Here is a 144,179-nt window from a genome sequence, read left to right on the forward strand (position 1 = left end):
TCTATCACTTTTAACACCTCTATTTGCTGTCAGTGAATGGAACCATTACACACAATCTGTTACAATTCTTTGTGAGGCTGATAACCTTTCCTGACCCAGTACAGCCTCAGGACACATGAGAGATATATGCTGCTCATTAGCTTAAACAATGAATAATAATAATATTCAGTATTTTCAATACTCAAATATTCCCTTTAAGACATAAAATCAGATTTGTAGAAGACTGTAAGGAGTGGGAAGATGATCAAAGAATAATTAACTCTACATTCTTACTGACATGGCTCCTGAGACGGTAGATCTCAGGCAACTACCTGCATACAGTTCTTTTTTTTTATTTAACTGTTTATTTATACCTGCATACAGTTCTACTGTAGGTAAATATTTCTTATTAATAGTTGGATACTATAAGGCAATAATCCCTGACAGCAGTTGTCTTTGACCTGATCTTTGTGTAAAACAGTAAGATTACAACCTCTGGAGAACACCTTATATATTTACATTTACCCAATGGTATGAATTGGTCCTTTTAAATCCTTCCCTCACAGGGACATGCACACATAGGGGTAAAAGGGGGCTGGATCCCCTGCCCCTTTTCCTCACCTGCCCTTATAGTGCCCTCAAAAAAGGAGCTACTGACTCAGGGTGATAGGTGCAGTAAAAAGGATCCATTGCTGGGGAGTTGTATGGGGTTTAAAGGGGTTCTCCGGTGCTTACACATCTTTTCCCCTATCCAAAGGATAGGGGATAAGATGCCTGATCGCGAGAGTCCCTCCGCTGGGGACCCCCGGGATCATGCATGCAGCACCCAGTTTGTAATCAGTCCCCGGAGTGTGTTCGCTCCGGGACTGATTATAGGCGACCACCGGGCCGGCGGCGTGGGACGTCACGCCTCCGCCCCTGTGTGACACCACGCTCCGCCCCTCAATGCAAGCCTACGTGAGGGGGCGTGATAGCGGTCACGCCCCCTCCCGTAGGCTTGCATTGAGGAGCGGAGCATGACGTCACACAGGGGCGGAGGCGTGACGTCCCACGCCGCCGGCCCGGTGGTCGCCTATAATCAGACCCGGAGCGGACACGCTTCGGGGACTGATTACAAACGGGGTGCCACGTGCATGATCCCAGGGGTTCCCAGCGGCGGGACTCCCGCAATCAGGCATCTTATCCCCTATCCTTTGGATAGGGGAAAAGATGTGTAAGCACCGGAGAACCCCTTTAATGGAGGATGCTGTGCCCTCCCTGCAGGAAGGGGGCGCCACTCACCCTGTCATTATCAGCTACTTCTCTGCTCCTCTCCACACGGAGGAGATAGGAGCAGAGGAGACAGAGAGAAGCCCCGCCCACAGTCTGCCCAGTGTGTGTGTGTGTGTGTATATGTGTGTATGTGCCTGTGCAGAGAGGGATGGCTGGGGCCTTAGTGTAAGTGACTGTGAGTGTGTATATATGAGTGATTGTATGTCAGTGTGTCTGTATGATGTGTATATATATGTGTGTGTGTGTGTGTATCTCTATGTATGTGCCTATATATGTGAGCAAGTGAATCTATGTATATGTGTGTGTGAGCAAGTGAATCTATGTGTGTGTGTATATATATATATATATATATATATATATATATATATATATAGTATGTATATATATATATATATATATATATATACACACATATACACACACACAGATTCACTTGCTCACATATATATACACACACACACACATATATATATATATATATATATATATATATGTGTGTGTGTGTGTATGTGAGCAAGTGAATCTGCGTGTCCTGTGTGTGTGTGTATATATATATATATATATATATATATATATATATATATATACTGTATAAATATATATACACACACTCACACACACACACATAGATTCACTTGCTCACACACACACACACACACACACACATATATATATAATGTGAGCAAGTGAATGTATGTATATGTGTGCGTATATATCTGTGAGTGAATGTATGTGTGAACCTGTATGTATGATGTGCCTGTTGGCTATATCTTTTAGTATATATTCCATGTTGTATGTATGTGTCAAAGTGTCTCTTTGTATGTGTGTATATTTCTTATGTACTGTATGGGTCTTTATGTTATGTGCTTGTATGTATTGTATGAAGCACATTATTACGGAATTAATAGAGGAATGTAAGCACAGTATATAGGGAATTTATGGAAGCACAGTATATATTTTATTTATATTGGAACATTATATTTCTATGTATTCTGGCACTGTGTATAGATCCTTAATGGTGGCACAGTATTGTTAAATAATAGTGGCACAGTATATAGTTCACTAATGGCACAGTATATAGGGAACTAATAGATGAATGGTGGCACAGTATATAGTTCACTAATGGTGGCACAGTATACAGGGAACTAATAGATGAATGGTGGCACAGTATATAGTTCATTAAGGTGGTACGGTATATAATTAAAGGGAAACTGACAGGCTGTTTACTCGCACTAAACCCAATACACCAGGTTACAGTGCAGGAGAACAGGAGAAAGATAATGTTATACTTACTAAATGTGGACCAGACGTTTTCTAGGTATTGCCCCACATTTCTAGTATGCGAAGTCAGTCTTGTGAGCAATGGAGCCGGACCTTCCCTGCCTCCATCCTGTATGCTGTGCTATGCCTGGCCGTCTTTGTATATTTATAATTCTTTTTTCTCCAACTCTTGTATATTGTAGCATGTAAGCATATCTTTGTGTGGTGTCCACCTCTTCAGTGTAAGAACCAGAGCTGTGTAGAGATTCCTGCATAAGGTGGGTGCTGGGTGATTGGGGATGGGTGCTGGGTGATTGGTGCTGGGTGATTGGTGCTGGGTGATTGGGGATGGGTGATGGGTGCTGGGTGATTGGGGATGGGTGCAGGGTGATTGGGGATGGGTGCTGCGTGATTGGTGATGGGTGATTGGGGATGGGTGCTGGGTGATTGGGGATGGGTGCTGGGTGATTGGTGATGGGTGATTGGGGATGGGTGCTGGGTGATTGGTGATGGGTGATTGGGGATGGGTGCTGGGTAATGGGTGATTGGGGATGGGTGCTGGGTGATTGGTGATGGGTGATTGGGGATGGGTGATATGTGATTGGGGATGGGTGCTGGGTGATTGGGGATGGGTGATTGGTGATGGGTGAGGCCAGACACAGTGCACGTTCTGTCATATATAGGTCAGACCGGGGCATATGGAGGGAGATTTATTAAAATCTTTGCAGAGGAAAAGCCTTCTGCAAAATGAAAGCAGCGATCTGATTGGTTTCTATGGGCAACTGCACCGCTCTTTCTCTGCACAGGTTTTGATGAATCTCCTCTATAATACAGTATATTATAGGGCAGCTGTCACATGTTTTCTGTAAATAAGACTGACAGCACAGCCAAAGTGTATATACACATGGCAGACCTTCATAGAAACTGTTCTTGACTTTATTTTACAAAAACACCAACTTTTATGGGGCTAGGAATGTCAAGGAGGCCTGGCCGGAGGTCCACTGCTGTGTCCCTGGGCGGCAGCCCATTAAGTCTGGCAGATGTTTTTTAAATGATGAGAAGTGCCCTCTTTTTTTACTTGAGCCCCTGCCCTCCAAAATATCTGTGCATTTCCCTGTTCCCTCATCTCCTGCACCTGTAAAACCTTAAAGGGAACAGATGATGTTTGTGTGTAGTTCACCACTCTGCCTCTGGGGGCAGATAGACACAATAGAGGAGAAACACAACAGTTTGCCCGATTTTTCTAATCCTGGACAACTCCTGTATTCATTCTCTAAATCACCTACACTCTTATAACAATTCCTGGCAGTTAGAGGTAGGCAGTAGAGGTATGCTTAGACTTGTAGTCCCACTGCACCAAAAGATCAGTGGTTCTGTAATAAGAGTAAGAGACTTGCAGTTTTTGCTTGAGCTTATAGTTTAACCATGAAGGTGGGCTGTGGGATGTATTTTAGTGCAGATTACCCTACAAGGGAAGATGTGAGTAATGCATGTCTCCTTCGTATATTTAATTGTCTCATATTTCAAATATAATATTGAGTTAATAAATAACAGATGGAATTTCAGATACATTTGGTCTGGAAAATATGCAGGTTCGAGGGTTCACACATGTATGGTGATTTTCCCACTGATATGACTAGTCCAAGGTCTGGTTAATGGAAATTGCATTACACAGGATTCTCTCTTTTGTGATTTTTCAACAGCTATTCAAACTTATAATACTTATCCCCTCCCGTCACCCCCCTCCCCCCCACATCATCTCAAACACACCTTTAACCCATAATTCTAGCAAGTCAGTAAACACATTATTCAAAGTAGTTCATAGCCTTAAGATATACTGGGTATATTCACACTGTAAAAACTGCTATGGCAATGGGTTAGCTTGACTTTTCGGTTGACTGTAGAGCCTGGTGCTGTATATATCTTATAGAGCTTAGTTCTGGTGCTGTATTTTTGCTATGAGCTTGGTTCTGATACTGTTTTAGGTTTATGTTGGCTTATCTAAAGAAAGCAAACATTATCTTCTCCATCTTTCTATCTACCTATTATATATATATATATATATATATATATATATATATATATATATATTTATCTGTCTTTCTATCTATCCCTCCTTCACAAGGAGAAAGGCCTCCACTGCACACTGCAATTAAACGAACTTCCTTATTTGTTTATCTCTCTCACCTGTCTGTCTATCTGTCTATCCATCTGTTGCAGCACTGCAGATGGTCCAATAAAAAATTTGTATTTCTTTACTCATTGTCAACACAAGTACTTTGACAACTGACCCTGGATCAAGGTTTATTTTACTGGCATCAACTACGTGTACAAGATGAACATAGCTACTGTATTTTCCTTTGGCTGCATATCTGTCTATCTTTGTGTACACCTGTTTATGAACTATTGACAAATATGTTTGTATTTTTTTACATGTGAATGAATGTTTTTATTTGTGTGTGTGTGTTTAATTTTTTTTTTAAATATATGAGTATACAATGCACAGATATAGTTTGCATACATGTATTTGTTTCTGAGCGGTTGTGAATATATTTTTCTAGTTGTCTAGATTCTATGTTCTTCACTGGCCTCTGAGCGCCCACTTTGCTGCAGTCCTGTGTCCCCGGTGTTTCCCGTTGGAGGAGCTTCAAGTTGTGAGCTGTGCGGTGAGTGCAGGAGTTTTGTATTTTCCTGTGTTCTGATCATATACTGAGTCTATCTCCTTACCATGTTAGTGGAAAAGAAAGAGTTTGCACGAGTTTGATGGTGCCAGATCCCAGGAAACCAATGAGCGAAGTGTTTTGGTAAAAATTAAATTAGCTTTATTGGTACAAAGTTTAGGGGTGCACCCCTAAACTTTGTACCAATAAAGCCAATTTGTTTCCTGGGATCTGGCCATTGGTTTCCTGGGATCTGGCACCATCAAACTCGTCTAAACTCTTTCTTTTCCACTATCACTTCACTGCACCATACCTGGAGGTCATGATGAAGGACATTGAGGCTGCCTCCCTATGCTTCTGGATCACCTACATCAGTGAGTCTACAGGCGAACAGAGGTGTTGTGCCCTCAGCACAACACATTGCGGTAAGGTGCAACTTGTAGCGCACACCTTATCTAAATAATACTCTACTAGGAGTGCACCTCGTCTTTTTCCTATTTTCCCTATCTCCTTACCATGTCCTGGCACCACCGCTGACTTAGTATTATAGAGCCGGATGACTGCTTAGCTGTTACCTGATACTCCTCACCTGTGGTATTGGCCTTAAGATAGAGCCATGCCGTCTCGTTTCTTGTTCACAGAAACGTATCTGTAATTATATTGTATGTACAGAAGTTTAAAGATGTTTCAAGCACCAAACTAATGTTCAGAATGCAAATACAACTAAATTTAGCACACTATTTGTGTAGTGTATCTTAAAGGGGTTTTTAAATCAACTGGTGCCAGAAAGTTAAACAGATTTGTAAATTACTTCTATTAAAAAATCTTAATCCTTCAAGTACTTATTAGCTGCTGAATACTACAGAGGGAATTCTTTTTTTTTTGGAACACAGAGCTCTCTGCTGAATCACGAGCACAGTGCTCTCTGCTGACATCTCTGTCCATTTTAAGAACTGTCCAGAGTAAGAGAAAATCCCCATAGCAAACATATGCTTTCTGGCACCAGTTGATTTAAAAAAAAAAAAAAAAAAAAAAAGTTTTCCACCAGAGTACCCCTTTAATATAGAGAAAACAGACATGGTTGCACATCCACAATTTGTATTTTGATCTACTTGCTTCTCAGCATAAATTCAAAGACTAACAGGTTGTTAGTATACATTTTCATCAAAAAGTACAAGCCCTCTCACCATGTCAAGGCCACCTATTTAGAGTGGGTCCCAAATGTCCCTAGCATAAAATGGGGTAGTACTGGGCAATGGCCACCACTGCCGCAACACCAGTGCCCACAGGGAGAGCGACCCACTGGCAGAGCAGCCCAAATGCTACTCATACCAGTCCTAGGGCCGCACCTCCCCATAGACACGGTGTCACAGCAGCAACGGACGCCGCACAGCACCACACCAGTGTGAACAAGGTGTAAAAGCTCACTTACCATGTGCTCCCAGTCAGGCTGGGAGGGTGCCAGAAAGGAGGAGGCCCTGTGCAGATTCCTGCTAATTTATATAGGGCTGAGCTGAGGGGGGAGGGGTATAGTGCAGACCAAGTAAAAACAACAAAAAAGAAGGGGGATAGAAAACACAAAGTTAATTCATATAGAGAAAACAGACATGGTCGCACATCCACAATTTGTATTTTGATCTAATTGCTTCTCAGCATAAATTCAAAAACTAACAGGTTGTTAGTCTACATTTTGATCAAAAAGTACAAGCCCACTCGCCACGTCAAGGCCACCCTATATAAATTAGCAGGACGCTGCACAGGGCCCCTTGCTTTCTGGCAGCCTCACAGTCAGACTGGGAGCACATGGTAAGTGAGCTTTTACACCTTCTTCACACTGGTGTGGTGCTGTGCGGCGTCCGTTGCTCCTGTGGCACTATCATGGAGTCTATGGGGAGGCACGGTGGCCCTGGCACTGGTCTGAGTGGCATTGGGGTTGCTCTACCACTGGGTCATTACCCCTGTGGGCACTGGTGTTGCGGAGATGGTGGTCGCCGGCCAGTGCTGCACCATTTTATGCTAGGGTTGTTAGGGACCCACTCTGGGTGGGTGGCCTTGACGTGCAAGTGGGCTTGTGCTTTTTGATCAAAATGTATACTAGTGGCCTGTTAGTTTTTGAGTTTGTGCTGACAAGCAAGTAGATCAAAATACAAATTGTGGATGTGCGACCATGTCTGTTTTCTCTACTTGAATTCAGATTTGTTACTTCTAATTAAAAATCTTAATTCTTCCAGTACTTATCAGCTGCTATATGCGCCACAGGAAGTGCTTTTCTTTTTGAAATTCCTTTCTGTCTGACCACAGTGCTCTCTGCTGACACCTCTGTCCATTTTAGGAACTATCCGGAGCAGGATAGGTTTGCTATGGGGATTTGCTCCTACTCTGGACAGTTCCTAAAATGGACAGAGGTGTCAGCAGAGAGCATTGTGGTCAGACGGAAAGGAAATTCAAAAAGAAAAGTACTTCCTGAGGTGCATATAGCAGCTGATAAGTACTGGAAGGATTGAGATTTCTAAATAGAAGTAATTTACAAATCTGTTTAACTTTCTGGCACCAGTTGATTAAAAAAAAAAAATGTTTTCCAGGGGAGTACCCCTTTAACGAGTAACAATGAAGAAAAGAAAAACAGTCATGGATCAGCAGCAGGCACAGGAATGTGGTCCGGAAGCACAGATGCAGGGAACCGCTATTCCCCGTAGACATAGGGCATGAAGAAAGTAAGTCCAGCTCCAAGAAGAAATAGGTCAATTAAAACTTAACATTTAATCCTGCATATTAAAATGGATCTTTCCGTAAAACACAAAAAGTAACATGTCACCCTAAAACATAGGAGTGAAACACAACGCGTTTTGAGCCTAAGCTCTTAATCATGGCAGTGATACCACCTAACAAGGGAGTTTATATACCTAAATACAAATGAAAAATGAAAAACGCACCTTGTTGCAAGTCCGCTTCCAGTCGTCTCAAAACGGAAACTGACGTATCACCATTAGAGCATCAGCTCCGAAACACAGATGATGATAGATCTCAGCATCATCTGATCCCAACCACCGCCCATCCCTGAAACAGAGCGAGAGGGCAGTGCGTGCAATTCCGTGTGGCGCCCTATTGCCGCATTGTGTGAATTGTGGTCTGCGGTATTCCACATATATTGGGGGAGATTTATCAAAACCCCTTTCATAGGAAAAGTTGCTGAGTTGCCCATAGCAACCAATCAGATGGCTTCTTTCATTTTTGAAAAGGCCTCTGAAAAATGAAAGAAGCGATCTGATTGGTTGCTATGGGCACACTCAGCAACTTCTCCTCTGGACAGGTTTTAATAAATCTCTCCCATTTATCCTATGCGGCACATGAAGTATTTGCATTTCAAAGGCAATAACACAACACTTGTACAATGAGCCAAATCCCATGCCTTCATGTTGTATGTATATTCAATTGCTGTTATACAACTGGAAAAAACTATGTTAAAACATCGCAACCATAACCCAATGTATGACATGGTGTGAACACAGAATGCGTAAAAAATCAGATATAACTCATGCCGTATGGCAACTTATGCAATCAAAAATGCTCTTATTTACTGTAAGATAAACAGACTATCCAAATGCTGGTATTCAAGTGCCATATATAATAACATAATATACAAAGCAGCAAGGAAGGGACAGAGGTACGTGGGTAATTATAAACACGTCACATCCCAGGTGACATTCACAAGCTGACGTGTGCTAGCTTATATCCACATATATCTGATGCGAAAAGCATTATGAAAAAGAAAAAGAGATAAAAAAAAACACCTGTAGAACATTCACAACAGCAGTATAAGTGCCAAACAAAAACGATAGCAGTAGATGGAAAAACAAGATAACATAAAAGTTGTATAAATATCGTGAATATGCTGTATGTCCCACTAGCACGTGGAATCATTCATAGTTATTATATTATTATATTAATTGATATAGGAGTATTCATGACGTGACATACTCTCCATCCGAAACATTTTACACTAGAATACATGATATAAGATCCTTATATAAAAGAACATCAGGTCATTTCTAAAACTCAAACCCTTAGGTTATCCTGTTTCCATTCTTAGAATCCAAAAGGCTTCTCTAGTGAAGAGGGCATGTGCCCAGTCCCCTCCTCTTCTACATGGCTGCACACTACTGGTAATAAGAAATATGGTCGATCTCGGTGCAACATGTGCAAATACATGTTGCCCTCACGTAAAAAAATTACTTCTGCAGCTACAGGTTCAGAGTACCCAATCAAAGGTTTCATAAACTGTGACAGTGAACATGTGGTATATTGCGGGACCTGGTGGGAATGCAATCTACAGTACATAGGGTGCACAAGTCTCAAGTTAAAAAGACTCATTCCAGGAACATCTGCGATGCCCAAATGACTTCTCTAATGGATCCTTATCTGGTCTTACAAGACATCTGATTGGCAAGCAATATGGCAACAGTAATACTATACACATACAAGGTATAGAGAAGGTTCTTCCTCCCAAGTGAGGAGGGGACTGGGCACATGCCCTCTTCACTAGAGAAGCCTTTAGGATTTTAAGAATGGAAACAAGAGCACCTAAGGGTTTGAATTTTAGAAATTACCTAATTGTACTTTTATTAAAGGGGTATTTCAGGCAAAAACTTTTTTATATATATATCAACTGGCTCCGGAAAGTTAAACAGATTTGTAAATTACTTCTATTAAAAAATCTTAATCCTTCCAATAGTTATTAGCTTCTGAAGTTTTCTGTCTAACTGCTCAATGATGATGTCACGTCCCGGGAGCTGTGAATGATGGAAGAATATCCCCATAGGAGCTGCACAGCTCCCGGGACGTGAGTCATCAGAAAGCAGTTAGACAGAAAACAGCAACTCAACTTCAGAAGCTAATAACTATTGGAAGGATTAAGATTTTTTAATAGAAGTAAATTACAAATCTGTTTAACTTTCCGGAGCCAGTTTATATATATAAAAAAGTTTAGACCTGGAATACCCCTTTAAGTACAATTTCATGTGAGGGATCTTATATCATGTATTCTAGTGTAAAATGTTTCAGATGGAGAGTATGTCACAAGTCATGAATATGTCTACTGTATATCAATTAAAGGGTACCTCTCATCAAATAAACTTTTGATATATTTTAGATTAATGAATGTTGAATAACTTTCCAATAGCATGTTAATGAAAAATATGCTTCTTTCTATTGTATTTTTCCCGATCAGTCCTGGCAGCAAGCATTTCTGATTCATGCTGGAGTCCTAAACACTCAGAGCTGCCAGCCTGCTTTGTTCACAGCCAAACAGGCTGTGAACAAAGCAGGCTGGCAGCTCTGAGTGTTCTCCTTTGTGAACAAAGCAGACTGGCAGCTCTTAGTATTTAGGACTCCAGCATGAGTCTGAAATGCTTGCTGCCAGGACTGGTAGGGAGACCCCTAGTGGTCATTTCTTCAAAGTGGAAAATTAAATAGATAGAAGCATATTTTCTAATAACATGCAATTGTAAAGTTATTCTGCATACATTAATCTATAATATATCAAAAGTTTTTTTGATGAGAGGTACACTTTAACCCCTTAAGGACGCAGCCCTTTTTCACCTTAAGGACTGAGCCCTTTTTCGCAATTATGACCACCGTCACTTTACGAATTAATAACGCGAAAATGCTTTTACCGAATATTCTGATTCTGAGAGTTTTTTCGTGACATATTCTACTTTATTTTGGTGGTAAATTTTCGGCGTTAATTGCATCCTTTTTTGGTGAAAAATCCCAAAATTTCATGAAAATTTTGAAAATTTTGCATTTTTCGAACTTTGAAGCTCTCAAATTGTAAGGAAAATGGATATTCCAAATAAATGTTATTTTTCTTCACAAACACAATATGTCCACTTTATGTTGGCATCATAAAATGGACATATTTTTGCTTTTTGGAAAAATTAGAGGGCTTCAAAGTAGAGCAGCAATTTTCAAAAATGTCATGAAAATTGCTAAATCTGAAGGGACAGATGTTACAGAACTACAACTCCCAGCATGCCTGGGCAGTTGAGGCATGCTGAGAGTTGTAGTTTGGCAACATCTGGAGGGCTACTGTTTGGGCACCACTAACAGTGGTCTCCAAACTGTGACCCTCCAGATGTTGCAAAACTACAACTCCCAGCATGCCTGGGAGTTGCAGTCTGGCCCCCCTAGTGGTTGCCACAGTAAAGATCGATTTACTTTCACTTTCAATTCCCCCCCCCCCCCCCTCTGTCGATTCCCTACCTGATCAGGATCCAGCAGGCTCCAGCGAAGATCCCAGGTCCCCAGGCATCTTCTCCTGCAGGTACGGCCTCCATCTTCTTCCCAGAGCCCTTCGACATCCAGGGGCGGGCAGAACGGGGGGTTGCCATGGCAACCCCCTGTCCTGCGCTGCTATTGGTCAGAACTCCGTTCTGACTAATGCCAGGGGATAGGAGGAGATCGCAGCTTTGCGACCTCACTCCTATCCCTTAGGCTGATCGGGGCTGTTGCTGACAGCTCCGATCAGCCCTATTTTCTGGGTGATCGGGTCACCAGAGACCCGATCAGCCCGGAATTGGAGAAAATCGCATGTCTGAATTGACATGCGATTTTCTCCGATCGCCGACATGGGGGGGGTCTCAGGACCCCCCTGGGTGATGTGCCAGGATGCCTGCTGAATGATTTCAGCAGGCATCCGGCTCCGGTCCCCAACCGGCTAGCGGTGGGGACCGGATTTCCCCCGGTGTATGGATACGCCCTCGGTCCTTAAGGACTCGGAATGCAGGGCGTATCCATACGCCCTGTGTCCTGAAGAGGTTAAGCAATAATAACAATGACCGATTCCAGTGCTAGTGGGACATACAAGCATATTCACGATATGTATACAACTTTTATGTTTTCTTTTTTTTTCTCTCTCTCTTTTACCTTTTCACAATGCTTATCGCATCAGACATATGTGGATATAAACTAGCACACATCGACTTGTGAATGTAACCTTGGATGCGACGTGTTTATAAGTATCCACGTACTTCTGTCCCTTCCTTGCTGCTTTGTATATTATGTTATTATATATGGCACTTGAATTCCAGCATTTGGATAGCCTGTTTATCTCATGGTAAATAAGAGCATTTTTGATTGCATAAGTTGCCATACAGCATGAGTTACATCTGATTTTTTACATAGTTTTTTCCGGTTGCATAACAGCAATCGAATATACAAACAACATGAAGGCATGGGATTTTGCTCATTGTCAAGTGTTGTGTTATTGGCTTTGAAATGCAAATACTTCATGTGCCGCATAGGATCAATATGTGTAGAATACCACAGACCACAATTCACACAATGCGGCAATAGGGCGCCACACAGAATTGCACGCACTGCCCTCTCGCTCTGTTTTCAGGGATGGGCGGTGGTTGGGATCAGATGATGCTGAGATCACCTGTGTTTGGGAGCTGATGCTCTGATGGTGTTACGTCAGTTCTGGTTTTGAGACGCCGGGAACCGAACTTGCAACAAGGTGTGTTTTCCATTTTTCATTTGTATTTTGGTATATAAACTCCCTTGTTAGGTGGTATCACTGCCATGATTAGGAGCTTAGGCTCGAAACGCGTCGGCGTTTCACTCCTATGTTTGAGGGTTACATGTGTCTTTTTCTGTTTTATGGAAAGATCCATTTTAATATGCAGGATTAAATGTTAAGTTTTAACGGACCTATTTCTTCTGGGAGCTGGACCCTTACTTACTTTCTTCATGCCCGTATCTTAACGAGTACCTGTCATCAAATAAAACTTTTTATATAGTGTTCCTTGTGTAATTAGCAGGCACTTTCCCATTCACCTGCTTTTAAAATTATCAACATAAATATGTTTAAAATGTAATAGAAAAAATGGCCACAAGGTGGCTCTGTTCTGTTCCCTGCCACAATTACTACAGTGAGTTTGGGGCAAGCGGTGATCAATCCAGCTTTCCCCCTGACTGATAAGCTGCTTCTCCTTTAGGGTACGTTCACATGTACAAGATCCTGCGCAGATTTGATGCTCAGGATTTGTAACTGCAGATTAGAAGCTGTGTTCAGCCATTTAGTTTACATTGAAATCTGCAGCTGAAAATCCTGTGTATCAAATCTGCATATGTGTGAACGTACCCTTAAGAATTTCAGGCTCCATTAGGTCTGCTCCCCTTGCTGCTGTTTCTGTTGGGAGGGGGTGAGAGTTAGGGGCTCAGTCCAATCAGGGGCGTTATTATTTCCTGGGCTGCTAGTGTTCCCCCTCCCCCTCTCTTATATATAACCCCCTCTGAAGTGATTTTGCACTCCCCGACTGGGACCCGGAGGTTTTGTCCCTCCCTCCCTGTTTTGTTTTAATGTATTTTGTTTGTTCTTCCTTCTCATTGTAGCTGGTGTTCCTGTTGAAGTCACAGCGGTGGTTTGAGAAGGTGTTTGGTGGTCAGACTGGTGCTGTACCTGTGCACCTGTAAAACGGCAAGGTAGCACCGCCCAGTTTGACCAAGTTTTAAGTGCCTTGTTATTTAGTGTTTATATTTATAAAAAATAATAAATGCTGTGGCCAACCCCACCCGTTTAAGAAAAGTTAACATGTTGTCAGGCCTTTTTTATTTCTAAGGGGAGAGGTCCAAGGTATTGCAGTTAAAATGAGCATTTGAGTCTCATCAGTCTCACAGAAGACCAAACTCAGCAGTTAGCTTGATTGACAGCTGCCCAAAAGCCTCACTGAAAGCTAAACAGAGCATCATTGAAAGCTGCAAAGAGCCTCACTGAAAGCTGCACAGAGCCTGATGTCTTGTGTCCATCACAGAACTGCAACGATGTGAGGGCGGAAGTTATCCACCAGTAGGGTTCAGTGATGTCATGCCTACTGGGAAACGCCCACTTTCTCCTGCTGGGAGATTGCACTATGTGAACAAGAATAAAGGTATGATTAAGAGCTTTTTATTTTTTAAGGGTGGGAGGAGTGTTAGGAGTAGTTAAAGGGGTTCTCCAGTGGAAAACATTTTTTCTTAAATCAGCTGGTGCCAGAAAGTTAAACAGATTTGTATATTACTTCTATTAAAAACTATTTTTCCTTCCAGTACTTATTAGCAGCTGTATGCTACAGAGGAAATTCTTTTCTTTTTTAATTTCTTTTTTGTCTTGTCCACAGTGCTCTCTGCTAGCTATAGGCTTCAGCCACTCTAAAGATTGTTTTAACAAGGTAGCATGTGAGTAGGCTGATATGTTAGGTAGACCCACTCCTCCATTTTCAGGGCTTTTTGTCATTAGTGCTGCCGCTACTCTAGGCCTAGATGTCTGCCAAACAAAGTCTGACATTTGTCTCCTAAATTTTGTCACCAAACTCCTGGGCAACGCTAGAGGGATCGTATGCATGAAATAAAGGAGTTTTGGAAGCATAAACATTATATATATATATATACTGATCCTTCCGAACCAGCTCCAATAGAATTTGCCTAGTGAAACAAGTTATTTTTGAATTGAGTGTATAGGATATTATAGTTCTCAGGAATTAAATTGTTCATGTCTACTGTTAATTTAATACCTAAATACGGAAGGGCGCTGCTGGAGGGGGGTGATGTGTGGTATAGAGGATTGGACACCACTGTTGATTAATGCCCACAAAATTAACAAATTTACTATTAGATGCAATAAAATGATATCAGACAATGTAAAAATTGGGAACATCAGACCTGATGCTACTACAGGCTCTACAACCTCTAAGGTTAATTTGACCTTGCAATCAGTCACACTCTTTACCCCCCTACACAATCTTGATGTGTGGATAGAGAAGGGTATAACCTTTTTACACCAGTTGTATGATGGAGATACACTCGTCTCCTTTGAAGAACTTCAGGGTGTATACCACTTACAAGATAATGAAAGAAAAGCATATGACACTATTATTAGACACACCAAAATATATCCACCACCCAGTGTGATGTTTCCACAAACCTTGACAGATCTAATGAATTTCTCCTTCAATTCTATCAACAAAATGACTACAAGACCATTGTATAAGTTCTATAATAACGACTCATACTTATGCCCTCAACACTCTAAATGGGAAAAAGAATTGAACATCATTATTTCCAACTATGAATGGGCTCAAGCTTTCCAATCTCTAAAGAAGGCTACCTCACGTATCGGTCATAGGGAACAGTTTTTCGACGTCCAAGTGGTACTACACTCCAGCTAAGCTTCGTTCTATGATCTCTACATGCTCCCAGTTGTGTTGGAGAGATTGCGGACAAACCGCAACTATTAGCCAGATTTTTGGGAAATGTCCTACATTACATAAGTTAAAAAAAAGACATGAACAAACTGATCCAACTGATATCACACAAATCTGTGTCTCTGACTAATACGTTGGCCCTTTTAAATCTAGGCCTACATACAGTGAATGTTGGGCATAGAACTCCCATTTGCCATATCATAATTGCATGCAGGTTACAAATTGCTGCTAAATGGAAGACTGCATCCATACCGTCTACAGCTGATATTATTGATGAGGTCAAATTGAATTGTTTCTTTGAATCGACGTATGCCTGGAAGATGAATAATGGAGCTGCCTGCGAGTCGAGATGGAGAAATTGGACGGCACATTACCAGATGTCCTAAGATGTTATGATATTTGTGTACAGTTCCCTGAATATTATCTGTATATGGGATAATGTCTATTATGGGACACACATCATTTATATAATTTTCCACAGCTTTTTGAGGTGAGAGAAGGGAGGAATACAGGATCCTGAAACGAGTGATAGCATTCATTGCTAATGTGATCAGGTATGACTATACAATACCGTATGATTTTACCATTAATTATCATAACTTAACTCTTTGTTATATCCCTGTAAACATATTGACTATGCCAGCTTATACAATATCTGGTTGATATAATACAATTATACAGTTTTATGTTATAACCTCACCGAGTGATACTCTCTTGAAGGCATATGCAATATTAATATGTACTTCTGTATTACCTTTTCTTTTTATTTTGGTTGTTGTGTTAAGTTGGCCGAACTTTCTGTTTGTAATAATTCTGAAATATTTCAATAAAAATCATTTGAACCACAGTGCTCTCTGCTGACACCTTGTAATGCCGAGCGCTCCGGGTCCCTCTCCTCCCCCGGAGCGCTCGCAGCGTTTATCTCGTGTTTGCAGGGCCCGGTCAGACTCGCTGACCGGGAGCGCTGCTCAGATTTCCCCGGCGGGGATGCGATCCGCGCGGCGGGACGTGCCTGCCCGCGGGTCGCATCCCGTTCTGCTCACCTGCCCCGTCCTCTTTCGGCTCCGTCCCGGCGCGCACGACCCCTGCTCTCTAGGGCGCGCGTGCCGGCTCTATGAAATTTAAATGCCTGGCCCAATCAGTGTATTACCACCAAACACTACATAAACCCACTTCCCCTTCCTGTCCTCGCCAGATCTTGTTGTCCTAGTGCTCTAAGAAAGCGTTTTGTGTGTATCCCAAGCCTGTGTATCCAGACCCTTTGCCCCTGACTACTAACCATTGCCGCCTGCCTTGACCTCTTGCTACGACCGACCTTGCCTTCGCCTTGTCCTTGTGTACCACGCCTATCTCAGCTGTCAGTGAGGTCGAGTCGCTATCGGGGGATACGACCTGGGAGTTACCGCCGCAGCAAGTCCATCCCGCCGCGGCGGGCTCTGGTCAAAACCAGTAACTTCTTAGAATCGGTCCCCTGGTAAGGCCCACGTCATTGCCTCACTGACACAGAGGATCCACTACCCGTATCCTACCCGCTTACCAGTCCGGTTCCTGACACACCTGATGCCCATATCAGGAACTGTCCAGAGAAGGAGAAAATCCCCATAGCAAACCTATGCTGCTCTGGACAGTTCCTGACATGGACAGATGTGTCAGCAGAGAGCACTGTGGACAAGACAAAAAAGAAATTAAAAAGAAAAGAATTTCCTCTGTAGCATAAAGCTGCTAATAAATACTGGATTAAGATTTTTAAATAGAAGAAATGTACAAATCTGTTTAACTTTCTGGCACAAGTTAATTTAAGAAAAAACGTTTTCCACTAGAGTACCCCTTTAAGGAACATAGCCTGAGTTAGTTTAGAACAGTTTATATGGTGACAGGTACTTTTTAAATTATAACTCCAATGTTAGACTTACAAATATGCATAGGTGTGCGCACGGTGTGTGCCAGGTGTGCCTGGGCACACCCTAATCAAGCCTCAAACTTGAGGCCCTATCACCTTCATGCTGCAGCCCTGTGGGCTGCTCAGTGGCAGATTCAGTGGGGGTATCGGCCACTGAGCAGCCTGCAGGGGCCCCCATCACATTCAGGACATCCCTGTGTCCCAAAAGATCTTTTCGGGACACAGGGATGTCCCGGTTACCTTTCTGCGGCCCCGCGTTAACTTTAAAAATGCAGGGGCTGCCGGGAGGTACCGCACACAGCGATGTCACTGATGTCACAATGTCACGCAGCATCAGAGCATCGAGGAGGAGGACGACGTGTGGGCATGGTAAGTTACCTGCACGTCATCTTCAGTGCTCCGACCACCGGAAGAGCGGTGGATGGAGCACTGAAGTGGGGCAGTACACAGGCATACAGCCTCCAGTCATACACTGTATATGGCTGAAGGCTGTATGTCTGTGGGGGAGCTATACTGCACCTAATGTGGGGAACTATACTGCACCTAATGTGGGGAAATATACGGCACCTAATGTGGGGGAAACTATACTGCACCTAATGTGAGGGAACTATACTGCACCTAATGTGGGGGAACTATACTGCACCTAATGTGGGGGAAATATAATGCCAACCTAATGTGGGGGAACTATACTCCCAACCTAATGTGGGGGAACTATACTGCCAGCCTAAAGTGGGGGAACTATACTGCCAGCCTAATGTGCGGGAACTATACTGCCAACCTAATGTGGGGGAACTACCACCTAATGAGGGGGAGCTACAGCTCAATGTGGGGGAACTATACTAACAACCTAAGGTGGGGGAACTCCAACCAAATGTGGGGGAACTATACTGCCAACCTAATGTGGGGGAACTACAACCTAATGTGGGGGAACTATACTGCACCTAATGTGGGGGAACTATATTGCCAATCTAATGTGGGGGAACTATACTGCCAACCTAATGTGGGGGAACTATACTGCCAGCCAAATTGGGGGAACTACAACCTAATGTGGGGGAACTATACTGCCAACCTAATGTGGGGGAACTACAACCTAATGTGGGGGAACTATACTGCCAACCTAATCTGGGGGAACTACAACCTAATGTGGGGGAACTATGCTGCCAACCTAATGTGGGGGAACTATGCTGCCAACCTAATGTGGGGGAATCATACAAAAATATTAAATTGTACTATTCTGATCCCTATAACTCTTTTATTTTTCTGTATATGGGGATGTATGAGGGTCATTTTTTGCGCTGTGATTTGTAGTTTTTATCGGTACCATTTTTGTTTTGATGGGACTTTTCAATTGCTTTTTAGATATTTGAAGTGACCAAAAATGTGTAAATCTGTTTAGTGCACTATTAAGACTTTTGGGAACCCACTTTTGATTTTGCCCAGGGCCACGCTAAGCCTAAGAGTGCGTTCGCACTGGGCGTATACGCAGCGTATTTGACGCTGCGCAAAATTTATGGCAGCAGCGGGAAATACGCTGCGTATCCCTTGCTCATTATACACATAGGGCTTTCCGGCGGCAGCACTATGTGTGTAGTGAGTTTTGGAGGCGGAGCCGCGCGTCACAGACACGCCGGCATATGGCTCCGCCTCCAAAACTCACTACACACATAGTGCTGCCGCCGGAAAGCCCTGTGTGTATAGTGAGCAAGGGATACGCAGCGTATTTCCCGCTGCTGCCATAAATTTTGCGCAGCGTCAAATACGCTGCGTATATGCCCTGTGGGAACGCACCCTAAAACCTAAAACCGGCCCTGGTAAGACGGACATGCTCCTCCTCCAGACCTCCCCTGTAGCATGTGCTGCGCGTTCCATGACGTGGAGTCACGGCAACGCAAGGGTGAGGGTGGCACGGCCAGGTGGTTACTGTGCAATACCAGCGGCATTGCTGTCGATATCCCACTCTCCCAGAACGTCTTACAGCAGCCAATATCTGCTAGAGGTGATTTTTTCATTTTTAAATCATCAATTTGTAATAAATTGTGTAATTAATTGGTTATATAATTAGTATTATGATGATAGGGTACGCTAGCACTACCATCTTTCTATGGATTCTCTAGTTAGTTAGTCACCCTAATGTTTTAGTTTAACAGCTTTAATGATAACAGCTATTATTTATTCATTTTATATATATATATATATATTTTTCAGATTTTTCCTCAGCCATGTACACTAAGGGGTATCATTATTTGTGCATGGTAGAAGCAGTTTACCCCTTTTCCCGAATTCTAAATTATGCGCAGAAGCGCTAAATTTATCAATCAAGCGCAATGAGCTTCATAAATTGGGGGTAAATATAGTAATCTCCTCAATCCACTCTTTGGAAAATAGAATCGATGATTTAGAGCATCTTGCTACGTTAAGTCCAAGATGGCTTATATTTGCGCAAAAAAAACAGCTCTTGCGGCAAAATTTTTGGTGCAAAGGAAAAGTACGCAGTTAATAAATCCATGTGTACTATAGATGTCACTCCAAGGTACCCTGATTCAGCCACATCTGGAGGACATGCTCTACCAAAACATGCGCAAAAAAATGCGCAAAAAAAGGGCTTGCGCAAAATTTTGCGCAAAAAAATACACACAAAACAGGGGTAAACTCTTTGATACATGTCCCCCTAAGAGTTTATTTCTTCTTCCTTCATGCTGCATTTTTATTTTATTTACTCATTCGTTCAGCCTCAGTCAGACCCATCTGTGTCACATATTAAAGGGGCAAATGGCTACCTACTGATAGTTAAGATTGAAATACATATTGTTCTGATTTATCGTTTTAAACTTGCATGATACTACATATTGTTCACACAGAGCACCTGACCTGGGCTGGTTTACTGAGTGCAATTCACATAGAGGGACATTTATCAATGTTTGCTTATGTATTCCTTTTTTTAATACTTTTGTTCTTTAATTATTTTTTTTGCTCACCGTATATGCTCGAGTATAAGCCGACCCGAATATAAGCCGGGGCCCCTAATTTCACCCCAAAAACCCAGGAAAAGTTATTGACTCGACTATAAGCCTAGGGTGGGAAATACATCATCCCCCCTGTCATCATCCCCCCTTCATCATCACCGCCTGTCATCATCCCCTTATCATCCCACACACCCCCTTCATCATCCCCTTACCATCCCACCCCCCCTTCATTATCCCCTTGTCATTATCCCACCCTCCCTTCATCATCCCCTTATCATTCCACACACCCCCTTCATCATTCCCTTGTCATTATCCCACCCACCCGTTCATCATCCCCTTTTCATTATCCCACCCTCCCTTCATCATCCCCTTATCCTCCTAGCCCCCCCTTCATCATCCCCTTGTCATTATCCCACCCCCCCTTCATCATCCCCTTGTCATTATCCCACCCCCCCTTCATCATCCCCTTGTCATTATCCCATCCCCCCCTTCATCATCCCCTTGTCATCATCCCACACCCCTCCTTCATCATCCCCTTGTCATCATCACACACCCCCTTCATCATCACCACATGTCATCAGCCCCCCCCCCCCCACTCCTTCATCATCACCGCTTGTCAATGTCTGATACAGTGGTCTTCAACCTGCGGACCTCCAGATGTTTCAAAACTACAACTCCCAGCAAGCCCAGGCAGCCATCGGCTGCCCGGGCTTGCTGGGAGTTGTAGTTTTGAAACATCTGGAGGTCCGCAGGTTGAAGACCACTCTGGCCTTCGACATCATCCAGTCCATCTTCACCGGGGGGGCCTCTTCTCCGCGCTTCAGGCCTGGAATTGAGCCGTTGCCTTGACGACGACGCACAGGGACGTTACTCATGAACGTCCCTGTGCGTCGTCGTCAAGGCAACGTGACTATTCCAGGGCTGGGCCCGAAGCGCGGAGAAGAGGCCCGCCCGGTGAAGATGGACAGCCCGGAACGACTATCCCTCCGCACCAGATTGTCCCTGCAGCACAGATGGCCCGGACTAGCGCACCCTAACGTCCCGCCGAGCGGAGGTGAGTACAGAACTAAAGGGGGGGAGGGCGAGAGCTGGATGATGTCGAAGGCCGCAGTGGTCTTCAACCTGCGGACCTCCAGATGTTTCAAAACTACAACTCCCAGCAAGTCCAGACAGCCGATGGCTGCCCGGGCTTGCTGGGAGTTGTAGTTTTGAAACATCTGGAGGTCTGCAGGTTGAAGACCACTGAGGGCGGAGAGTTCACTCGAGTATAAGCCGAGGGGGGTGTTTTCAGCATGAAAAATCGTGCTGAAAAACTCGGCTTATACTCGAGTAGTTATCAACTGGTTTCAGCCTGATAATTTTCTTTCACGTAAGCAATTTTTTCTTTTTTACTTTGGTTGTAGCTTTTTCTGCTCCATGTTTGAGCTGGAGTAAATTTTGTAAATTTTTAACTTTGTTGCGACTTTTTTTTGTGCTGTTGCGACTGTCGCAGTTAATAAATACCAGACTACCCGTAGTCCATTTTAAAATTATTACTACGTAGTTACGTTTTGGAAAACTTGCTTTTCTCGCTTTCCAGTCAAAATGTCTCACGAAAAATCGCATAGTCGCAGGTGCGACATTTCTGCGACATTTTTAGTAAAAAATCACTTGATAAATGCCTGTCATAGAGATCATGAGCAAATTGTGCAGGTCTGTTTATGTATGTGTGCATGCAAGCAAGTGTGTATTAGTGTGTGTATGTACATGTGTATATGTGTGTCTGTGTGTGTGTATATATATATTTATAAACACACATGCACGCGTGCGCGCGTGGCGTGAGTTTGTGCTTTAGGGTCCACACCATAATGTAATAGGCTGCGCACGCCTATGCAAATATGCATCTTGAGCAGCAGGTAAATCTCATGCTAAAAGTTGCCAGGAGCTTTAACCCCTTAAGGACTTAGGTTTTTTCCGTTTTTGCATTTTAATTTTTTTCTCATCACCTTCTAAAAATCATAACGCTTTAAATTTTGTACCTAAAATTCCATATTATGTCTTATTTTTTTGTGCCACCAAAAATCATAACTACATGCAGGAAAATTTATACGTTTAAAATTGTCATCTTCCGACCCCTATAACTTTTTTATTTTTCCACTTACGGGCCGGTATGAGGGCTCATTTTTTGCGCCGTGATCTGTTGTTTTTTATCGGTACCATTTTTATATTGATCGGACTTTTGGATAGCTTTTTATTCTATTTTTCATGATATAATAAGTGACCAAAAATACGCTATTTTGTACTTTGGAATTTTTTTATTAAATGATCTTTATTAACATTTTTTTTGCAGTGTAATAACCCCCCCATAGTGGCTATTACACTGCACATACCGATCTCATACACAGATCGTTGCCGTGCATTGACACGGCAAATATCAGTGTTATCAGCGGACGATTGCTCAAGCCTGGATTTCAGGCTTGGAGCAATCAATCGCCGATCGGACGCAACGGAGGCAGGTAAGGGGACCTCCGCTCGCGTTCTAGCTGATCAGGACATCACAATTTCACATCCTGCTGTCAAACCATCATCAGAGTTATGCTTTAAATGGGCACTCTTATTAAAAATAATTGTTGCTATTGCACTCCTTATGGTAAATAAAAAATCTTTCTAATGTACTTTGTTTAAAAAAAAATAAGTTTTCTATGTCTCCCTACTTATCCAGAGCCCATTTCCCCCTATCTCTTGCACATACATTGGACTCCTGCTGCCCTGGCAGAAGTCCAAAATCAGGAAATGCAGTCTGAAGTGCTGGGGGGGGGGAGGCAGCCTTAGCCAACCATAGCTCATCTCACACACTGAACTACTCTGGGCTTTGTGTAGCAGAGTGAGGGAGGAAGTTCTCCCCTGTATGGTTTCAGATGATGTCATGCCTGCTGGGTAATGCCCCTTCCCAGTCTGTGATTCTGATTGAGCAGAAAATTCAGAGCAATATCAAGATGAGGGGCAGTGATCTGGGACGATTATAAAATTTAAAAAGGCCATAAGAGGTACTCTTTAAGTCTTTGAGCAATGCACTACACAAACACATTTACTAAGTAGTGTATACTGTGTGTGCAGTATGCCTGTAGTCTATGCTATGTAGTGTGTGTGCTTTATGTATAGCATATGTACAGTAGTGCTATATGTAGTATGCATGTAGTCTGTGCTGTGTAATGTATGTGTGGTGTCCCAGTGCGGAACACACCTGTCTACATGCCCTGTCAGATGGATGTCACTTTAAAATGTCTGCTTCGGGCTCACTGCTCACGGTTATATATATTGTGTTTTATAATTTATTGCACTGGGATATCTATTGTTAAATGTCCTTGAATGCCTTATTGTCCCTTCAAGAGTTAATCTTATCTGTGCAAGAGGATGCTTGAGGGATCACATGATTGCTTCAGCCAATCACGGCTTCTGCTCTCTCAGGTCTGTCTAGATGGGGAGGAGCTAGTTAGTGTAAGTCTGGAGAGGAGAGTGAGGGAAGGTCAACTCCAGACCTCTGCTGTGGATCTGTACCACACCACATGAGGACAGACCAACGAGACCCAGTTGCTGCAGCAATCTGTTCCTGAGCGACATCACCCTTGAAAGGATCCCGCCAAACCAGGTTGCCCATCCAGTCTGTCCAGTCAAATCCAGGCCAAAATCCGCTGTAGGAAAAAGAGCCAGTGAGCCGACAAGCCCCATTAGCAAAAGAAAAGGGTAATGAGAGTGAAAGCCTTTGACAGCTCTGGTCCATACACGGCCACCCTGGCGATAAGTCCTAACATAGAATTCCACAAGTGAAATGCAGATTCATTGATTGTTAGCTTCAAAGTCTAATTCAAGTTTACTAAATTCAAGTTCCAGTCATACAGTCAGTCTGTCCAATTCAAGCTCAGACCAATCTACAATATAAGGGTGGGTTCACACTACGTTTGTAGTGTACGGGAGCTGGATCCAGTTGGGAGGGGCGAAAACCGTCTGCTCCCGTATCCCAGCCAGATCCGGCCCGAGCCCATTCATTACAATGAGCAGACCGGAGCCAAACGCTGACTCCGGTTGTCTAATTTTTGCCCCGTATACGCTTTTCTGACCGGACCTAAAACCGTGGTGTACTACGGTTTTTGGTCCGATCAGAAAACCATATACAGGGCAAAAATGAGACAACCGGAGTCAGTGTTTGACTCTGGTCGGCTCATTGAAATGAATGGGGTTCGGGCCGTATCCGGCTGGGATACGGGAGTGGCCGGTTCTCGCCCCTCCCAACCAGATCTAGCACCCGTACACTACAAACATAGTGTGAACCCACCCTAAGTCAGGCAACAAGTTAGCCGAGGAGGACTATAAGTCCCATAGTGCCAAGAACAACTGTGATTCTCAGAAGCATCCTTCAGTGAACATTGCACTAAGTGGGTTGTTTCTGTTTACACTGCAAGTTCCTGAAGTAAAGTGGTTTCCATATCCTGGCATTTGAGGTATTTATTGCCTGGCACAGGCAACTGCTTATCCTTAGTAGTGTGGTGGTTAACACTTCTGGTGTCATGAACTCTATCTTGGTCACAACACCCCATCAGTACATCATACACGCTCCCTTAGTGACCACACATGTGCAGTGTGTGAAGTGTATGTTGTGAATATTGGTTGGATGCGTGTGTAAGCCTGACAATGCCTGTTGGATATTGTTGATTATCTGTAGGATTTGGTTTACAAGTGGTGCAAATCACATGAAATAGATAATAGCCAACATTTCTTATGACTCCTTACTCCCCTTTACTGCCAAGTACTGCCACAGTAGGCAATATTTCTAACACATTATGAACAAGACAATTGAGAACTAAGATTCATAAGTCACTGTGCATTAAATGTTGATTGACAGTCAAGCTTCCCAGTATCAACATTACCAAACTTTACATCATGATTGACAGCAGGACTTCACAAGATGATTGACAGTCAGGCTAAACCAGATCAGTATTATTAAATAGGTTTATAGCGCACTTGGTTCCAGGGCAAGCTTCACATTGTTAACCTTTCCACGCTTTACAACATGATTGACAGACAAGCTTCATATTTTTAACATAACTAAGCTTTACAACATGATTCACTTTATGATTTAGAGTCGAGCCTCACAAGATAATTGACAGCAAAGCTTAACAGGATGATTGACAGTCATGCTTTAAAAGAAGATTGACAGCCAAGCTTCACAGGAAGATTAAGAGCTAAGATTTACAAGATGAATGACAGCCAAGATGAACAAGATGATTGACAGCCAAGCTTTACAAGATGATCGATAGCCAGGTTGTTATTTATTTATTTATTTATTTATTAATATAGCGCCTACAGATTCCGCAGCGCTTACAATTATGGGGTACAAACAAAGACAAGTATCAGACATAAAATTGCACAATAAATATTCAAACAAGAGGTGTGGGTATATATTGAGGTTATGTTGAGGCCAATTAGAGATGTGTTTTTAGGCCACGTTTGAAACTATGGATGTTGTTTTTGAGTCTGAGGGACTGAGGGACACGAGTGAAGTCTTGGAGACGGGAGTGAGAAGTTCGGATTATAGAAGATGTTAGTGTGAGGTCATTCGCAGATCAGAGAGAACGTGTAGGATGGTAGACAGAGATGAGAGAGGAGATGTAGGGAGGTGCAGCATTGCGGAGAGCTTTGTGTGTGAGACTGAGGATTTTGTACTGTATTCTGGACTGAATTGGTAACCAGTGTAGTGACTGGCACAGGGAGGAGGTGTCGGTGTAGCGGCTGGAGAGGAAGATGAGTCTGGCAGCGGCATTAAGGATGGACTGGAGAGGAGAGAGTTTGGAGAAAGGAAGGCCTATTAGTAAAGAGTTACAGTAGTCGAGGTGGGAGTGAATCAAAGCAATAATGAGAGTTTTAGCAGTTTCAGTAGTGAGAAACGGGCGGATTCTTGAAATGTTTTTGAGATGCAGGTGACAAGAACGTGAAAGAGACTGAATATGGGGAGTGAAAGACAGATCAGAGTCAAGTATAACTCCAAGACAGCAAGCCTGCTGCCCGGGAGTTATGGTAGTACCACATACCGAGATGGGAATGTCAGGGTTAGGTACAGTATCAGTTGATGGAGAAAAGACAAGAAGTTCTGTTTTAGAAAGATTTAGTTTCAGATATAAAGAGGACATGATGTCTGAGACAGCAGAGAGACAGTCACTGGTATTCTGTAGGAGTGCAGGGGTGATGTTGGCGGAGGAGGTATAGAGTTGGGTGTCATCAGCGTAGAGTTGGTACTGGAAACCAAATCTACTGATTGTTTTTCCAATGGGGGATGTGTAGAGTGAAAAGAGTAGAGGACCCAGGACCGATCCCTGGGGGAACCCCGACTGCAAGGGGAAGAGGAGAAAAAGTAGAGCCAGAAAACGAGACGCTAAAGGAGCGGCCAGAGAGATAGGAGGAAAACCCGGCGAGAGCACAGTCCTTGAGACCGATGGAGCGGAGACTACTGAGGAGAAGTTGGTGATCCACAGTGTCAAAAGCCGCAGACAGGTCCAAGAGAATCAGTAAAGAGAAGTTGCCATTTGATTTGGCCGTCAGAAGATCGTTAGTGACTTTGGTTAGGGCCGTTTCTGTGAAGTGAAGGGAGCGGAAACCAGACTGTAAGGGGTCAAGGAGAGATAGCGGATAAGGCGGGAGTAGACCAAGCATTCCAGGGGTTTGGAGATAAAGGGGAGATTTGAGACGGGTCTATAGTTGGCTGCACAGGACGGGTCCAGAGATGGTTTTTTCAATAGTGGGGTTATGATAGAGGGTTTGAAGGAGGAGGGAAAGACCCCAGAAGAGAGGGAGAGGTTAAAGATTTTAGTTAGGTGACAGCTGATAGCAGGAGAGAGAGACTGGATGAGGTGTGAAGGCATGGGGTCACTAGAGCAGGTAGTGGGGCGGGTGGAGGAGAGGAGCCTGGAAACCTCATCCTCCGTTACAGGCTCAAAAACTGAGAGTGATGAAGAGGAAACGTGGCTGGGAATTGGATCAGAACTTTTAGGGGACTGGGAGAGGATTTCATCAAGAATGTCATCGATTTTAGTTTTGAAGTATTTGGCCAGGTCTTCTTCAGCACAGAGATCAGTGATTGGGGTCTGTACTTTAGGCCGAAGGAGAGAGTTGAACGTGTCAAAAAGGCGTTTTGGGTTGTTAGACAGCAAGGAGATGAGGGAGGTAAAATATGTTTGTTTGGCGAGATGAAGAACAGAGTAATAGGATTTAAGCATGAATTTATAGTGCAGATAGTCTGAAGAAGTCTTAGTTTTCCTCCACAGACGTTCAGCACACCTAGAGCATCGCCTGAGAAAGCGTGTTGTTAGCGTGTGCCAGGGTTGCTGCCGTCTGTGTCGAAAGGTTCGTGTTTTGGAGGGTGCCATTTGATCCAGGGTAGACTTTAGGGTGTCATGGTAATGTTTGGCTGCTAGATTAGGGCAGGAGAGGGAAGAGATTGGTGATAGTGAAGATTGTAGAATGTCTATAAATTGACTGGTGTTTATGGCACGCAGGTTTCTGTAAGTGTACAAGGTTGGAGTGTCTGGAAAAGGATAGGAGTTACTGACAGAGAAAGAGAGAAGGTTGTGGTCAGAGAGCTCAAAAGGAGAATTAGTGAATTTAGAGACAGAGCAATGTCTAGAGAAGATCAAATCCAGTGTATTCCCATCCTTGTGTGTGGGAGAGTCAGTAAGCTGTGAAAGGGCAAAGTAGGAGGTTAGAGGCAGAAGTGGAGATTGGGGTATCGATAGGGATATTAAAATCACCCATGATGAGTGTAGGTGTTTCTGAGGAAAGAAAGTGAGGGAGCCAGGTGGCAAAATGATCCAGGAACATTTGGGGAGAACCAGGAGGACGATAAATGACCGCCACTCTGAGAGACAATGGGCGGAAGAGCCTGAGGGTGTGGACCTCAAAAGAGGGAAATGTGAGTGAGGGTAATGGGGGGATGACTTGAAAAGTGCATTGTGGGGCTAGAAGCACCCCAACTCCTCCATCATGCCTGGTGTCAGATCTAGGGGTATGCAAAAAGTGAAGGTCACCATAAGATAAAGCAGCGAGAGAAGCAGTGTCAGAAGGTTGTATCCATGTTTCTGTGAGAGCCAGCAGATTAAGAGAATTAGTGAGAAATAAGTAATGGATCTGGGTGAGCTTATTGCACACAGATCGAGAGTTTAGAAGAGTGCAGTTAAAATTTGTAGTGGTTCCGCAAGAGACAGGTAGTGTAGAGCAAATATTCCTGAAAGGTGGGCCAGGGTTAGGAGCAATGTCCCCAGCAGCTAAAAGCAGAAGAAAGAAGAGGGAGAGCAGATGGCTGGGTGAAGTGATGAAGCGACTTCTGTGCTGTACCATGGAATGAGGTGGTTTATGATGGTGAGCAGTGCATGCGTTCAATACATAGGTGAGGGAAGGAGGCATGGACAGACGTATATAGAGTCCACCAGAGAAATCAGTGGGGGATATAAGATAAAATGTATCGCAATGATGTAAGTAATAAGTGAGTGCATGTTTGTTTTTTTGTTTTGTTTTCTGAAAAGAGTGACTTTTGCAGTTATAATGTTGAGTTAGTTCCCTTTTGTTCCCTTCTGGTTCAATTCTGGTATAATTCTTGATGTCACACTTAAGAAGCACTTTAGATAGCAGCTTTAGATGGCATATTTGAATGTCTCCAGACCTATGGTCTAACAGACCTGTTAGGTTACACGCTCCGGCCATACACGCTGGTCGTGAGTGCATGGTCCCGTTATCTGTTGCTGCCGGCGGGGCTGGGATTCCCATCGAGGGACACGCCCGCATGCGAGCCCCAGTCCGTCACTCACCTGGTGCTTCTCCTGCCCCTGCCTCTCAGAGCTTTGATATTTAAAGGGCCAGTGCACTCATTACTGTTATTCACCTGTGGCTCATTTATAAATTCCTCCACCCTTCTCCCTTCCCTGCTGGATCTTTGTTGCCTTGTGCCTTAGAGAAAGCATTCCTGAGAGTTGCCTTACCGTGTATCTGATCCTTTGCTCTGTGACTTGACCTTGCTCCTCTGCCGCCTGCCTACTGACCTCCTGCTATGTCCTGACTACGCTACTTTGCCGCCTGCCTTGACCTTCTGCTATCCTGACTACAAGCTGCCTTATCCCTCCTGTGCCTTGCATCTCCTCAGCCGACCTGTGTGGTCGAGCCGTGCCAGGGGTAGTGACCTGGGTGCCGCCTGCCACAACAAGTCCATCCCGCTTTCTGGTGAAAACCAGCGGCACCTTAGACTCTGCTCCCTGGTACGGTCCGAGTCATCTGCAAAACAGATCCAGCGGATCCACATCCACCGGAGTTCCTGTGTTATGAAACGTGAGTGTTTCACAGGCTTTACAAGATGATTGATAGCCAGGCTTTACAAGATGATTGACAGCCAGGCTTTACAAGATGATTGACAGCCAGGCTTTACAAGATGATTGGTTTGTATACATCACAAGATATACCATGTAGATTATAAGATTGCTCGGTTAGACAATGAATGTGTTCTGTGTCACCACTGTTTAGGAGATCCATATTTACAGCTTATGTTATTGGTAAATGATTAAAAAAATTGTACCTTAAATGTTCACCTGACTGTCTGACCTCCAGTCAGCACTCAGCATCTGTAAGGAATTATTGAGAAAAAAATCCACAGAAGTTACAAGACTTTAAGAACTGCTCCAGGTTCAAAGATGAAATACTTGGAAACTTAACTTCTCCTCAACATCCACCCAACCACATTCCTCGTACTTCCCCCTGCGCCAAGAACACAGTCTCCAGTCTATGTGTTTTCACATTATCCTCATGGATACTGCCCCATATAAGAACATGAAATTAGCTGTGCCCAGATGGTGCCCCTGTGGGTTCTTTACTAGTGTTGTCTATGGCTTCACTTTGGAGAAATAGTTTCTTCTGCGTCTGTGCAGAGAAAACATTTATTTTGGACATTCATCTAATTTCCCGAATTCCAAGGCTTGGAGGAATGTTACTATAATTAGGGCATATAGTTGCCAACCAGGAACCAGCGTCACTGAGGCTGAGGCGTGGCATCTTTGTAACAGTCTCAGTTTATAGACTTCTCATGAGATATGCAATGTGCTGATAGATGAGTGGAAGGCAGGACCAATAAACACTGACTCACATCCTGGGGAAGGAACGGCCATGTATTGTGCATCTAGTGGTGAAAGTGAGGACCATACTGAGTGCAGGGCACAGGGCCAGACTGACAGCTTATGTGGCATGGTGCCAAATTACAAATAATATCCAATCCCTGTGGAGCTGTTATGACTACGCTTAGATGAGTCTTGTCATAGAAATGTCTATTCACTTTCATTCAAGCCGACCCATTCATGATAGAGGATTAGAGGATTTCACAAAATATTACTATAAATTCTTACTGCTTTCTTGGGATTTGAAGCATTATATATATATATATATATATATATATATATATATATATATATATCGAATATATCAATAATATGAAAGAAAAGGTTGGCTTCTTTGGGAAACTAAATGCATTCACTTCCGGTACAGTCCATTCAGTATAGCTCCTATTGATGTTATCTTTATATAGCACACTTATTTAGATGGAAATCTCCCTTAATTTATAGAGCCAAAGTGGCCACACTGCCTTGTGTCTCCTCTACTCTTTCACTTTAAAGGAAATCTGTCATCAGTGTCACCTGCACTAGCCTTTTTAGTAGTGCAGGTGACACTGATGACAATTATACTCATCTGGTCCCATTCCGTGCTGTGGTTCTCTACCTATCTACTTCGGTATCTTTAGCTCCGGGCCCAACTTGGAGCATAGGCGGAGCTTAGTGATGTCACAGCTGCTGTTCTCTGCTGTGATGCGGTGATGTCACTAAGCTCCACCCATGCTAAGTCGGGCCCGGAACTGAAGATACCAAAAAGTATAGATGAAGAACCACAGCACGCAATGGGACCAGGTAAGTATCGCTGTCATCAGTGTCACCTGCACTACCTGTCTCTATTTGTGCAGGTGACACTGATGCCAGATTTCCTTTAAGCAGAGGTACATGATGAGGGGAATCTAAATCCTTTGTTGTATGTGTATGTATATATATATATATATATATATATATGTGGTGACCGCGGGGTGTTGCAATGGATTTAGCAGGGTCTGGTAGTATTAACCCTGGGGGCAAGATGTTGTTAACCCCTTAGTGTTCGTGACGCCAGGATGTGGTTGTTTCAATATAGGGACCGTCGACAGCCAGCCCAAAAACGGCATGCAATGAAGGAATGTCCACAGCAAGGGTTCTAAAGTAACTGGAACTTTTACTTGCAATATGCAGGAAACAGTCTTTACAATAATGCAGTTTCCTCAGAGGCAACTTGGACACAGGAAACCTCGCAGGCTTGCTTGGACCTGTAGTTATGGTGAAAATGCAGCAGGCCACTGTGCTACAAATATATATATCTTAAGCTGAGTAGTAGTCACTTGATTTGCAGAGATATTTGTAACTCACGGTTTAGAAGTGGCTGCTGGTCTTCAGGCTTAGGCCTAGATGAGATGAATTTGCAGTATACAGGACTTTGTGCTTTCTTTAATGCCAGGAACAAAGAGAGAGAATTAAGAGACTACAGCCCCTTATATACTAGGGGGCTGGACTAAAGCCCATTGGTTGTTAGTTGCCTGGGATACCTGTGCTCATGGAACTCTGGGTATATCACATGACAGTAGTTCACATGACCAACACTTTATACACTTTTGTACAACTTTATACATATGAACATTAGTTACACATAACGAATATACATTGCATTTATATCAGGCAACAAGGGGGGAGCCCTGCAGGAGAGCCCTATGGACCTAAGGGACTCTTGCTGAGGGGACTTAAAGGGGTACTCCAGTGCTTAGACATCTTATTCCCTATCCAAAGGATAGGGGATAAGATGCCTGATCGCAGGGGTCCCGCCATTGGGGACCCCCGTGATCTTTCACGCCACCCCCCGTTAAAATCAGACCCCGAAGCGTGTTCGCTCTGGGTCTGATTACTGTCGATCATGGGGCCGGAGCATTGTGTTGTCATGGCTCCGCGTGTGACGTCACGCTCCGCCCCCTCAATGCAAGCCTATGGGAGGGGGCGTGACAGCTGTCACGCCCCCTCCCATAGACTTGCATTGAGGGGCGTGTGTGACGTCACATGGGGGCGAAGTCGTGATGTCACAGTCTCACGTCACCGTGGTCGGGAGCCGAAGCCTCCAGCGTTTCCTGAAGCCGCAACAGTTGGGTCCTGCAGCCGAGATCCCGGGGGTCCCCAGCGGCGGAACCCCCGGGATCTGACATCTTATCCCCTATCCTTTGTATAGGGGATAAGATGTCTAGGGGTGGAGTACCCCTTTAAGGATGGTGCAGGAGAGGTCCTGTACCGGGACACCACATAATTATTTTTGAGACTTCAAGATCTGTCTAGGCTGACAGTTTTACAAAAAATCATATAATCCATATGCTGCTTTTGTGGTTCTGAGGTCCTTCCAGGCATAGGGTCCAACTGTAAATGTAACCTCTGCAACCCCTAATCGTATGCCACTGCTCTTATCTTTATGCAATTTTACACAGTGAATAAGCGCACATTTACCATAGAAGCAGTCTACGCAGCTGCAGTGGGGCCTGTTACAGGTTTGTCCCATCCACGTTGTAATGAATGATGAGAACCTGTAATGTTAGAAGGCAAGAAAGTTAAAAATGCAATGGGACATTAGGACTTACTCTACCGTAGACATGATCTCCTAGGGGCTGAAGGCAATGAGGTGGCTGCACTTACAATCTGGGTGGTATTTTCAGTTTTTCTTCAACATTTTACTCAGTACAAAACATTTTGCAGAACATTGCAGCCCCCATAGGAGCCAATAACCCTCAGTACAATTTCCACAGCTGTGCAGAGCATTACATAAGCATGAAGCCACAGACGTATACAGGTTATTGCACAGTCATCCAGGTGGGACTGATTAATGGCTGCCCGTCTCTCAACCTTCAATACTGCAGGCTCTGTCTTACCTTACATATAAATCATTCTAAGCCCCCTCTTGTACCTTTGGGGGAAGGGGCAGGTAAAGACGTGGAGTCCTGGAATTGCTGCACTCGGAATCTTTGATGAATTTTCCCTGTTCACAGTAGATTAATGGGACCTGCTATGAAGCAATTAGTGATGGGAGTCCCAGGTCACCCCTGGCACGATGACTTGACTGCTCACTAATGGGGGGAATGTTTTGGGGAATGAGCGAAGAAGAATGCTCACAACAGCGGACCCCCTGCCCGAGAACGTTGTGTGTGCCCCATGTCACCTCTGCCAGTCAGTCTCTTCTGAATTTACAGACCCTAGTATTTTCTGATCACTGTTTATGACTTATTATAAAACCACAACAGGCAATCCTCTATATAAAAATGCACGTAAACATAGAAAACCAGAGAACAGAACAACATTGTATTACATTAGGATTTTTGATTATGTTAATCCCTTTCTGACTTTTCCTTTAAACAAAGTTTAATCAGTCGCAGCCCCGGTTCATGTGTCCTCCTTATTTTTAGCGGACAGGATTGTGTTGATTTTTAGAAGTGGCGGAACGGTGCAGCGAGACAATCCAGGGAGATGAAACACTAGTGTATATAAACATGTGGGAGATGTTGATTCTTGCTGGAGTTGATCATACACACAGTACACACGCACGTACTCATGTTTATACGCCGTCAGATGGGGAAATGCTATTGTCCTAAACAAGATTAAATGGCAAGAGCTCCACAAGCCAAACATGAAGACAACTCTACATCTGCTCGGACCAGCACAACATCACCTGTGATGAACCTAAACCGGGGTAATAGACAAAAGCTTGAAAAACAATTCCTATGCCCAAGATCCCTATTTTTACATGCTGAATGATTCTATAGTCTTGCAAATCTGTGAGCAGTACACAGGCTGCTGTCTAATGCCCGGGGCCTAATTAATACACGAGGGGAAGCATTTGTGGTTACCCCCTCCCAGGAGAGGAGATAAGGAAAAATATACTAGCATATTGTTGCCTACATACAACTATTCAGGGACATACAGTCCCACCAAGTGATAAGATAAGTTGCACACAGTACTAACATAATACCACACTTGATAGTACCATAAAGCAACCACATTATAGTACCCTGCAGCCTAGGGCAGCCTCTTGATGGAGGCACAGCTCCCTCCCCCACAAAAGCACCAATCCCCCGCCACCACAAAATACCCCTCTGGTACCCCAACCCCCCCAATAACAATATAGCAGTAGTGGTAATGGTAGTGGTCATGGAGAGTCAGTATTATTTGTACCTTGTATAGCGGTGTTATTAGGGATACTGGTCTGTGTATAGTGGTTTTTATTTCCTTACAGTATGTATTGTTTAGTCACTGCAGAAGTAATATGTTGTCCCAGAGTAGAGGTATTATGGTGGTGGCCCAGAAAGGAGTTGCACCCCTGTACCATTGCTGCCCTGTCAGGCAGACTCCATTCCGTGACCCCTGGGCCTCCCCTTCACCTATGTGCCCTGAATAGTTAAACCATGTATATGTTATCCAATGCAATGTACATAATTTGTTCTATACCTTTAAGTAATGTTGCTATGTGTTGTAACCAGGGAAGGTACCAGTGAGCATGTGACCTACAGATTGACCTGTGGGACCCCTCCAGAGTCTCCCCCATATAAGCCAGCCTCTCTTTTCTCTTTTCCTGCTTAGCTGAGTTACAGTGAGGTCAAGTCAGGAGAGAGTGTCTGGTGTCCTAAGGAGGCCTAAAGTCTACCACGCAGCCACAGATCTACAAGTCCACTACCCCCCAGGTCCAAGTCAAAGCCTGGTAAGCTACAAATGGGGTAAAAACTGTCATAGTCAGTCTCAGTCAAGTCAGTCCAAGTCAAGTCTGTCAAGTCTGATGCTGTGTACAGAGAACGAAAGAATGTCGGCAACTCACCGTTTCTTCTCTTCTTCTCACAAGTTAGTCCTTTGGAGGGGGCACAGTCCCGAGGTCCCCGTTATATGTCCCAGCCTAAGAAGCAGTCTGATGGAAAATTCCCAGGCTGAAGAATGTGTGTGTGATATCTTTGCTATTCAGTCGAGAGACTAACTTTGTTTTGTGAAGCATTATTGTTGTTTCCAGGTTCCTGCAACATTCAAGAAAAGTGCCTGGTGGACTCACCAAGAACACCTGTAACCATTTGCGTAAGTGTATGTGCCCGGCTTTTAGCCGAGAACTCTAAACGTACCAGAACTGTGGAGCGGTACTCCAAAGAGAAAAATAGATATATTTTCAGAGTATTATATACTGTTTGTTTCTTATTGCACAAGTGAATGCAAATATTGTCATTGTTGTATTGTTTAAGGCACATTGTAATAAAGTGTATAATATCTTTTCTACTCATGGCAATTTGTATAGGAGGTATCCTGACTATGTCAGGTAAAGCATATCCACTACCTCACTGCCATGACAGTTACAAGCAAGGTACAGAGAATAATAGTACCTTTGTACAAAAGTTATTAGTCCATAGTATACTAACAGTCAGAATAGAATAAATAATTATAATGTAAGTTCATGTACAGATAAGTCAGTAATGTACATAGCATGTTGTGTATCTAAACTAGTCAAATATCTTGTCTAGTTAGGACTGTAGCTAACCAGTTAATATTTCCAGTCCTCATCAGTTTTAAAATGTCATATTTAAGGTCTAACTATTTTCCTGTCCATCGTGTACAGGGTGCTCTACTGGCCAGAGAGTTCTCCTGGAAGCCTAGGTAAACATGTACAGTGACAGAGCTACTATGTGTGGTCATATTGTCATATTTAGAAAAAAAAAAAAAAAAAAAGGGTATTTGCTACTTGCATAATGTTCTGGGGAGAAATAGCTATAGCCAAAGGGCCCCAGCGGCAAAAGGCATTCGGGTTTTGAGCCTCCGGCAGCCCGATTCGGATCAAGTATGTGCTAACGTACACAGTTGTAAGTCCTAAAAATCCCTCATGTTTGCATCCTTATCCCAGTTATTCATACCTTTACCAAAAAGGAGCATGTATGGAATCTTCCCCAGTTGTTTATTCACCAGCCCTGAGAAGGATATTGTTTTAAAATGCTACAGGAACTGTTTGTTGCTATCACCAGGCCTCAGTGGCCATATCATGTCATCTGCCCTCCAGGACTGGGTGCCAAGGACGGATGTTGTTAAGAGGGGGAGTTTGTGGTGGGCCAGTACAGGAGTTGCACCCCTGCACCATTGCTGCCCTGTCAGGCAGACTCATTCCGTGACCCCTGGGTCTCCCCTTCATCTATGTGGCCTGAATAGTTAAACCATGTATATGTTATCCAATGCAATGTACATAATTTGTTGACTTTGAATTGTGTAAGGGGCCCAACATTTTTGATGGTAGCCATGCCAGCTACTACTGTCAATGATGGTGCTCCTGGTGTACAGGAGCCCATTTCTGCTGCTGAAAACTCCTGTGAGGTGGCATGGGGGAGTGAGGCATCGGCACTGAAGACATCTTCCTGTTAGTGCCCCTGTGAGTGTGTGTATGTATGTGTATATATATATATATATATATATATATATATATATATACCTTGCATTGGAGAGGGGTTCTAGATAGATATACAGTACACAGTGTCGTGTCCCTGTACAGAACATGGTTCTGTACAGTCCTAAAGTCCCTTCAGGTAGAGTCCCTCAAGTCCACAGGGCTCTCCTGCAGGGTCCCCCAAGGTCATTATTATGGTATTCTATCGTATATTAATTATATATGTTTATTTTAGGTATTGTACAGTGAATATAAACTATATGCAAAGGTTATTAGGATGTTTAAACTGTATAGGACCTTCTTAAGGTCATGTGATATGGTCATGTGATATGTGATCGCCTGATATCCAGAGTTCCATGGGCACAGGTAACCACAGGCAACCAGCTACCAATGGGCTTTAGTCCAGCCCCCTGATATATAAAGGACTGTAGTCTCCACACTAGGTATCTTTAGTTTCTGCTTTATTCCTGGACAATAAGCAAGCACCAGTCCAACCAAGCCTGAGAGGTTCCCTGTGTCCCGGTCACCTCTGTGGAAGTTGGATATTTGTAAAGACTGTTTCTGCCTTCTTCAGTAAAGTTCCAGTTGCACCAAAACCTGCTGTGGACTCTCATTTAATATATGCCGTTTATGGTTGGTTGTCAGCAGTGCCCTACACCATACAACCATATCCTGGCGTCACAAACACTAGGGGTTAACAACATCTTGCCCCAGGGTTTAATACCATCTGATCCCACCACTCAGTCTGCTAAAACCGTAGTCCCGCCATACACCGGTGGTCTACCACAACAGTATGGGGGTATTGTTCTATTCTGGTATGGCGGTGTTATTTAGTCAAGGTATGACAGTATTGTTCTGGTATGTTGGTGTTATTTAGTCACTGTATGGCATGGTTATTCAGTCATGGTATGGTGGGATTGTTCTGGTATGGCGGCAAATGGGGGAACACAACCTAAGGCCATATTTACACATCAGACAAATGAGGTTTTGCCTAGGGTGGCAAAAATCTTTGCACCAGCCCTGCCTACAGAACCATACAACAGTATTCAGTAATATACAATGCCCATATAGCACTGCCATACAGTTAAAACATAACAGTTATAATACCCAAATAATACATTGTATCAATTATTACAGATGAGCAGTACCTAAATAATACTGTATCTGGTTATATGGTCATGTGAGTTGATGGGAAGTCAACCGGAGATAATAAGACAATCCCCTATTTACCCATGTTCTACCACCATTACAGCATCCACAGAATGTACCCATCTTTCCTACAACAAAGCTTACTATCAAATTTCAGGAAAAGATTTAAGTAGTAATAGCAGCCGCATAATACTTTCCCCAGCTTTCCCAGGAGCAGCTACAGATAAGTAATTGCTGAATAAAATTAGTTTAAAACAGTCACCTAGCTTTGAGAGTGTCTCTTGGTGATTCTTGGGCATGGCAATGGGCGTCAAAAAAAACAATGCTACCCGAACCATGTCACATGGCCTTCTCAATGCTTGCTTGTTTTCTTTCTTGGACTTAGCTCTCAGACTTGGCAAAGCTGTGTCTGGCCCGTGTGGTTGTAACAGGAGACGAGGGGTGGAAGTGATGGAGGGGCAGCCTGGAGGAAAAATTTTGGGAGCAGTCTGGACAAAGGCTCTAGTGTGTGGATTAACCCTTTATGGGGTGAGGGTTCTAAAACCCAGCCACCTTGTAAATGACTTCTTATGCACCTGGCACTAGGAGAGCGGGCAACAATAAATTACAACATTTAGAGGAGATTCTGGGGAAGTGTGAAAGACAACACAATGCATCATGTGTTTACAGATGTAGCAGACGTAACTAGATGTGTTAACTCACCAAGTCTGACTGTTACCTCTGCTGCATTTATATCTGCATAGACTTGTGAAGACGTAGAGATGTAGCAGGGTTAACAGTCAGAAGAATCATTGTGCGTTAAGTAGATGCTTTAACCCACTGTCTGACTGTAAACTCTGCTACATCTGTGGAGTCGGAGTTCAACACAGGGTAGATGCAGAGCAGATGTTATGGCCCAAGGGGCAGATGGTATTAACCCCTTCTTGTGGTGATGCCAGGGCGTGGTTTAGCCTTAACCACCCGAAGGTAATACAACTGATCCTGGGTTAGGCAGGGGCAATGAAGTCACCAATGCCAGATTAAGGATAACGGCAGCTTTACTTAGGCAAGACAGGTGATATAGTCTTTGCAGTACAGACAAATATCGCAGGGAGGTGACCAGTGACACAGAAGGACCTCGCAGGCTTGCTGGGACTTGCAGACTGACTTTACTGCAGGCCACGGTGACTAGAGATTGACTTGACAGAGATCGTGACTGACAATGAGATGACTTTACTTACTGATGACCGACTTGTGGCTGCAGGACTTTAGGCTTGAGGCCTCCAATGCTCTGGACACAGACACTTAGACCCCAGCATACAGCAGAAGAGCTGGAAGAGCAATGTGCTAAGAGAAAGATTGCAGCCCCTCTCCTTTTTACATAGAGGGGCTGTGCAAGGAGCCCTTAAGTCACTTGGTGGGGTCACCTGGTCACTGGAGCCCTCTGGGTAACAATCATGTGGTAGAAACATTAAAGTAACAATACATTAAATGAGGCAAACCTATATACATAATGGGGGTATGCTGCAGGGGAGCCTGTGGACATGCAGGGGCTCTGCCTGACAGGACAGGAGGACAGTACGGGGCCGCATCATCCCGTATTGGTACATCACACATCTGTAACTTTAAGTCTGGTAAGCCCCACAGACATGTTCCTCCATATTATATGCCGGAGCCCAAAATGATATCTTCAGCTGCAGTGTAAATCTGTGAACTGATCCTTGGAATTTCGATAGAAGCTTCCTGTGTGACTGTCAGCTGCACTAGATGCAGGTCCTTAGCAACTCTTCCGCAGCAATAACAAATCAATGCAGCCTGCCAGCATATAATAACATTCACATACTCAACACCCAGCTTTCCTATTGTCCAGAATATTCAGTCTAGCTAGTGACATGTCCTCTGCTTCCACATAAATGCAAATAAGACCCGGTCTTATTTTCGGAGAAACACGGTAGTAAAATAAAATAAAACCTATATAAATTAGGTATCCTTGTAACCGTATGAACCCACAGAATAAAGATCTGGTGTCATTTTTGGCTCGGCTGCGGGAGTCTGTAGGCAGAGGTGAAAAACGGCTATACATGAAGGATGTTATAACGGGTCTTAACGGATGAATATGCCCTTTATTTTGATGGACATTATTCAGCCTTTAGCACCCGTCATTTCATCCGTTATTACACATCCGTTTTTACACAGGAAACGGATGTTTAAAGGGGTTATCCAGGAAAAAACTTTTTTTTATATATCAACTGGCTCCAGAAAGTTAAACAGATTTGTAAATTACTTCTATTAAAAAAATCTTAATCCTTTCAGTACTTATGAGCTTTTGAAGTAAAGGTTGTTGTTTTCTGTCTAACTGCTCTCTGATGACACATGTCTCGGGAACCGCCCAGTTTAGAAGAGGTTTGCTATGGGGATTTGCTTCTAAACTGGGCGGTTCCCGAAACACGTGTCATCAGAGAGCACTTAGCCAGAAAAGAACAACCTTAACTTCAGAAGCTCATAAGTAATGAAAGGATTAATATTTTTTTATAGAAGTAATTTACAAATCTAATTGAAAAATAAATATGTGTATCGGCACCCAGACAAGAGAAATATAGCAGGTGGGTTGAGGTACTTACTGAGAAAAAGGGACACTGTGGAGGATAAAAAAAAGATAAGGTTGATTTTATTCTGATGTAGTGAAACTTTTTTTTTATTTTGGGTGGAGGTCTCCTTTAGAAAAAAAGATAATGATGATAATAGGAAACAAAATAAAATGTATAGATGGAGTCCTTAGATGAGTTCACACACAGTTAATGATGTATGCACAGTTAATATTGGTAGGACTCACATTGAAAACGTCCTGTAATAGTTACACTTTGCCGATGTTGTAACTTACTTATGATACAAACTAGCAGGCTCGTAGTTACTGTTGATTAGCGCTAGGGAGGGATACTTCGGGACAGTGCTCACTGTGTACACTGTAATAAAAATCGGTTATAAATTAATATGTAGATAGTGCTTGTATCGTCCGCTATTCCACACTCCGTGTGTTTGAATGGTATTAAGGCACCACCACGTAATTAAACATATGGAACCTCAGAAACTGCCTGCAAGTACTGTGCCACCATCAATTTAACACAGACTGTTGAGCGGGTATAGACTAAACATTGCTCATGCTCCCCAATATGTATTATACTCTCAGGTTCACTACTCAGGTAAGTCCTATTAGTTCAATAATCGCAATACAAAAATCCACATGTATGATGTAGCGATACTGGCTCTTTTCTTTTTTTTTTTCTTTTCTCCCTACGGGGTACCTGGTTCATGTAGCTCTTGTTCACGGTCCTGGAAATGCCCAGTTATTCCGCAGTGGTAGAGTTCCGGGGAATGGAAGAAGATGTCCTGATGACGAGATCCTAGAGAAACACAGTGTCCGGGGGGTCCCAGCGGGTATATGCACAGGGAGATCTGCTCTGGCCAGTAGCGTCTCACCGGTGCTACCACGCTGTTAGCTAGTCAGGAACACACCGCAATCTGTAACCTGCTATGTGACGTCACACTTACAGCAGGGCACAAGGGCCAAACAGCAATCTAACGCGTTTCTGACCTTCGTCAGAGATGAGTGATGGTGACAGGTTGCGGTTATTTATACCTGATTCCCCCTGGTAGTCCGGTGTATCTCCCCTCAATAGTCCAGCGGACTTCTCCAGTGGATCCCCGATTTTGGTTGCAATTCTAAAATGCATATAGTCTATGATCAGGTGGCATGCACAGGATAGTCTCTTTGCACATAAAACAGTCACGCACATTATTTAAAGTGCCCTAACGTGATTCCCTGATTTAAAATTTCATATATGCAGTGGCCCTGAGCTGTTATCACAAAAAATGCATAGGAAACGCATCTATCCAAAACGTCCAGTCTGAATTGTGTCCAAAATGTCATATGTTAAAAAGTGAGCAATGCTAAGCAAAAAACTGGCAGTTCCTTTTCCCCTATAGCCTTATTCTTTACTAACCTTTCTTTTCCTCCTATAGCCAGCTATATTGAGACACATTTCTTGTTTTTTTTTTTTATTAATTAATTAATTTATTTTTTCGAGCTTTTTAGAGAAAGGCAAACAACTCCAGGTCCATATTTAAACCAAATGGAGACATGGTGTTAAGGTTAAAAATCCAGCGGTTTTCCGCTCTCGACATTGCCGCTATATGGTCTCCCCCTCTCCAATGTTTTTTAACCTTTTCTATACCCCAAAAAAAGAGGCATCATGCTTTTCCGTATAATGTTTTGAAAGGGGGTGACCCAAAAATCTACGTTCAATGTTGTAGATGTGTTCCCCAATTCTTGTTGATAGGAGGCGTTTCGTTCTCCCTACGTATGTCTTGCCACAAGGGCACTGTATCCCGTACACCACATCCTTGGATTTACAGTTGATATGGGACTTTATAGAGAACTTAAAAGACCCATCCCAGCTTTCCACTTTATACACTGGGGATCTTTTCTTTGCTGTTTTTTTACACCCCTTACAGGAACGGCATGGAAAAAAAGCCGTCTTCCTGAAAGAAAGATGATGGCTGATCTTTATTTTCCCTTTTCTTTATAGTGGGCACCACCTGATTCCCTATATTAGATGTTTTTTTGAAGGTTAAATATGGTTTTTCCTGTAGGAATTGTATTATGATACGGTCCCCCCTCAAAATTTCCCAGTGTTTTGACACAATTTTTTTAAAATAATTGCTGTGTTTATTAAAGGTAGTGATTATTGGAATTTTTATATTTTCCACATTCTCATTGGGGTTCATCTTCTGGTTTTTTTACAAGGAGGGTGTCTCGGTCAGTATTTTCCACTTTTTCTGCTGTCTTTACTAGTACATCTTTTTGATTTCCCTTCTGTAGGAAATCTCTCTGGAGATCTTCTGCTTCCATTTTGTATTCTCAACCTTTGTACAATTCCTCCGAAGCCTGATGAACTGGCTTCTAGGAAAATTTTGCAGCCAAACTGGAAGATGGCAGCTATTTAAGTCAATGTAGCTGTTGCTATCAGTCGCTTTCCGTTATGTTTTAGTTAGTATCTTGTTTCCCTCAATAAAAATTGTCAGATCTAAAAAATATACTTCTGAGAAACTGATAGTGGGAGTAAAACTTAGATAAAACTCGTTTTTATTTAAATTAATTAAAAATTCATTTAAAAGTGATTCAGATCTGTTGCATATAAAAATTATATCGTCGATATAACGCCGCCAGAGGACCAGATTTGACGCTAAGCCCACCCCTGGGAGGATAGTGAGTTCCTCCCAGAGGCCCATGTATAAGTTCGAATATCCTGGTGCAAATCTGGTCCCCATGGTGGTACCCCATGTCTGGAGATAAAAAGTGTCTTGGTATAAAAAGTAGCTGTGTTGCAGAATAAAAGAAATGCAATCCCCTATAAAAAAAAATCTACTTGTTCTTGGGGCAGTGCATTATCTTTTTTCATAAAATGTTCGGCCGCCTCTCGTCCTTTCTGATGCTCTATGATGGTATAGAGAGAGGTAACGTTGAGTGTGCCTAAGATATACCCTGGTTTCCAAACTACCTCCTTAAGGATTTAAAGAGTGTGGGTAGTATCCTTAAGGTATGCTGGGAGTTGGACCGCATATTTTTGGAGGTGGGTATCCATGTATTTAGACAGGTTCGCTGTAAGGCAGTTGATGCCTGATATGATTGGTCTCCCAGGTGGCTCTGTTTCGGATTTGTGGATTTTGGGTATGTGATAAAAGGCTGCTATCCGAGGATGTTTCTGTAGCACAAAATCCGCTTCTTTTCTATTTAAAATCCCACTTGCTTTTCCTCTTTGTACCAGACTAGTTAGCTGGTCATTGTATATTGTAGTAGGGTCCCCTGGCAGTTTCTGATAAGTTTTGGCATCACTTAAAAGGCGGAGTGATTCCTGATGGTAATCTTCACTATTTTGGTTTATTATACTTCCGCCTTTGTACGCGGGTCTTATTATGATTCCATTGTTTTCCTGAAGAGTCTTAATAGAGGCTTTTGAGGTATTATTTACTGGAGCCTTGTGTGTGGATTACAGCTTATTTGAAGTAGTGGTTTGTAGAAAAATATATAAAGATAAGGGTTGTACCACTCCTGCCACGTGACACTACATCCCTCATTGTACACGTCAGTCCACATACACAACCCTGTTTCATGCGTCACGGACATGATATTTGCACAACCTCTCTCAATTGCCTGTTACCCCCACCTACCATACACTTGTGGAATCCTCATACATAGGATAATGGATGTCTGAATTTTTTACTTCATAACAAACATACAAAGCACAAGTATAACGCCAAACAATGGCCAGGAACTACTAATACTGCCTAAGAGTTAGACAATCTTAGACTAGACAGTCTAAAAATCAACCCGATTTATCACAGCGGCTTGGCTATTTGAGATATTTGGAATATCTGTAAGCACACAAGCCACATCCCTTTCTCATAAAATCAAGTCCTGCCTAATTTTCAAACAAGGTACAAAAATGTCCAAAAAAGTACCTAATTCTCATAATAAATGTATGTGAGTCATGTAAGCAATGTGTGGTGTCTGGGTGGTGCTGGTGATAGTGTAGGGTCTATTGGTGTTAACCCTTAAATGTCGTGACGCCAGGGTGAGGTTTCCTCAATGTAATGGTCCTACCGCCAACCGTCCCACAAACGGCAGGGAGAAATAATGGAATATCCACAGCAGATTTTATGAAGTGAACTTGAAGTAACTTTACTGTGTATTTTATGCAACGGCATGTAACAGAACAGTCTTTGAGAGAGAGAAACGTGGTACAGGTTCCTCACAGGTTTGCTGGGATTCCAGGATCAATGAGCTTTGATTGCTAGCCACTGTGCTACTATTTTTAGGAGATTTGGGTTTCTAGTAGTCACACAGAATTCAGTAGTTTGAGCTTTGAGTAACTCATGTTTAGTGGCTGCGGATTCCTAGGCTTTGGGCCTAGCTTGAATTGATGCTGATGAGATGATGAGATGTGCTTGCTTTCATGTACAGGTAAATAGTAAGGGGGAGAAAATATTGAGGTGCTAATAAAACATAGCTTTTAATGTATAGATTAAAACACATTGTTTAATCAGTGTGTTTTAATCTATACATTAAAAGCTATGTTTTATTAGCACCTCAATATTTTCTCCCCCTTACTATTTGCTTTATGCTCTTTGGGAGTTGTCTAAATTAGGGAGTGGATACCAGTATTAGTCCACAAAATTATTTTCATGTACAGGTCTCAAGAGAGCGAATTAAGTGGTGGCAGCCCCTTATACATTAAGGGGGAGGGACAAAGCTCATTGGTCAGCACAACCTGTCAGACCTGACCCAGTGAACTCTGGGTATCACATGACCCAAAGGTCCCTAAACCACGATACAACCAATTTAAGGCATGTGACCTCCAATGTCCTATACGGAGGTATTCCTATATAAAATCTAAAATATATATTTATTTGTACATTAACCCCTTAAGGACACATGACGTTCTCATACGTCTCCATTTCCGAGTCCTTAAGGACACATGACGTATGAGAACGTCATGTGTTTTACCGGCCCCCCCGCAACCATCTGGAGCGGAGCCGGTCCCCGATGCCTGCTGAAATCGTTCAGCAGGCATCGGGGCATATCGCCCAGGGGGGTCATTATGACCCCCCATGTCGGCGATGGCCGCAGATCGCTGGACAATTCAGTCCAGCGATCTGCGGCGGATTCCGGGTCAATCGGGTCTCCAGTGACCCAGTGACCCGGAATTATTGGCTGATCGGAGCCGTCAGAGACGGCCCCAATCAGCCGGAGCCAGCAGGGGTGAGGTGGCACTGGTGCCACCTCACGATCGCCCTGATTCGTCGGCCGGATTACCGGCCGACCAATCAGGGCGCCTGCTGCGGGTGTCACTCCCGCAACCCGCTCCGCCCCTCTTCCGGAGGACGTGAGCGGGTGCGGGACGTGCACCCCGGGTGCTGGGGACCCCGATCCCCGGCGCCCCTGTTGGGATCGGGGCCCCAGGAGCAGCGGCGGCGGCGGAGACGACGAGGGACTGACCTGTGCGGCTGGATCGTTGGAGGTGAGTGACAGCCTCCTGCTGTTGCTTAGCAACAGCTCCCAGCATGCAAAAAGGGCATGCTGGGAGCTGTAGTTATGCAACAGCAGGAGGCAGACCACCACAACTCCCAGCATGCCCTTATGGGCATGCTGGGACTTGTAGTTTTGCAACAGCTGGAGGCACATTCTTTCTATGGAAAAGTGTACCTTCAGCTGTTGTGTAACTACAACTCCCAGCTTGCACAATCAGCTAAAGTGCATGCTGGGAGTTGTAGTGGTGCATCTGGTGGTTGCATAACTACAACTCCCAGCATGCCCGTTGGCTGTCGGTGACTGCTGAGAGTTGTAGTTTTGCAACAGCTGAAGGCACACTGAGTTAAGTAGTAAACCAGTGTGTCTCCAGCTGTTGCATAACTACAATCCCCAGCATCCCCAGCCAAAGTAGTATGCCTCCAGCTGTTGCATAACTACAACACCCAGCATGCCCTTCCGCTGTCCGTACATGCTGGGGGTTGTAGCTTTTGCAACAGCTGAAGGCACACTGGTTGCAAAACACTGAGTTTGTTACCAAACTCGGTGTTTCACAACCAGTGTGCCTCCAGCTGTTGCAAAACTACAACTCCCAGCATGCACTGATAGACCGTACATGCTGGGAGTTGTAGTTTTGCAACAGCTGGATGTTCCCCCCCCAATGTGAACGTACAGGGTACACTCACATGGGCGGAGGATTACAGTTAGTATCCGGCTGCAAGTTTGAGGTACGGCAAAATTTCTGCCGCAGCTCAAACTGCCAGCGAGAAACTACTGTGAACCCCCCGCCCGTGTGACTGTACCCTAAAAACACTACACTACACTAACACACAATAAAATAAAAAGTAAAAAACACTACATATACACATACCCCTACACAGCCCCCCTCCCCTCCCCAATAAAAATGAAAAACGTCTGGTACGCCACTGTTTCCAAAACGGAGCCTCCAGCGGTTGCAAAACTACAACTCCCAGCATGCACTGATAGACCGTACATGCTGGGAGTTGTAGTTTTGCAACAGCTGGATGTTCCCCCCCCCCCCAATGTGAACGTACAGGGTACACTCACATGGGCGGAGGATTACAGTAAGTATCCGGCTGCAAGTTTGAGCTGCGTCAAATTTTCTGCCGTAGCTCAAACTGCCAGCGAGAAACTACTGTGAACCCCCCGCCCGTGCGACTGTACCCTAAAAACACTACACTAACACAAAATAAAATAAAAAGTAAAAAACACTACATATACACATACCCCTATACAACCCCCCTCCCCAATAAAAATGAAAAACGTCTGGTACGCCACTGTTTCCAAAACGGAGCCTCCAGCTGTTGCAAAACAACTACTCCCAGTATTGCCAGATAGCCGTTGACTGTCCAGGCATGCTGGGAGTTTTACAACAGCTGGAGGCACCCTGTTTGGGAATCACTGGCGTAGAATACCCCTATGTCCACCCCTATGCAAGTCCCTAATTTAGGCCTCAAATGCGCATGGCGCTCTCACTTTGGAGCCCTGTCGTATTTCAAGGCAACAGTTTAGGGCCACATATGGGGTATCGCCGTACTCAGGAGAAATTGGGCTTCAAATTTTGGGGGGTATTTTCTGCTATTACCCTTTTAAAAAATGTAAAATTTTTGGGAAAACAAGCATTTTAGGTAAAAAAAATATATATTTTTTTACATATGCAAAAGTCGTGAAACACCTGTAGGGTATTAAGGTTCAAATTACCCCTTGTTACGTTCCCCGAGGGGTCTAGTTTCCAAAATAGTATGCCATGTGGTTTTTTTTTGCTCTTCTGGCACCATAGGGGCTTCCTAAATGCGACATGCCCCAGAGCAAAATTTGCTTTCAAAAAGCCAAATGTGACTCCTTCTCTTCTGAGACCTGTAGTGCACCAGCAGAGCACTTTTCACCCCCATGCAAGGTGTTTTCTGTATCGGGAGAAATTGGGCTTCAAATTTTGGGGGGTATTTTCTGCTATTACCCTTTTTAAAAATGTAAAATTTTTGGGAAACCAAGCATTTTAGGTAAAAAATATATATATTTTTTTTACATATGCAAAAGTCGTGAATCACCTGTAGGGTATTAAGGTTCACTTTACCCCTTGTTACGTTCCCTGAGGGGTCTAGTTTCCAAAATGGTATGCCATGTGTTTTTTTTTTGCTGTCCTGGCACCATAGGGGCTTCCTAAATGCGGCATGCCGCCCAAAAACCATTTGTCGCTCCTTCCCTTCTGAGCCCTCTACTGCGCCCGCCGAACAATTAACATAGACATATGAGGTATGTGCTTACTCGAGAGAAATTGAGTTTCAAATACAAGTAAAAATTTTTTCCTTTTTATCCCTTGCAAAAATTCAAAAATTGGGTCTACAAGAACATGCGAGTGTAAAAAATGAAGATTTTGAATTTTCTCCTTCACTTTGCTGCTATTCCTGTGAAACACCTAAAGGGTTAATACACTTACTGAATGTTTTTTTGAATACTTTAGGGGGTGTAGTTTTTATAATGGGGTCTTTTATGGGGTATTTCTAATATGAAGACCCTTCAAATCCACTTCAAAAGTGAACTGGTCCCTGAAAAATTGTGAGTTTGAAAATTTTGTGAAAAATTTCAAAATTGCTACTGAACTTTGAAGCCCTATGGTGTCTTCCAAAAGTAAAAACTCATAAATTTTATGATGCAAACATAAAGTAGACATATTGTATATGTGAACCCCAAAAAAATATATTTTGAATATCCATTTTCCTTACAAGCAGAGAGCTTCAAAGTTAGAAAAATGCAAAATTTTCATTTTTTTCATCAAATTTTGGGATTTTTCACCAAGAAAGGATGCAAGTTACCATAAAATTTTACCACTAAGTTAAAGTAGAATATGTCACGAAAAAACAATCTCGGAATCAGAATGATAACTAAAAGTATTCCAGAGTTATTAATGTTTAAAGTGACAGTGGTCAGAATTGCAAAAAACGCTCCGGTCCTTAAGGTATAAAATGGCCTGGTCCTTCAGGGGTTAAACACATTTACATGAGGCGACTAGGGGTTATTCCTAAGGGAGAGCCCAATTGTCATGGAGGGACTCTGGCTGTGGGGACTCTAGACAAAGGGACAGGACCAGATCCTGTTCTGGGACACTACAAACCCCCTTACTTAAAATAAGTCATCCTCGACGTAGGTCCCCAAAGACAGAGGGACGAAATGACCATAAGGCCAGACACAGTCCTGGGCATATTTGCAAATGTCCTTGATCAGGCTTTGGATGAATACCAACAAAGAGTCCTTGTCCATATTAGAATGTCCATACAAGCTCTAAAACTGATATACAACAGGAGTGTTGGAGAGTAGATCACGAACAGGATGGTATGGATTTAGCTATATCCTTTTAGTATCTCCATTTTACTTTACTTTATTACACACCTATTGACTATGCAGAAAATGTTATAACAAATAACATTTGACTGACACATATATATTTTTTTCTTTCTACTGACAAATACTAATACACGACTAAAAGTATGTATAATGACAGTGATGCTACTACATACTTTAACAGATCTCACAGTTTTTTTTCTTTTTTGTTGAAATATATCAACTATTTATTTTACCCCTCACTTTTCCTAGAGTTTTACACTTGTTGCGGATTGGGTTGCCTGAGGCTTTCTGCCCAATGCCTTAGGTACTAGGGTCTATAGGTATTACACACTTACCCCTAGAACTCTTACTAGACAACAATTACATAATGTTACCTTTCTGGATACGTGCATTTTTATTGAGCTACAGGAGCACCTTCTGGCCAGGAAGAGCATCCTGAACACATAAAGGACAAAATAAAACAAATGTTAGTGCATAAACAGTGGTATGGAACTGAGTTATAGCATGTTACAGTTCCTAAAGCTGAGTTTTTTTTCTTTTCTTATGTGAGGTATATTTTGGAATTATGTGATGTGTACTGAATTTTATTGGAAAGTACATTAGGTAAAGTTATGAAATGTACTATGTGTACACTATATTTGATGAGTGCAGTCAGTCTTGATATCTGATGGGAATGTTTCAGTAGGAGCTAGTGAGAGGTAGCAGTAATGTTACTCCCAGAGGAGCTGGGAGGGCACCTTAAAGGGGTATTCCGCCCATAGACATCTTATCCCCTATCCAAAGGATAGGGGATAAGATGTCAGATCGCCGCGGTCCCGCTGCTGGGGAGCCCTGGGATCCCCGCTGCGGCACCGCGCTATCATTACTGAACAGAGCGAGTTCGCTCTGCACGTAATGATGGGCGGTACAGGGGCCGGAGCATCGTTACGTCACGGCTCCGCCCCTCGTGATGTCACGGCCCGCCCCTTTCAATATAAGTCTATGGGAGGGGGCGTGGCGGTCGTCACGCCCCCTCCCATAGACTTGCATTAAGGGGACGGGCCGTGATGTCACGAGGGGCGGAGCCATGACATCACGCTGCTCCGTCCCCCGTATCGCCCATCATTACGCACATAAGATGTCTAGGGGCGGAATACCCCTTTAAAGTAACCACTATAACACCTGAAAGAAAATATGCATCTTGTGAACAGGAATTGATACTTCTGTACAATAGCACTCTACACAGTGTTGACATTTGATGTCAGCAGACATTTTATTTATTAGCACACTAAGGATACATAATAGCAGCACAACATAAAGATACTCCAGGTAATGTTTACCTGATAGCAAGGTGTACACTTTTGCACACTGTGTGGATATTTACAGTAAACAGACACACAAGGATCAACAGTCCACCTGTGTTATGAGTCCCAAAACATCACGGCTCTACCAAGGCCGGGCACAAACTTACACGGATCTCCTCGGGCAAGGAGTCTCTCGGCCAGAGGCCGGGCAAAAAGCTTAAGTGGTTGCGTTGCTAAACGAGGAACTTTCATGGCATAATCCTGTCAGGCACTTTTCTTCTTGTACAGGTGATATCAGGGACAGAACAGTCTGTTGAAAAAACAAAATTAATACAAGCAAAAGAAATAAACAGCTTTACACAGGGTATCTTTGTGATTCCCATCCTTGCCTGTCTGACTGCTTCCTGCTTTGGGACATATAGCGAGGAGCGAGAGGTGTGGACTCTCTCATGGGATGAATAGCAGTGTCCCATGAAACATTAGTGAGCCTTGATTGTGAAACTGAAGGATTGACACTCACTACAAAATTAATGGCCTCTGGGCATGGAGTAGGCCTAGGTTGGTGCCTGTTGATTTGTGAGATTTGAGTTTCTAGTAGTCACACAGAATTCAGTAGTTTGAGCTTTCAGTAACTCACGTTTAGCGGCTGCGGATTCCTAGGCTTTGGGCCTAGCTTGAATTGATACTGATGAGATGATGACCTCCAAGGTCCTATACAGAGGTATTAATTGATAACATCTTATAATATCAAATATATATTTATTTGTACATTAAATAACATTTACATGAGGCGACTAGGGGTTAGTCCTAAGGGAGAGCCCTATTGTCATGGAGGGACTCTGGCTGTGGGGACTCTAGACAAAGGGACAGGATCAGGTTCTGTTCCGGGACACCGCAAATGCATGTAAATTGTTTTATAGCCCAACATTTTGGCTTCATGAAACAACCCTCAAGCAAAAGAAAGGAAATATATTTAAATTTATGGTGTTTGCTTTCCAAGATCAAGCAGAGGAAAAAATATGAAATTATCGTGTTACCTGTATTTTTAAACCAGATATCGATACACCTAAGTGTGGGAACACAAGTTGCAGATCTGCTGCAGATTTGCTCTTGCATATTTCGGCTTTCTGCTGTTTATTTTTTGCTGGTAAGTCAATGATAAAATAAGCAGCAGAAAATAAAAAGCAGCAGATCAGCTGGAAAATCCACACAAAAATCCACTTGTGTGAACGAGCCCTTAAAGTGTAAATTAATCTGCAAAGAGAAAGTACATACAAACCTCACCGAGTTGCATTATAAATGCCAAAGCATTATAAAACTCCTTTTGCTGCAGAATTTACAATAGATTTTCTGTAGCTGATTTTCTGCTGATATATATATATATATATATATATATATCAATGTGTGTGTGTGTGTCTTTGTGTGTATGTGTGTATGTATGTGTATATGTTCCATCATCATGTTCAAACGGCTAAAGATATTAACATGAAACTTGCCACACATGTTTCTTATATGTCAACAACAAACATAGGATAGGTGATTTAACCCTCCCTCACCCCCATTTGCCAGGATCAGGGTTTTTGTTTAACCAGTTAAGGACCACTGACGTACGCTTACGTCCTAGCTCCCTGGTATTTAAGGACCAAGGGCGTATGTGGGCACCCGTGGGAATTTCAGTCCCCACCGTGTGCTGGGCGGGGACCGGACTGGGGTGACTGCTGATATCGATCAGCAGGCACCCTGTGCAAATGCCCAGGGGGTCATCAGACCACTCCATGTCGGAGATCTCTGTGAATCGCCGGTGAATTCACACAGGCAATTTGCCGCGATTCCGGGTCATACGGGTCTCCGGTGACCCGGAAAATAAGGGGAATCGGGGTTGTCCAAGACACCCACGATCCCCCTGAAGGGATAGGAGTGAGCTGGTAGGGGTGCCACCCCTCCTATCCCTGCTATTGGTCGTCTAGAAGCGACCACCAATAGCAGATCGAGGGGCGGGGGGGTTAACTTTCGGTTTCCCCGTTCTGCCCACCCACTGTAGGCTGGGCAGAACGGGGAAGTCAGGGAAGCAGCTCCCTGGATCCTATGGAAGCCGGTGAGTTGCCTAGCAACATCTGGAGGGCTACAGTTTGAGACCACTGTACAGATGTTGACCACCTACCACCTTCAGATGTTGCAAAACTACAACTCCCAGCATGCCCAGACAGCTGTTTGGGCATGCTGGGATTTGTAGTTTTGAAACAGCTTGAGGGTCACAGTTTGGAGATCACTGCACAGTGTTCTCTAAACTGTGGCCCTCTAGATCTTGCAAAACTACAACTCCCAACATGCCCACACAGCAGTTTGCTGTCTGGGCATGCTGTGATTTGTAGTTTTGCAACATCTGGAGGGCCACAGTTTGTGCAGTGGTCTCTAAACTGTGGCCCTCCAGATGTTGCAAAACTGCAAATCCCAGTATGTCCAAACAGCAAACAGTTGTCACAGCATGCTGGGAGTTGTAGTTGCGTACCTACAGCTGTTGCAGAACTACATCTTCCAGCATGCCCTTCCGCAAAATTTTTCGCCGCAGCGCAAACTCCTAGCGGGAAACTCACTGTAAACGCCCGCCAGTGCAAATGTACCCTAAAAACACTACACTAACACAAAATAAAGGGTTAAACACTACATATGCACCCCCTTACACTGCCCCCCCCCCCAATAAAAAGGAAAATTGTACAGCAGTGTTATCAAAATGGAGCCTCCAGCCATAGCAAAACATCAACTCCCAGCAATTCCAGAGAGCCACTGACTGTCCAGGCATGCTGGGAGTTTAGCAACAGCTGGAGGCACCCTGTTTGGGAATCACTGGGGTAGAATACCCCTATGTCCACCCCTATGCAATCCCTAATTTAGTCCTCAAATGTGCATGGCGTTCTCTTACTTCAGAGCCCTGTCATATTTCAAGGAAACAGTTTAGGGCCACATATGCGATATTTCCGTACTCGGGAGAAATTGCACTACATATTTTGGGGGGGCTTTTTCTCCATTTACCCCTTATGAAAAGGAAAAGTTGGGGGCTACACATCCTGTTAGTGTAAACAAATTAAAAATTTTACACTAACATGCTGGTGTTGCCCCATACTTTTTATTTTCACAAGCGGTAAAAGGAAAAAAAGACCCCCAAAATTTGTAACGCAATTACTCCTGAGTACGGAAATACCCCATATGTGGACGTAAAATGATCTGCGGGTGCACAACAAAGCTCAGGGGTGAGAGCGCACCATGTACATTTGAGGCCTAAATTGGTGATTTGCACTGGGGTGGCTGATTTTACAGCGGTTCTGACATAAACACAAAAAAATAAATACCCACATATTTAACCCCTTTGGATAGGAGATAAGATGTCTAAGCGCCGGAGTACCCCTTTGGGGTACCAAAATGGGCCTGGTCCTTAAGGGGTTAAAGTCCCATACAAGTCTATGGGAAATATATGTTACTGAATAACTTCCAAATGGCTGGAGATATTTCGATAATACTTGGTCACATGTTACTTATATGTCCACTTAAAATATAGGATAGTTAATTTAACCCTTAACTACCCCCATTTGTGAGGGTCGGGGTTTTTGTTTAAAGTCCCATGCAAATCAATGGGAAATGTATGTTCCCACATAAGTTCCGCTCTGCAACTCCTGGTGAATGTGTCAATCCGGCTTGCAAGCAAACCCCATCTCACTAAGCCACGTCCCCTTCTATTTTCAGCTTACTATATTTTCATCGCAAATCACTCCCACCTGAGGACAGGATATGAGGATGGGACATAAGGATAGCATATGAGGTCAGGATATGAGGTCGGGATATGAGGACGGGATATGAGGACGGGATATAAGGATGGTATATGAGGTTGGGATATGAAGACAGGATGTGGGGACGGGATATGAAGTCGGGATATGAGGACAGGATATTAGGACGGGATATGAGGATGGGGTATGAGGACAGGATATTAGGACGGGATATGAGGATGGGATATGAGGTTGGGATAGGAGGTCGAGATAGGAGGTCGGGATATGAGGACGGGATTTGAGGATGAGATAGGAGGATGGGATAGGAGGTCGGGATAGGAGGTCGAGATATGAGGTCGGGATATGAGGACGGGATATGAGGACAGGATATGAGGTCGAGAAAGGAGGTCGGGATAGGAGGACAGGATATGAGGTCAAGATATGAGGACGGGATAGGAGGTCAGGATATGAGGTCAAGATATGAGGAATAAATATGAGGTCGGGATATGAGGGCAGGATATGAGGTTGAGATATGAGGACAGGATATGGGGTTGGGATATGACAACAATATATGAGGACAGGATATGAAGTCAAAAGCTTCCTCCTTTGTTGATTTTCCTCCCCAACAAGAATTAGGAAGGAAAAACCGGGCAACGCCGGGTACTCAGCTAGTATATATAAAAATCAATGGCCCTCATTTACTATTGCAAACCGAACATGTTTGTCGGGTTGTGAGCCAGATTCTGGTGCATTGCGCCAGAAATTCTGTCCACCCCAGAATTTGTGCCAGAATTGAAAAAACCCTGACTAACTCTCCATTTTGCTATGAAAACCCCAAAAAAGGGACGTGGTCGTCAAAAAGGGGGGTGGTCACCGAAAAGGGGCGTGTTCCTGACACTTTCACAAAATCTCAACATATTTACTAAGGTTTCCACAGAAAATGTGGTGGATTTGAGCTGAGGAAAACCCGACAGATCAAAGCATGTGTAAAAAAAAGCAAAATGTAGGTAAAATGGAAAATGTAGGGAAACCTTAGTAAATAACGTGGAAAATAAATTGTAGGGAATTAAAACCCACAAAGAAACCTACACAACACTCTTAGTAAATAAGGGCCAATGTGCATGTATGTATGTGTGTATGTTGCAGCATCACTTCCAAACGGTTAAATTTATTACTATGAAACTCGGTACACATGTTACTTATATGTCAACAACAAACTTAGGATAGGTCATTTAACCCTTACCCACCCACATTTGTGAGAGTCAGGGTTTTTATTTAAAGTCCCATACAAGTCTATAGGAAATAAATGTTACTGCATAACTTCCAAACAGCTGGAGAGATTTTGATAGTACTCGGTCACATGTTACTTATGTCCACTAAAAATATAGGATAGTTAATTTAACCCTAACCTACCCTAATTTGCGAGGGTCAGGGTTTTTGTTTAAAATCCAGTGCAAATTTGTGGGAAATGTATGTTCCAGCATAACTTCCGTACAGCTGGAGATATTTCGATAATACTTGGTCACGTTACCAGAGCTCAAGTCCTGCTGGAACGTGTGGGGAACTGAGTTCCTGCACTTTTTCCACAGCAGGAACACCATTCCCATTGGCAGGGGCAGCCCTTGAGTGGAAATCTTGGGTGAGTTCCCATACTTTTTACCCCAGGACTTGACCCCTGCATGTTACTTATATGTCAAATAAAAATAAATTCCAACAGGCAGGAAGAGAAATGTCGGCACCACCACTAACCCTCACTCTTGATCAAACGGGCATCCATATATTTGCAACCGCTGCAGGTCCCCCGGTGGTGCTCAGCCAAACAAACAGCAATCCATATAAGTAAATGCAAGAGAGGAAAAACAGCGGCAACTTACCGGTTTGATGCAAAATACAGTCTTTTATTTTCAAACTTGGGGATACAGTATCCAACGGGAGGGGAAGACGCAGGACTTCTTACAGCAACAAACAAACAGGTAACAATGCTGTTTTGCACAACACGGGTGCTTCTACAGACCTGCCCACTTCCTGCATCTCTGCACTGAAGTACTTGCCCCCAGTGACGTGAGCAGGACAGGTGGGTAACAATAGGTAATAAAAAACCAAATAGAAGAAGATCATAGAGAAGTTATAAACATATACTAAAATCCACCTTATCATTCAATCTAGATGCTTCCTGAGCTCTGGTTTTCAGGATCAAGTATGATTCACGTAAAAAAAATTAAAAAAAGGCACATACAAAAATTGGCTTTTAATCCAAAAAGACCCTACAGTTGGAGTTGCCAGATTAGAGAGACCCATTGTATCTTTCAGAAAGAGCAAATGTTTAAGCGATGAGCTCACCAGCAGTCGCTTTAAATGTTCTTGTTCTGGGAACTAGTTGTCTAAATCCACATTGAGCGCCAATCACAAGTGCGGTTCTTGTAATTGGTGCTCCCACTTTCGTCCATGTAAGCTGGTGACGCTAGGAGGTGTAGACTTCAAGATCAATGACTGCATTTGTTGCAAGTCTAAATTCATTGTCTATGTCATTCTTTGCAATTGTGGCCTGTTTTATATAGGCAGCACAATTAGACCCCTACATACAGGATTCAGGGAACATATCTGGTCAGTGAAGTCTGGCAAAGGATCACCGAGGCTTATCCACCATGTTAGAACATACCAAAATAGCGACACCTCTGTCCTGCAGTTTTTAGGTTTAGAGTGTATTGTTAGTTATAGTGGGGAATAAAGATGAACAAATCGAATCGCACAAAGTAGAATTTTTCCCGAATTTCATGAAAAATTTTATTCTGATCGATTCTGAACTTCGACTTGATTCGAAACAATGAATTTCCTTATTAGCAACACTCCTGCGATTGTCCTGTATAATGTATAGATGCGAGCGGCTTTCTCCTGCGCTCGCATCTCTGCAATAGATAGGACGATCGCATTGAGTGTCAGGAGTGACCCCTGCTGTGATCTGTCCTCAACTGCAGGTACTACTGCTCCCAACATGGAGCACGCTCTGCTCCATGCTGGGAGCTGTAGTACCTGCATTAATAGACAGATCGCAGCCGGTGTCCCTTCTGACACCCGACGCGATCGTCCTGTATAATGTATCACTCCATCTCTGTAATAGATAGGACAATTGCATTGGGTGTGACACCCCGGGCAATCTGTCTATTAGTACAGGTACTACAGCTCCCATCATGGAACAGTCTGTTTCATGCTGGGAGTGTAGTACTACCTAAAAAACTTAAAAAATAGAGGAAAAAAAAGACAAACACACACATTTTAATAAACACAATATTAAATTACATTCCTAATAAAAATTTGCTGAGAATTTATTCGGATCAGATAGATTTTTTTCTTTTTTTTTAAATCGTCGAATTGGCCGAATCGAAATTTTCAAATTATTTTTTTTTTTACAACGTGAATCATACTTGATCCTGAAAACGAGAGCTCAAGAAGGATCTGGATAGCATCAGGACAGGATATGAAGACAGGATATGAGGTCGGGATATGAGGACAGAATATGAGGTTTAGAAATGAGGATTAGATATGAGGACGGGATATGAAGACAGGATATGAGGTCGGGATATGAGGACAGAATATGAGGATTAGATATGAGGATAGGATATGAGGTCGGCATATGGGGATGGGATATGAGGACGGGGATATGAGAATAAGATATGAGAATTAGATATGAGGATGGGATATGGGGACGGGATATGGGGGGGGACGGGATATAGGGACAATATAAAGTTTGACATAAGATGATGGTTGTTCCCAGTCAGCTGTGTGTAAAATTTGGTTCAACTGTATATCAAATGGTAAAATGGTGATACTGTCTGCTGATATTATTTGTGACACTGCCTTCTGAGGGGGTGTATGTAAGTCTATCATTGGCATTGGATCTGACGAAGAGGGGGTCTCCATCCCTCAAAACGCGTTATCCCTGCATCTTCTTGCATGAATAAAGTATTCACTGCTTTATTGAACACCAGACCTACGGCTATTATTTACCTTGAAAAGGAGCGCTTTTGGAGCACTGCGTTTTTCCGAGGATCTTCGATCCTCACTTCTTGCTTCTAAGTCTATCATGTGTCATACTATCTACTAAGCAGCAGCATCTAAGCCTATCATGGGTGATATTGTCTGCTGATCCATGTATCTAAGCCTATCACATCTGATACTGTCTGCTGAGCTGCTCTATCGTATTTGACACTGTATGCAACCAATGTATTTTACACTGTTGTGTGTGATACTGTCTGCTGAGCCATTGGATGTCCTCATGCATTACTGTCTGCTGAGCTGATGTATCTAATCATATCATGTATGATACTGTCTACAGGGTATTGTTAATTGTATCTTGATTTATTGCATCGTACCCTATCATGTTTGAATATAAACCTGTCATGGTTGATACAGTCTTCTAAATCTTACAGCTGTAAAATCTTAAGTCTTCTAGTACTTATCAACTGCTGAATGCTCCAGAGGAAGTTGTGTAGTTCTTTCCAGGCTGACCACAATGCTTTCTGCTGATACCTTTGCCCGTGTCAGGAACTGTCTGGAGCAGGAACGGTTTGCTATGGGGATTTGCTTATGCTCTGGACACGGCACCAGCTGGTTGTAAACCTTTTTTTTTCATCCAGAGTACCCCTTTAAGCCTATCATACATGGTACTGTCTGCTGAGCTGCTATATATAAGCCTGTCATGTATGATACTGTCTGTTAAGCTGCTGTATCTAAGCTTATCACGTTTGACACTGTTTGCTGGGCTTTAAATCTAAGCTTAGTATGCATGATACATATTTTCTATATCTAAGCCGATCATATTTGATACTGTAGCTACTTAGCTACTATACTGTAAATGAGTCTGTCATGTGTGATGCTGTCTGCTGAGCTTCTGTATCTAAGCTTATCATGTGTGCACTGTAGCCTATCCTATTGTGTTTAATACTGTCCTCTCAGCCATTATGTGTCATTGTTTAATTGTATCTCATCATCTCATGTGTGATGCGGTCTGCCGAGCCAGCATATATAAGCCTATTCGTAATACTGTCTGCTGAGGAGGTGTATCTAAGCCTATCATGGCAATGAGGAGAATGCAAAAGATAGGGGGGTTCTTAGGAGCGCTACTGTATACAGGTGTGAATAAAAATGAAGGAGATCATAAGCCAGCAAGTTCACAGGACTAATTTTTATTGAAAAAGAAGTCAGAAGAAAAGGGGGGACAACGCGTTTCGGCGCACACTCGCGCCTTCCTCAGGTCCACAAAATTATGTTCTGTAGTCCCGGCTGGAGTTCCTGTGTGCTGTCTGTCGCTGTGGGGATTTCACAGTGTCTTTTTTATCTACCGTAAATACTACACTAGGGAGCACCCCATCTCTTTCCCATTTTCTCCTTCGTCTAAGCCTATCATGTGTCCTTCTGTATGAAAGCCTGTCATGTCCAATATTGTCTACTGAGTTGCTGTATCTAAGCCTATCATGTGTAGGGTTGCCACCTGTCTGGTATTTTACCGGCACAGCCGGTATTATGGCCACCCTGACGGTATTTTTATATTAAAAATACCGGCAATGCAATGGCCGGTATTTATATAACCAATCCTCCAACTCCTGAAATGTTGCACCATATACTATACCAGTGTTTCCCAACCAGTGCGCCTCCAGCTGTTGCAAAACTACAACTCCCAGCATGCCCGGACAGCCGTTGGCTGTCCGGGCATACTGGGAGTTGTAGTTTTACAACAGCTTGAGGTGCCCCTCGGTTGGGAAACACTGACCTATACTATATACTACTATATAGTCCAACATGATAGGAGTTGTAGTTTTCGTTTGGGGCAGCTGCTGAGCCACAGGCTGTATGAGGGCATGCTGGGAGTTGTAGTTAGTAACTAACTGCAACTCCCAAATTGAATAGAAAAAAGCGATCAAAAAGTCCCATCAAAACAAATATGGTGCTGGTCAAAATGCAGATCGGGGGCAAAAAGTGAGCCCCCATACAGGCCCTTATAAGAAGAAATAAATAAGTTATAGGGATCATATTAGCACAAAATTTCCTCCGCATATGTTTATCCTGGGATGTTATGTATATATATCTAATTATGCAAATTAGCATGGCCGGTATTTTTTTTGCAAGAAAGGTGGCAACCCTAATCATATGTGATATAGTCTTAGAGAACCAGAGAGCACTACATCCCCCATCGTGCTCTGTTTCCTGATTTCCGGCCATACAGCAGGTAATCCATTGCTGACCACATGCGACTGTAATTCCTTTAAAGGAAGAAGAGTAAATGGTGCAGGAAGCTGCGCAGCCCTGGGGTCCGGCTGATGGAGCAGACAGTGTGAATCAGGCATTCCTGGGCTGCCGCTCTCTGCCGGGCTGCTGATCTCACTCACACCGTCTGGGTGTTCCCTGGTCAAACAGATGGGAAAAAGAGTAAATGACACCCAGTCTGGAGTCCTATTGGGTGATGGGCAGATCCTGGAGACGGGGATTGGCTGCTAGAGTTTTACAAGGAGTTTTAACTCTCGCTTAAAGTTGCATGGATCAGTCTCTCTGCTGCAAGTGCTGAAGGTAGAAGAGTGACAACCCAGGAGATGGAGCTCAGTGCAGGGAATCAGAAGGTAAGTGCTCACAACTTCCAGCTGTTGTGAAACTACAACACCCAGCATAGCTTGACATATCGTAAGAGAGACGACCGACCAGTGTTGATATAACATGCGAGTAGTTGTAGAACTACTATTCTCAGCGTGATTCCACACATGTACCTTATACTACTTCTGTCAATCCCAGGTGATGCATTATAGCTTTTGTGGTACTACAATTCCCAGCATAACACAGCAGGTATTGTTTTCAAGCTAAAGAAGTACCTTATTTTAAGCTAAACAACCTATGGTTCTCAACTGCTATGGAACTACAACTCCCAGCATATAGATAACTAAGTGGCATCTACTATGGAGACTATAGTGTTTGTCATAGTCTTTGTCACACAGGTTTCCTAGAAGCAGATATACCTGGAATTATTTACTACGAAATGATGTAAGGATCTAAATTCCTCATCTGAATGTACACAAGGAATCCCATACACTTAAGCACTATGGTGAATGACTTATGTGAGTGGTGTTTATAGCTGTATACTCGTCCTAAAGACGTGCTGACAGTTACAAGCAGCGCTCATCTTCTAGGCAATAGGCAGCTTTCTGACTTTAGCCACTTGAGGTCATAAGTGTCCTGAAGGAAGAGATGCTGCAAAACCTCCAGTGGTTGCAGGCATGAAACTACCTGCGGCCATGACATAGAAGAGTGCTGTAGACTGGGGGGAGCCGAGGTGAGTATGTTTTGTTTTTATTTTATGGTTTTTTTTTTCTTGGTGATGGGAAAACCTAACTAACGGGGGAACCTATCTCCTGGGGGGGCTATCTATGTGTGGAGCCTACCTACTGGGGGCATATCTGTGGTCAGGGTGTGATGAGGGCAGATGGCATTAACCCCTTGTGTTCATGATGCCAGGGCTTGGTTTAACCTCTTCATCACCAAAGTTATACCGCTGGATCCTGGGCTAGGCACAGGGGTAAATAATGACTCCGACACCAAGTTACGGAACAATGGCAGCTTTACTGAGGTAGACAGGTGTAACAGTCTTAACAGTTTAGCTAGGCCCACGGAGGTGACCAGCGACTTTAGAGACCTTAGGGCTTGCTGGCACTTGTTGTGGACTTGGATAATTTGATGCAGGACCACGCTGACTTGACACAGATTAATCTTAACTAACTTGACTGGGACTAACTAGACAGACTGCACCCCGTTTGTAGCTTACCAGGTTTTGACATTCACCTGTGGGGTAGTGGACTTGTGGATGCGTGGTAGGCTCTAGGCCTCCTCGGGACACTAGACACTCTCTCTCTGGACTTGACCTCACTGTCCCTTAGCAGAGCAAGAACTAATCTGACTCTCTAGTTCCTCCCAGGGTTTATATGGGGGAGACTCTGAAGGGGTCCCATAGGTCACCCTGTAGGTCACATGGCCACTGGTACCTTCCTTGGTTACAACACTTAGCAACATTACTTAAAGGTATATGAAAAGTTATATACATTACAATAGATAACACAGGTGGTAGTTAACTACTTAGGGAACACAGACAAAAGGGGGGCCCAGGAGTCACTGAATAGAGTCTGCCTTACAGGGCAGCAAGGGTACAGGGGTGCAACTCCTGTACTGGCCCACCACATATCTATAGCAGCAAAAGTACCTACCTTGGCCAATGTACAAGGGTAAACTATCTACTGGGGGTCTATACACTGGGGAAACTAACTACAGGGGGCTATCTACAGGGTAAACCTACCTACTGGGGGCTTAACTACAAGGGAAACTATCTACTGCAGTACATACATACTAGGGAAATACATACTGGTGGCACTTACTAACCAAATGGGGAGACTAACTCATCCCCCCTTCCCAACCCATTTACCTACCCTCCTTACTACACAGTACACCAAGGGGGCATTGTTGCTGTTTTGGACAATAAAGATGGGGAAAAGGTAGGGAGGATGCAGGAAAAGTGCAGAGCTTAAGATATTTGTCTGGCAAGTTCTGCTGAGATGAGTTAGGCTGGAAGAAGTTGTCTGGATGTCACTGATACAGACTTTAGAAACCATGTGGGGCTGGTACCTGCTGCTGTATCGGAGAATATTGGTCTGTGTATAGTATTTTTTTTATTTAGTAACAGTATTGTGATAATATGTGCTCATGGTGTGGTGGAATTATCATTATTTTTTAAACTCCTTCCCCACTTCCCTGCATATGCCCCTGAGTCAAATGTTACGCGCTATGATTCTCCGTGTTTTCTCTGCTTGTCTTACTGAAATGAATGGCTGCAGCCTGCAGTATGTCATGCAAACACTTCAGCAGCATGAAGGGCTCTCAGGAGAAGCATTTGGGATAAGTATAAATAATAACGCAACACAATAGAAATTTACTGCTTTACATAGCTGCTACCTCCATGGGTTTCATCCTTCGTTTTGCAATTCATTTACATAGGCTTAGAGCAAGTAAAAGGGAAAACTGGCTACTCAACAATATCATGGAGAGTATTCATTCTGTATGAGCCAAAAGCACATATACTCTCAGCTGACAAGAAGGGGCAGGTGGCACCTAGGACCCATCATGGAAAGGAGGATTGATTGGAAACCATTGTGTAGAGAATTTTGCATCTACTTTTCTACACTTAAAGATGTATTATAGAAAACAGCACCAGGCCTGTCCTTAGGTCATGTTTGGCTTTAATACATGGTTCCATTCATGTCAATGGGACTATCATGCAATTCCAGACACAACATTAGGACAGATGAGGTACTGTAAGAAAAAGTTCTGTTTTACTATGAAACCCCTGATGGCCCCTGATCCTCACTGCTCTCGCCCTCACACTGCTTTCTGCTTCTTGTCCCATGTTGTACACACAGGAACTCCCTACTATGCCAATCGCTGTCTAAAGAGGTGACCTACCTCAGAAAGTAACTGAGGACTGTGATCCGTGTGAACAGTAGCTGCAGGGGGTCAGGTCGGATGAGTATGGGGTTATATTTCATAAATCAAATGGAAAAAATGTTGCACCACCGGAATACCCCCTTAAAAGGAAGCGGTCACCAGTTTTATGCTGCTGAAACCACGGGAAGCATATAACTAGTGCAGGCAACATGATCCTGGCGCACTAGGAATTACTCTGAAATGCTTGTAGTTTTACAGTAAATCTAACGGGACCATGGTAAGTAATCAGTAGGGTGGATCTCTGTGGTTGCTTCCCGTCCTAACAGGTCTCTCCCTATATACAGTTAGGGAAAGGTATGTCACTTAGTGCTTGCAGAGTGGAGAGAAGCCACAAGGACCCATCTGGATCTGTTAAATACTCCAGAGCTGCATTGACAATCTCCAGAGCTGAAATCTTCCAACAATGTTTGCACGGAGCTTACTCTTTATTTCATTTCACGCTAATTGCTGGATTTTTTTTGTGTTTCTTTTTTTTTTATAAGTTCTAAATTCCGTCATTTTGACCTTTTGGTGTTGCTAGACCATTTTTTTAAGTGAGGGATGCAGTGGTCACAAATTTATTATCTGCATGTTTTTTATTTTTCTGCAAATAGTGCAAAAAAAAAAAAAAAACTGCAAATCTAGACCACCTCCTGACCCGGTCTAAAAAATATTACTACTCCTTTGGCATTTTTGCAGGCGGTTTTAATTCTTTTTTGGACTTCAGCGATTCAAAAAGTGATGGAGATGCCTTTTAATACAATTTCTTTAGGGTACCATAAAAAAATATTATAAAAAAGATACAGTAGTTATGGAAAAAATTGTATTTAACTAAATTTATCTTTTGCAAAACAACATTTTTATAAATTTTTAAACAGGGATCAATTTATGTGTGTAGCCAGCAATAATAAAAATGTAGTGTGTGTGTGTGTGTGTGTGTGTGTGTGTTTTTCACTTTTTTTCTTATTTTTTTTTACATTTTTTAGGTAGTACTACTACTCCCAGCATGGAACACACTGTTCAATGATGGGAGTAGTAGTACCTGTACTAATTGACAGATCGCCCTGGGTTCCATTGTGATCCTCCTGTATAATGTATAGATGCGGCAGCTCTTCTATGGTCCCCTGCACTGACGTATATATACACCTATTCATATTTCTCGCGGAGAGCTGTGATTGGCCAGATGGTTCCAGCCAATCACAACTCTCTGCGGGAAATATGAATAGGTGTATATATCCGTCAGTGCAGGGGACCATAGAAGAGCTGCCGCATCTATACATTATATAGGAGGATCACAGAGGGTGTCAGGAGTGACACTCGATGCGATTGTCCTATCTATTGCAGAGATGAGGAGCGGCTCTGTACAGCGCTATCATCTCTTAACTATACTCCGGCCAGTGATGTGAATAGAACATCACTGATTAATATTTCCCACTAAGAGCTGTGATTGGCTACAACCATCCGGCCAATCACCACTCTGGGCGGAAAATATGAATGAGTGAGGTGAATTTCTGTTCACACCACTGGCCGGCCCGGAGTATAGTGCAGAGATGCGAGCGCTGTATAGAGCCGCTCCACATCTCTGCAATAGATAGGACGATCGCATTGGATGTCAGGAGTGTCACACCCGGGGCGATATGTCTATTAGTACAGGTACTACTACTCCCATCATGGAACAGTCTGTTCCATGCTGGGAGTAGTAGTACTACCTAAATAAAAAAAATCCCATCCCTACTGCATCCTTTTTTTTTTTTTTTTTGGTATCCAAAAATGCAATTTCCACTCAACGCCAAAAAAACGTCAGATGCAGGAAACTGCACTGGCGTTTTTTCTGGCATTTTTTTTCTGCGAAAAAAAATGTAGGAAAAAAAAAAAAAGTGGAATCCTAGCCTTAGAAGCAGGATAGACATGATCTGAAAGCAGGGTAGAAAATGATCTGGGTGCAGAACTGTGCAAAATCTATCATGGTCACTGCGACAATATGGAGCAGCACCGCCAAAAAAAAAAAGCATTTAGACAAACCACAAAAATGATCTAGCCAAGACCGTTATTGATACATCTCCCCCACAGGCTACTGGGCTGTCTTACAGCCAAAAAAAAATTCAAAAACTAGATTTATTCCTCCCAAAGAGTTGTGCTGATCAGTGGAAAGCTGCACTCTACTGTCACATACTTTGATTTTAATGGTTGTAAATTTTAATGCTGTAAAATTAAATGGCAGGACAACTTTTTTTATCCATTTACTTGCGAACATTTGGTATGTATTTTGGACTATAGCTTAAAGGGGTACTCCGGCCCTGAGACATCTTATCCCCTTATCCCCTGTTTGTGAGCTGGCACCGCAGTTTAAACAGGTGGGTGGTGAATACAAGATTGCGGGGGTCACCAGCGGCGGGACCCCCGCGGTGAGACATCTTAGGGCCTCTTAGACATCTTAGGGATGTCTCAGGGCCGGAGTACCCTGAGACACCCCGGAGTAGGGGTTATTTGGTTGGGGGGGGGTGTTAGTAAAAGTTTTCCTATAAAGCTTTATTCCCCACCAGCACTCCCGCGGGGCCTCCGGTGTCCTCTTCTGGTCCCCCTATGCGATCCTCTTGCTGAGCTACAGTGTGATGCCCGGGCCCGGAATGTCATACTGCCACTAAAGTGAATCACTGGCCGCAACAATATCCCGATATCCCGCCTTGCCAGTGACTCACATAACATCAGTACGACACATTGGTGAGTTAAGGTTTATTTCTTTATCTAACACACCATGGGCATACATTTAAACCCTCCCCACTTCCACCGGATAACCCCTTTAATGGCTGAAAGTACTTTAAAAAAAAAAAAAATACTGCATTAAATTCCAAATGGCAAAAAAAAGGATGTTTTTTGAGTCTTAAAAATTAGCCCAACCATGTTGTCTGCACATACCCCCAGGGTGTATTCAGATGTGGAGTCATTTTTCCACACACATTGTGAATTTTCGCACACACGTGTGGATTTTGCTGCACATTGTGCTGTGGATTCATTGGAGAATTCCCCCCTATGAACACATATAATGTAGGTACACAGGGACTTCAGTGAAAAAGTGAGTGCAGCTCTGGAATATAATCCAAGATTGTGGTTTCCGTTTGTGGTGTTTGGTGGTTTGTGACACAGATTAATTATTTTGGGGGAGGAAAATGCAACGGAAATGGGGATTTTACTTTAGTTATTATGGTTATTGATATTATCATTATTATTATTGTTGTTTTTATGGGTAGGATTATTATTATATTATGATAAAGTAGTATGTAGTTTACACGTGTAGGGTTATTATTATAGCGGTGTGTTTGGTGAGAATGAGGCTGGACCAGAAAATGCTTTGATGGACATTTATGGACTAATATGGACTCACGTTTGTATATATTGTACAGGTGTATGTTTTTTGTATTATTGTTATTGTGTTGTTATTTATTATTATTGTAATGTTTTATATTTTTTAAATAAAAGATATAGAGGATGTAACTCAGGACAAGGCTGGTGCAAGGATTTTTGCCACTCTATGCAAAAGCAAATTTTTCCGCCCCCTTGACTCCTCCCATTGACACACTCCACCTTACTACTGGGGTGACACACTGTAACAAACCTCCTCCTCATGTCATCTCCTTACTACTGGGGTGACACACTGTAACAAACCTCCTCCTCATGTAATCTCCTTACTTCTGGGGTTATACACTGTGACAAACCTCCTCCTCATGTCATCTCCTTACTACTGGGGTGACACACTGTAACAAACCCCCGCCTTACTACAGGGATGACAACGTTTTGCGGCTGTCAGGACCTGGAGAAATAACTTTCTTGTGGGGCAGAATGGCTCCCCCATCAAGAGGGCGCTCTAGGCGGCTGCCTATCTTGCCTATGGGTGGAGCAGGCCCTGACCCAGGATCAGAACAGGATAATTAAGATATATGTATACAAAGTGACTATGTTGCTTATGTAGATACATTTTATACTGTAACCTCTATAACATGGAAATGCTCTTTACGATTTGCTACTCTATTGGTCAGACACAAGTATGATGTATATTAGGTAAATGGTTATTATTATGGGGGATTATTACTCTGCTGTTTCTCAGTTCAATTGGCCAAATAATTGTTTTATAAATTATCTCTGATCCTTATTAGGGAAAACACAGATCCCCGGCTCGTGTCCAGTTACTGCAGTTTTGCATCATAGGTGACTTGCAGGCGGTTTAATAACAGTGTTTTGCAGCTTCTGGGTACAGATTCCTCAGGTCTCCATTAGCTCCAGACTGGTAAGCATGTAGACAAACTGGCTCAGGAACTGGCTCAGGGAGTGGTGCGGCAGCGCAGGTAACCGCACCCAGTCTGTAAATGAACCCAATCAAAATAATGCCGCTCTGTGAGGCTGAATGTAGATGACTCTGTAACTGGAACCTCAGGCAAGAAGAACTGAACATGAAAACTCATGTCAGACACAGCAAAACAAGATCAGGCAACGTGTCCGTGGCGCCAGGATGGCAAGAACAGATGTTGCCCTAAATTAATACTGAGTGTTATGGTTCTCCTATATGTAGACTTTGTATGAAGTCAATTTGTAAAACTGGGCATTTTCCTGAGGCAGTATCACACGTGATAGGCTTAGATACATCAGGTGAACTGTTGGTATCACACAGGATAGGATTAGAACAGGCTTAGCAGACAGTGTAACAAATGATACAATTGGATACACAAGTTCTACAGACACACATAGGAAGCTTGAATAAACAAGTTCAGGGAACAGTATCACACAATAGACTTAGATACACTGACAAAATTAGTATTTATTATTATTATTATTATTGATCATTTATATGGCGCCCTTGGTCCCAAGGCACAAAAAGCTACATAGACTCAGATACACTGGCTTAGTAAAAAGCATAAATACATCTGCATAGTATTATACATAATAGGCTTAGATGCACAATATGAATTTCAAACATGATAGATTCAGATACACCAGTGTTTTCCAAACAGTGAGTCGCCAGCTGTTGCAAAACTACAACTCCCAGCATGGCTGTCCGGGCATGCTGGGAGTTGTAGTTTTGCAACAGCTGGAGACACACTATTTGGAAAACACAGAGATACACCTTAGCTCATCAGAAAATATCACACAATAGGCTATGATGTGATAGCTCAGTAGACAGTACCACACATGATAGATACACTGACTGCAATTAGTATTTTATGATTCCAATTCTAATTAATTATTATTATTAATATTATTTATATAGCACCCTTGGTTCCAGGGCACAAAAAGCTACATAGACTCCGATACACTGTCTTAGTAAAAAGCTTAAATACATCAGCATAATATTAAACATAATAGATAAAGGTAGAAAAACTCACCGGAATGTCTTCATAAGTCTTCTTTATTAAGAATACTCACACATATAGGCAGTGACAGCAGCCGTTTCGCACTTGGATAGTGCTTCTTTTGGCCTCAAACCTGCTATTAGCTAGCGATACTAAGGTACAGGTAATTAAACCTAAACCAATCACCGACTATTTTATTAGCACCACGTGACTAGTGACGTGAAAATTGGGAAGAACTTCGCATAAAGCAATTAAAAAATGTGTGTGTGTATATATATATATATATATATATATATAAATACGGACATAAATGTACATGGAACTCGTTATTAAAAGCATACAGCCATTTCAACTTTATCGTTCAGTCCTAATGGACCTGTTGCGTTTGTCTTTAAAAGGGGTACTCCACTGGAAAACTATATATATATATATATATATATTTTTTTTTTTTTTTTTTTCAAATCAACTGGTGCCAGAAAGTTAAACAGATTTGTAAATTACTTCTATTAAAAAATCTTAATCCTTCCAGTGCTTATCAGCTGCTGTATACTCCAGGGGAAGTTCTTTTCTTTTTGAATTTCCTTTCTGCCTGACCACAGTGCTCCCTGCTGACACCACTGTCCATTTTAGGAACTGTCCAGAGTAGGAGCAAATCCCCATAGAAAACCTATCCTGCTCTGGACAGTTCCTAAAATGGACAGAGGTGTCAGCAGAGAGCACTGTGGTTAGGCAAAAAGGAAATTCAAAAAGAAATGAAGTTCCTGTGGATCATAACAGCAGCTGATAAGTACTGGAAGGATTAAACATTTTAATAGAAGTAATTTACAAATCTGTTTAACTTTCTGGCACAAGTTGATTAAAAAAAAATTTTTTTTCCAGTGGAGTACCCCTTAAAATTCAGTGTGTTTCTTGTTGCAAAAGCCTCTTGTCTAGTAACACTCCTGGTTATTGCTTTATACGAATAACTTCCCATTTTTTTACATCACTAGTGGTGCTAATAGAATAGTCTTTCACATTCACATGGTGCTAATAGAATAGTCTTTCACATTCACATGGTGCTAATAGAATAGTCTGTGATTGGTTTAGGTTTAGTTACTCTCATGTACATTAGTAACGCTAGTCCATAGCAGGTTTGAGGCCAGAAGAAGCACTATCCAAGTGTGAAACAGCTGCTGTCGCCAGAGCACCACCGTTACTTCATATACCAGTGACCCGACTCCCGCTATTCCAAGCCGTTACTAGACTCAGATTAAGCAGTGCCAAGCTATTGTCTCTGTTATTGTATTAAACATAATGGCCGTCATTTATCATTGTCTTTAGACTGTTTTTTGTGTCTACAAGAGGCACAAAAAGGCGCAAGCAGGGTTTATTTGCGCCTTTTTTGCACCTTTTTGTTTACCCATTTCTGCTGATTTTGAGTTGCAATCCACTGATTTTGAGTTGCGATCCACTGATTTTGGCAGTACACATGATATAGAAGGCGCAAAAAAGGCGCAAGGCCACTGAAAAGTGTCTAAAACTACACCATCCCAGACCTGGCGTAGCTTTTTAGTGTATTTTTTAAGAGAGAAATTTGAGAAAATGTTTACCTGCACAAAATGTATCAAATGCTCTGTGAACATTTAACAAATTTGGTGCTACCACACATTATCAGCACACAAAAAAAGGTATAAAAAAAATGCTTCACTTACACCTACAATGATAAATGTGGGCCAATAGGCTTAGATACACAATTTGAGTATCACACATGATAGATTTAGATACACCAGTGTGTCATGCTGGGAGTTGTAGTTTTGCATTAGCTTGAGACACACTGTTTGAAAAACACTGATGTATCTGAATCTATCATCTGACAATATCATGCAATAGGCTTAGATACAATTGCTTAACAGACAGTACCTGACAGGATAGGCTTAGATGCAGCTACAAAGACAATATGGTAGGCTTAGATACAATTGCTCAGCAGACAGCATCACACATATGCCTAGACTAAAATACATTTAGTAGCGTTTGTCATTGTCTGTGGAATATGGCCGCTCTTGTGCATTCTAATGTATCTGTGATCACTCGGTATTGCGGTATGAAATAACCCAGACCCGTAATAGAATCGATAATAATGCGTAGCCTCAGATCACGAAACCTCCGGCTAAATGTTTCAATTATGTCGGATTTTTCTGCAGAATCCAGGTAAATGATTCCGGATGCAGTGTTGGAGCCGCTGCCAGGAAGTGTTGGAGGACGTCAGTCTTCCCTTCTCCTTTATGAAAGAAATTGATTCCAGATGCAAATCCGGAGGTTTATATCCACTTGCTGCCCCTGCTGTAAGCACAAAGCACAATACTGAGACCCATGGCTTTGGAAGCACAGGGGGGCACTTATGAATGCAGCAAACAGGAGCAACTGCATGCGAAAAGTTATCCAAAATGTCACTCGAGGCATAGAAAATAAGCCCCAAATGTATTATTTCTATTGAAAATGGGACATTGTGCTTAACCTATGACTTGCGTACACAAAACAGCTCTTATCTGGTGTCAAAAATTAACTTTTTTTATCGTAGCGGGTAGAAAGCGATTTGTTTTTAGTGCCTTGGTACAGTAGTGATGCTCCAGCCATGATTAACATTGACGCCTGTTTTGGATTTTGAATCTATTGGCTCTATTTTGGTCTACACTTTCCTGGAGTTGATCAATAAGCTGCTGTTGACGGATCTGGTTTTCATTTTGTTTGTCTCTTGGTAATGTGTGCTGCTGCCAGTGGGCTGGTTAACACCTTAGGGTATGTTCACACGACGGAACTTTCACTCGGAAAATGTACGGGCTGGATCTTTCGCAGACAGAGGATGCAGACAGAACATGTCGGTGTAATGAAGAAAACTGTGTCCCTGTAGCAGAATGTGACCCTTCACACAGGGACACACTTTTCTGCTTTACAGCCAACTCCCTAATCCCTAATCCTAACCCCTATCCCTAATCCTAACCCTAATCCTAACCTGGAATCCTAATCCTAACCCCTATCCCTAACCCTAATCCTAACCCGGAATCCTAATCCTAACCCCTATCCCTAATCCTAACCCCTATCCCTAATCCTAACCCTAATCCTAACCCCTATCCCTAATCCTAACCCCTATCCCTAATCCTAACTAGTGTTGAGCGGCATAGCGGCACAATATTTCGCGAATATATGGACGAATATTTGTCATATATTCGCTAAATTCGCATATTCGTAATATTCGCGGTTTATTTTTGCATATGCGAAAATTCGTGCATGCGAAAATTAGCATATGCAAAAATTCGCACACCAGTCTCACACAGTAGTATTAGAGCCTTCTTTACACCACACAAGCTGGAAGCAGAGAGGGATGATCACTGTGATGTGTACTGTGAAAAAAAAAAAAGAATATTCGTAATTACAAATATATAGTGCTACATTCGCGAATATTCGCGAATTCGCGAATATGCGATATTCGCAAATAAAATTTGCATTGCAAATATTCGCGAGCAACACTAATCCTAACCCTAATCCTAACCCCAAATCCTAATCCTAACCCCTATCCCTAATCCTAACCCTGACCCCTAATCCTAACCCTAATCCTAACTCTAATCTTAACCCTAATTTTAACTCCTAACTGACCCCTAATCCTAACCCCTAATCCTATCCCTAATGCCTAACCCCTATCCCTAATCCTAACCCTGACCCCTACCCCTAATCCCAACCCCTAATCCTAATCCTAACTCTAATCCTAATTTTAACTCCTAATCTTAACCCTTAATCTTAACCCCTAATCCAAACCCAAATCCCCACCCCTAACAGCGATCAGCTCTGATAAGGGCTGAGAGCGCTGAGCTCAGGTCACAGTTTTTTTTCACTTCACCCAGTAGGACTGATCGGAAGTGCACTGTCTCCATAGACGGCAATGCATTTCCGAGCGGATTTTGCACAAAAAAAACCCCTGACATGTCAATTCTTTCTGCAGAGGCCTATATTCCGCCACGTGCACGGTGCAGCAGAATCCTGTTGAAAACAATGGAACTCTGCTGCAACGTAATTTCCAGGCGGAATTTTTCTGCCGGATTCCGCTGTGTGAACGAGACTGCAGCCTGAGCCCATTTATGCACGAATAGCCAAGGCAAGTATTCCATGATCATAATTTAGTAATTTGGATATTCATACATCAAATATTGACATGTTGTCTCACTGAGCCCATGTGTATTGTACTGTAAATTTCAGCAGATTATGAATGTGGGACATGCATCGAAAAACCATCTGAATATACCATAAAGCCTTTTCATGCTCACACAGCTACAGTCTAGGTCGGTGTTTTGCAACCAGTGTGGCTCCAGCTGTTGCAAAACTACAACTCTCAGCATGTCCGGACAGCCAAAGGCTGTCCGGGCATGCTGGGAGTTGTAGTTTTGCAACACCTGGAGGCACACTGGTTGGGAAACACCTTCTAATGTCATTATTGCAGAAGCCTTACTCATGCCTGGAAATTCATGTCTTAGACTTGGCTTTGATGTATCTATATCTTTTGTTTATTTTTAAAGGGTCTGAGGCTCCTGTATTCTGAGCCGCAGGCTGCTGTCTGCTAAGAACCGTGATGACAGACCTCGGCCTAGGTGTCAAACTCAAGGCCTGTCACACCATTTGATATGGCCTGTGAGGCGCAGACGCATTTCAGAGCTCCCTGTTCGGAGGTTGTGTGTGGTATTACAACGTGTCTCCATTCACTTCAATGAAACTGAGCTGCAGAACCACACCCAACCTGAGAACAAGGGTGGCGCTGATTTTGACAAAATCAGCTCTGTTTTTTTAATCCCTTTAAAATTTTAGGCATGCCTTATTTTAATTATGCATACACCTGCCCCCTGGGCCAATTAGTCACATCAACATCCTTTTAACTTTTTGGGAGGGGCAATTTCTTATTTAAATTGTAAAACATTAAAAAAGTGGTCGTATTTAAAAACAAAATGCTTCTGCAAAAGAGCATTTCAATTATTATTAGTATTGTACACACACAAAGAAAGAAAATGGCGTTTTTTTTTTTTTTTACAAAGCACAGACAACCATAGACTTCCCCAGACACTTAAATAGAGCTCATTACTTTTCAAAAAACACACTCATTTTCTGTGATCTATTTAATTACTAGCTGAGTACCCGGCGTTGCCCGGTTTTTCCTTCCTAATCCTTGTTGGGGAGGAAAATAAACAAAGGAGGAAGCTTTTGACTTCATATACCGTCCTCATATATTGTTGCCATATCCCGACCTCATATCCCATCAACATATCTTAACCTCATATCCCGACCTCATATCCTGTCCTCATATCCTGTCCTCATATCCCGTCATCATATCTCAACCTCATATCCCGTCCTCACATCCCGAACTCATATCCTGTCCTCATATCCCATCATCATATCTCAACCTCATATCCTGACCTCCTATCCAGTCCTCATATCTCGACTTCTTATTCCGTCCTCCTATGCCGTCCTCGTATTCCGACCTCCTATCTCGACCTCATATCCTGTCCTCATATCGCGTCATCTTTTACCGACCTCATATCCCGTCCCCATATCCTGACCCAATATCCCGACCCCATATCCCGTCCTCCTATCTTGAAGTCCTCCTATCTGGACCTCATATCCCGACCTCCTATCCCGAACTCATATCCCTTCCTTATGTCCCATCCTCATATCCCGTCCTCATATGCTGTCCTCATTTGCTGTCCTCATATCCTGTCCTTATGTCCCATCCTCATATCCTGTCCTCAGGTGATTTGTGATGAAGATATTGTAAGCTGAAATTAGAAGGGGACATGGCTTTGTGGGACTGGGCGTGATTTTGCAAGCCAGACCAATGCCACTCAAGAACATGAGTATGTCAGTCAAAAAAACGAATATAGCATACTATACTTACTAAAAGCACTTTACAAGGACCCAATAATCTAGCTACACCATGACCACAGAAACTCAGGAGATCTGAGGCACCAGGCTAAAAAGTCCTGTATACCTGGTGCTAGTGATGTGCATGTTGAGCAGACTGAAGCTAAAAGTAAGCAGGGTATTTCTACAAACTGCACTGCTGTGTACCCGTGCAGCTTAAAGGGAACATTGTTCTGAGGGGCCTATATGGGTTAACATGGTGCTTCTGACGGCAAAATATTACAAGTGGACCTCTCATAAAGGATGTCTCTTTATTGGCTTAAGTTGAATAGTTTTGAATCTGTCCAGATAACACATCAATACAAGTGACAACTCCAAGGGTTGAGACGTGGTGTAGTCTGACAACCTATGACATTTTCAATGAGACAGTTCTTGACCTGTTGTGTATACTATGTACTGTTTCCAGCTGAGGGGGCATTTCAGAGTAATAGAGGGGTCTATTCTTTCAGTACAGGTTTTAAGCCTATGGATGATTACAATATGGATGTGTTCACAAGTCAGGGTTAAATTAACTTTATATTTCATTTCTGGACCATGTTCAAAAAGCACATCCTTAAAACCGCAGGCACTTCTCAAAAACAGCTGTCAGTGGCTTCAAACTCCAGACTGTTGAGACCCAATTAGCTCCTAGCAGGCTATAACTACCCCTCCCCCTTACTACAATAATTAATTAATTAAATAATAACTGACACAACAACAATTTAACTTTTCCGTGGGTGGGGATCGGCCACAGCTTTATTTATAAAATTACTTATATAAATAACAATTTAACTGTAACAAAGACACCGATTGGCTTCTTACCAACCCGAGAGGTGCTGCCACACTGTCCTGTGTGGAGGTCTACCCCGGGTGACCCCGCTTTCACCGTCTTCTTACCGCCAAGCTGTGACTTACAATAAACAGAGATACAAAAAGGGGGGAGGGAGGGCAAAACTCCGGGTCCTGGGCAGATTGAGGGGGGAAGGGAGGCACCACAGCTATAAATACCCAGGGGAGGGCCCCTGAAAGCCCGGGAAACTATTGAACCCCTGATTGGTGCACTCCTTCCCCCCACCCATGGGACATACCACTATAGCCACTGGCAAGTTTTACAGGTGGGGGAGGGGGCTAAAACATTGCCTGTATATTTCTTAACCCCTTACTGCTCACCAGTCAGGGGGCAAGCTAGTTATGCACAGCTTGCCCCACCATTTAGTGCAGTCCAGGCTCCAGGGCATCTAAAATGGTGGATCCAAATGTGAGTACATGGGAAAAGGAATCCTGGGAAGGCGGGAACAAGGGTAGGCGGGATGACCCTGAATCACATGCAGCATGTAGCCTATCAGCAGCCAGCCACCCCTGTGATGACACAGCCCTTATATAATTGGCAGCCATCTTGTGGCCAGTCACCTTGGCCTTTTATTGCAGAGAGAGAGAGAGGGGGGCAGACAACAGGGTGTGTTGCACAGAAAAGCATTTTTACAGCAGCAATTCACCCCCCCCCCCTCCCCCAGTCACATCAGTGTTCTGTTGCAGAGAGAGAGGGACAGAGAGCAGTGTGTGTTGCACAGAAAAGCTTTTTTACAGCAGCGATTCATCTCAAGCCTAAAACCAGTCTAGAAGCACTGATAGGGAAGGGAGTGAGATTGAGATCGAAAGAGCAATTTTGGGTGTTGTACACAGCAACAGTGTGTTGAAGCACTGGTGTGTACAACAACTGAAAAGCTAATAGTAGCCATCCAATTAGGCTGAGCAGAGCACTAAAAGCATATTGTCCTCAATTAAGTGTAACCTATGTGTACATCTAAGTGGTGTACCATTTTGCTCCTGTTAAAGTCTTAAGGGCCTAGATACTGTGAAAGGCCAGCCAAAAGTACACACCTGCTGGTGTTGTAGACAAATACTCTTTTAAGCGTAGTGGAGACAATTGTCCTCCTCTCATAAGTGCATACCACATACGTACATCTAAGTGGTGTACTATTTTGTTCCTGTTAAAATTTTAAGGGCCTAGATACTGTGAAAGGCCAGCCAAAAGTACACACCTGCTGGTGTTGTATACAAATACTGTTTTAAGCGTACTGGAGCGCATTGTCCTCCTCTCATAAGTGTATACCACATATGTACATCTAAGTGGTGTTCTATTTTGTTCTGGGCCTAGATACTGTGAAAGTCCAGTCAAAAGTACACAAATGCTTGTGTTGTAGACAACTACTTTTTTAAGCTTAGTGGAGCGCATTGTCCTACCCACATAAGTGTATACCACATACGTACATCTAAGTGGTGTACTATTTTGTTCCTGTCAAAGTCTTAAGGGCCTAGATACTGTGAAATGCCAGGCAAAAGTACACACCTGCTGGTGTTGTAGACAAATACTTTTTTAAGCACAGTAAAGCTTATTGTACTCCCCTCATATACGCACTAAGTATGTCAGGCAGAAAAGGGCCGGGACTTGCACAGAGAAGTGGCAGAGGCCTTAATTCATCAGGCAGAGGTCACAGCAGACTAGGGGCAAGCTGCAGCAGGAGTCGCAGCAAGAGGCCTGAGCTCCTGGTGTCAGCTAGCAGTTGTGTCTCGACCAGCAACCCATCTGCCGTCATCGATTGGTTAACTCGGTCATCCACTTCATCTGACACCCCCAGTCAACAGTCGGTGGGTTCCTCAGACACAACCTTCATTTAGTGAGAACAATATACTAGAGGACAGTCAGCAGCTACTGCCCAGCCAAGAAGTGGAGGAGACATCCTCTGGGCAAGTAGTGATGGGGAGAGTGGTGTGGGAGGTGGTGTTTGTGAGCGTTCAGGCTCCTGAAGAAGACACTGTTGAGGAATATAAGGAGGACATCAGTGATATGTAGACACAACTCGATGATGATGAAGCCGATCGCACTTGGGAGCTGGGTGCAGAAGGGGCTTCATCATCATCAGGAGGACCCTGTGTCATTGTCTCCTCATGCTGCCGCCAACTCCAGGCTGTGTCATTCAGCCATTATATGGTCTCTTCATGCTGCCGCCACCTCCACGCTGGGTCATTCAGCCACTATATGGTCTCCTCATGCTGACGCCACCTCCACGCTGGGTAATTCAGCCACTATATGGTCTCCTCATACTGATGCCACCTCCAGCCTCTGTCATTGTGCTGCTCTGTGACAGTGATTCTGATAGCGATGCCTTTGATCTGCATGTCATACTGAATAACAGTATTATTTCACTAACCCAGCACACACCCTATTGAGGCTCTCTGTAGGCCAGAAATAGCCATTTTTAATAGCGATTCACCGCGAATAAATTCTGACCGATACAAATTATGGGGGAAAATTCGGCGAATCGGCCTAATCTAATTTTTCAAAAATTCGCTCCTCTCTACTCGTAAACATGCAATCAAATAAGGCAAACCGCATGAGATTCTTAAAAAAATAGAATCCAATGGATTTTTTTTTTATGCAGTTTGGAGCCAATATAGAAATGTGTGTTAATTGCAATATGTGAAGAAGTTCACATCTGCATCGGAGCTCATATTTGGAGTTCTGTCGCAACATCCGTACCAGTGACAGACAACAGACCTGGATGATCCATTGCAAAATAGGTGCCATTGATTTTGAATGGGATCCATCAGGTTTCCGTTTGGTATCGGACCTGCAGTATTTTTTTTCTCCACTCAACTCTCATCATCTGAACGGACCTATCTGGATCATCTGGATGGAGCTCCTCTGATCCTTAAATGTTCTTGTTCACTGAGAGCAAGTAAAGATTATAAAGGCGACAAATTGAAACACTAAGTATATTACATAGTAACTTCATAGCTTGTAAGGTTTAAAAAAGATGAGAGTTCATCAAGTTCAACCTGAAACCCTTCTTTGTTGATCCAGAGGAAGGCAAAAAAACATGAGGCTGATGCCAATTGCCCCATGACAGAGGAAAAATTCCTTCCCGGCCCCAAAATGGCAATCAGAATAAATCCCTGGATACTATGTGGTGTTTAGATCATATTTTACCAATACAGAGATAGACATCAGCAACCTGTCAAAAAGGTATGCCAACACATACCGTAGCATACTAGCATTAGGCCCATTGGGTCTAATAAAAGAATATAGAAAACTAGTAACAATGTTAGGTCCATTTACCAACATATACTTTGACTCAAAATAATGATCTGCTGTGTTTTTGAATCCTTCAAAATTAAAGGGGTATTCCAGGAAAAAAAAAAATGTTTTTTATATATCAATTTATATCAACTGGCTCCAGAAAGTAAACAGATTTGTAAATTACTTCTATTAAAAAATCTTAATCCTTCCAATAATTATCAGCTGCTGAAGTTGAGTTGTTGTTTTCTGTTTGGCAACAGTGCTCTATGCTGACATCTCTGCTTGTCTTGGGAACTGCAGTAGAAGAGTTTTGCTATGGGGATTTGCTTCTACTCTGGACAGTTCCTGAGAAAGGTGTAATCAGAGAGCACTTAGACAGAAAAGAACAACTCAACTTCAGCAGCTCATAAGTACTGAAAGGATTAAGATTTTTAACAGAAGTAATTTACAAATCTGTTTAACTTTCTGGAGCCAGTTGATATATATTAAAAAAATAAATAAACATTTTTCCTGGATAACCCCTTTAACATATAAGTTTGGGAAATTATGCAAATGTTGTCCCTTCGTATTTGACTATTTTTGGTCCATTAAACTTAATAGACCTGCTGCCAGTTCACCGCAGTATAAGTCGGTGAAACATGATCTAAAGATACCATGACAAAGAGTATTAGCAAAACCATTTTCACATGGTTCCCGCAGCCCCTAGTATTAAGAGCTGATATCAATAGCATAAAAAGTAGCTAACTCATTTCGTACTGTTTATTAGGTAAGTGTTATTTATGCAGTTTCCTTATGTATTCTCTTATATATGGGGTTGTATAAGATAAGAAAACAGAGTCACTTTCCTCCATGGACTATGTGTAGTATTGTAGCTACCATGATGGCCCAAGTCATAATATTTCTTGAAGAACACAGCTATGTTTTTTCATTGTAAGGCTGGGTTCACACCACGTTTTTCAAATACGGTTACCGTATACGGTTTTCCGCTATAAAATGTATGGCAAAAACCGTATGCAACCGTATACAACCGTATGACTCCAAATTAAAACGTATACGGTTTTCCCCTTACGGTTCTATCCGTTTGCATCAGTTTTTGCCAACGGTTTTGCTATTTTGTTGGAATTAGTTTTCCAGCAATTTAATAAAGTTACTATTGTTCTATTGAAATTCCAATCTGCGCATGTGTCAACTCCAAAAACGGATTAGAAAAACCGTGTGCAACCGTATTCTGAAATTCTGTGTACGGTTCTCATAGACAACAATGTTAAAAGAACCGCATACGGTTCACATACGGTTTTCCAACCGGAGGCAAAAACATGGTCGACAGCGTTTTTGCCTACGGTTGAAAAATCGGCAAAACCATATCCGAGGCAAAACGGATGCAACCGTACACAACATTTGGAATACGGTTTACAATGCATTCTCTATGCATACGGTTTCGGATACGGTCGTATACGTTTTTTTGCGGTAAACCGTATACGGTTACCGTATTTGAAAAACGTGGTGTGAACCCAGCCTTAAGACATCATTATGCTTCTTTTTCCCATTCTGCAAAATCATTTTGTCTTGTCTTGTAAATTACAAGTCCCTGTGATCAGAGCCGTAGTATCTTCTATCCCTGTATGTTGTATGGTAATGTATTGTAATTGTATTGTAGTAGATATAGCTATTAGGTAAATGAAAGAGAAATATAATAATAATGATTCTCCTATCAAATATAACTCACCAGAACAAGCTAGAGGGGGCACATACTTTCTTCTAGGAATCAAGCATGTCCAAGCAGAATAGGAGCTTCCATTTAAAGTCTATCAAATGGGAAAAGAAAATAATATCCGGAGAGAATCCTATTATAACGGTGAATGTGAAGCTGCACTCACACAGTGCCATTGCTATTTGGCATTTCATTTCAGGCTCCACTATTTTACAGGAGTCTTATTCAACAAGTGGGAAGTTCTGCAGGTGAAAACACAATGGTTGACATTTTTTTTGTAGAAAGCCAATCTGTATATGAGGAGAGATCAGCAATGTTCTAAGGCTGCTTTCACACTATAAAATTCATCCATTTTAAAGATCCGTCTGATGTTCCGTTATGGAAACCCTGAAAAGCGGCCATTAAACGGCCGTTAGAAAATGCCATACGTCTGTTAGAAAATCCCATTATAGTCTATGGGATTTTTACATTATCCGTTTTAATCCGTTATAGTCCGTTATTAATAATGGATGTTATTTTGTGATGGGAAAATGAACAGAAGAAATAGTGCATGCATTATTTCTCCCGTTACTATCTTCCGTAACAAAATAACGTCCGTTGTTCTTAGGCACACTAAGAAGCTATGGTGAGTGCAGCCTTGTTTCTAAATTCTACTGAACACATTGGACTGTGATTTTGTTGCGGCATTGCACCACCATTCAGTGCATATACAGCTCACACACTAGCAAAATCCATTTATAACACAGGAAAGCCAGACTCTAGTGCCAGCCCTTTCTTTCTAAGTTGTGGAGCTATATATATATATATATATATATATATATATATATATATGTGTGTGTGTGTGTGTGTGAATATATATATATATATATGTATATGTCGTGTCCCGATACAGAACATGGTTCTGTACAGTCATAAAGTCCCCTCAGGTAGAGTCCCTCAAGTCCTCCGGACTTTACTGCAGGATCCCCCTAGGTCATTATTATGATTTCTATTGTACATTAATGATGTATGTATATTTTAGGTATTGTACAGTGAATATAAACTATATGCAAAGGTTATTAGGATGTTTAAACTGTATAGGACCTTCCTAAGGTCATGTGATATGTGATCACTTGATACCCAGAGTTCCAGAGGCACAGGTAACCACAGGTAACCAGCTACCAATGGTCTTTAGTCCAGCCCCCTGATATATAAAGGGCTGTAGTCTCCACACTAGGTCTCTTTAGTTCCTGGACAGTAAGCAAGCACCAGTCCTGTACAAGTTCAGTCCAGTACAGCTAGGCCAAAGCCTATAAGTCTGCAGCCACATCTAATCTGTAAGTCTCATTTATGCCGTCAAGTCATAACAGTAGCACAGTGGCCTGCATCATCATTATTACCACTACAAGTCCAAGCAAGCCTGAGAGGTTCCCTGTGTCCCGGTCACCTCTGTGGAAGTTGACTATCTGTAAGAAATGTTATACTGCCTTCTTCAGTAAAGTTCCAGTTGCATCAAAACCTGCTTTGGACTCTCATTTACTATATGCCGTTTCTGGATTGGTTGTCGGCGGTACCCTACTCCATACAACCACATCCTGGCGGCACGAACACTACAAGGGGATTATACTACCATCTTTGCCTGGGTTATTACCACCTTCCCCTACTACTACCTGCACTACACCACCCGGGTACCACATATGTGTGTGTGTATGCCTGAACACTGCACACTACCACTGCTTTGCTCTTGAATGCTAGGTATAATTATTAATATCGGACTTTATTCAGTATGCAAGGCTGCTTTCCCACATGCAGCTTAAACTTTACACCCTTGCATTCATCGGCATGTTGAATTGCGAACATATGGATCATAGCTTCATGCAATATATTGTAATAACCTGTGCACGACTGCATTGGTTGTTTTCCATCTTCTAAATGACAACACAATCTACTTCTGCTAGCATACAGTTATCACCCTCCCCACTCCTTCCACTTCCCAAAGCAAGTTATATAGCAGCGATAAGCAAGGAATGTACGAAGCGCAAGCAGAGGAATTCTTTTAATGGGAAGGAAAAAGGACTGTAAGTCCATTTCCCTGGTTTGGTAAAGTCTTGAGAGGTCTTAGGGAAGCTGCCAAGCTAACTTCTGTCTGCTGTGACTGAGATGACGGCTGCAATGAATTCATGTGACATGACATCTCTTGGCTAAACAGCCTAAGCTCTCGGGGCCATAGAACTGTACTGTCTGAGCTTCCAGCCGGCTGTATTCGCATGATCTTCTGCAGGGACTGAATACCTTCCACAAAACACAACATAGTCTGACAATAGCGCCCTTACTCTGGAGGGGGACAGGTGAGGTGGATTAGCGCATGCCTTTCGGCTTATCCTGCACCAATTAAATTGTCTCATGCTTTAAATAGCCCAAGCGACACTGGTCCAAGGCAATATGGATGATGGGTGGAACATTCTCTTCTTCTTCCATCATTGTTGTTCCACTTAATAAGGCACTGGATGGTGATCTCTGTTACTAACTGTCTAAGATATGAAAGTAAGCTCAAGGGCACTGCTATGGGATCTAGTGTTGGTCCTAACACTCTTTACTATAAACTGTGTGAACCTGTTCAGGTTTTATAATTAGACTAGTAGCAAATAAAGTAGGGGGAAAAGGCAAAGGTGGAGATGGGGGCAACAAGAGCAAAATGGTGTGATTAAGGAAACCATTCAGGATCCTTTACAAAAGTTCAGTGTTAGGGAGGGTTCACACCACGATTTTTCTATACAGTTTTTGGATACTTTTTTTTTTTTTTTTAAACGTATGCAACCGTACAGCAAACCATGGCCATAGACTTTCCATTCAAAACCGTATGCACCATATTGTATACAGTTGTCTCTGTTTTTCAAACCACACTTTTTTTACTCTTTTTTTCCTGGACAGAAAACCGTGGCCTACCACGGTTTTTGGTAAGGGTGAAAAAACCGTATTGACCCGTATACGTTTTTTTTTAACGTGGGAGTCAATGGGAACCGTACAGACCTGTATGTGAGTACGGTTCCATACAGTTTTCACCATACGGTTTTTGACTTTCCACATTTTTTTCTTAGAATTTCAATCAAACAAGTGAAACTTTATTCATAATGGAGTGAAAAGTTCAAAACGTATACTTTTTTTTCTTAAAAAACGGATACAACCGGACATAATTTTTGAAACCGCATACGGTTTTAAACCGTATACAGATAAAAATTTGTACACACATTTTGATACAGTTTAGGGTGGGTTTACACCACGTTTTTGCAATACAGTTCCCGTACACGGTTTGAGCGTCAAAACCGTATGGAACCGTATTGCAAACCGTACTCATTGACTTTGTATTGAAAACCGTATGTTAACCGTATCATGCGGTTGCATACGTTTTGTATCCGTTACGGTTAAAAGCGTTCAATTTCCCATACTTCAAACTGTAGTCTACTACGGTTTGAAGTCCGTTTGAAAAACCGTATTTAAACCTTATCCATTTTTTATATAATGGTGGTCTATTAAAACTGTATTCAACCAGATACACTTACGGTTACATCCGGTTTTCACAATACGGTTTACGAATCTGCACATGCGCAGTTGGCTCCGAAAGTTCCACCAGCTTCTAGAATCTTCTATCTGGGAGTGTTTTTAGTGTAAAACTGTATGCAACCGTATATTCGTTTTTTATTATAATACGGTTTTTAACCGGAATCCGGCATATACGTTGTATACGGTTGCATACGGTTTAGTACGGTTTTTAGCAATACGTTTCCTTCAAAAAAACGTGACACGGTAATAGATTGCAAAAACGTGGTGTGAACCCTTGGTCAGGTTTTGAGGAATCCGTTTTTTTTTTATCAAAAACCTGATACAGGAACCGTATAGCAAAATTGTGGTGTGAACCCAGCCTTACCAGATTTTTTAGTTTAGAACTACTTTCCAATTTAGTGCTTGCAACCTGTAGCTACTTCAAAATGTATCCAGTAACACCTAGTCATATAAAATCTCAGGGCACAAATCATGAATATTGCTTAATGTGAATACTGAAGTCACCTGCTGATGGGCTGATTTTACAGATGTGTTCTCTTATTTTACAGATGCCGGTGGGAATGAAGGATGAAGAAAGGGGCCCTCCCTGCCTGAAATGTGAGGGAATGTGCACAGGATTCCAGCTGCACTCTTGGAGGTAAACTCATTAGACGGTAATTTCTGCATACTGAGAATAGATTAGATCAAATGAGAAAGTGCAGCTGGTTTATGATGAAATATTTTCTGGATTCGTAATTGTTCCTTTTAGCAAACAAAATCTAAGTCTAAATTGGTGAATTATCATATTCTAAATGAGAGAAAGGGGGAGAAAAACACACGCGCACCCCTAGTGCGGTACTGTGAGAAATATTTGGCAAAGGAAACAGGAATTACGCTTACCAGAATGTGTTGCGCTGTGGGCACAACACCATGTAGAGCATAGGAATGACTCTGCGTGCAGCCTGGATCCTCCGGTTAGGGCCTCGCTTACCGGTTCGTAGTAGCAGCAAAAGAAGCAATAGAAAAACTGGATGCTAATCAGGCGCAATTCAGTGGAAGAAAAGATCCGTAATGCAAGGATCACTTCATAAGGTTTATTAAGAACACAATCGCAACGCGTTTCTTGCCCGTAAAGAGCACTTCCTCAGGCATTGCCTGAGGAAGTGTCCTTTACGGGCAAGAAACGCGTTGTGATTGGGGGGGAGGGGCTGGATGATGACGAAGGCCGCAGTGGTCTTCAACCTGCGGACCTCCAGAGGTTTCAAGACTACAACACCCAGCATGCCCGGACAGCCGACGGCTGTCCGGGCATGCTGGGAGTTGTAATTTTGCAACATCTGGAGGTCCGCAGGTTGAAGGCCACTGATGAAGGTATTGACAGGCGGTGATGATGAAGGGGGGGGGGGGGGGATGATGACAAAGGCCGCAGTGGTCTTCAACCTGTGGACCTCCAGAAGTTTCAAAACTACAACTCCCAGCATGCCTGGATAGCCGATGGCTGTCCGGGCATGCTGGGAGTTGTAGATTTGCAACATCTGGAGGTCCGCAGGTTGAAGACCAGTGATGAAGGGATTCACAGGCGGTGATGATGAAGGGGGGTAATGATGATGGGGGTCTGGATGATGACAGGGGGGATGATTTATTTCCCACCCTAGGCTTATAGTCGAGTCAATAACTTTTCCTGGGTTTTTGTGGTAAAATTAGGGGCCTCGGCTTATATTCGGGTCGGCTTATACTAGAGTATATACGGTACTTTATGTATGATGTGACATTTGCTCACTGCATAGTGGTGTTATATGAGCATTGTATGGCAGGGTTACCTATATATAAAGATCTGACTGCATCATAATCCCCTGTTGAAGGGATCAACACAGAAGACCCCCTGGTCTTGTGTATAGCGTTGTCATTAGATTACTAGTATTTGGTCACTGCCTGTTGTGACTATTTTAGCACTGTATGGTGGTATTGACTTGTGGTACTGTATATTATGTTTGCAATGCATGATGTTATAGTATTGATGGAAGTATTTTTTGGCTAACAAATGGCAATGTTATGTGCATGGTATATAAGAGTAAGTATCCTATGGATTGCACCCACATAAGGTATTAAAGCAACATCCGGCATACGTTTGAGTAAAGTATGTTTGCCTGGTACTTCCATTAGGTGGTAAATAATATGGAAGCTCTAATCTCAGGAAATGATAAATTGAAGTCTTATATTTGCAAGAGATTCTTTCAACTTGGGGGGGTTCTTTATGGGGTCTCTGAAAAGCTTTGAAAGTAAAGAACAAATGACATTACACAGTGATGAGTCTAAGCAGCGAGCAGGAGACATAATCACAGATAGATGACGCCATAACAGTAAAGACTAAGTGCAAAATTAAACTGAAATAAACAAACACTATAACAAACGCATTGCGAGCTGACAAATGAAAGCGAACGATCCTAATGCTACTTCAACAGACTCTTTGTGAATTATTAATGATGATCGTCTGTAGCAGAAGCAGAAACAAGCTCCTATTCATGTCGAATATAAACATTCTGAACAGGAATCCGCACGACAAATGAATATTCTGTATCAATCACACGGCTCAATAATGAAGCAATTTATGGAGCGTATCTGGCTCTATAAGTAATTCTGAAAATGAGGGAAACATATTGACTTGTTATCCCGCCTGGTCCTTTTAATCTGCAGCTTCAAGTACTCAGCCAGCTGTCTAGAGGGTCTCGCACACGCTTGGCTGATCACTGACGCAAAGTGAGCGATAAACTCACAAAACTACAAACTAATGAGCGAGCGGTCGGAAAAAATACCGCCAGGTCTTCAGACTCGGCTAATTGCAACATGTAAACGCCTCAATTAACTCCATTCTTTTCATACAGTGTGGGCTGGAAGAGGTTGTCGAAGGTTTGAGTCTGTGCATGTTTGACGGGCTGTGACCAGCGGCGGAAGGGACTATGTCTGGATAATAAGAGGTGGCATATTAAAAATTCCATTGGCCTTTAAATGTTTTTAAAGGGGTACTCCAGTGTTATATGAATAAAACTTCATTAAATAAAAAAAAAACTTCTTAAAACTTCAACTTTCAAATGTTATATTTCAGTTCCTCACCATTTTCAAGATCTTTGTTTGCAGTCAGTGAATAGGAACATTTTGTTTAAACTGTGAGACAGCAAACTATGGGCCTAGTACTGCAGTCAGCTAAGAAGTGGATATGGCTGTATCAAGTCTTGACAATGCTCTGTGAATTAAAGGGGTATTCCACTAGTTAAACAGAATTGTAAATTACTTCTATTTCTATATATAATCCTTCCAGTAGTTATCAGTTGATGTATGCCCCACAGGAAGTTCTTTTCTTTTTGAATTTCCTTTCTGTATGACCACAGTGCTCTCTGCTGACACCTCTGCCCATTTTAGAAACTGTCCAGAGTAGGAGCAAACCCCTATAGTAAACCTATCCTGCTCCAGACAGTTCCTGACATGCACAGAGGTGTCAGCAGAGAGCACTGTGGTCAGGCAGAAAGGAAATTAAAAAAGAAAAGAACTTCCTCTGTAGCTGATAAGTACTGAAAGGATTAAGATTTTTAACTAGAAGTAATTTACAAATCTGTATAACTTTCTGGCATCAGTTGATTTAAAAAAAAAGAAAAGTTTTCCAGCAGAGTACCCCTTTAAAGGTATTTATTTTTCCTCAACTTTTAAGGGGATAATGCCAAGTTATAATACTGTGTAATATGCTTCGATAACCTCAGCGCTCCGTTTTGTCTCATTTTCATGCACGGGACCCACACCCAGAAGTACGTAGGTCCTGGCAGGTCCCATGGGGTCCTTCGGGCGCCGTTGTGTTTTTTACAGGAGTAGCAGGAGAAAAAGACGTTGCATGATGTATTCTTTCTCCCGCTATTCTCCCCGTGTTCTCTGACATCCGTTGCGCTGCCATGTCACAATGAAGAAGAGGAGTGCTGATCTCCAAGCTCTGTACTCGTTCCAATAAGCCTGTTATGGGGCTCAGTATTGGGCATACCTAACTCACAGAGCATTGCCTAGACTGGACACAGCTACTTAAGTACAGGTTTCCGGACTCTTAATATAAATCAGAATGTTCTCATTCACTGACAGCAAGCAGGTAATGTTAAACGCAAATGGAGAATTTATGAAGCCCAGCTTTTCACATGTAGGTCTTTAGTAAAGCCCCACTGGCTTCTGTTTTGCGTGACTTATTAGGAGGCACAAATCTCTTGAGAGCCACACAGCCTTCCCCATCCACTTTATGCTAATCTTAGTTTTATTAAGTCGTGTGCGACTTACTGGCTTCATATGTTCCCAACAAGGTATATCAAAAAGGTAGAACAGACATTTTTGTCAGTGTATCATCTACATTTTTTACTAAATAAACCTAAATACTGATACATGAGCTGCTGTTATCAGCGTTCAGATATATACCGTGCTACATGGTCCATAGACACCTGTGAACAGGAGATAACTCAATGACTTCTACAGGAGAGTGTTGTGATCATGCTCAGTGACCTGTGCAGATGTCATTGTGCAGGAAGGGGGAGGAGGTGAGCTGTGACTGTCACCTATGGTTAGTTATGGATGTCGTGTTACCCTTATATAAATATTACCATTCTGTGGTGATCCACGGTGATGGCTGGACCATGGGCTGTAGCGGTGTAGGTGGATGGGGCCGATGGTATTAACCCCAGGGGCAAGGTGTTATTAACCCCTAATGTTCGTGACGCCAGAATGGTTTTTGGGTATCGGAAACCACCCAAACGATATCTTTGCTATCCCAATGGCTAGGCAGGGAAATGAGAGTCCATGACCAGAGTATGGTTTAACAGAGGCTTTACTAAGGTCAGACAGTTGTTATAGTCTCTACAGCTCGGCCAGAATCCCAGAGAGTTGGCCAGGAACACAGAAGGACCTCGCAGCTTGCTGGGACTAGTTGTACTTGTAATAGACTTTAGATAATTGACTTTAGGCTTGATTGGACTGTAGATAGTGACAGCAGACATAGACTTGATTTACTTGAAGTGACTGTAGATTTGAGGCCTTCCAGGTAGCTGGACACTAGCACTGAGACATCTGGTCTCCACTGTTCCTCAGCAAGAGTAATGGTAGTAGAGCAGAGATTGCAGCACCTCCCTTCCTTATAAAGGGGGGCTGAACTAGAAGCCCATAGGTCAAGCTTCGGGTCATGTGTTAAGCTGGTGCTCTCTGGGTAACATGTGATAACATCATGTGAACATATCATGTAACATCTCACAGGTCCTTTAGACAATTACATTAGTCCTCCAAAGGTCCTTTATACTGTTTATACATGAATATACTGACTATATATATATATATATATATATATATATATATATATATATATATTACAATAAATAACATTAAAGTAACAGTAGGGGAGACACTGCAGCAGAGCCCCCAGGTCACTGAGGGACTCAACCTGACAGGGCCTAAGTGTAGTGCAGGACCATGTCCTGTACTGGGACATTACAATTCATTGTAATTCTACCTGTGATATTAATATGTAGACTGTTATGAAGTGATCCCTACAGTACAGGAAGTGTCAGTCTTTTAGGCTTCTCAATCAGCAAGATTTCAGATTTTTTTCAGCATAGTGAAAAAAAAATCACTTCACCAGAAAATCTCCAAATAGTTTTTTACATAAAAACAAAAATTACACGCGTAAATTTCACCTACATGAAACAAAAAACCTTTTTAAAGTGTAGAGGCAGCAACGGAACATGGAACGTATTATTGCACAGCTAGGGATAGTTACACTAAATACTACTAGTGCTGCAGTGCTGTAACTAAATGAATTTAAAATGTCGCTGTACCAACTGGGGTCCTATGTCTTGGGTGCCCAAAGGGCATTTTAGAACTGAAGGGTACACTAATGCTACAGCCCTCACTTTATTAGTGTGTATAAGTGCTATCATAAAGTCATCCTGAAATTAAGTTACTTATATAGCACTGCCAATTTAAGAGGCAGTAGTTATGTATTTTAAAGGGGATTCTAGGATGAATACTGTATAGAATGGTGTAGAATGTGTGTAGCTAGGGGGTCTATGGAAGCAAGTGCCCCGGTTTCTGCTGCATGGTTGGGCTCCAGAAAGTCAAATTGCCTTGGCAAGGGTAGTTAAAAGGCTAGGTTAGATAGGTAAATCATTGCCGCAGTTGAAGGACAGCTGGTGAACTGTATGTTAAAACAATAAAACATAGACCTTATGTAATGAACATGTTGCCTTTGGTGTGTCATTTTATGGGCTTTGACAGATTTACCTGAGATATTAATAAAAGCCGCACATGTGATGCGTCCTCATACCATCCGAGTGAACATAAAGCCCAGGCATTAATCAGGACTTCTCTGGCGGAAAGTGAGGGGGATAAAATAACTCTGGGTCTGAGGTATGGAATTTTTGGATAAGAATAAAGGTCAGGGTTGGCATCTCCACTGTGGTGGGAGGCTCTAGGAATCTGGAGTACAAAGCTTCTGTGTCACTCCCAAATATCCATGTTGTCTGCAGGAGATGTTGACAGGATATGTGATACAGTCATCACCAACTTCTCTGTTCTATATTAAAGCCTGGAAAAGTCATTCCTGTTAGTAGAGATGAGCGAACTTTCGTAAAATTCAATTCGGCCTATTCGCCAAATTTTCCCCCAAAAATTGGTTCGATACGAATTTATACACAGCTAATCTATATTAAAAACAGCTATTTTGGCCTAAAGAGAGCCTCAATAGGAGTGTAGAACAGTTTGCTTTGTTCTAACACGCATATGGAGTGTGCTGGGGTAGTGAAATAATACTGTTATTCAGAATGACATGCAGATTACAGGCATCGCTTTGGGTGGCATCAGTATGAGGAGACCATATAGCGGATGAATGACCCAGCGTGGAGGTGGCTGAATCATGAGGAGACCCTATAGTGGCTGAATGGAACAGCCTAGAGGTGGCTGAAGTATGAGGAGACCATATAGTGTCTGAATGGCACAGCCTGGAGTTGGCAGAAGCATGGGGAGACCATTGAAATGTAAGATTTTGAAATTTAAATTTAGGATTTTGAAATTGAGGAGACCATATGGCGGCACTTGTGGGAATGTCCACCAGCCATTTAAATAAGAACCTTTGGATAGATATTTCGAAGGAAAAATAGTAAGTTGGGAATATACTGTAGTGTAAAGACGAGAGTGGACCATATAAGCCCTAGGATGTGTCTTAAGGGATGCTAGTTTGTTGGCTCCCTTAAGAAACCATAATGCAAGACGGGTGCCAATTAGAAAAGATACATCTAGGTCTTGCCCAGGTCATGTCATGAACCTTTTTTTGTTTCTTTCGGAGGCTATAAAAATTAGAATGGAGATACTATTGGAAATGACACTGCAGTTTAAAAGTGGGTGATTTTAGTGATTGCCTCTGATTTTACTGATATTGTATTAACAAAATGAAATACCTGGACCAGTCCTATAGATTGTTCCTGCGGTGGAGGATATTTCTCAGTGAACTCTCAAGAAATGACCTTAACCTTTGTCGTCTCATCTATAAGAATTTTTCACTTCAACCTCTTATACTTGCAGGAAATCATGTGACCTCTGCCATTGTCCCCGTGAAGACCATGCTCTTCCCACAGAAGTAGAAGAAGACCATAGGATTGGGCAACTGCTCTCAGATACCTGTTACTCTGGACTGACAGCTCGTGTAAAAGGCAGCGATGGGATGCGGGTCTACAAAAGGAATCGTATGATCATAACCAATCCCATTACCTCCCGAAAAGATCCCACCTTCCTCACTGTCACCTACGAGTGGGCACCCCCTGGACTCAACCAAAAACTGGTACTTTCATCATATTGTCAATGTTTATGAAAATGATAAGCTCTGAAGGTTTCTGAGCGCTAGTATTCAGGCACAGTTATTACTCTGTATTGATAGAGTTCTCCTTGGCTGTGGTTTGTTACAGTAATGTTGCATGGGATATATTATAAATATTCCACTGGTGAACACAACTGTTGGTAGAATAAAAACTCCTGTGGTCACCATGGAGGAAGGAAAGGATACAGATACAATTAAAAGGAGTAACTGATTTGGCCTAGAGGCCCATAGCACAGGGAAAAAGACTCAGGGCACGTGTCACTCGAGCCAGTTCCTTGTAACACCCAGGGACATACCCAATATCACAGTTTAAATCACCCCATTAAGCCCCTTTCAACTGTATGGGCGTATTACTTGTGTGATCATCACCTTTAACTGTGTGTCCTAAGGATGCACATACAGTTAAATGCGGTGCTCATCTTGTAGACCAGAGGCAGCTTTATACTTTCAGCCACTAGAGGTCTAAAGCGTCTCTTCAGGATGCACAAGCATAGGATGATGTCACACTTGTGCGTTCCAAAGGAAGAGATACCCCAAGACCTCTAGATAGAAGAGTGCAAGTGACTGAGTATGTTTTTGTTAGTTTTCCCCATCTCCAAGATTATAAAAAACAAACTACTCAGGAGAAATACTACCTACTGGGGCCTCTTTACAGGGAAGAACCTACCTACTGAGGGGCTGTCTACAGGGAGAACATACCTATGGGGGGCTGTCTACAGAGAGAAACCATCTACTGAGGGCTTTCTACAAAGGAAACCTACCAACTAAGGGATGTTTAAAGGGGGAAATTGTCTACTGGGCATATATACTACATACTGGGGGCACCCGTTTACTTACTGAAGTGACCCACCTAAATATTGGGGAAATATGCCTACTCCTGCATGGGGCATGGGACTATGTGTCACTGGATATAACTGCACTGTAATTAATTATACACTATGGTCCACAGAAACTTGTTATCTAACCCTGTATGGGTGAGGGAGGGGGGTCTATTGGTCTGTAAATAGTCTTTATATACTTAGCAGTATGGTGATAATATGTGCTTATGGTGTGGCAGAATTTTTTTATTTTTTTTTAACACCGCCCTCCTTGAGAAAATCTTGTGTACGCCCCTGGTAACACCAATGACTGCTGTAACACACATCAGCCACTAGAACAGGAGTCCTCAGTCCTCTGTAACTATACATGTGCTTATTATTAGGCTTGGATTAGATAGTTATGTTTATAATAATCATAATTTTTACAGGCCATGTGTTATATGGAACTAATCCCTAAGAAGTTGCAGCCTGTGGCCGGCACGGAAGGGGCACATTATCGACGCTTACAGCTATTGAAGCAATTACCTGCCTATGACTTTGATCCCCATTATTGCAGAGGTCTGTCTGAGGGTGAGAAGCCTGTTATGGAAGAATTTTTGAAGCAAACCAAGGAGAATGTGATGGGGGTGGCAGAGGTGATATTACCATGTAGTGCCAAACAAGATGAAAAGGAACCTAATGCCACTAAGACAGCAAACAGCATAGCAGAGGAGCCCGGTGACAAGAAAGATTATGTGAGTACAATGGTCTGCACATGTACAGTATTCACTCTAACTACCTTAAAGGGGTACTCTGCCCCTAGACATCTTATCCCCTATGCAAAGGATAGGAGATAAGATGTCTGATTGCGGGAGTCCCACCGCTGGGACCCCTGCCACCTCTGCTGCGGCACCCCAGTCATCCGGTGCACGGAGCGAACTTCGCTCTGTGCCTGATGACTAGCGATGCGGCACTGGAGGCTCGAGACGTCATGGCCACACCCTCCCTCTCAATGCAAGTCTATGGGAGGGGGTGTGACGGCCGTCTTGCCCCCTCCCATAGACTTGCATTAAGGGGTTGTGGTGTGACGTTATAAGCTTTGACAACCTGAATAGAAAAGCTTGTTTTTGTAGTGATATAAGTTTTACTTATGCAAATCAACTACCAATTGATCATCACCAAGGAGCTGTGATGAGGGCACCCAGCTTACAAAAAAACAGATTAATCTAGGGAACAGAAGTTTAAGCTGTTTGACATAAGAGAACAGTGTTACAGTATTTGCACTTTGCTCCTCTAGTTGTGCGAGTTTTGCCAGCAACTAATGCCTACTGATGCTCCAGCTGTCTACGCAGAACGGGCAGGATACAAGAAACAATGGCATCCAGCCTGCTTTTTGTGCTGCCAGTGCAGAGAGCCACTGGTGAACCTAATATATTTCTGGAAAGGTAATCGTCCATGGTGTGGAAGGCATTACTGTGAAAGTGAAAGGCCACGCTGCAATGGATGTGATGAGGTAAGAATGGTAAACAAAGACAACTAAACCATGAGTATAACTAGTGTAATACTGCCCCCATGTACAAGAACATAATTTCTATAATTATGCCCCCTCCTCCATGTATAAGAATGTGGTGGCCCAATACAGGAGTTGCACCCCTGTACCCTTGCTGCCCTGTCAGGCAGCCTCCATACAGTGACCCCTGGGCCCCCCTGCGCCTGTTCATTTGTATATCTGCTTCTATGCTTGTTTTATAGAGTATTGTATATAAAATGTGTTATACCTTTAAGTGATGTTGTCATGTGATTGTAACCCAGTGAGATACCAGTGACCATGTGACCTAAGGGTGACCTATGGAACCCCTCCTAGTTTCCCCCATATAAGCCCTGGGTGGAGCCCCTGCTCTCTCTCTTGTAGCTGAGTGCCAGTAAGGTCAAGTCCTGTCAGAGTGTGTCTGGGGTGCAGAAGAGGCCTAAAGTCTACCACACAGCCACGGATACTCAAGCCTAATACCCCCCAGGTCCAAGTCAATGCCTGGTAAGCTACAAATGGGGTATAGTCAGTCTCAGTCAAGTCAGTCCAAGTCAACCTGTCTCAAGTCAGCGTGGCCTGCATCGAATTGTCCAAGCCCACTATAAGTCCCAGCCAGCCCTGTGGTCTCTGAAGTCACTGGTCCCCTCTGTGGGCCTAGCCAAGCTGTATAGACTGTTATATCTGTCTGACTCAGTAAAGCTGCCGTTGTTCTGTAACTTGGCGTCGGAGTCATTATTTGCCCCCGTGCCTAGCCCAGGATCCAGCGGTATACCTTCGGGTGGTGTGGAGGATAAACCACGCCCCTGTGTGATTAACACAAGGGGTTAATTCCATCTGCCCCTAGGGTAATTCCATCTGCCCTCATCACACCCTCACCACAAGAATATTACAACTATGAGGCTAAGTTTCCACTTGTTTTTTTTTCTGGCAGTTTTTAACCCAAAGTCAGAAGTGGATCCATGAGGGAGAAGTATAAGTCCTTCCTTTATATGTCCTATTCCTTTTGAATACATTTCTGGCTTTGGCTCAAAAACTGCAGTGGCAGTATTCCAAAAACTGCCAGAAAAAATAAACAAGTGGAAACTTAGCCTTATACTGTCCCTTATGTACAAGAATATAACTGATATAATACTGACTCCTATATACAACAATATATTTGCTTTAAAACTGCCTACATACAAGAATATAACTACTATAATACTGCCACTACGTACAAAAATATAACTACTATAATACTGTCCCTATGTTGATGAATATAACTACTATAAGGCTATGTTCACACCTCGGAATTTCCGTGTGCAATTATGCATTGGAATTCTGCACTGACATTCTGGAGCAGAAGAGTTTCATTGAATTCAACAGGATTCTGCTGCGCTGTGTACATGGAGATGTTTCTGGCACAGAGAGTCCGATTTCCTTGTGGCAGAAAGAATGAACCTGTTCATTCTTTCTGTGGACTCCGCATGGAATACATAGCAGAGACAGCGCATTCCTGTGTGTTCTTACCAGTTCTTGGAATGTCAGCATGGCGATTCTCTGTGCGGACATTCCGAAGTGTGAACATAGCCTTATACTGACTTCTATGTATATATATATATAGGAGGTACTTTATCAAAACCTGTGTAGAGTGGCGCACTATCTCATAACAGTCAATCAGATTGCTTCTTAAACTTTGGGGGGACATTTATTAATGTTGGTGTGAGATAGTAGAGATTTTACCCATGTTTGCTTTGTGTATTTTTTGCGCACTTGCTTAAAATTTTCCATAATGGCGCACACAGGACTTGATAATTTTTCTGCACTTATATAAACCAGTGAGCTCTAGAGCTAGATGCTCTAGCATTTGACACATTCGGACATGTTCTATTAGGTTGTGTAGGACTGCGCCCAAAAAAAAGGCTTTGCGCAAAAGTTGTGCGCAAAACTAAACCTGCACATAATAACTTCATGTCCACTGCATAAAGTGCTCCATGGTGCCTCAAACAGTACACTTGATAAGTGTCCCCTATTTTTCCTATGGACCAGGATATGAAACTGAGCAAGAAGGAAAATTTTCATATGTGACCTGCTTACTTCATATATATATGTATTCTCTCTAGAGATGAGCGAACTTACAGTAAATTCGATTTGTCACGAACTTCTCGGCTCGGCAGTTGATGACTTTTCCTGCATAAATTAGTTCAGCTTTCAGGTGCTCCCGTGGGCTGGAAAAGGTGGATACAGTCCTAGGAGACTCTTTCCTAGGAATGTATCCACCTTTTCCAGCCCACCGGAGCACCTGAAGGCTGAACTAATTTACGCAGGAAAAGTCAGCAACCGCCGAGCTGAGAAGTTTGTGACGAATCGAATTTACTGTAAGTTCGCTCATCTCTAATTCTCTCATTTGTTCCTGCAGATGATATTCTCGCAGAACTTTCAGCAGCATGATGGGAAGTCATGGCACTTGGAGCATTTTACCTGTACCAGCTGTGAGCAGTCACTCAATGATCAGCCCTATGTTCTGGACAAAGCTCGGCTCCTGTGTACCACCTGCAGCAGTAACAGAACCACTCACTAGATCCAGGCCTCCTTCACTCAGATCTTGGGGTGCCCAGTGGATCTTTCTGCCTGAAATAGTTCCGGGATCGTAAGCTTGTGATCATTTCTTGACCATCAGGATGTCTCCAGAACGGACATAACATAGTGGTGACCACCATTCAGGAGCTGCTTATTGAAGGTGTGGTCCACCATTGTACATCTCAGGATATCACTGCTGCCAGGTCCTGACCAGAAGTTTTAACCCACATACTGGAATACTAACAGATATTTTATTTATTTTTCTATGTTTTTATTGTTATCATTGTTACTAGTGAGGGCAGTGAGTTGTGAAGGGTCCGGTCCAGATCAACATCTCAAGTTCAACAATAAGTAACCAATTCATAGATACACATTACAAAACTGGTGACCCGAAAATAAAACATTTTACATATAATTGAACTAATGGTATCAGAAAGTTAGCTACAATTGTGTTGGCATTTGTAAATATTTTCCTGTTCTTAAAGTATGTGTATACTTTTTAACCCCAAAAAATGATTCAACAAAAAGTTCTACTATTTTGAGTAGACAACTTTTATGCAGATTTATGTCTCCATGGTTACAGACTACAACAAATCTTGTATAATAACAGAATAACACATAAGTGTAGAATCAGACTACACTGGATTTGTATGTAGTCTGTTACTATGGAGACTCATAGGACTGCACAAGATCTGCGGACACAAATCAGTAGATGTTCTAAATGAAACTATAAGCAAAGTTACCTCACTTTTCTATTTTAGATTAATTTTAGATTCCAAATAGTATACACAGCCTTAAAGGGGTTGTGCGCTGCCCTGCAGTTCGGAGTTCCGCTCACAGCGTCCGGAAGTTCATTACTCCGAACACTGTGTGCGGGCTTCCGTGTTCGCAGCCGCCGGGCGTGATGTCACGCCGGCCCCTTCGTGACGTCTCGCCCGCCCCCTTGTGACATCACGCCCGCCCCCTCTACCAAAGTCTATGGGAAGGGGGCGTGACAGCGGTTGCGCCCCCTTCCCATAGACTTTCGTTGAGGGGGCGGGCGAGACGTCACGAAGCGGCTGCGAACACGGAAGCCCGCACACAGCGTTCGGAGTAATGAACTTCCGGACGCTGTGAGTGGAGCTCCGAACTGCAGGGCAGCGCACAACCCCTTTAAAGGAGTAGTGTAACCTTTTTTTCTTTTCTTTTTTTTTTAACTATCCTGTTGCAAACTTTAAAGGGGTACTCTAATGGAAAACTTTTTTTTTTTTTTTTTTTTTTTAATCAACTGATGCCAGAAAGTTCAACAGATTTGTAAATTACTTCTATTAAAAAATCTAAATCCTTCCAGTACTTATTAGCTGCTGCATACTACAGAAGAATTTATTATCTTTTTGGAACACAGTGCTCTCTGCTGAATCACGAGCACAGTGCTCTCTGCTGACATCTCTGTCCATTTTAGGAACTGACCAGAGCAGCATATGTTTGCTATGTGGATTTTCTCCTACTCTGGACAGTTCTTAAAATGGACAGAGATGTCAGCAGAGAGCACTGTGCTTGTGATGTCAGCAGAGAGCTCTCTGTTCCAAAATGAAAATAATTTCTTCTGTAGTATTCAGCAGCTAATTAGTACAGGAAGGATTTCGATTTTTTTAATAGAAGTAAATTACAAATCTGTTTAACTTTCTGTCACCAGTTGATTTAAAATGAAAAAGTTTTCCACCGGAGTACCCCTTTAACTCACCTTTCGTTGCTCCCCTGTTGCCCCGATATAGCTTTTCAGTCCTCCGGTCTTCTTCCTCTTTCTTTGTACAGGAATCGTCATACCGCTATCAGGGTATCACTGGCTGCAGCAATGTCCCACCTCGGCTGGTGATAGTCTGAGTGCTGTGTCATTAAGGCTAAGTTTACACTTAGCCTTTTTGGAATACGGCCACTGCAGTTTTTGAGCCAAAGCCAGAAGTGTATTCAAAAGGAATAGGACATATAAAGGAAGGACTTATCCTTCTCCTCCCTTATGGATCCACTTCTGGCTTTGACTCAAAAACTGCAGTGGCTGTATTCCAAAAACTGCCCGAAAAAAAGTGGAAACTTAACCGCAAGGAGCCTGGGCCCCGCCTTCTCCCTGGTGCCCGGGCCTGTTATGTGACATGGAAATGGACATCGCCACGGTTCTCAACAATCACATTTGATAATTATTTGCCTTTATTACCTAATAGTGATGACCAATGTATTTTGAGAACACATAGAAAATACTGAATGCAATATTTTCCTTTCGATAAATATCTATTTTCCACCAGAATGAAAAAACAATGTCCAGATAATGTATATGTCTGTGTCCAGCCATAATGTTATATTATGTCCTCTTCCTAAATCCATTGCAAAATTCTAAACATTAATATTAATTCTGTTGTTGCTTCTACACCTATATTCAGGGGTTAGGCAATGACCCCATTTGTTTAGGTTCTGTCACGCCCCCTCCCATAGGCTTGCATTGAGGGGGCGGAGCATGATGTCACACGGGGCAGGGCCATGATGTCACAATGCTCCGGCCCCCGTGGTCGCCAGTAATCAGACCCGGAGTGAACACGCTCCGGGGACTGATTATAACAGGGTGCGGCGTGCAAGATCACGGGGATCCCCAGCGGCGGGACCCCCGCAATCAGGCATCTTATCCCCTATCCTTTGGATAGGGGATAAGATGTCTTAGCGCCGGAGTACCCCTTTAATCAGCTGTTTATCCAACATACAGTTTGTAGTGGCTATGCTTGGTATTGCTGCTCAGTCATGTAATCGCTGGTGGTTATTGAGTTCCCCTTAGGTTACAGACCAAATAGATAAACAGATGACTATAGTTAGTTTTCTCTCACACAGCAGTCATACAAATTCTTGATGGTTGCAGACCCGAGTGGCACAATTCGCTTGATGGTCACAAAACAGTCTTAAAGGCACAGTATAATTGGCAGTTGTTAACACACAAGTTACCACAGGAAATTGAATGGTTGCTGTATGTACATATTGCACTGTACTTGAGTGCACTACAAAATGTAATGGAGCTATGTCTTTTCATCATCTGATCTACGGGAGTGCTGGGAGTCAGACCTCAAACAATATGATATTGATGACCTATGACCCCTCAACGAGAAAGTCTTGGAAAACCCTTTTAACAGGAATATTACACAAAGTCCTCACTAGACATAGCTCAGTGAAGACAGACTTAACTAAATGCTACACTATTTATCGATGTAAAAAATCACAATTGCAGCTACCGTATATACTCGAGTATAAGCCGTCCAGAATATAAGCTGAGGCCCCTAATTTCACCCCAAAAACCCAGGAAAAGTTATTGACTTGACTATAAGCCTAGGGTGGGAAATACATCATCCCCCCATGTCATCATCCAGACCCCCGTCATCATCCCCCTCGTCATCATCCCCCTCGTCATCATCCCCTTCATCATCATCGCCTGTCAATCCCTTCTCAGTGGTCTTCAACATGCGGACCTCCAGATGTTGCAAAACTACAACTCCCAGCATGCCTGTCCGGGCATGCTGGGAGTTGTCATTTTGAAACATCTGGAGGTCCGCAGGTTGAAGACCACTGCGGCCTTCATCATCATCCAGACCCCCCCCCTTTGTTTTCTACTCACCTCCCCTCAGTGGTAAGGAAGGGTGAGCTGGTCCAGGCCGTCCATCTTTGGCCATCTATGCTGCAGGGACTGTCCGGTGGGGAGGGTTAGTCGTTCCGGGCTGTCCATCTTCACCGGAAGGCCCTCTTCTCCGCTCCGGGCCGGCCCCGGACTAGTGACGCTGCCTTGACGCCACCGCGCAGGGACGTCTGCTGCGCACGGACGTCCCTGCGCGTCGTCGTCAAGGCAACGTCACCAGACCAGCTCACCCTTCCTTCCCACCGAGGGGAGGTGAGTGGAAAACAAAAGGGGGGGTCTGGATGATGACGAAGGCCCGGGCAGTGGCCTTCAACCTGCGGACCTCCAGATGTTTCAAAACTACAACTCCCAGCATGCCCGAACAGCCGATGACTGTCCGGGCATGCTGAGAGTTGTAGTTTTGCAACATCTGGAGGTCCGCAGGTTGAAGACCACTGAGAAGGGATTGACAGACGGAGATGGACGGCTGGGACCATCCCCTCACAGCTAAAGCCAGAAACGTTTTTTTTTGTTCACTCGAGTATAAGCCGAGGGGGTCGTTTTCAGCACGAAAAATTGTGCTGAAAAACTCGGCTTATACTCGAGTATATACGGTATGTAAAAGAAGAGTATCCAGTGTGAAGAAAGTGTAATCCTTCCTGCAACTTTCTCATGTACCTTGTATATCAATACCTCTTTCTTTCAGTGAATGGAAACATTTTGTTTACATCCAGAGACCAGAGTGTTCTCACTCACTGACAGCAAACCAATACCCTGTGAATGATGAGGGTCTGAAAATTGCAGAACTTTTCATCTAAACACTGTTTGAAGGCTATGCCCTCCTTTTACAGCAACTTAGCAATACATCTTAGACTAAGTTTACATCTGCATTAAGGAGCTCAGTCACAGATGCAAAAGAACTGAAGCGGACAGCCCTTTACACAACAGACACCAACGAGTCCCAGTGGGTTCCATTAATCTTGAATGGGGTCCGCCTGGTGTTCATCTACCGTATTTTTCGCCGTATAAGACGCACTTTTTCTTCCCCAAAACTGGGGGAAAAAAGTCGGTGCGTCTTATACGGCGAATACACCCCTATCGCGGCGGTCCCTGCAGCCATCAACGGCCGGGACCCGCGGCTAATACAGGACATCACCGATCACGGTGATGCCCTGTATTAACCCTTCAGACGCGGCAATCAAAGCTGACCGCCGCGTCTGAAGGGAAAGTGACACTAACCCGGCTGTTCAGTCGGGCTGTTCGGGACCGCCGCGATTTCACCGCGTCGGTCCCGAACAGCCCGACTGAATAGCCGGGTTAGTGCTTACAGGACACCGGGAGGGACCTTACCTGCCTCCTCGGTGTCTTCTCCGTTCAGGGATCCCCTGTATGGCTGGCGCTCTCCTTCCTCGTCATCACGTCGTCGCGTACGTGCGTCGGCGTGCGTAACGACGTGATGGCGGCGTCGGAGAGCGAGGATACCCGGCCGGCAGCAGAGACATTCCGGAGCGACGTGGACACGGCGACAGCGATGGAGCGACATCCAGGGCAGCAGTGACGGGTCCGGAGCGGCGGGGACACGTGAGTACTACCTCCTATGCAGTGGTCTTCAGCCAACGGCTGTCCGGGCATGCTGGGAGTTGTAGTTTTGCAACATCTGGAGTTCTGCAGGTTGAAGACCACTATTTGGTTCAAAATCTTAAATTTTTTTGATTTTGCACCTATAAATTGGGTGCGTCTTATACGCCGGTGCGTCCTATAGGGCGAAAAATACAGTAGTTTTGCTTCTCACTCAACTCCCATTATTTGAATGGATTCTGTAACTGGAGCTTCAAATGCAAATGTGAACAAGCCCTTAGCTTAAAGGGGTACTTCACTGGCCAGCGTTCAGAACACACAGTGCTTGGAACTAAATGTTCCCAACGTTGGCCAGTGAAATACCCCTTTAACATTTCATTCCTCTGCAGATTATGGGGGTGATTTATCAAAACCCGTGCAGGGGAAAAGTTTCTGAGTCGCCCACAGCAACCAATCAGATCACTTCTTACATTTTTTTAAAAGACCTCTGAAAAAAGAAAGAAGCGATCTGATTGGTTGTTATAAGCAACTTAGCAACTTTTCCTCTGGACAGGTATGAATAAATCTCCCCCTATGTCTCCATGGTAACAGACAGCAAACAAACTGTGTAGTCTGATCCTGCATCTATATTTCCTTCTGTTTGTTCTGTACTTCTGGCTTATATGGCAAATGTAGGGGACAAATAGAATAAGGTCGATATATTTTTATTCTTTGTCCAGAATATTGCCTGTATCTATAAGAACCTAACAGTAAACAGTATAGTGCCAGCCTAAAAGACCGCTACAGACCAGACTAGACCCCCAAATGATTCCAGCCTTTAATATTAGACCCCAGGTTATCAGATAGCAACCAGTCAGTCCTCTCTTTCTGTATTGTGACCATATTTTAGTCATTTCTAAGTGTTTCTATTCTGATCATTGCTGTGTGGGTGATGTAGATGTCATACATATCCTGTCTGCAGTCCACATTTTATTATATTGATATATTTACAAGGAAATTAGCCCAAAACTGCTTCTCAGAATCCGGTGATTATTTAATTTTGTACTTTGCTATTAACATTGGTTTAGTGTTTCCTGACAAGGCATTGAGTTACATGTTGCTTCTTGAAATTAAACATCATATAACAGACTTTTTGCGTGAGCGTCTTCATTATTCTAAAACACCTTACACAAAGCTCCTGCACCATTTATGAAAACCTGGATAGTAACACAGCCTGGACTGTATTAGCGCTAATGCATTGTAACAGACTGCCCGCACAGGAGAGAGACTTGTGTTGCTGATGTGTTTAGCTTGCAGAGGATTTTTTTTTATAAATTGGATATATGGTAGCTTGGGGGTGTAGGGTAGGTAGTGTGTAGCTGTGCAGTGATGAAAGGGCGTTGGATTAACCCTTAACTGTCGTGAAGCCAGGGTGCGGGTTCCTCTCTGTATATATATCCTACCGCCACCTGTGCCAGGAACGATAGGGAGGATATTGTCCACAACCGGAATTTTAGTAAACTGGATTTAGGGGAATTGTTTAGGTCCAGCAGTCACGTAGGATTAGGATTGAGTTAGACAGAACTCACGGTTTTGTATTCGGCTGAAGTTAGCAGGCTTCAGGCCTAGATTTGTCTTGAAGGTATTCACAGAGCTTCTCTCTCTGCTAGTCCGGAACCCAAGAGAGCGAGGATTGGGTAACAACGCCCTTATATCTAAAGGGGCGGGCTTCAAGCTTATAGGTCCCCCAGAGCAGTCAGTCCTAGTACAAAGCATTGTGGTACAACATGTGACATGAGCACCTGACCTGGAAGGTCCTTAACCTTAGCAGAACAATATAATTATTAATCATGTGACGTAAGGTCCTGGAAGCAATATTTACACTATACATTATATATATTACAAACACATAAAATTAAAGAAAGAAGAGGTGACAAGGGGTTATCCCAATAAGAGCATCCTATCAGTACAGAGGAACTCTGACTTTGGGGACTTATAACACAAGGTACAGTACGTGTACAGTACCGGGACACCACAGATACAACTGTAATAAACCCATAGCTTGAGGATAGAAACTGGCTTGGGAAAGTGGAATTGCAACTTGATTCCCATAACTTTAACTATATCTGGTTCTTAGAATGTACATAAAATTGAAAAATCAACTGCTGGCACCAAATGTGTTGTACAGCCCAGAGGGAATGCCCCCAGGGGATAGAGCCTGCAGACTGGCTGGGCCCATTGGTGTCACAACCAGGCAAGTTCCAGGGATCTCATATCTTCATGGGCTGGACCAGTGAGCAGGAGGCTGTACAGATGATGATGATGGAGAAGTAGTCCACAGTCTCTGCTTCACTAAATGGGTTCTCATTTGTAGAGGTGTAGATGACAACAGCCAAGTGGATGACAGGGCCTGGCCTGAAGCCCTGTAGGGTCCTAGAGTGGTATTTGGGTACATGGACAACTTCTCAATGAAAATAAATCCTCCTTTTCTTTCTCTCCTTATGCATTCCCCTTAGTAGTGGACAAGGCAGAGGAAGACCAAATTAAATGTAACATTTCTCAGGAACTCATCTCCAGTAGAACTTAGGGGGTCTAAATGAATTAGGAAAGATAGCCAGCATGGAGTTTGAAAATGCAGAGTCCCATTTATTGTATAAAAGTCAGAAGACACAACAAGGTGAACAGGAAGACGCGTTTCAAGCATTGCCACACTTAGTCTTACATAGGGGGTCTAAGCGGGAGATGAGCTACTCCCCTCACCTCGTCACACTTAGCTGGCTCTCTCTTTTTTGATTCTTACAGGATTTCCTCTCTAAAAGAAACATTGGACTTGAGCATAGGGACTCATCTGCTCACAGCCCATAAAATTGATGTACAATGGGACCTAAACAGTGCAATCATATCCAACAACCAATAAACAATACAAACACTATGTAGTGGATCACTGCAGGTGTAAGGTAGGCCTTGGCTCCCTGCACTGTCATTTAGTGATACCTATGAGCCGCTCTCTCCCAGGAGCCCGGCCAGAACAGCATTTCTCAATGACCACATTTAAATCATGACAAGACTATATTTTACTGGGGTGGTGGGCAATGTAATTCTCAGGGGGGTACAGTACATAAAATTCAGGGGGTCATGGGTAGTGTTGCTCGCGAATATTCGCAATTCAAATTTTATATATATATTCGCAATCACGAATATTCTCTTTTTTTTTCACAGAACACATCACAGTGATCACTGCATCCCTCTCTGCTCTTCGCATATGCGCATATTCGGGAATATTGAGCCCTCCCTTCTTTAATGGTAAAGGTTGGAGACCACTGCACTAGCCCATTAGTTCCCTATACCATTAAAGAAGGGAGGGCTAAATATTCCCAAATATGCGCATACATTTTCACAGTATAACGAATATGCGGATTTCGCGAATATATGACGGATATTCGTCCATATATTCGCGAACGGCTGTCCGTGCATGCTGGAGTTGTAGTTTTGCAACATCTGGAGGTTCGCAGGTTGGAGACCACTGCACTAGCCCATCAGTTCCCTATACCATTAAAGAAGGGAGGGCTAAATATTCCCAAATATGCGCATACATTTTCGCAATATAACGAATATGCGAATTTCGCGAATATATGACGGATATTCGTCCATATATTCGCGAACGGCTGTCCGTGCATGCTGGAGTTGTAGTTTTGCAACATCTGGAGGTCCGCAGGTTGGAGACCACTGCACTAACCCATTAGTTCCCTATACCATTAAAGAAGGGAGGGCTAAATATTCCCAAATATGCGCATACATTTTCACAATATAACGAATATGCGGATTTCGCGAATATATGACGGATATTCGTCCATATATTCGCGAATGGCTGTCCGTGCATGCTGGAGTTGTAGTTTTGCAACATCTGGAGGTCCGCAGGTTGGAGACCACTGCACTAGCCCATTAGTTCCCTATACCATTAAAGAAGGGAGGGCTAAATATTCCCAAATATGCGCATACATTTTCACAGTATAACGAATATGCGGATTTCGCGAATATATGACGGATATTCGTCCATATATTCACGAACGGCTGTCCGTGCATGCTGGAGTTGTAGTTTTGCAACATCTGGAGGTCCGCAGGTTGGAGACCACTGCACTAGCCCATTAGTTCCCTACACCATTAAAGAAGGGAGGGCTAAATATTCCCAAATATGCGCATACATTTTCGCAATATAATGAATATGCGAATTTCGCGAATATATGACGGATATTCGTCCATATATTCGCGAGCGGCTGTCCGTGCATGCTGGAGTTGTAGTTTTGCAACATCTGGAGGTCCGCAGGTTGGAGACCACTGCACTAGCCCATTAGTTCCCTATACCATTAACCCCTTAAGGACCAAGGACGTACCGGTACGTCCTTGGTTCTGCTCTTCTGATATAACGCGGGGTTACACAGTAACCCCGCGTCATATCATGGCGGGCCCGGCGTCATAGTGAAGCCGGGACCCGCCTCTAATAGCGCGCAGCGCCGATCGCGGCGCCGCGCGCTATTAACCCTTTAGCCGCGCGCTCAGAGCTGAGCCGCGCGGCTAAAAGTGAAAGTGAAAGTTCCCGACTAGCTCAGTCGGGCTGTTCGGGATAGCCGCGGCTAATCGCGGCATCCCGAACAGCTGACAGGACAGCGGGAGGGCCCCTTCCTGCCTCCTCGCTGTCCGATCGCCGAATGACTGCTCAGTGCCTGAGATCCAGGCATGAGCAGTCATGCGGCAGAATCGTTGATCACTGGTTTCTTATGAGAAACCAGTGATCAGCATAGGAGATCAGTGTGTGCAGTGTTATAGGTCCCTATGGGACCTATAACACTGCAAAAAAAAAGTGAAAAAAAAAAGTGAATAAATATCATTTAACTCCTCCCCTATTAAAAGTTTGAATCACCCCCCTTTTCCAATAAAAAAAAAACACAGTGTAAATAAAAATAAAAATAAACATATGTGGTATCACCGCGTGCGGAAATGTCCAAATTATAAAAATATATCATTAATTAAACCGCTCGGTCAATGGCGTGCGCGCAAAAAAATTCCAAAGTCCAAAATAGTGCATTTTTGGTCACTTTTTATATCATTTAAAAATGAATAAAAAGTGATCAATAAGTCCTATCAATGCAAAAATGGTACCGTTAAAAACTTCAGATCACGGCGCAAAAAATGAGCCCTCATACCGCCCCATACACGGAAAAATAAAAAAGTTATAGGGGTCAGAAGATGACAATTTTAAACGTATTAATTTTCCTGCATGTAGTTATGATTTTTTCCAGAAGTCCGACAAAATCAAACCTATATAAGTAGGGTATCATTTTAATCGGATGGACCTACAGAATACATATCAGGTGTCATTTTTACCGAAAAATGTACTATGTAGAAACGGAAGCCCCCAAAAGTTACAAAACAGCGGGTTTTTTTTTCAATTTTGTCGCACAATGATTTTTTTTCCCGCTTCACCATAGATTTTTGGGCAAAATGACTGACGTCATTACAAAGTAGAATTGGTGGCGCAAAAAATAAGCCATCATATGGATTTTTAGGTGTAAATTTGAAAGAGTTATGATTTTTTAAAGGCAAGGAGCAAAAAAAGAAAATGCAAAAACGGAAAAACCTCCGGTCCTTAAGGGGTTAAAGAAGGGAGGGCTAAATATTCCCAAATATGCGCATATATTTTCACAATATAACGAATATGCGAATTTCGCGAATATATGACGGATATTCGTCCATATATTCGCGAACGGCTGTCCGTGCATGCTGGAGTTGTAGTTTTGCAACATCTGGAGGTCCGCAGGTTGGAGACCACTGCACTAGCCCATTAGATCCCTATACCATTAAAGAAGGGAGGGCTCAATTTTCCCAAATATGCGCATACATTTTCGCAATATCACGAATATGCGAATTTCACGAATATATGACGGATATTCGTCCATATATTCGCGAACGGCTGTCCATGCATGCTGGAGTTGTAGTTTTGCAACATCTGGAGGTCCGCAGGTTGGAGACCACTGCACTAGCCCATTAGATCCCTATACCATTAAAGAAGGGAGGGCTCAATATTCCCAAATATGCGCATACATTTTCGCAATATCACGAATATGCGAATTTCACGAATATATGACGGATATTCGTCCATATATTCGCGAACGGCTGTCCATGCATGCTGGAGTTGTAGTTTTGCAACATCTGGAGGTCCGCAGGTTGGAGACCACTGCACTAGCCCATAAGTTCCCTATACCATTAAAGAAGGGAGGGCTCAATATTCCCGACTATGCGCATATATTTTCGCAATATAACGAATATGCAAATTTTGCGAATATATGATGGCTATTCGTCCATATATTTGTGAAATATCGCGAATTCGAATATGGCCTATGCCGCTCATCACTAGTCAAGGGCACAGTGTATAGAATTCTGGTAGCAGTATCACTCATAAGCAGCTTAGATACAACAGTACCTAAAGGGAAATGTAATGGCTTGTGGTTCTTAGAGATTGAATCACGGCTGATCTCGGATCATCAGCGCAGAGTTCCTGGACACTATTTTATACCAGACATGACAGCAAAGTTATCAATAGATATTAACCATACATGTGCCGGGTTTACTGTGCTGCTCTGTTGAATACACTCCAGAGGATTTTCTCTGTGTTATGCTCAATCCTTTATTGAGTCGGGAAGACATATGATGCCAGAGGCTTTCTGGTTAGTAAAGCCATTTCTCTTATCTCTTCTGATTCTGCTCGCTCGCAGCATAGCATAGCACCATGTTCAAATGCAAGCCCGTCCTCCAGAGAATACATGTTTGTACACAATGTAACCAGCTCAATTAATTTCTGCTACAAAGTAGGACAACAACGTCCTATAATTTAAGGTTAGTGGTTAAAAACGGGCCATGCACGAGCAAATTAAAAATAAGAACCACATTCTGCCAGGCTTATTTATTGCACAATTCTATAACAGGTTCAATTACTGACTATTTCCTGCAGAATTTGTGAGCTGTAATGCTAGTGAAACATTAAACACTTCTAGGTAGGTGTAAACCAGGAGAATAAATAAGGTTTTTATTATATTGTGCCATACATTGTGTGATACATTCATCTGTACCCAGTTAAGACTATGCAGCTCCATAAACAACGATGTATTTCTGCAAATTTAGGGCAAAAAATCGAAAAGAAAATCCTAAACTTAAAATGTATTTTGTTTTGACATTGTATGCAATCTACTGTTTTCCGTTATCAGTCATTTCATGTATAAAAAGAGGTCAGCGTAAAGAGTTCCATTAGTTCCTGTCTGCTGCCTTATTACTTTATTGGATCTCCATATCCTAACCTAAAGATACTCTTCCACTGGATATTTCCCTCATTGATGTATTTTGTAACTTCTTGAGACTCTGGAAAGGCAGACAAGGTAAGAGCCAGCTCACCCCGCCCCAAACAGTAGAGCACGGATCCGGGCGCTGGACGGCACCAGCCAGTAGGAAAATGAAAGAGATTGGATCCAGCTCAATGCAGATAAAATCGGGTTTAATCCATAGGACAAGGAAGGAACAAGTTACGCGTTTTAAGCGCTGCAGGCGCTCTTAGTCATGACTAAGAGCGCCTGCAGCGCTTGAAACGCGTAACTTGTTCCTTCCTTGTCCTATGGATTAAACCCGATTTTATCTGCATTGAGCTGGATCCAATCTCTTTCATTTTCCTTCTTGAGACTCTGCATCAACTGGGACAAGTCAGCCTTTATGCCTCAGAGTTGGTGGGTTGGGGGTTCTGGGGGTTTGAAATGATTTGGGGTCTTTAAGGGGTCTCCCCATTTAAATATCTGATGATTAACGATAAAATGGATTTCCAACTAGATGTTCAATTCAACATTTCTCCTCCCTTGGACTATGTTCCTACTACATTTCGGGTGTGGGCCCAACCATTCTAAATTGAGCCTTATTACTTTAACAATACCTTGCTAATTAATCGGGATATGTGGCCGGTGTTGTCGGGAGGGCTACAGGCGAGTACGCGCTCATTGGCTATAAATAAGGTGGCAGTTCAGGTGTGAAGAGCTATTAAGCATCTTCTTGCTTTATGGATCCACCTGGGATTCATTTTCGTGAAGATGTACATTGAGAGAGGGGGAGTTTTTGTACTTTTCAACAATTGCACATTGCTTTGAATTTCCTTTTAATTGAGATTTTTTAATTACAGGGTCCAAGGCACCATGTCTTCATCATCAGGACCCAACTGAGCAATGCCCCTCTCCCAGTGGTATCCAGTGGAGCAGTGTTGTCCAGGGTTTGGACACAGATTGGTCTGATATTTTCTCATTGCATACTTTAGGATCTCCAGCTATTATTAATTAACATATTCATGATTCCCCAAAGTTACCTATGCCCAGTGCACTTACATAAAATGGGCCATCATCCTACCAATGAGTGCCATAGGTGTCATGCACCAGACTTTTGGCACATAATATTAAGTTGCTCTTTCATAGTAGCATTCCAGGGCTATGTGCTCTGCTTTCTGAGGTTTTGGATGTATATTTGGGTTGTATATTATATTGCTTAGAAAATCTCTGTTTTTGGCCAGGAAGACCAATACAATTAGCAACAAAAATAGAGAAACAGAAACATAGCCGCACATCCACATTTGTATTTTGACCTACTTGCTTCTCAGCATAATTTTAATTAGCAGGAGACTGCTTATGGGTTTCCTCCTAGCATTCTACCAGCCCTCTGTCAGGGAGCACATGGTAGGTGTGCACACTGGTGTGGTGCTCTGCGGCGGTCATTGTTGCTGTGGTGCTTTGTCTGTGGGGTGGGGTGGCTCAGAGCCAGGGGCTTTGTCGGGCAGCAGTGGGGCTGCCTGGACACCGGGTCGCTCCCCCTATGGGCCAGGTGTAACAGTGGCAGTGGCCACCGCCCGGTGCTACGCCAATATTGGGTTAGGGACCCACTCTAAATAGATGGCCTTGACGTGGCAAGTGGGCTTATACTTTTTGATCAAAATGTATATACCAACAACCTGTTAGTTTTTGAATTTATACTGAGAAGCAAAATAGATCTGAATACAAATTGTGGACGTGCGGCTATGTTTCTGTTTCTCTATTTTTGTTGTCCAATACAATTAGGGGGATGGACCCCAGACCCCCCTACTGTCGGTAAATAAAAAACTATGGTAAATGCCATTGTTCTGTTTAAGTACTTATAGGGAGATTCATCGAAACCTGTATAGAGGAAAAATGGTGCAGTTGCCCATAGCAACCAATCATTGCTTGTTTTTCATGAAAAATGTAGAAGCAATCTTACTGGTTGCTATGGTCAATTGATCTACTTTTCCACTGTAAATTTTAATAAATCCTTCTCTTAATCCACATTCACATGATAGAATTCCCCAGCAGAGTGCGTCTAGAAATTCTGCTTGGAAATTCTGCCCGGAAGCCCTGTGCACATGGCAGAAACATCTGGTGCACAATTTCTAATTCCGGCCTCTGCAGAAAAAAATTGACTTGTCAAATTGACTTTTGGCAGATTCTGTTCACAAATGCATTGCCGTCAACGGAGACACATTTCCAAGCGGTCCTGCCACGGACGTACTGACTGGCCAGAAATGTTCTGCCCTGGTATTCTACAAATATAATGCACTATGGGGGCATTTATCAAAGTCAGTGTAGGTGCACTTATTTTAGACACAGGTTTTGATGGCGTAGTTGGAGTGTACATGCACCAAATTTATGAAATGGTGCAGGGCATGTGATAAATTACACAACGTATACATTTTTGTTAGATTTCACTTCAGAACACCACTTTATCTGGCCCCCCTTTCTGTGACTTTTGTGTGACTTTTTCCACCCGCGCTACTTTTGTGTGCCAGTTTTGCAAGCCAGGTCTGTTCTGCTGTAGGTTTTTTTGTGTAATTGAAGGCTGTGTGACACATCTGCGACTTTTTAAGAAAAGTCTAACGTCGTAAATCACTGACCACTGCAAAGTAAAAAGCAGATCTCGTGTAAAACATCTGTTCAGTGAGAAATCGCGCAGGCCGTCGTACCACTAAAAGTTGCACAAAAAGTCGCACATGCAGAATTTTTGCGACAAATATACAAAAAAATAAATCTGTGTAAATCCCTTGATAAATTCCCCCCTATGAACATGACCTTAGTGTTTAAGCACAGGCTCTGTGCCAAGACATTTGAAATAGTGTGTGTGGGGGAGGGGACGTGAGGTGGTGCGATTCCTCTGCCAATAACTACACCCCGAGCCGATTTCTTTTCTAGAGTCTCACTCTTGCCCAACCCTATGTGAGTCACCTCAGGTTACTTGCACTTTCCCTGTTATCTGTGTGACGCCTGTACATGTGTATTTATCTCTTTTATACTTTGTGTATACAGTTTTTGCTGCATTATATACATTTGCTGTGTATTTGCACAATGTGTTTATGCAATTGTTTATATACATGGTCCATAAAAAGGAGTTGTTGTTTTCTTGTTTTTTGTTTTTTAAGAGCTCCAAATCCTCTGCAGAATCATCAAGTTCCTTCATAACATTTTGTATGACTAAACCCACCACTAGAGGGTGTATATGAGGTTACTGAAGACAAATGTATTACTGAGTTCAATGGGAGTCCTTCAAATTCATATTTAGTAAGCGCCCACTAGTGGTGGCTGACAACAGAACAAATTCTATGACTTTGAGAAGCAGAAGTGTTTTCATAACATTGTATCTTCAACTGTTGCAACACTACAACACCCAGCATGCCCGGACAGCCTTTTGCTGTACGTGCATGCTGGGAGTTGTATTTTTACAACAGCTGGAGACACACTGACTGGAAAACACTGTCTATCTATTTTGAGATGAATCAGCACTGAATTTTGGACAAAAACTGAAATGATGCTCCTAGTCCGGGAATTACTTTAAATGAACCTGAAGAGCGATTTAGCGGAGCGTCTGGTCTTAGTTCAAACAGATGGATTTTCTCCAGTCTTATCAGAATGCGGCCAATCTGCTGACAATTTCATCCACTTGTTTGTCTGTTTCTTATTTTCTCGACAGAAGACTTGAAAGTGAGAAGGAAAACATAACAAAGCCTCCAATGCAAAGCCAAGACTCATCCCAAAAAAATGCAGACATCGGTTAAAAGCTGCTTATTGTTACAGTACTTGAAAAAAGTGGTTTTTCGCCCTTGCAGGTCCTGATACGTGTCTACGATAGTATCTAACAGGAAAAGCAGCAGATTCTGCTAAGTACAGATAGCAGAGCTATAATGGAACAGTGACAGCAATAGACTTCAATTATCTAATCCCAATAATGGTCACTGAAATACAAGAAAACTATTCTGAGTGGACTATTCCTAAGTTCTATAGTAGGTATATACTCACACTCACTATTAAGCTATGTGTTCTACTATTTTAGATTATTTGTATACATCCCAAAAACTAGACAATGCTGTATTGTTTCATCATTGAGTTCTATTAAATTCAGAGGTAAAAAGTTCTATGTCTATATATATATATATATATATATATATATATATATATATATATATCACAGCCGTAACTGATACAGATGTAAAATTATGTTTTGGGCCTTACTTAATCACATAATTTAAGACACATTTTGAGACTTTAAGGGCCCAAAATAAGTGCTAAATGAAAAATACATTTTCTGTGCTAAACCTTTTGCTACAGCCCAAAAACATGCAAAATATGTCCCAAAAGCAAAATAAAAAGTCATCTACCAGCAGAAAAAACTCTGGGGGAGATTTATCAAAACCTATCCAGAGGAAAAGTGGCCCAGTTGCCCATAGCAACCAATCAAATCACTTCTTTCATTTTTAACAAGGCCTCTGCAAAATGAAAGAAGTGATCTGATTGGTTGCTGGTAGAGATGAGCGAACTTACAGTAAATTCGATTTGTCACGAACTTCTCGGCTCGGCAGTTGATGACTTATCCTGCGTAAATTAGTTCAGCCTTCAGGTGCTCCGGTGGGCTGGAAAAGGTGGATACATTCCTAGTAAAGAGTCTCCTAGGACTGTATCCACCTTTTCCAGCCCACCGGAGCACCTGAAAGCTGAACTCATTTATGCAGGAAAAGTCATCAACTGCCGAGCCGAGAAGTTCGTGACGAATCGAATTTACTGTAAGTTCGCTCATCTCTAGTTGCTATGGGCAACTGGGCAACTTTTCCTCTACACAGGTTCTGATGAATCTCCTATATCCTTTTTCATAAGCACCAGTATAATAGCAGTTACATTCTTGTACATAGTAGGTAGTACAGTAGTTATAACAGTAGTTATATTATTGTACAAAAAGGGCAGTATTATACAGTGGGGATAAAAAGTTTGGGCATCCCAGGTAAAAATTTGTATTAATGTGCATAAAGAAGCCAATGAAAGATGGAAAAATCTCCAAAAGGCATCAAATTACACATTAAACATTCTTATAATATGTCAACAAAAGTTAGATTTTATTTACATCATTTACACTTTGAAAATAACAGAAAACAAAAAAATGGCGTCTGCAAAAGTTTGGGCACCCTGCAGAATTTATAGCATGCACTGCCCCTTTTGCAAAGCTGAGACCTGCCAGTGTCATGGATTGTTCTCAATCATCATCTGGGAAGACCAGGTGATGTCAATCTCAAAGGTTTTAAATGCCCAGACTCATCTGACCTTGCCCCAACAATCTGCACCATGGGTTCTTCTAAGCAGTTGTCTAGAAATCTGAAACTGAAAATAGTTGACACTCCCAAAGCTGGAGAAGGCTATAAGAAAATAGCAAAACATTTTGAGATGTATATATCCTCAGTTCGGAATGTAATTAAGAAATGGCAGTCATCAGCAAGTCAAAGCAAGATCTGGAAGACCAAGAAAAATATTAGCCAGAACAGCTCGCAGGATTGTGAGAAAAACAATTCAAAACCCACTTTTGACTGCACAATCCCTCCAGAAAGAAACTTGAGTTGTGGTACACTATTCTACTATAAAGAGATCCTTGTACAAATATGGTCTTCATGGAAGAGTCATCAGAAGAAAACCTCTTCTATGTCCTCACCACAAAAATCAGCGTTTGAACTTTGCAAATGAACATACAGACAAGCCTGATGCATTTTGGAAATAAGTTCTGTGGACCGATGAGGTTAAAATTGAACTTTTTGTCCGGAATGAGCAAAGGTACGTTTGAAGAAGAAGGGGAACAGAATTTAATGAAAAGAACCTCTGTCCAACTGTTAAGCATGGGAGTGGATCAATCATGCTTTGGGGTTGTATTGCAGCCAGCGGCACAGGGAACATCTCCCGAGTAGAAGGAAAAATGGATTCAATAAAATTTCTGCAAATTTTGGATGTTAACTTGATACCATCTGTGAAAAAACTGAAGTTAAAGAGAGGATGGTTTCTACAAATGGATAATGATCCTAAACACACCTCGAAATCCATGGGGATTACATCAAGAGGCGTAAACTGAAGGTTTTGCCATGGTCTTCACAATCTCCTGACCTCAACATAATTGAAAATCTATGGATAGACCTTAAAAGAGCAGTACGTGACAGAAAGCCCAGAAATCTCAAAGAACTGGAAGATTTTTGTAAGGAAGAATGGGCAAAGATACCTCAAACAAGAATTGAAAGACTCTTGGCTGGCTACAAAAAGCATTTACAAGCTGTGATACTTGCCAAAGAGGGCAGTACAAGATATTAACTCTGCAGGGTGCCCAAACTTTTGCACATGCCATTTTTTTGTAAATGTAAATGTGCTAAGGACATTGTAAGTTGAGGGACCATTGTAAGAGTAAAAATTAAATAATTATATAAAAATAACACTATTCCTTATATACATTACATCCTTAATTACCCTACATCCTATATATTTATAAACATGTCCTATAAACCTTTTCTATAAAACCTTTATTTTCATTAAATTCTATAATTCATGTTGTATTCCAAAAAACACTGATAAATATACCCAACTTTTTCCCATTTTTAGCTAAACTGAAAGTTGGCGCCTACTCAAAATAGTTTGTACATAATTATCTAATCTGTCTCCTAATATGGCTACATTAAACTCTACACAGGAAGTTAAAGCATGACATTGTTTAAAGATGATGAAGATAGATAGATAGATAGATAGATAGATAAATAGATATGCAGTGTCCCACTGCATGTATTTCCAGCGGCCTTCTGGTTGCCATACCAGACACACAAAAAAAATCCTTTATTTTTGTGCAAAATTATATATTTGAGCTTTTCAGTCTATTTGCACTGCACATGTGCAATATATACTGTGTATTTTGCTGCCACCTAGTGGCCATTCTGTAACATGAGACACCCACACTTGGATGGAAGCCCTAGAAGGTGGGAGGTCCCTGTTAAAATGAGCATTCCTACAGACTTGGTGAGGAGGATATCCTGCTCATGAGGCCTTACTACATTCAAGGACCTGATGTTTTACAGGTCGGGCATGGTCACCAGGACAGCTAAGTAGCTATAATTTGTTGCTTGCACCATGTTGCTGGGCATAGCAAAGCATTTGTGAAACATGCCATATGTCTCGGGTGAACTCACCGAGAGTAAATTATTGTGCATAAGTTTTACCCTCTTTAGAGAAGAGAAACACAGGACTGTGAGTACCCTAACATACATAAAGACTTAGCAGGACATTTTCAGGGGGGCCAGTATCACACGCCAGCCTAAAGTTCAGATGTTCCCTTGCTACATCTATTTCGAAGTGCAACTGTCACCTGCTTTAACCATAGCAAAATCCGCACAATGTAAGAGAGAATTTAGGGCACCAATATTAAGCGTACCTTTATTATGCCTGCCCCTGCTGTAGAAACGGCAAAAAAGAAAGTTTATTCATTGCAGTCAAACAGTCGAATGGGCAGTGCCAAGGCTTAAAAAGCTGTGGGCTGGCACATCTCTCCTCTATCTGTTCTGGATCTGTCCCACCACGACTGACTGTCAGTGCTTAGCGCTGGAAAACGAGACATGGAGGGAGAAAGGGAGGCATGCCATACCACAACTTCTCAAATCTTGGCATCGCTCATCTGTCTGTCACAGTACATGTTGGCATTCTTGGTTCCGTCAATGAACTGTATCTCCCCAATGCCAGCAACAGTCATACAGCCCCAGACCATGACACTCCCACCACCATGCTTGACTGTAGACAAGACATACTTGTCTTTTTACTCCTCACCTGGTTACGTCACACATGCCTGCTCCCCATTCACATCTGAGACCTTGTAACACTAATGAGTCACATGACACTGGGGAGGGAAAATGGGGAATTGGGCCCAATTTGGTCATTTACACTTAGGGGTGTACACACTTTTGTTGCCAAGGTTTTGACATTAAAGGGGTACTCTGCCCCTAGACCTCGTATCTCCTATCCAAAGGATAGGTGATAAGATGTCTGATCGTGGGGGTCCCGCCGCTGGGACCCCCGCGTTCTCTGTGTAGCACTTGCCGTTTATTTAGAATGCTGGATGCAAGCGTCCGGGTTTGTGACGTCACTGCCACGCCCCTTGTGTTGTCACACCACGCCCCCTCAATGCAAGTCTATGGGGGCAAGCCCCCTCCCATAGACTTGCATTGAGGGGGGCATGGCAGTGATGTCACGACCCCCACCAAGCGTTCGGTACAAAATGTTCCGAACGCTGGGCAATGGAGTACCCCTTTAATGGCTGTGTTGAGGTATTTTGAGGGTACACACCATTAAACACTGTTATACAGGCTGTACACTTACTAGTTTACATTGGAGCATAGTGTCATTTCTTCAGTGTTGTCACATTAAAAGATAGAATAAAATATTTACAAAAATAGAAGAGGTGTGCTTACTAATGTGAGATATTGTATTTAGTATTGATATTAGATATCAATATTTGGCTTCTGTCCTTCTGCCGTGTGCCCACTGGTGAATATGAGATTGCGTACAGTGTGTTGTGCTCCCCAAGTAATGTATATGTCATTATGACGGCAGCTGAACCAATATCACTACAGCTTCTCACGTGACTCCCATAAGGCTATGGGCCTATTTGATTGAATTTTCCAAAAGAGATGAAAGTTTTGTTTGCAGATTTATTAAATCACGAGATGCGACCAGAATAAAGTGCAGTGTTATTCCTAAACAATCACCCTGTGTCAGCTTTGATATAAGGGAATCCAAGAAAAATATCTTAGTTGTTACAGAATTATTTTTTCCTCTCATTTCATTTTCCTGGTAACTTTGCAAGAACAAAAGATTCCATTATGGAAACAGCGGAGATGCAGAAAACAATTAGTGTGCAGAGCAGCAGCGCAACATATCATCAGAATGTGCCGCGTTCTCCCATAAAACGTACCAGAACAAATCTCCTAAGAACTTGCAAATAAATATACCGATATACAAATATATGGAAATGTGCTCGGGAGCTCCGGTTTACTCAATTTCATTTATCACATAAAGTCCATGGAAAAGATCTGAGAAAGAAATTCTAGAATCATCCCGGTTATCCATAAAAAACAACAAACAGAGCTGTCTGTCTACAGTGACTACATGGAACCACATCAAGTAGTTTTCCCTGCTGTTCATAAATGTATCCAACACATTATTCACCCTATCAGAAGATGTCATGTGGGCAGATCCTCACCCTTCATATGCCATAGATGCCCTGAAGATGTCATGTGCGCAGATCCTCACCCTTCATATGCCATAGATGCCCTGAAGATGTCATGTGCGCAGATCCTCACCCGTCATATGCCATAGATGCCCTGAAGATGTCATGTGGGCAGATCCTCACCCTTCATATGCCATAGATGCCCTGAAGATGTCATGTGCGCAGATCCTCACCCTTCATATGCCATAGATGCCCTGAAGATGTCATGTGCGCAGATCCTCACCCGTCATATGCCATAGATGCCCTGAAGATGTCATGTGGGCAGATCCTCACCCTTCATATGCCATAGATGCCCTGAAGATGTCATGTGCGCAGATCCTCACCCTTCATATGCCATAGATGCCCTGAAGATGTCATGTGCGCAGATCCTCACCCTTCATATGCCATAGATTCCCTGAAGATGTCATGTGCGCAGATCCTCACCCTTCATATGCCATAGATGCCCTGAAGATGTCATGTGCGCAGATCCTCACCCTTCATATGCCATAGATGCCCTGAAGATGTCATGTGGGCAGATCCTCACCCTTCATATGCCATATATGCCCTAAAGATGTCATGTGGGCAGATCCTCACCCTTCATATGCCATAGATGCCCTGAAGATGTCATGTGGGCAGATCCTCACCCTTCATATGCCATAGATGCCCTGAAGATGTCATGTGGGCAGTTCCTCACCCTTCATATGCCATAGATGCCCTGAAGATGTCATGTGGGCAGATCCTCACCCTTCATATGCCATAGATGCCCTGAAGATGTCATGTGCGCAGATCCTCACCCTTCATATGCCATGTTATATGGAGTTGCTTGTCTATTAGCTCTATTATATAGGCGATAGTTGACTTCCCTTCTAAAATTACTGGCAAATCTGTCCCCTTTACTCCAGAAATACATCTTATCAGGGTACTTAAAGGATTATTCCATCCATAGACATCTTATCCTCTATCCAATGGCGATCGATAACAGCCGTCACGCCCCCTCCAATGGACATAAATGGAGGGGGAGTGGCGACATGACCACAGCGATCAGACATCTTAATCCCTATCCTTTCCTTTATGTTCTCAGTCCATGTGACATGTGGCCTAGGTATGCTGAGCAAGCAAAGCTAGGAAATATACACACTTCGCTGCTTGACTGGAATACTCAGCAAGCGCAGAGCTAGGATATGTTGCTTCGGTAAATGCCATTCTTAAAGGACATGTCCGGTGCTCACTTTTCTTATTGTATCCGTTCCGGGCTGCAAAAAAAAAAAAAAAGAAAAAAAAAGGAAAATAAGCTTTCTCTTGCCTGCCTACGCTCCCCCCGGTGCTCCGGTACAGGTGTTCGGTCCCCGGGCTGTATTCTTCTTACTTCCTGTTAGCCCAGCACATCACACAGAGCTTCAGCCTATCACTGGCCAAGGCGGGACATCGCTGCGGCCGGTGATAGGCTTAAGCTCCGTGTGACGTGCCGGGCTAACAGGAAGTAAGAAGAATACAACCGAACACCTGTACCGGAGCACCGGGGGAGCATAGGCAGGTAAGAGAAAGTTTGTTTTCTTTTTTTTTTTGCAGCCCGGAACGGATACAATAAGAAAAGTGAGCACCGGACATGTCCTTTTAGCTAGTTCTAACAGGTTTTGGGCCACTCCTTATACAGGTAGAGGGAGATTAGATCAGGGACATTTTCTGCAACTACTGGTTGCAAGGATCATGTGCCCAAAGAATCATTCATCTAGGTACAGTAATGCCAAATGTTATTGCTCCCCACTCTGTAAGATCTTAATGGGGTAATCCACTGGAAAAAATGTTTTATTTTATTTTTTAAATCAACTGGTGCCAGAAAGTTAAATAGATTTGTAAATTACTAAAATAAAAAAAATGTCATCTTTCCAGTACTTATCAGCTGCTGTGATGATCCACAGGAAGTTCTTTAATTTTTGAATTTAATTTCTGTCTGTCCACAGTGCTCTCTGCTGACACCTCTGTCCATTTCAGGAACTGTCCAGAGCAGGATATGTTTTCTATGGGGATTTGCACCTGCTCTGGACAGTTTCTAAAATGGACAGATGTGTCAGCAGAGAGCACTGTGGTCAGACAGAAAGGAAATTCAAAAAGAAAAGAACTTCCTGTGGATCATACAGCAGCTGCAAGGATTAAAGGGTAGCTCCCACCATCACTTTTTTTCTTTTTTCTGTCCCTGCCTACTACCCATCTATCCCTAACCCCCTCCCTGCTTTTAATTTATTTATTTTTTTACATATTAAAAATGCCTTTTCTCTTCCTGGCAGTGTGCTCACAACCAGGCAGACTTCCCCAGCGGCACCACGTCACTGATGCCTGCTGGGGCCGACACTTCCGCCCGTAGTTCACCTACACAGGGTGCCTCCAGCTGTTTCCCCACTGCAACTCCCAGCTTGCCCTGACATCTATTGGCTGTCAGGGCATGCTGGGAGTTGTAGTGGGGAAACAACTGGAGGCACCCTGTATAGGTGAACACCGGATCTGTGATGGCCGCACATATCGCTCCCCGCCGCGCAGCCCGCAACCCCCCCCGGCCCCGTCGCGCCGCTCAACCCACTCCCCGGCAGAAGAACAGTGACAGCAGCCCGCAACCCCCCCCCCCCCCCCGCCCCGTCGCGCCGCTCAACTAACTCCCCCTTAGTTCACCCAGAGTACCCCCTCCCCGCCACGCAGCCCGCAACCCCGCCGCTCCGCTCCGCTCAACCCACTCCCCCTCCCCACCCCCCTTAGTTCACCTATTCAGTGTCCCTCCAGCTGTTTCCCCACTACAACTCCCAGCTTGCCCTGACAACCAATAGATGTTGGGAGTTGTAGTGGGGAGTTGTAGTGGGGAAACTGGAGGCATACTGTATAGGTGAACACTCAACACCAGCCCCCCCAGCATAATACTTTACCTTGTCCCCGGGAGCCTGCGCACATCCACTTACTGCAAAGCGCTCGCTCCCGCCTGTCTGATTGACAGGTGGGAGCGAGCACCGCAGTGACTGAATTTCGACTCATTGCCAGTCTTCAATGAGTCGAAATTCAGTAGTGACGTCACTGCAGAATGCATTCGGTCACTAGGAGGGCGACCCCTAGTGGCCGAATTTAAAAGTGATTTTTAAACTGGTTTAAAATCACTTTTTTAAATTAAAGTATATTAGAGATATGTTGTAGTACTAATTTCATGACAGTGCCCATTTAAGATTTTTTAATAGAAGTAATTTACAAATCTGTTTAACTTTTTGGCACCAGTTGATTAAAAAAAATATTCCCGGTGGAGTACCCCTTTAAGGGATGCAGTTAAAGAGGTGCAATACACAAAAATTCTTATGCAATAAACTTTCCAGAACATTACACACATTTATACATTATGCAAAACCTTTTACTGTCAGCCACACTACAACTTCTTGTGGAAAGTAGGTGGAACAGTTGTACTGGCACACTACAAAAGGCCCACATATGGAGCAGATCTGAAGTCACAGTTCAACAAGAAGAAAAAGTATCAGCTGTGAACTTGAATATTTCACTGAATCCTTCAACTCTTGTTCCTCATTTCACTTGTGCGCTCAGGGAAGACAGATTGTCTGTGTCAGCCTATGTTCTGAAATGTTTTTTTTTTTTTGTCACAATAGAGCTAATTGTGGTGAAGGTGTGATGAGGGCAGATGGAATTACCCTAGGAGCAGGTGGCATTACCCCCTTGTTGTTTGTGATGTCAGGGGATGGTTTATCCTCTACACCACCCGAAGGTATACCACTAGATCCTGGGCTAGGCACAGGGGCAAATAATAACTCCGACACCAAGTTACGGAACAACAGCAGCTTTACTGAGACAAGTGTAACAGTCTTAAAGGGGTAGTCCAGTGGTGAAAAACGTATCCCCTATCCTAAGGTTAGGGGATAAGTTTGAGATTGCGGGGGGTCCGACCGCTGGGGCCCCCTGCGATCTCTCTGTACGGGGGCCAGGCTCTCCAGCCAGATAGCGGGTGTCGACCCCCGCACGAAGCGGTGGCCGACACGCCCCCTCAATACATCTCTATGGCAGAGCCGGAGATTGCCGAAGGCAGCTCTCCAGCTCTGCCATAGAGTTGTATTGAGGGGGCGTGTCGGCCGCCGCTTCGTGCGGAGGTTGACACGCCCCCTTCCCGCGGGCTGTCGGGGCTCCATACAGGAGATCACAGGGGGCCCCAGCGGTCGGACCCCCCGCGATCTCAAACTTATCCCCTATCCTTAGGATAGGGGATAAGTTTTTCACCACTGGGTCACCACTGGACTACTCCTTTAACAGCTTGGCTAAGCCCAAGGAGGTAACCAGTGTCTTCAGAGACCTCAGGGCTCGTTGGGACTTGTAGTGGACTTGGACAATTTGCTGCAGGCCCACACTGACTTGACACAGATTTATCCATGAATAGGTAGCTGCAACCCAACAATAGGGACAATAGTATTACTGCCAGACGAGTACTAATGTGAAAAAGTCTTGGCTTGATTGTCACCAATAAATGGGTGTATATAAAATATATGTAAAAAATTATGTAGATCCAGTGAATTAATTTAAAACTATTTATTATTACAATGATAGTGCTTGTAGTGTCCTTTGTAGGGGCCTTACATCGGACTCACCACGATAAGCAAGGTAGTGAATGTATAAAATATTCATACAATGAAATATAATAAAATAAAATAGACAAATAATATACAGGGTAAAAAAAAGTGCTGGTATCCCAGTGTGGCAAAGAGTCTGTATCACTTATAGATGTATGCACGGAGATCGTGCCTTGTATGGTTGATTACAAATAGTCTGAGTAGCAATGTCTCTGTATAGCTTGTATCTGGTCAAGATACTGCATGCGGCAGCGTGTGGGTAAGGGGTTAAAATCAATGCGCTCTGCGGCGCTGGGGTTTCCTTGTGTGTATCCCACTCTACCTTGGAGGCACAGGGATAGAGATTGGTGAGTGGGATACAGATAGTCTCTTAATTGTAATCCTGTGGGTGCATGAGGCTGCGCTCTGCAGCACTGGAGGCCCCTCAAATGTGGACCACTCTACCCCGACAGCACAGGGAAAATTTTGAGTGGATTTGGGGATTTGGCACACTGTGCCTCTTACCAGCAATGTCCTGGAGCCTGGTTGCCAGAAAAAGGTTTTCACTGGGGAGGCGTCCGCTGGCAGGTGGGATGCGTACAACCCCGGAAGCGTGCTCTGGTAAATTTCTTGCGATCCGGTGAATGATGGTAAAGATCGTCGGGTTTGCCAATACTGGGGTACAGGTGATAGAGGCTAGACGCGTTTTGAGGTACTCATCTACCTCTTTTTCAGGGGACAGCCTCACCGGCAACGCTCCTCTGGAAGATGCAGGCGTTCCACCCTCTGGTGTCGCTGGCCACTCTACGTCATCCTCGTGCAGCGGGACTTTGAGATAGGCGTCTTCGGCCCCGATGGAGATTCTCTGTAAACGATTCGGCAGCTCTTGAAACATATGCACTGCTGCGACTTTCCGGGTCTCCAGTGCCATCTTGGGATTCTCCAACCTCGTGCTTGCTTTCTCCACCATGTTGCTTACACCACAGACTTCCAGCAAGCTTAAGAGGTCCAGCTACACTGTACCTTTTATACAGTACATTTTACAGTATAACACATGGCAGAAAATATAAATACATAAGGGGACAGGTGTCGGGGGTCCAGGGGACACTGCAGGGAGGCTTCCTGATAGGGCAGCAAGGGTACAGGGGTATAACTCCTGTACTGGGCCACCACATTGGTGTGTTCCTTTACTCACCCTGTCTTACCCTGAAGAAGTTGTCTCCAACCTTGGACATGTATAGCATAACGGTGCCCTGGCATCACAAAATAATAAGGTATTTCTACTAACACCCCCATGGCTACCACATTGGGATAGATGGGGCCGGCCTCTCCCGGAGCATGAAGCAGCAAACTATCTATGGTAGCGTTGTAGATACCTGAGTAACTCAGTCACTCCAATAGACAGTGCATGGAGTGAGTGCCGGCACAGCGCTACATGCACATTGAGAGACGGAGCTCCATTCTGGAGATAGGGGATATGTTTCTAAAATTTGTACATAATATATGTTATAGAGACACTGTGGTTGGGGATGTTGATGATCCTTATCCACAGGGGGTGCACCTATTGTATATTTTTGTTAAGAATAAAAAAAACTCTCTGAGACTATAAAGAATTTAACAAAATCCCAATCAGAGACATTTGGCCTTCGCCATTGATTCCTGGAGTAGAGGTCTTGGATGCAGTTCATCTAGCAAAGATTTTCACTAAATAAAATTTGTGAGGGGCTATTAATTTGGATCGTATTAGTCCAGGTGATAAATGAAAAATGGCATTTAGATCACAGTAAAGACATTATGATCAAATTTACTAAAACTATTCCTTAGACAGTGTAAACATAGATAAGACTGCATAAGAAAGCACTACGTTTATCACAGTGAATGTTTGGGAATCTGCTTCATTCCTAAAGGGGTACTCCGCCCATAGAGATCTTCTCCCCTATCCATAGGAAAGGGAATAAGATGTCTGAACATGGGGGCTCGCCGTCACGCCCCCCAACCCATAGACATGGATGAAGGGGGCGTGGCATGGCATAATGTCACGTCTCTTGCTGCGGAAACTGTTTAGCATGCTGGGTGCTGCACGCAGGCCCATCGCTACAGGACAGGCAAACCAAGCAATTGCTTGGGGCCCCGAGCAGAGCCGTTGCTTGCCCGTCCTGTAGAGACGGGGCAATTCCCCCCAATACTATTAAGGACATCCCTGTGTCCCGAAAGATGTTTTCGGGACACAGGGATGCCCCCGTTAACTCTCTACGGCCCCGCGTTAAGTTTAAAAACGCAGGGGCCGCCGGGTGATAGCGCACGCTGACGTCCCGTGCGTGCGCCCATAGCAACGGAAGCGCAGAAGACCGGAGCATCGAGGAGGAGGAAGACGTGCGCTGGCCAGCTTGGTAAGTGACTAGCGTTATCTTCGGTGTTCCGACCACCGGTTCTCCGATCCCGGAACTAATGCTATGGCCGGACCAGAGGAGTGGTAGTCAGAGCACTGAAGTGGGGCAGTACACAGGCATACAGCCTCCAGCCATACACTGTATATGGCTGGAGGCTGTATGTCTGAGGAGAACACTGCCAGCCTAATGTGGGGGAACACTGCCAGCCTAATGTGGGGAACACTGCCTACCTAATGTGGGGGAACACTGCCTGCCTAATGTGGGGAGAACTATGCTGCACCTAATGTGGGGGGAACACTGCCAACCTAATGTGGGGAGAACTCTGCTGCACCTAATGTGGGGGGAACTCTGCTGCACCTAATGCGGGGGGGGGGACACTGTCAGCCTAATGTGGGGAGAACTATGCTGCACCTAATGTGGGAGAACACTGCCAGCCTAATGTGGGGAGAACTATATGCACCTAATGTGGGGGGAACACTGCCGCACCTAATGTGGGGAGAACTATGCTGCACCTAATGTGGGGGGAACACTGCCAGCATAATGTGGGGGGAACTCTGCTGCACCTAATGTGGGGGGGACTCTGCCAGCCTAATGTGGGGAGAACTATGCTGCACCTAATGTGGGGGGAACACTGCCAGCCTAATGTGGGGAGAACTATGCTGCACCTAATGTGGGGGGAACACTGCCAGCCTAATGTGGGGAGAACTATGCTGCACCTAATGTGGGGGGGAACACTGCCAACCTAATGTGGGGAGAACTATGCTGCACCTAATGTGGGGGGAACACTGCCTACCTAATGTGGGGAGAACTATGCTGCACCTAATGTGGGGGGAACTCTACCTACCTAATGTGGGGAGAACTATGCTGCACCGAATGTGGGGGGAACACTGCCTACCTAATGTGGGGGAACTCTGCTGCACCTAATGTGGGAGGAACTCTGCTGCACCTAATGTGGGGGTACTCTGCTGCACCTAATGTGGGGAGAACTCTGCTGCACCTAATGTGGGGGCCTCGCATCGACATTCGCTCACGTCGCGCTCCCAGAATTCAAACGCCCGGCGTTACTACGTCCTGACACCGGCCCTAGAGCGTGACGTGCGTGAACATCAAGGGAGGGGGGGCCTCCATGTCCATTTTGCTTGGGGTCCCCAAATTCCTTCAAACGGCCCTGGCTGCACGGAGATCACGGGGGTCCTGCCACTGAGACCCACGATCAGACATCTTATGTCCTATGCTTTGGGTAGGAGATATGTCTATGGGCGGAGTACCCCTTTAAACATTCTCAGTTTAGACCAAATCTGTGTTGGAACATCTAAGAGCACATCAGTTCTATATTTAACTGGATAAATGTTAGGGCTTAATAGCGGCGCCCGCCGTATAGGGGAACCGTATTTAATGCATGTCTATGAGCCGACCGGAGTGAACCGCAGCCTCCGGTCAGCTGCGTTTTCGGCCGTATGCGGTTTCCCGACCGTAGGCAAAAACGCGGTCGACCACGTTTTTGCCTGCGGTCGGGAAACCGCATACGGACGAAAACGCAGCCAACCGGAGGCTGCGGTTCACTCCAGTCGGCACATAGACATGCAGTAAATACGGTTCCCCTATACGGCTGAGTGGGGGCGATGCGATTAAGCCACGCCCCCCCTCCTCCCAGCCGTATACGGGAACCGTAAATACAAAACGTGGTGTTTTGGGGTTATATAATTTTTTTCTTTTGTACTGAAGCGATAAGAGACTGGCCAACATCAAAAAGTTTCACAGAGGACAGAAGAATTGTGGGATTTTATAATCTTTACAGACATTTTATTACAAATGTTTCCTGCTTTATTGCACAAACTGCAAGGAAACAAGGGACAACTATTTGGTCTCTTTTGGCAGTGGAACAGACTTATGGTGACAGAATGTCTGCCATTGAAATTCCATAGTGTGCACTGTGCAACAGAATCCCATTGCCAGCAATGGGAATCTGCTGCACCAGAATTTCTGAACTGAATTTTTAAATGGAATTTAGCTCGGACATTCCATAGTGTGAACTTGGCCTTATAGTTGTGTGGTAACCCAGTACAGAGTCACATATTCCTCTGTACTTCTGCCCATCATGTCTGGCAGATCCTGCTATATGTCCGTCATGGTTCCCGTCTCCTTAGAACTCTCTTTATTGTACTTGCTAGAGTAAGGTTATATAAGAGTTAATATAACGTATTTTATATGCACTGTTACCTTAAATCTATGTTGCTAAGGAACCTTTGTTGGTAAGGGGAGTATGCAACTTGAACAGGTGACTTATCTAGCCAATGGGATCTCTCTAAACTGTCCCCCTCATATAGTGAGGTCAGGGTTCAGCTCACTCTCTTGTAGCTGAGGTACAGTGAAGACAAGTCTGAGGAGTCTGTGGAGTGTTCCTAAAGGAGGCCTGAGGCCTAGTCCAGCAACCAAGCATCTACTTCAAGTTAACCCCTGCACCGTGGGTGAAAGTCAAAGCCAACGGTAGGACCTAAACATAGTGGGGATTCTGCTGAAGTCCAGTCCAAGTAGTCAGTCAAGTCAAGTCTGCCAATTACTAAATTCAAGCGTGGCTACATCAGTCAATACAATTGCAACAAGTCCCAGCAAACCGATAAGCTTCCCTAAGTTCACCCTGCATCTCCTTAGTGCCTATCTGAGCTGTATGGACTTTAACACCTTGTCTACTTCAGTAAAGCGTACCAGTTAACCGTAACCTTGCTTCAGAGTGATTATTTGCCCCGTGCCTAGCACAGGTGAAGCTGGTCTACCTTGGGTGGTGTATAGGTCAACCACGCCCTGGCGTCACGAAGAGGTTAATACACACATTACCCCGTCCGACACCACAGTTGAAGTTGACATTTCAGGCTGTGCCTGTGACCATTGTTTGGCTGAGCAGGTAGGTTCTGAGAAGCAGGGAGGAGAGTGGAGCAATGGGGGACTGCAAGAAGCCACAATAGGAGCTGCAGTGAGGGCTGCGGTTGACTGTGGATAGGTAATTAAAAAAAAATTACAGCCCTAGTATTATACCAATGTTTTATGGACACTGGAGAACACTTTAAAGCAATTGAGACATTGTTCAGAAGAAGCAGCTCAAATAATGGTTCTAGCTGACTATCATAATCTATGATGTGTCAGGTCTGTCAAATACTTGTCTCTCCACCAAGATTTTGTTCCTTAATTAGTTCCACTTAGTGCATTCTATCTAGGCTGTTCTCCAATGACTGCTCCCTGGCAGTACCATGAACAAGTATGACCTCTAACATGGACTTACTTGAAGATAGAAGAGATCTATACAAAACTGACCCAAATTTTTACAGATCCACTAGAAAATACATATGTATAACTCATCAGCACTGCATTTATTTCCAGCAACAGTAAGGCTTCATTCACATTGCCAACATATCCAACATATAACAGACCCCATTCAAGTCAATGGACCCAGAGGTGTTTGCTGTGAAAAGGGACTGAGCCCAGCGGTAGTGTGAACAAGCCCTTATATTAAAGGTATTAAATTAATTATATGGCTACAAGACGCAAGAATTTATGACTAACTTGTTTCTTTGTGCAACACTTTGGTCATGTATAAACTAAATGGCCCAGATTTAAGATAATAATCCCATTAAAGAATAATCCCATTAAAAAAAAACAATGACTCAGATTGTTCAAATGTGTCTGATTTTTGTCTCAGACAGATAGCAACCAATCACAGCCCAATTCAAGAAATTAAAGATTCATTGTTTTTTGTTGCTATTGGTCTGGAATTAAAATCAGACACATTTAATAAATCTGGGCCATTGTTTCTATCTCTATGAATATTACGGTCAATTTATGAAGATGATGGTGAGACAGGTGAGAAATGAATGGCAAGGCCGAAAATGTGTCTACTTTACTTTATACAAAAATGGGTTTGAGGAATTTTTCCAAAGGAGGACACCAACACATTACAGGTCCACATGTTTAACAGGCATCGAGGACATAAATCTGTAACCAGATGATGGACATAATCCACCTATTCCCAGTATATTAGTCCTAAGGGGTACCTGTCTGATACAGGAGTGTTGTCATTGCCTCTAGGCCTCAAGTGCCACCGGCCCGAGGTCCCTCTCAGCTTGTCCCATTAATCTCTTACTGCACCTATACTCCTTCAGATCCAGCTCTTTCACACAAATGTGGAACAGCTCTTAATAACTGTTTATAGTCCAAGCATTTAGCCACTGACCGGTTGCTCTGCTGCTCCCTATCTTAAGCTGGAGACTTCTTAGCCTGGGTAACCTGCACACATGAGAGAAACACTACCTCTGCTCCCACACTCTATCCACTTCCACTGACTACCTGGCACAGCCATTGCAACATCTGTGTCATCATTTTAGGCTGCTTCCCCTTCTCTTCCCTACCACAGCAGCTGCCTGACATCAGCCACCCCCAGCAGGGTAATGGCGGCCTAACACGTAGTTTGTCCCACACTTCTCCATTTGGCACCCAGTCAGCACTGACCAGATATTCTTAGGCTAGGGTCAGACTACAGAAAATTTCCACCCGGAGATTCCGAGTGCGGCCAGCACCGACTGAATCAGTTGGCGGTAGGACCGTGCGGACACTGCAGTCTCCAATAGACTGTAATGTGTTCCGCGAGTATTTCCGCCTGAAGAATGAGCAACGCCATTCTTCAGGCAGAAATTTCCAAGCGGATTTTTCGTTTACAAATTCTGCTTCACAAATTCCAAAGTGTGAATTTGTGAGCGGAAACCCATTCACTATACTATACATTTTAGCAAGCGGAATTTCTGCCTGCAATTTCAAAGCAGAATTGCAGGTGGAAATTCCATAGTTATTCTGCTATCTTATAATAATGTGTTTTATCTTCATGGAATACCAGATGAAGTTATCTCTGCCTGACCGTGCAATATATATTCTGGCTTCATTTTTGTTCAGCACTTGACATTGATGTAAATCGGTCATCTGTATTTCATCTGCAATCAAAATGGTCAGACTGAGCACAGAAAGTAAATACTGGAGCAGTATCTCCAGTGCTATATGTAAGATCTGCAGGATGACTGGGTTGGTTTGCTTCCAATGGCGGAGTTATCATACAATTATTCTTAGAATTCTTTTGCTAAGCAAGCACCATTCTTCATAGATTTGGGTTACCATCCAAGTATACTTTCTAATTTTCCAAGAGAAAGTTTTATCCCTGCAGTCATGGACAAAATACAGTCACTTCAACAGAATTTAGAGACGCTAAAAGACATATTACAAGTTGCCCAGGAGAAATAGAAGGACAGCAGATAAATCTTGCAGACATTTCCAAGTGGGAGATGAAGGATGGCTTTCTACCAAGAATCTAAACTTAATGCACCTTCAGCAAAACTGGGCCCAAAATGTATCAGTCCTTTTAAGATTACTAGACAAGTAAGCTCAGTGGCTTTTTGTCTTAAAATTCCCAGGATACCTACAGTGTTCAATGATCTATTGAAACATGTTCCAAATTCATTTCCAGGGTGTCTCCTGCCTCCCTCTGATCCTATGTAAGTTGATGTGCAGGAACTTTATACTTCTAAAAAGATCTTCAGCTCTAGGATATTCGGGAATCAGTTGCAATATCTAATGGGTTGGCAAGGGTAGGGCAATAATTTGGGGTAACCAATAAGCAATGTCAGTGCTCCGTAAATGATTATGGGATTCCACCAAGGATATCCTGATTAACAAAGTCAATTGTTCTGAGGCTGCTGTTAAAGGGCTGGGGCCCTAATACAGTACATGGCCTGACCGTGCACAGTAAACGAATGCAGGTGACTGAGATCAGGGATCATTCGGGAACCCCTTTGTTGCCATCAGCTGCCAGCCGCACATCCACTATTACACAGGGAGATGCTTGGGCTAATGACTGATAGGTCAAAATGACCTTATCAGTTGTCGTACGAGCATTCAGTCGCTGGCCCTACTGTCATGTGACTAAACTTCTGATGTGTCACACAGACATGTCAAAAGTTTAGATTGGTTGCAGTCTCAGTGCTACATCCCTAGATATAGCCACATAGGTGCAGATAGACTGTGTGAAGTGTGGATTAGGCTCAGAAGAGCCCATAGCATGCATGGCAGCTATCGGCTGCGGTTTGCAGATGACACTTGCCATTAGTGACTAGCACTGAAGGTAAGGCTATTATGGTGGCCCAGTACGGGATGGTGTGTCCCCGTACTTTTCCTGTCCTGTTAGGCAGAGTCTCTCCATGTCCCCAGGGCCCCCTTTATGTGTTATCCCCTATGTACATAAGTTGTATAATAAAATGTACTGTTTCTTTAATAGCCGTTACCATGTGATTGTTACCCAGGAGGCACTAGTGACCAGGTGACCCCCCCCCCCCAAGTGACCTATGGGCTCCTTGCACAGTCCCCTATAAAACCAGGGGAGGGGCTGCAATCTCTCTCTTAGCTCATTGCTATTCCAGCTGAGGTCCAGGGCAGCCATCAGTGTCTGTGTACAGACCATTGGAGGCCTCAAGCCTAAAGTCTGCAGCCACAAGTCAGCTCAAGTAAGCTAAAGTCATCGTCTTGTTAATTGTCAAGTCAGTCAAGTCAAGTCTTCGATATAGTCACCGTGGCCTGCACTAAAGTGTCTCTACATACTGCAAGTCCCAGCATGCCTGCGAGGTCCCCCTGTGTCACTGGTCACCTCCTTGGGATATTGTCTGTACTGCATAGACTGTGTCATCTGTCTACCATCAGTAAAGCTACTGTTGTCCATAACTTGGCGTCGGTGTCTTCATTGCCCAGGACAGCGGTATTGCCTTCGGGTGGTTAAGGCTAAACCACACCCTGGCGTCACGACAAGAAGGGGTTAATAACATCTGCCCCTAGGGTTATAGCAGCTACCCTGCATTGCACCCCGCTGACACCACGCAATGTTCACATGGTGGAATGTCCGTGTGGAATGCCACAGGAATATTCTGCACAGACATTCAGCTGCAGCAGAGTCGCTTTGATTTCAATGGGATTCTGCTGCACTGTTCACACGGTGGAAATCCTGATTCCAGTGTCCACAAAAAGAATAGACTTGCATTCTTTTTGTGGATTTCGCACGGAACTGCATTGCCATCTGGGAGATGGAGCATTTATGAGCGTCCCTAGTGCCCGCAGGATTATTCAAATGTGCGGAGTGTCTACACGTTTTCCGTGCAGACATTTCGCACATTTTACACCATGTGAACATAGCCTTACTCTGATGCCGGTTATTTAATAACAGGTGCCAGGCCTATCAGGCTGCTGATCCCACCCCTTGCCCCTGTGCAACACAACTGTGGGGTGGAAATCAGTTGTCATAGCAGCCATCATATTATTTTTATTAAAATTGTGATACAAGAAGTAAAGAAACTTTTTGTGACCACTTGCTGACCACAAGTGATTCTAAACATCTGACAGTCAGCATTTAAAGGGGTATTCCAGGATTATTTTTTATTTGACTATGCTACAGGGGCTGTAAAGTTAGTGTAGTTGATAATATAGCGTCGTTACCCATGTGTGATGGTTTTCTCACAATTCTTATGTGATTTTCATCCCAATATTTATTTTTACCAGCATACAAAATGACTGCTGTCTCGGATTTTTCCCAGCTTGCAATGCGGCCGAGACATGACTCACTAGTCAGCTGATGACAGTGAGCCTGTCTACTTCAATGGGTGGAGAGATCGCTTGGTGGGAGAGAACTCAAACTGCAACTAATGCAACAGCTGTATGCACCCTGATTGAAAACCACAGGTCTTTTGTTTCAATGGGTGGGGTGGCTGATGTGTGGCAGGGAGGAAAATGGAATTGTGGGATTTGTAGTCAAAAAAAGAAAAGTCAAACAGGAAATACTAGTTCACAAAAAGCTAGCCACAGTGTTATGGTAATCTCACAACACAGCCATTTAGCCCCAAGACAAGTGCAGATCCTTCCTAAGCATGTCCATTACTGTCTGCCAGGTACATACTAAAATCACCTTATGGTGGATAACCCCTTTAACTCTGCATCGGCTGTGCAGAGTATTGCAGTGGCACGGCTATCGGGCCACTGCTAGAGCAGGCAGCCAGCTGTCAGTTACAGCCAGGTCCTCCAGAGAGAAGGCAGGGATTGTGTATTACTGTCACTGCCTTCTCAGTCGCTGTATTCCTCAGCAGGGATCTATACTTCTTCCTGTATCCTGTGTTCCCCATGTAATTGTCCCTAGAATGTCAGTACCTGTTACAGGGGCAAACAGTAATAAAAATGTATTTTAGTGTAAAATAATGCCCACCAAAGGTTTTTAATGACCCTATAGGGAGACCAATGTGTAAAATTAAAATGTAAAAACATATTTTAATGTGATACATAAAGAAATAAAAAATATAAACAAAAAACAATAAGACAGTAATAAAACAAAACAACAGCCCAAATTACACCCCTATATGTACCCCCTATATATTTATGACTGTAAAGGAAAGAGGACATAATGAAAATCGTAGTTTTAGCATAAATGTAAAAAAAAAAAAAAAGACAGTTTTATTTTTTATCAGTTACATTTTTTACATTTTCCTCCCGATATCACAAAAAATTTGAATAGGATATGATATATAAAGCCTGATGTATCAGGGAAAAAATGGCGAACGAAAAGACACTTTATAGCTTTCGAATCTGCATTACACTAATCTTTTGTGTACCTACAGTGGGATCAGTCTGCCACGTCAGGAAGACTTCCCTGGATGCGCCTTTCTGAATTTTGTGTCACAGAAGCCACCGCAGAGTAAGTCCTGCAGAAACGTATGGAAACTGAGTTCCTGCACTTTTTCCACAGCAGGAATACTGTTCCCATTAGCAGGACCAGCCCTTGAATAAAAATCTTGAGTGAGTTCCCACACTTTTTTTTCCAAGGACTTGACCCCTGTCTTCAGTAGACATTACAGATATCATTGCTTCAAGATCCTAGTGACTCCTATATTCAGCAAAGCTGTTACAAAAAGCACTAATTAAAGGGACAGTAACCAAATCTCTATTCTTTTCTAAAGCTGTAACCTACCAAGCTTTATCAAAGCATCCCTTCTAAGGGGCTACAACCAGGGGTCAAGTCCTGGGGAAAAAAAGTATGGGAACTCACCCAAGATTTCCCCTCATGGGCTGGTCCTATAGAACTTCTGCCAAGGAACTGTGTTCCTGCTGTGGGAAAGAGCAGGAACTCAGTTCCCAAGAGTTCCTGCAGGACTTGAGCCCTGGCTACATCCACTGTTTATATGTCCCCTCCTCTTTCTCCAGAGTGAAATACACTCCATTTATGCCTCCCCTCCCATCAGCAACAGGAAGAGTATTTTCCTCGGGCCGTGTCACCATCCACATCACAATGAGGCGCATCTCTACCATCACCAAGTACTAAACAAATGACTTCAGGAACACATGCCTTCCCCACACCCTGCAATTCCACAGCCCTTGCTAGGCAACCCCTTAAAGGGGTACTCTGCCCCTATCCAAATGAAAGAGGATAAGATATCTGATCGCCGGGTGCAGCAGGGAGGTCCCTGGCATTCGCTCCATAATGTTCGCTACATGCACCAGCGGTGGGACCCCCACGATCAGACATCTTATCCCCTCCTTTGGATAGGGGATAAGATGTCTAGGGGCGGAGTACCCCTTTAAGGGGGCTGTCAGGACATGCTGGGATTTGTAGTTTTTCAACAGCTAGCAAACCCCGCTCAAGCATATATCATCTCACCAAAATAGCTTTTTTTTTTTTGCTTTGATTTTTTCATGAAAATGATCAATGTGGACTTATTCCGTATAAAGCGTCGGTAAAAACCACAGACCTATATTTCAGCGTCACCCCTTTGCCTTGCAGGCAGGGAATGGGGTTAACGTGAGTGCTTGTCGGCATGCGTGTGGAGGGCGAGAGGGAGTTTCTTGAGGCCAGGACGCTTGGCACACATTCAGCTGCTTTCAGGATGATGTCATTAACATTTGGTTAAGTAAAAACAACAACAAACTAGTCGCTCAGACCCATTTATGGAGATTTTTCTACCATTGAGTTGATCCTAAAATGAGTCTTTTATGCAGCTGTTTGATTGATGAATCCCCAAGACCTGATATATGAGTCTTGGGGTTGGCACCGACCGCTTATCCCTCATATTCATTCACGTCCTCACCTTGTGGGAGAAACTGCAGACAGAAGAGAGAAACATTGGGAAACATATTGTATTTCTCTGTTACATCTGTTTCTGGGAAAGCTGGATGACAACCAATATGCCTGCAAATCCAAATGCTTTCCTGGATTCTAGTGGCAAATCTGCCTAGCTATACAGAATACTACATACTACTAAACAGATATGTCATTCAGACATCTAAGAAAGCTGGGTGACAACCATTATGCCTGCCATTCCAAATACTTTCCCGTACTCTAGTGGCAAATCTACCTAGCTATACAGAGTACTATATACTGTAATACTAAACAGATGTTCCATTCAGACATCTAGGAAAGCTGGGTGACAAACAATATGCCTGACATTCCAAATGTTTTCACGTCCTCACCTTGTGGGAGAAACTGCAGACAGAAGAGAGAAACATTGGGAAACATATTGTATTTCTCTGTCACATCTGTTTCTGGGAAAGCTGGATGACAACCAATATGCCTGCAAATCCAAATGCTTTCCTGGATTCTAGTGGCAAATCTACCTAGCTATACAGAGTACTAAATACTATAAAACAGTTGTGCCATTCAGGCATCTAGAAAGCTTGGTGACAACCATGATGCCTGCCATTCCAAATGCTTTCCCGGACTCTAGTGGTAAATCTATCTATACAGAGTACTAAATACTACTTAACAGATGTGCTATTCAGCCATCTAGGAAAGCTGGGTTAAAATAGTTTGGATAATATACAGCCTACTTTGTGTGGTAAACTTGGGGAATAAAGCCTTGTGGGGGTGTAGGGTAATTGGGGTGTTGCTGTTCAGTATTATAAAGGGCGCTGTTAACCCTTGTCACTCGTGACGCCAGGGTGAGGGTTAAAACTCTGTATTGATGCTGGGCCTTTCGCCACCCTTCCCAAGAGCGATAGGTGAGAGTGAAATAAATAGACTGTACACAGCAGTGCTGAACTTAAAACTTGCGGAATCTTTACTGAAGATTTTCTGTATTTGCAATAATGGTAACAGTCCAGATAACAGAGTCTATATAGACAGCACAGCAGTGATTGACAGATGCTTAGGAACGGACAGTTCTCTTTAGCTTTAGAGGATTGTATTTGCATAGATCCGCCATATTTAGGGGTAGGATTAGGTCCGGAGATCTTGCGGAGATAGCGGGGAGTTGTATGAACTATCCATCTCTAGCGCAGGCTTAGGCCTAGTAATTGTCTTGTAAGCTGCGGAGGTCCTACCTCGTCCAGAATCAGCAACCCAAGAGAGCGATCAAGATGGCGCAGCTCCCTTATATGGGCAGGGGCTGGCCGTTTTGGATTGGTCCAATCAGCTGTCACTCACCGTTACAATGGATTGTGGGTGATCACATGTCCAAACCACCAAAGATCCTTTAGCAAAAACCTGCAGTTCTGCAACTCGGTCACATGACCCGCAGGTCCTGCGACGCTAACAAGGTAAGAATATTAAATATACATCTTTACACTTATATTTACATTAATTATATCTAACTGAGGGGTGATGAGGGGTTAACTAAGGAAGAGGACCCCCACTGTTTCCAGGGACTCTGACTTTGGGGACCTCACCACAAGGTAACGTATGTAATACGGTACCGGGACACCACATTTGTATTCTGTGTTACATGCACCAAAGCAGTGTTTCCCAACCAGGGTTCCTCCAGTTGTTGCAAAACTACAACTCCCAGCATGCCCGGACAGGGAATGCTTGGAGTAGTCGTTTTGCAACAGCTGGAGGAACCCTGGTTGGAAAAACACTGCACTAAGGCACCCTCTACCATCTGTCTTTGACAATACTGTTGTTCATCCAGAGCTGCCTAATTCATGAACAGAATGATAAAACAACAGTGAAGACTGACACATATAAGAAAAGCATTAGGACAGAAAGAGAAGATATGAATGGAACAATGTATATCTATATATCTATATTAATATATATTATCATGGTTGAAAGAGATGTTTTATGACTTTGCTGCAGTTTTACATAAGAACATGAATTTTCTAGTGTCCCATCTGACATATCCTTGGCTTACAGCGCCAAACAGGAACCGCCCTGGAATAAATATTTATTGGTAGTCAGAGCGTCGTACACATAATGCGCAGCGGAATCTATGGCTTAGTGATAGCTGGGGGATGGGAGGGTTGTGTACTGCTCATCCATCATCAGGGACTGTCTATGTAAAACATGTAAATCGAATGTATCATTTATAATAATCCAGGCTTTAGGCGATGACAGTGATGACCTAATAATGATCCACAACGGAGAGAGGGCGAATGAGGTAACACCCGAGCGCTGTCCAGAGGCATCGCACCTCTCTGCCGCGCTCACATTATTAAAGGGAATCTGTCAGCTGTACTTTCTGTGATTTCTGAGAAGAGCTGCAGACACAATTGGATAGATGTTAAGGTATAAAAGTATGGTTCCTTGGGGGGGGTGTATGGCAGTTGGGGTGTTGCTGTGAGGTATATCACGGTTATAATTAACTCTTGTCAGTCATGACGCAAGGGTGAGGGTTAATACTGTGATGCTTGGCCTATCACCACCCTTCCCAAAAGCTATAGGGAGATGTAGAATAAATGCAATGTCCACAACCAGAGCTTTGCTGAAAACTTTCGGAAACTTTACTGAAGATTTTCTGTAACATGGGATAACAGGAACAGTCTTTATAACAGAGTCTATGTACAGCTTAGCTGAGATTGACGTATGGTTGGGACTTTTGTAAGTTCTTTAGCTTAGGAGGATTTAGTATGCGCAGATCCGCTGGATTTAGGGTTATGTTTAGGTCCAGGGTCCTTGCTAGAAGTAGCGGGGAAGTTTGTGAGAACTCACAGTTTAGCTTCAGGTCGAGGCTGGCAAGCTTTGGCCTAGTAGTTGTCATTGTAAGTTGCGGAGGTCTGTCCTCATGAAGTGTCAGCAACCCAAGAGCAACAAGATGCTGATTGCTTTGCAGCGCAGGAACAAGAGAGCGATCATTGGCTGCAGCTCCCTTATATGGGCAGGGGCTGGCCGTTTTAGGATTGGTCCACACCATCTGTCAATCAGCTTTACAAGGTATTGTGGGTATCACATGACCCAGAACCTCCAAAGGTCCTTTTACCTACCATAGAGACTCAACCATCGTCACATGACCCGCAGGCCCTGCGACGCTATGCAAGGTAAGTATATACTTTCTATACAGTATTTACATTTATTTTAGCAATATATTAACTATTTGAGGGGTGACTAGGGGATGTCTAAAGAAGCAGAATCCCACAGTTACTAGGAACTCTGACTTTGGGGACCCCTAACCAAGGTACAGTATGCAATACGGTACCGGGACATCATAAAAGCAAAATGTACCTTACCCGGATTTCACAGTGGTTGGCAACCTTATAAAATCCCCTTTTAATTTGTCCACCTAGTACAAAAGAGGCGGGGCCAAGCTGCTCAAGTTCCACAGCCTGGGACACATCCTCAATGACCCTTCAAAAAAAACCTCCTACTGACATACTTTTTGACACCATACACAAAAACAACCTGTGTATGGTTTCAAAACGTATAATAAAGCAACTTACTAATATAATGTTATCAACGTTATTAATATAATGTTATCTGCACAGATCTCTGCATAACACAGAATATTACAGTACATGTAATAACACTAGGCCAAATAATCCCTCCACACCATGACCACATATTCTGTATCTAACGTACAGACTATCATGACTGCTGAGACCCTGCCAACTCCTAATGTATCCAACTAGGCCCCTCCCCCCTGAAATAAAGAGGCAGGACACCAGTTTACACTTTTAAGTGGGTAGAGGTCGGACACAGCTTTTATTTTTTATTAGCATATAAAACCAGTCATAAGGCACACAAATTCTCAGTCAAAATCCATGCGGTACTGCCCCACCGACTACGATGTGCAGGTCACCCACCAGACTGACCACATCTTTGCCTTCTCTAAGCACCCGCTGTGACTTCAGATAAATACACCAACAACTGTAAATAAAAGAAAACACATAAAACAACACACATGTTATACAACAGGGAGGGAGGGCGGGACAACCTCTGGGACCCATGGGAGGGGGAGACTGCAGGAAAAAGGCCCCAGGGCTGCTATAAGGTACCTGGGGAGGGGCTATTAGCCCGGGAAAATAATTCCACAGAGGATTGGACAGGTTCCCCTAATAACCCACCCATCCCAAGGGAAAAACCAACAGAAAAGGGGGGTGGTAGGAGAAAAACATGGGAGTGGAGCCTAACTTAAGGGGAACCCTCACTCCCGGCTCATCAGTCAGGGGGAAGGCTAGTTAAGCACAGCCTGCTCCTTCATTCCCCAACAGTGACCATATAGAAGTAGATATTAAAATTAGCATAATCACCATAACGTAGTAGCTCTGCAACCTAAGTGATTACAGTTATGTCCAGTGAATCTATTTTGCTGCCCCTGCTAATGTACCGTACTGTGACAATGGCCTCACAAGGATTGCCCTAACCGTGCCCCTTGCTCATTAATTATTCCCCAACTGTGATTTCATTCACAAATGAAGCCACAACAGTACCCACACTCATTTGAAATGCCCTCCTCTGCCCCCACGTAGCAAACATCACCCTAATGTGCCCCTCTGCAGTACCAATGCCCCACTGTGCCCCCAAGGCAGTAGTAATTATGCCCCCTTTGCCCCTATATACTAATGTGATAGCCTGGGGGGTGTAGGGTATGGGGAGTGTAGCTGTGCAGTGATTAAAGGGTGCTTGTTAACCCTTGCTATTCGTGACGCCAGAGTTAGGGTTCCTCAATAACGCTTTTCCTACCGCCACCCTTCCCAAGAGCGATAGGGAGGTAGATGAGAAGAATAGATTGTTCACAACCGGAGAGTTTCTGAAACAGTATTAACTTTTACTGAAGGTTTTCTGCAAGCTTCAACAATACAACAGTCTCTGAGCATAACAACAGCTTTCCTTGGAGATTGACAAAGGTTGGGACTTTAGCATTAAGAGTCTTTTAGTACTATGCGTTGCTCCACTGGATTTAGGGGTTAGTTGTGGTCCAGTGGTCACGCTAGCATTAGCAGGGATTTAGATTTGAACTCACGGTTTTGGTTCCGATGAGGCCGGAGGTTTTGAGGCCTAGCGTGTCTTCGAAAGTTGCGTAGCACCGTCCTGTTAGTCCGGCATCCACGAGACCAGCAACCCAAGAGAGCAATAATTGGACGCAGCTCCCTTATATGGGCAGGGGCTGGACTAACGCTAATTGGTCCATACTGATGTCAATCACCATTACAGAGATTTGTGGGTAACATGTGACCCAAGCACCTCTTAAGGTCCTACTACATACAATAGAGGTTACTAGCTTGGTCACATGACCGAAGGTCCTGCGACGCTGAACAAGGTAAGTACTATACATTACTATAGAATATATATAATTATTAAATATATACATATATATTAACATTAGAGATAGACCCCCTTACTTAAGATAAGTCGACCTCGACGTCAGTCCCCTAAGACAGAGGGACGAAGTGAAGGTCAGGTACAACACTGTAAAGCTACTTAACATTTTCTTTGATGTACATACATTAGTTTGGTAAACTCACGAACAGGATTGGTTCATGAATTTAGTAACATGATGATATTATTCACATGAGATACATCCTAATTAACACTTTTCTAAGCTCACTAGACATTTTTGATTCTTACTATACACTTTTGAGTCTTACTATACATTTTTGAGTCTTACTATAAATTTTTTGCCATATTAGCTACCTGTTTAGTACACTGAGGGTATATTGGTTTGGCTGAGGCTTTCTACCAATAAGACTGGCTACTAGGGTCCCTTGGTTATACGCTCTTATCCCTAGAAAACAACAGATAAACCTTACCTAGGTTACCTTTAATTACATGTATTACTTTTATCTAGCAAGAGTATCTACTGGCCAGGCAGAACATCTCGCACACGTATAAGAGAAGACAAAATTGTGAACGTAACAGTGGCAGGAATTGGAAAATGACATTAGCTACAATTCCCAAAGCATTTACTTTAGTGTGAGACATTTTCGATTGTTTGTTTTTAGGTGTACTAAGTTTATGTGAGGCAAGTACACTAAAGTGATTGTTTTTGAGGTACTATGTGTGTAGCACTATGTACAAGGTCAGTCTTTATACCTTAGGGGTAGTTTCCCTTGAGTGGACCTTTGAGAAGGTGTTAGCCTTAGGTGACAAAATTGTTATTCCTCAGAGGAGCAGAGAAAGCCACCTACTAGCAACTACAACACCTATTTACATTTTTTTTTATGTACATGTGTACAATAACAATTTACATTTAGTTACTCTAGCATGAAGATTTACTAAACACTCCAACAGGGTTCTGGTGCATTCACCTGATAAGTGCAACTTTCACAAAGAATGTCACGTTACTTTTGGGGTATATACACGTAAACAGGCGTGCATGGACCAGCAGTCCACCTGCACTAAGAGTCTAAACTTCACGGCTACCAGCTCTAGCCGGGCACACACTTACGAATCTCCTACCTCTAGGAGTCTCTTGGTCTAAAGACCAGGCACAAAAGCTTGATGGTTACGTTACAACTGGAACAGTCTTAGCATAGTCCTGCTAGGCACACTTCTGGAACGGTTGCAGAAAAGTCTGTGAAGACAACAAACAAACTTGAGTATCAGTTTAGATGAAACTCTGGCGATGTCGTCCTGCTCCTCGCCTAGAGCCTCTAGCCCTCTCCTGATCACGAGCAGGCAAAGAGTTAATGTGGCTCTCCCACACCACATTAGTAAGGGTAGAGTGTGACACTGAAGGATTGAGGTTAACAGTTGGTGCTGGTTGATTCCGGACCTTCTGTGGTTACTCCCGGGGTGCGGTCCTCGACCCCAGGGGATACCCGTTTAAAGCCCAACATTGGCTCTTCCAGTGTCCAGTCTTGTTACAATGGCTACAAACAGTCCCAGGGGGTCACACAGGGGGAACATTAGGGGCCTAGCAGGTCGAGGGGCAGTCTCTTTTGATAAAGGGGAGTTAGCCCTGCCTACCATCTCTTTAAATGCTTTAGTCAACTGGTCAATGTCCTGTCGTACGTGCTGTAAGTCATTAGCCCAGGGACTAGGAGGAGGTGACACGGTGACAGGTTGGGGTGTAGTTATGGCCGGGGCCAGGGCTGCCACGGACTCAGTAGAAAGGGCACTAACTTCTTCTGCGTCAGGCCCTGATGCAATGACTTTAATGGTCAACCCCTTAAAGGGGTATTCCAGGAAAAAACGTTTTTATATATATCAGCTGGCTCCAGAAAGTTAAACAGATTTGTAAATTACTTCTATTAAAAAATCTTAATGCTTTCAGTACTTATGAGCTTCTGAAGTTAAGGTTGTTCTTTTCTGTCTAAGTAATCTCTGATGACACGTGTCTCGGGAACTGCCCAGTTTAGAAGCAAATTCCCATAGCAAACCTCTTCTAAACTGGGCAGTTCCCCAAACAAGTGTCATCAGAGATTACTTAGACAGAAAAGAACAACCTAAACTTCAGAAGCTCATAAGTACTGAAAGGATTAAGATTTTTCAATAGAAGTGATTTACAAATCTGTTTAACTTTCTGGAGCCAGTTGATATATATATATATATATATATATATATATATAAAAAGTTTTTTCCTGGATAACCCCTTTAAAGGTGGGTTATCCAGGAAAACTCCCTCTTTCCCCAGAGGTATAGGCAGCAGTTAACCCCCCCCCCCCCTTTCCCCATAGGTATAAGCAGCAGTTAATCCTTCCCTCTTTCCCCAGAGGTATAGGCAGCAGTTAATCCCCCCCCCCCTTTTCCCATAGGTATAAGCAGCAGTTAATCCTCCCCCCTTTCCCCATAGGTATAGGCAGCAGTTACCCCCCCCCCCTTTCCCCATAGGTATAAGCAGCAGTTAATCCTCCCCCCTTTCCCCATAGGTATAGGCAGCAGTTA

The 144,179-nt window shown here is 43.3% G+C and overlaps 1 protein-coding gene across 5 annotated transcripts; it reads left to right on the forward strand.

Moving 5' to 3' along the window:
* Positions 1 to 35,075: 35,075 nt before the first annotated feature.
* LMCD1 (LIM and cysteine rich domains 1) lies at positions 35,076 to 98,123 on the forward strand. Of its 5 annotated transcripts, XM_056525008.1 has the most exons (7): positions 35,124 to 35,134; positions 35,435 to 35,496; positions 85,108 to 85,196; positions 92,129 to 92,384; positions 93,667 to 93,972; positions 94,515 to 94,730; positions 97,141 to 98,123. In XM_056525008.1, exons 3-7 carry the CDS (start codon positions 85,108 to 85,110, stop codon positions 97,300 to 97,302), a joined length of 1,029 nt encoding a protein of 342 aa, XP_056380983.1. In that variant the 5' UTR covers positions 35,124 to 35,134; positions 35,435 to 35,496; the 3' UTR covers positions 97,303 to 98,123. The 5 variants fall into 5 exon arrangements, with proteins under 5 accessions (XP_056380982.1, XP_056380983.1, XP_056380980.1 ...); XM_056525007.1 differs by lacking the exon at positions 35,435 to 35,496 and having other exon boundaries at positions 35,076 to 35,134; XM_056525005.1 differs by lacking the exons at positions 35,124 to 35,134; positions 35,435 to 35,496 and adding an exon at positions 60,945 to 61,070.
* Positions 98,124 to 144,179: the final 46,056 nt, after the last annotated feature.

The sequence above is a fragment of the Hyla sarda genome, chromosome 6, assembly GCF_029499605.1.
Source record: "Hyla sarda isolate aHylSar1 chromosome 6, aHylSar1.hap1, whole genome shotgun sequence".
NCBI lineage: Eukaryota > Metazoa > Chordata > Amphibia > Anura > Hylidae > Hyla > Hyla sarda.

What these genes read in the sequence shown, in the direction of transcription:
- LMCD1 (XM_056525005.1), top strand. Translation starts at nt 61,044, where the DNA reads ATGGAGCTCAGTGCAGGGAATCAGAAG. An exon ending in CCGGTGACAAGAAAGATTAT is followed by an intron (nt 93,973 to 94,514) that starts GTGAGTACAATG and finishes TTGCTCCTCTAG; the next exon opens with TTGTGCGAGTTTTGCCAGCA. An exon ending in GCTGCAATGGATGTGATGAG is followed by an intron (nt 94,731 to 97,140) that starts GTAAGAATGGTA and finishes TTGTTCCTGCAG; the next exon opens with ATGATATTCTCGCAGAACTT.